At 35.4% G+C, this 144,179-nt stretch overlaps 3 protein-coding genes across 3 annotated transcripts in view; all 3 read right to left on the reverse strand.

Annotated features, from left to right (window-relative positions):
* Nucleotides 1-3,775: 3,775 nt before the first annotated feature.
* LOC148947402 (uncharacterized) lies at nucleotides 3,776-4,210 on the reverse strand. The gene has a single exon (XM_089095796.1). It carries the CDS (start codon nucleotides 4,208-4,210, stop codon nucleotides 3,776-3,778), a length of 435 nt encoding a protein of 144 aa, XP_088951922.1.
* A 2,336-nt stretch (nucleotides 4,211-6,546) lies between these two features.
* LOC148947403 (Y+L amino acid transporter 2-like) lies at nucleotides 6,547-82,076 on the reverse strand. Its single transcript, XM_089095833.1, is given in 9 exon segments — nucleotides 6,547-6,590; nucleotides 6,593-6,643; nucleotides 12,027-12,261; nucleotides 15,597-15,797; nucleotides 19,732-19,855; nucleotides 56,208-56,349; nucleotides 59,264-59,389; nucleotides 68,013-68,331; nucleotides 81,862-82,076. Coding segments are annotated over 9 exon segments (1,383 nt in total). The 5' UTR covers nucleotides 82,003-82,076.
* A 59,543-nt stretch (nucleotides 82,077-141,619) lies between these two features.
* LOC148947404 (uncharacterized) overlaps nucleotides 141,620-144,179 on the reverse strand; it is a 3,607-nt gene continuing 1,047 nt past the window's right edge. The window contains exon 2 of the mRNA XM_089095797.1: nucleotides 141,620-143,906. Coding sequence (XP_088951923.1) covers nucleotides 143,091-143,906 — 816 coding nt within the window. The 3' untranslated portion in view covers nucleotides 141,620-143,090. The remainder of the gene's footprint in view (nucleotides 143,907-144,179) is intronic.

Raw genomic sequence — 144,179 nt, forward strand, 5'->3', positions numbered from 1 at the left:
CTTTGGAATATGCCTCCGGTGTGCCTCCGTGCCTCATGCCTCCGGTGTGCCTCCGTGCCTCATGCCTCCAGGTGTCCCTCAAAATGCCCAGTTGTTACCCCTCGACAAAAAAAGAAAAGATCAAGCTAAGGTAATTTGAATTTGTTAACAACGCTAAGCTTATTCCTGACTCCAAGCCCTAATATAGAAGTCGTAGGTACAACCGAGGTTAATATCAACTGGAATCAGAACAAGTCACAGGTCTTTCATAAAATAATATAACACTATTATGTTTATATAATTGAATGTATTTTTTTTTGCTAATTTACTAGTAGAAAACATGATAGTAAAAGATTTTTGACCTGATGTGATCCTATTCAATTTAGCCTAGTTAATACATAAGATTTTAAAACAAAAGTATTGTTCCATTTTGTTAGAACTTCGAATCAGAAGAAAACCGTAGATATACAGAATGTAACACAGCAGTTGCCTTGACTTGTGCTTCTGTTTGATCATATCATATAATCAAATTATATGATATCATATCATATGATATCATATCACCCGTTTTGTGACGTCTTAACTGTTGTAGAGCAGGCAATGGTAGCAAGGTTTTAATTGCGTATACGATATTAAACAGTGCTTTTTTGGATTTTAGGGGGGGAGGTACCTAGCTTAGGTTACATATTTAATATATGCAATGCTAATATATGCAATCACCATATCAGAATTGAATAAGAAAGACCAACTGCAATTTATCATATTTAAACTACTTTCGTTTTTTGTATAGCTTTTATGTGTATTTTTATGTTTTATTTATTTTTTTATATGTTTTATATAAAAATATATATGTTTTATATATTTATATATATTTTATATATATAATATATAGCCTAATATATTTATATAATATATATATTTTATATGTTTTATATATTATATATATGTTATATATGTTTTTATGTTTTTATATTTTATGTTGTTTTATAGCATGTGTTTCTCTCTCTACTTCATTAAATAAAAACAATATTTTTTGCTGAAAGTAAGTAACAGAGTAACGAAAGTAACAGAGTAACAATAACAGTAACAGAGTAAAGAAAGTAGGTAAAAGAAAGTAACAACATTAAAATTTAAAACGAAGAGAAACTATTATGTATATGAGGGAGTTGTCCTCTCCTCAACACCTCCCTCTTCACGCTTAAGTTTTTGGTACTTGAATAAAAGCTTCTTGTTGTTCTTATTAAACAAACCTTTTGTTTCAGGAGCTCTTCTTACAAAGTTGTATAAATAAATCAATTTTAACATAAAGAGCGAGCTGTTGAGGAGGGGACAACCCCCCCCCTCATATACGTATATGAGAAGAGTAATAATTTCTTAATAATTGTCGTTCGTTTTAAGTCTTATTGTTACACCTTAGTTTCAGTTCAAAAAGAAAAATATATATATTTAATTTCTTATCGTTTGTTAAAGAATGCCAAAAAATCTGACTCCATCTCCACGGAAAAATCCCTCCTCCTCACAAAAATATCCTCTAGACAATTCAATCCCGGTAAAAAAAAATTACCCCGGAAAATTAACCTTAACATCTCCACGCGTGAAACTGAGTCGGCAAAGAGAAAGCAGGACATAAAAAGAATTCCGTACAGAAATTCTGGAAAATTCCCCAAGCGTTAAATTTTCCCTGAAAATTCCCCCTCCCGGAAACTTCCCTACGAAAACTTTTCCCGTGGAAAATCCCCTCAGCAGAATATCTCGCCCCTCCCCCCCTCCTCAACCCAAAAAATGTATACATACTTCTCAGCAACAAATGGTATACGTAAACAATGGACAATTTTTATAACTTAAAGACCATTCCCCAGGGGCTGCGGAGGGTCATGTTATCTCCAAATGCATAGTTACTGTACCTTTCAACTATACTGAACAAAATAGCTATCTCAAATTTTGATCGGACGATTTTGGGAAGAAAATGGAGGTGGGAAGAAGCCTAGTTGTCCTCCAATCTTTTTGGTCACTTTAAAAGGACAGTAGAACTTTTAATTTATGTTTGAATGAGCCATCTCCCAATATTCTAGGACAACTGCGTTGAACATCTGTGATCTTTTTTTGGGGAGAAAAATACAAAATTCCACATTTTTGCAGATAATAGCTTGAAACCTTTAAGGTAGGGTTCTCTGATACCCTAAATCTAATGGTGTGATTTTCATTAAGATTCTGTGATTTTTAAAGGGTGTTTCTCACCCTTTTTCGAAAACAAGGCAAATTTTCTCAGGCTCTTATCCTTTAATGGGCGAAACTAAACTTAATGAAAGTTATATATTTCGAATTGGCACAAAAAGCCGATTCTTTTGATATATTTATTGGTATCAAAACTCCGTTTTTTAGAGTTTCGGCTACTATTGAGACGGATCACTCCTTACTTACAGCTCGTACGACGAACTGTTTGATAAAGAGGTTCTTTCAATTTAAATCTCTTTCATAATCTCTTTTCGTATATGTCTCTCTCCTTCTTTCTCTTGTTTCTCTCTCTGTCTCTCTCACTTTGTTTATTTTTTCTCTTTTTTTTCCCGCATCGATAAAGGGTTCTGAATCTGAACCAAAACTATTTATATTTTTATAAGTAGGGGAGACCGGCCCACGATCGGCAGGTTTCGACTTTTTTAATTCTCCAGGCATTAATTCAACCGATAGGAAGTTGCTGAGTATGCCAAAGCAAAGGTAACTCAGTGGGTATCATCCCAGAAAAAAACAATTAGGAATACTCCCCCACTGTTCTAGCTGGAAGCTGCTCTTTCCAAGTGGCCAAAAGTGCCGAAACTAGGCCACCCCGGTACTGATTCGGCAGTCTCTGGCCTACGTTCGGCCACCTGACAAGACAAACAGAAAATTGTCCAGGAAAACGTTAAAACTTGTTTTACGGCTACAAAAGTATAAAAGAGTATGATCAGTATAAAAAGCTAGAGAATCAGCTTCAGTAAGGTTAAAAAAACTGACAGAATATTCATTTCAAATTGTAAATTGATAGATCAACACCAAAAGTGAGCCGCTTCACTAATCTTGACGTTCCACCTGCAACTGTCGGCGGTACCAGTTTCATTTCAGCTTCTGTCCTTAAGACACTAGCTGTCTTTCAGTTAGCAGAAAGTCTCTTACTCCAGTCTTCTTCAGAAACTGGACCTCAATTTCTTCTTTGATAATGACAATATAGCGAACAGGATTCCCATTCTTGCTCTTAAGCCCAACCAGAATGTAATCGCCAACCTTGACGTTCTCAGTGTCAAATTGGAAGCTGCTGGCAGGGTCCTCGTCTTCAATGTTCATATTGGAGTCTGAAGATTTGTTGTATACAGGTTCACCTATGTCAGAATCGTCACTCTCATTGCGACTCATGTTGAGAAAAACAAGCTTTTCGTTTTTTAGCCTTTTCACTTCTCTGACTTTTTTCATTTACAGGACTAGGGCTTTCTTGGCAGATGCAGCGTTTATCTCGGCAGTAATGCGCTCTTTCACAGGGGTGTCGGTGAGTACTTCTGACTTCTTCATATTTTTTTTTCCAGTTAATATTTCGCGGTGAGCCTTTAGGGAAGGGGTTCACATCGACGATCTCTTTAAACGAATCATCTGCCGACCTTTGCTCCTCATTCGGAGCTGGCACCTGTGCTGCTTCAGTATCGGCGTCTATGTTAAAAAAGGAGTCTAAATGTCCCACAGGACTTGCGCTGGGCATAGAAACTTTATTTGTGGGTGCTTCACTAGATGATGTTGATGGTTTATCTGAGACATAGGACGAGAGGAACTCTTAATCCTTGAAGACATCTCTGTTTGTGGGGTAGATCCCACTTGCTCTGAATCCACTAATGATATTCTCAGGAGTGAAAACCTTCGGATATGCTTTCCCCAGAAGTTCGGCAATGTTATACATTGATATAGCTTTACATTTATGGACAGTCATTAAACTTGCAGCTTCCCAGTTGTAGTAGGCCTTGAGTGGCCCCATGACTGTCCTGTCTAGAGGCTGTAGTTTGTGAGTAGCATGGGGAGGGACAGTTAAAAGTACAATGCCATTATTTTTAGCCAGATCAAGAAATTCCGTGGTGTATCGGCTGATGTGGTTATCTAGCACCAGAAGCACGAGGAACTGTTTGGAGGGTTTGACATGATTCATAAAATGCTGCAAGTAAAGCAGAAAAAACGAGGCAGTCATCCAGCCAGAAGAATTTTCTGAGCCGGTCATGATGGTTCCCGGTGGAGCCCCCTTGAGTAAAATTTCCGGACACTGTTTCCTGAGGAAAACAAGTAGAGGAGGGACTATGTTCCCAATGGCATTAACACCAGCATAGATTTTGGTCAACTGGCCTCTTTCCGCTGACGTGACTTTCCCTACTTGCTTCTGCCCTCGCCGTGCAATGATTTTACCGGGCTTGTAGACTCGTCTACATTCCAGATGTCTTGTGGTCTGAACTTGTGTTTATCTAGGACCCATTCCAGGTTGTCAAAGAAAGTTCCTACAGTGTGACCGTTGAAAGCAGCCGTCCGTCCTAGGCTTGTACCTTCTGGCGTTCTTACCGATAGAGTCTTATGGCGAGCCATAAAACCACGATACCAATCCTCACCTGCAATGCCTCCACCTCCACTAGCTTTGCATTTCCAGTTGTCTGGTAGTTTTATACTTTTAGTAATGGCATAGTTTTATGCAAGTTTACGCGCTTCCAGCAGAGTACAGCCAAAATGCATATCAGCTATTGTTTTCAGGTAAGTTTCTAGTCCTTCTTCTTGCTCATCAGTAAATATTTGTTTTGTGTTATAGCCGGGTGTAAAGAAACTTAGGTCCAGGCTTTGTGGAGGAATATTCAGCTGCTTAACTTTATTCAAGTAGTCTTGCATTGTTTCTCTAGGGACACCCATAGCACTTGCAGAGGATCTGACTGACTTCTTGTCGACTAAGACAGAAAAAACTGATATGATATTCTCAAAATATGCTGTTTACTCAGCTTTTATAAGCGTGAGCTTATATAAGCTCACGTTCGGACGCCTTGGTTCGGCATGCCGAACCTGCCCCGGACACTGTGGCCGAACGTGGGAGTTCGCCATCTTGCGAGATGAAAAAATGTTAGCAGCAGACCAGTGAAGATGGCGTGTGTACGAAGATGCCAAAAGACAGGCAGTTCAGAGAATACAGCGTGAGTTTATCTCCTATCAACTATTTGTAGTTAGGCGTAGAGCTTCAGACAAAACTTAAACAAAATTCAGGATTTACTTACCGTAAAACACGACCCAATCTGATATTTTTGGTAAAATTGTTAATCAAGGGCAGCCATTTAAAAACATCCACTCCCATCTGGCGGATCTTTTGCAATCTACCAGAAGTCTTCATCTGTTTTTAAATTGAGATTATTTACTTTGGCCGAACGTGGGCCGTGCCGATCGTGGGCCGGTCTTAAATATAATTTGTTTTTATAAAATTTGCTTTCTTAACTAAAATTTTCACTTTTTTCATCGTTTTAATAATTATAGCAAATTTTCAAATCATATTACCAAAACCCTCATCCATCTGAAGTTTTATAGTAAAATCATTATTAAAAAATTGTGTAGAACTACTGTTGGTCAGAATATTTTACATAATATTAAATTTTTTGTCCAAAATTAAATTCTAATCCAATAATTTAGTTCTTAACAGACAAAGTTCTCCTAGGACTTATAAAGTCTAGATTGTTATAGAAAATTTTGTAAAACCAAAAAATATTTTGAATAATTCTTCTTTTACAATTACCCATAAAATTGAAAATCAAAAATTGTTCAGACTATCGGAATTGATTACATTTCAAACAATCAATTATTTGTCCAATAAGAGTCATACTTACTCCCGCCATTTACCCGTGCGTGCAACCATTTAAAAATTTGCCTCTCAATTACTTGGACTATCTGTCTTGGCTTTTTCTTTCTACAATTAGCCATGTCTTGATGCTTACTGCAAAATACTTGATTTCCAATTCAAAATCAACAAACTCGGTGAAAATCAAATAATTTTCATTGATTTTCATAGTTGAATTGAAATTCAAGTATTTTGCAGTAGGCATCAAGACATGGCTAATTATAGAAAGAAAAAGCCAAGACAGATCGTCCAAGTAATTGCGAGGCAAATGTTTAAATGGCTGCACGCACGGGTAAATTATCATAACCTTTCTTGTAATCAAACTTAGTAAGCTGAGAAAATCTGAAATATACAAAAATTACAGCCGAGAAATTTCCCAACTTGCATTATCCCTTTGGGATATTTCTTTCGGTGCAAATGGCCAGTTTAAGGCCCTCCGATCACGTAGACTGATAGCCCTGGTTTTAAACGACTTTCAAAGTTAAATATATCCACTATTTGTGAAATGTTTGCTTAACGAACTTTGAATTTGGATGGTTACATTGCATGATTAGCCTTTGATTTGGAATCTTACTTATACTGACTTCTGTAAGCTTATTGTATATAAATTCATAAAATAAAAAAAAATTAAGAGGCAGTATGAATTAAACCGAAATATGGAAATCTAGCATTCCCTCTTAAAATTCCAGCAAAAAAACTTACTGCAAAAATTTGGCAACCTGCCACCTTGTATGGTTTTTCTTGTTACCAAGAAGTAGAAGGGCAATCCACTCAATGTCAGGAGAAGACTCATTCCTTAAAATAAATTAAATGTTAGCTTGATTAATCAATTAAATCTTCAAAAGCGAATGTTTGGTTAAATAGCCTATTGACAGAAAATGATAAATTTGCACCCCTAGACGCCCCCACCCAAGGAAATATTGCTTTATCAATGTTGCCATACAAAGATATTTCAATAATTACAGCCTTGCTATGAGAGTTCTATAAATACAAAATTTCAGCCACAGCAACAGCAATAGAGGTCAGAATCTTGCTAGTTTTAGCAATTTATTCTATCATTTCAAGCTCAAAATTGGCGCCATTCCGACTTAACGGTGAAATTTGCCTACAAAATTTTTCAGCAATCTGGAATATGTTTTTTTTTTTATTTCTATGGCTTCAAGATTCTTAAAGTAAGTTGTTTTTTTTATGAAGTCACGAGCATACCCAAACTCGAGAACTAATTGCTAAGGCTAGTGCCTAGCATCAATAAGATTAATGTTTGGAATGCAAAAATTAGTGACAAGTTTCAGCAAAACCACAGTTTATATAATTATCCAGTATGATCTTTCCCTATCTCACCCATTATAAAAACCCGGACCAAGGTGTGAGTGCTCCAGAAAATGTTTTTGCAGATAGAAACATAGGCGGCATCAGATCTTTTCACGGGTAGACAAGTCAGACTGTGATCTAATCGGAAACAAGAGGAAACCCGCTATTACGAATAATGCACTTTGTTGGAAACAATCGGAAACAGACTAACCCGCTAATTCAGAAATAAGTGGGAGGAGCTTTTTGTTCGTACCAAGAACGAAGACCAGAAATGATCTGCGATAAGCTTACTGGATAATTATATGAACTGTGAGCAAAACAGAGAAATACAGTAAAAAAAAAAAAAAAAAAAAAAAAAAAAAAAAAAAAAAAAAAAAAAAAACAGTGTTTACCATGCAATTTCGTTCTACCCTGCTATTATAAAGAGGTAAAAAACAGAGAGAGGCGCGGAAAGGCAGTTAATTTTTATATTAAAATCAAATTGATGGAAGTGATGAAAAACTTGAGAGCCATGGCTAATTGGAGCAAAGCCAAGACAGCTAGTTTCAGTGAGAGACAAAGCTGGCATAACCCTTTTACAGAGTTGTATAAAAATAATGTCATTTAACTTGGTATATAGGTTTTGGAAAATTTTTATTAAAAAATGAAAGTAACATTAATACCGTCCCCTATATTAAAAAAATATTTCTTTGAATTGTCATCAGAAAAACTGAAAAAATAACAAAAAGGCTCCTTTCCTAGGTTTTATAAACTACCTTTTCTGCATAATTGTCCCTACATTTTCGTGAATTGGTGCCACTGGGTCAATTCTACTTTGGCGCTATACTACATACATCCTTTGGCGGCTAAAAAAATTCTAGAGGAATGAATAAAGGGAAAAAATTACCAGTTTTGGTCCATTTACATGCTTTCTTTGCGTCTTAGGGCTCATTTGAGAGTTAATACTTTCTTCAGGTACGTTTCACAAAATTATGTTAATAGAACTAGAGTAAACTGCCGTGTGACGCAAAAAAATTAAGTTTTTTGTTATTAGTATTATACAGCATTTTCTATATAGTACGCTTTTTTAGGCAAAATGAAAGAAAATGGGGAACATTGTCATAAATTGGAATTTTAGTGATTTAACGGGAGACTATACAATAATTACAAAGTAACAATGGTGACGATAAACTATCATAAAAATATCATAGCAGTTCAGGGTACACTAAGAAAGGAAAAAAATAGCTTGAAGTTATAGCACATTGACTTAAGTCCCGTCCGGCCTTTGTGGCTGTGTTGGGGCTTCTTCTCTTCTGAGCAAATGGTGAATGTGGCGACAGTAGTTCGATCTGTCTGGCGCTAGACGAAGTAGCTGGGGGAGGTTATGGGCCGGGAAGTTGTCGGTCCATCTCTTACGAGGTCGGCCTCTGGGGCGCGTGCCGTGAACCCGTCCTCCGAATGTGATTTCTGGAAGCTGGTTGGCCGACAATCGCTGGATATGGCCAAGCCAGCGGAGTTGATGGCTTCTGATCGGGTCCATGATGGTGCGGGGACAACGGAGTAGTTTTCGGAGGTCTTCATTTGAGACTCGATCAATGTAGGTAATCCCCGCAATGCGTCTAAGGCATTTAGTTTCAAAAGCGGAGATTCTTCGCTCATCATGAGCCTTTATTGACCAAGTTTCACTTGAGTATAAAGCTATTGGGATTATGAGAGAGTTGCACCTTCAGAGAAGTTGACAGAGTCTTGTTTTTCCAGATTGGCAAGAGGTTCTTGAAGCTGGCGCTTGCCCGGCCGAGTCTTCGTTTGATCGATTTCGAGCAGTCGTTATCAGAAGTTATGAGGCTCCCTAGGTAGACGAAAAATCAAAGTCTCAAAATCAAAATCTAGGTATAGCACATAGGTGATACTTTTTTTCAACACCGGTGCCACTTGCCACCACTAAAAACTTTGGTATTTATGTCTTATAGCCACAACACTCAAGTTCTTGGTCTGAATAGAATCAGTTTCTTTCTGTATTTAAACATTTTATATATAGAGTTGGTATTTTGGATAGGTTAGAGATCATTTAGATACCATTTAATATAATGCGTTCTGGGTGGCCTGATCTCCATATTTCTCTGTTGTAGTTCCATAATTTTGTCCTAAATGGTATAAAATATTATGAGAATTTGACAAACTTTAGAAAAAAATTACCAGAAAACACTTTTCATTACGAAAATAAGAACCTTAGTTCTTCTTATAGAAGAATAAATGACATAACAAGTACATTAACATTCGAAGCAAAACTGTTGATTTTTTATTCCCATCCCTAGGAGAGGAGTATCTGATCTCTGAAGCCTATTAGACCAATCTTACTTATATTTAAAGGCTTTTGGAGTGTTATACTTCAAAACGATAAATAAAAGTTCAAATAGGGATAAAATCCTTTTAATAGACAGTGATAACTTTAAAAACAGTGATAAAACTTCACAGAAAATACTATATATTTCGGTCACATATGCAGTGACCGTCATCAGTAGTAAAAAATTACTACTGATGACGCATATATGACCGAAATATCTAGTATTTTTTTTTGAAATTTTATTACTGTTTGTGAAAGTTATCACTGTCTATTAAAAGGACTTTTTCCCTATTAGAACTTTTATTTGTCGTCATGGAAAGGCAGTGTGGTCTCCGAAATTATCGATATCCTTCAAAAGTCTCTTTATCAAAATCTTTTCTGAGCAGTGTTGTCAAGATATAATTTAAAATACAATTAAAGATAAATACCAAATATTCAACGAAAAACGTATTTAAATAGCATCTACAAAGACTTGCACAAAAACGTATTTAGTATTTAGAGAGAGCAGTCAAAATATATTGCATAATAATTTTTTCTAGTTTCTATTTTGCTTTTCTATGTTTTTTTTATGTTTCTATTCTATTCTAGCTTCAATATTTATATTTTAAATGGTTGATATATTTTAATTTTTTTCTATATGTATAATCTAAATTAAAGACTCAAGCTTAATAAATAAAAAATGAAAAATATGTATATACTGAAGTGCCAACACTTCAAAGCTTAAAAAGCCACTAGTCACAGGAAAGGTATATACACGGTAATGCATGTTTGTTTCAGAAATGGGACAGATTACGGGGGTACAAGTAGACGGTGGTCAGAGGATAATAGTATCGATTAACTCAAGAATAATGTATCAAAGCTCAGGAGAGCACGTAAACACAAATTATTGATGCCTACACAGATCTCTCACTTCAAAATTTTTTAAAACCCCAAAAGCCATCTAATCAGACAATTTGGCTTATTAAAGATTAACGATATTCGATGACATTGAGCAGTTGGAGCATTATCCAATCAAATCCAAGCGCTGGCGGCGCGTTATCCTATCGTATCTAATGATATTGAAAAACACAACAATTAAGGAGCACGTCGGTCAGTGTGTTTTGCTAGGATTGAAATATCTGGTGAAACCTAGTAGAAAATCTGTTGTAAAAAATTCAACATTGTGAACGCACGAAGGAGGAGTCAAGGAGACATTCGCAACATATAATATGCCTCGACACTCTTCAGTGGAGAAGCTAGAAATGCACATTACTCTATGTACACCTTTGCTGTGGCTATTAAGGATGGAGTTGCAAATTATTGAACCATTTTGCCTATATTACCACGTAAAGATTGATTACGAAAAATGTGTTTAGAATACTACCGGAACGTATTACAGATAAAATCATTTAGTAGTGAATCGCTCAAAAAATATGTATGTCTAAAGTGCCTAAGTTCCCCAGTTTAAAACACACAACTTATCCTGCGGCAATTCACCAAATTATTTTGCCAATACTGCAACACTAAAATATTTCAGTAATTAGCAAAACAAGTATTTAGAGTATTACCAAAACTACTATAAATGAAAAAGTATTCAGCATCTAATTTCTCAGTGAAATATGTATATTCCTAACGGCCTATTTTCCATAGTTTAAAAAACCATTAGTGATCCTTCAGCACATTAGGGAATTATTTTGCAAATCTTCCTACATAAATTCATTTTGTAAATTATTAACAAACGTTGAATTTCTCGGAAAAAATGTGCACGAGCATACACTCAAGTGCTAGATAAAGTTACACTTATTAGAGTTCCAGTAATGATAAAATAAGCATTTTGATATTTGTAATAAATATTACTAATACTGCTAACAGCTCACTATAGCACAAAGCCACCTGAAACCATCACAGCTAAGCACGCTCCTCCTCCATCCCAATATATTCAATGCCTCCCTTTTTGCGCACTCCCAAGGATTTCCCATTTGCTTTAAATCTTTCCTTACGACATCCTCCCATTCCAACTGGGAAAGCCTTGCTTTTGGTTAGGCCCTAAACGGTTGTGACTTGCTTTTTGTTTGGCCCTAAACGGTTGTGACTTGCTTTTTGTTTGGCACTAAACGGTTGTGATTTGCTTTTTGTTTTGCCCTAAACGGTTGTGATTTGCTTTTTGTTTGGCCCTAAACGGTTGTGACTTGCTTTTTGTTTGGCCCTAAACGGTTGTGACTTGCTTTTTGTTTAGCCCCAAATGGTTGGCCAACAAGGAAAATCCTAAATGATTTGTCATTTTACATCTGTAGAAAATACCCTAGTCAGCCCAACCTTTCTATCATTAGAGCTCTAGAAAGTGGGATTGAAGCATACTTTTCGTATACCCTATAGTTTAAGATACGGTTAATCAGTTGGGTACCCAAAAGAGTCCGAAGGCAGTTTCTCCAGAAAAAATCTAGCAGATCTTCATCCGTAAACTATAAAAAACTGTAAAAACTCCATTTTCCATTTAAAAAGAATAGCTTTACATATTATATTCCAGATTTCAGGTGGGGGAATTAATTCATCCTTTTGTCTTACCTGTATTTAGTGGCTCTTCCACTGCAGGCAAAACAAGTAAGAATATACAGCAGCAGAAAAATAATATTGGCAAGAAAATAGGCACTTTGATAGGCCGATGAACTTCAGGCTTTTTCCATCGTAGAAATAAGAGACTGGCAATGCTGGCAGCAACAGTAAGCCAAAGGGCAAAGCTTAAGTAGTTGATAAGAACAAAAACGTCACTGACTATTAACATTGCAATGGTTATGAGCGCCTGAAAATAAAATAAAATTATGATGAAATTTTTTTTTTCAGTTTATCCGTCTAAAACAAAAACTAACTCAGCGCTAAAAAGTCTTTGGTAATTCAGTAGGATAAATCGAAAACTATCTGATTCACATTTTCTAATTTCATGATAGAAATTTTTTGAATTTGTTTTTATTTTGGATTGAAAAACAACTAGGGTACCTAATTTCAAGCACAAAATTCAAAAGGTTGTTGAATAATGTAACATTAATTTAATTTTGCTATTAATAACAGCGGCATGCAGAGTCAAGCCACCTGAGGGCAACATAGCTGCGTACTCTCCCAGGGGTGGATCCAGGATCTTTTTTTTTTTTGGGGGGGGATGCAAAATAGGTTGATGCAATAAACTTGCGTTAGGAGCAAGTTTAATTAACGCAAACTTGGGTTAATTAAGTAAATTACTCTACTTTAGACTATGCGAGGGGGGCGCCCCCCTCGCTCCCTGGATCCGCCACTGTACTCTCCTACTCCATCCAAATCTGCTAAAAACTTCATTCTTTACAGCCTCTCACGAATCTCCGAATAATTTTTTTTATCTTTTCTTATGACTTCTTCCCATCCTATTTGATGACTTCTTGAACATGCAAAATCTAGTGCATTTCTGTGCCATCCAATAGAAGGGGTGCAAATCCTCAAGACCACCCTTCAGCACAGTTCGCAATCACAGTTTTGCTTGGGCCAACTCGTGAAAAATTAATCCTATTGCCACTGCAAGGCTTCTCGTATAGAGTGTCCCTTCCAAGAATAAGGATAGAGGAAGGAGCTCATGGCCAGGGTTGGTACTAGCCAACATGTTTGGAGGGGGGGGGAGGAACATTACCGACTGGCTGATAATTTTTACTGACTTTTTTTTTATCATTTATCAGCATAATGTCCGTTTTAAATACGATACGTAAAATCACTGCACGAGTCGGCAAAACCACTGCATTTACCGACCGAGATTGAGATTTCGCTAAATGTCCTGTCAGTATTTCCATGCTTTTTATCAAACCAAATGGAAAATTGTGAAACCATCTGTAAAGTTACGGCAGGAGTAAGTAAAACTGCTGCGTTTACCGACCAAATTCGAGATTTCCGTAGAAGTCAGAATTGTCATGGTCTTTGTTTAACCGAACAAACAATTTGGTTGACGTGACGTGACGGCCATACGAGACGGCCCTGATTATGGCTGCATAGTAGAGTTTACCCTGAATTACAATAAATTCTTCAAAAACAAGCTAATTTTTCCAAGCAAAAGGTGAAAACGTATTTTTGAAGTAAGTGCAAACATGACTGCACCTTATCATTCTTCAGTGAAAATTCATGCAAAAGTATCTCCAGAACTTACCATTGCGAGAGATTTTACTTAGACGGTTTTTGAACAGCGTAGTTGAATGAAAGCTTAACGGAAAATAAGGACCCATCTTATGTTCTAAAGCGGTAAGATTAAGAAAGAGGCAACTAATCTAAGCGGTCATATTTAAATTACTAAAATGCTGTCCTGAAGTGCAGACCTTATTCAAAGTGCTAAAAGCCGTGCAGATATCCAGGTCATATTTGAAGTGCACAGAGGTAAAAAAAATGAAACTTAACTTAACCTGAACTTCAAACATCAAATGAAAACAGTATAAACTCGCCTCTTTTCACAGACCAAGAGTTGCTAGCCAATCAGAGAAGCAGTTATCCATGAGCCTATGAATCGCAATTTGTCAACATACAGAGATTAAGATAAATGTAAAGAAATCAAGCCAGCTATATTTAGACACTTCCCTTCACACATATTTAAAGAGTATTGGCAGAGAATTTTAATGCTATAATTGAATTTTCATTTTCAGTCACATTTAGGCTTTCAAAAATCAACCCATTTAAAGCTTGATTGAAAGCGGATTCACGTAAGAGAAGAAAAGGACATTTTAAAGACTAATAGAAAACGATTTCATACAAAGGGAAAAAAGGACATTTATCTGGTGATAAATTACATGACTTTTTGTGTTATTCAGCAACGCCTTTGTACCTAATGCGTGCCTTAACTTAGACTAAAACAAGGACGGAAAGGTTATTAGAATATCCAGGGCTTAATTTGCTATGGGGCAGGGGGGACAACTGACCTAGACAGACCCAGTTTAGCCCCCCCCAGAACCCATTTCGCCTCCCCCAACTGAAATTTGGTTTCTTCAAAAATTTTGTCAAAACTAAGATAATCCTGTGTAATTCAAGCATCCACAGAAATGGGTCAGTTTTCTTTAGTATATCTTTGCCTTTATTGTATTATATGGCTCATTCTTCATTTTTCACAGTCATTTTCACTTGATTTGGGAAAATTGGCTCCATCTTTGACCCCCCCAGGATATTGATGAAATTACGCCACTGGTGGCAATTCTATTTTGGACTATAAAACTTTAGCCCCTTCATCACCTATATTGCACGAAAGAAGTCCAAAAAGACCTTTGCTCAAACATATTACCTCAAATAAAAGAGAAGTCAGGAGAGAATTGGTAACTATAAAATAAAAGTTCAAAATAGGGATAAAATCCTTTTTAATAGACAGTGTATGGAAATTCACAAAAATACCAGATATTTCGGTCACATATACAGTGACCGTCATCAGTAGTAAAACTTCTCTGAAATAATTATCTACGTCATGTTTATGAGAATTGGTAATAAATAAGTAGACCTATCACGATGAATTACAGAAGAGTATTCATATTTATACACCCTAAAATTGAATGTAAAATCTTATTTTATGACATATAAATAATTTACGGAGAAGTAATTGGTGTTTTAACCTGAAAAGGCCATTAAGCCATCTCAAAACTGATCTTTTATGCTACAAGTATTTTACATACAAGTGGCCTCATTTCAACTTGGTTTTAGTCCCCCTCCCCCTTGGGACTAAACCCAGAAAGAATTTTTAGGCGAAACCTGTTGCTAACCGAGCAAACTTTTACTTCAAGATCTAACTCTTGCGCGGGGCAAAAAGATTTTAAAGTGCTATATTCGTTATAAAAACTGAGCTTGAAATCTTAGCAAATTTCACTGAAATGAACCATTTAAAGTTAAGTTGTAAAATTTGATATTTTTTTATGAAAAAAATTCTTAGGTATTCAGCACCTAAGTGACACAAACAGTGAGTTGGAATACTGCGAATTATGTCAGATAAGGCTTCACATTGAATTATGCAAAATGCGTGAGTATGTGACATTGTTTCTCATCGGTGGATTATTTTTAGCTGCCCAATCACCGACCGCTTCACCTTCTTAGGGTAAGTGGTTTATGTTACAAAAAGGACATGGGAAGTAGCTAATAAAAATTCAAAAGTCTTACATTTAAGAGGAGTGCCGGTATTGGTGTTAGACGTTTCATGTGAATAAAACCAAATAATTTTGGTAAATGGCCTTCTTTTGCACCAGCTTCCATTAAACGGGCAGACGTAAAAAGAGTTCCATTTACACCGCCAAAAGTCGAAAATGCAACAAACAGTGGAATGGTCCACTGCAAAGCACCAAGCGTCTTTGATCCAAAGGTCTAAAACAAACACAAACAAAAATAAATAAAACCTTCCCTTAAATACATAACATTAATACAAATATAATATATAAATATATATATATATATATATATATATATATATATATATATATATATATATATATATATATATATATATATATATATATATATATATATATATATATATATATATATATATATATATATATATATATATATATATATATATATATATATATATATATTGCAAGAGCAATATCCATTTAAGTGACTGAAGACGTCTTACAAACAGCAGTAACAGTCATAAAAGTGCTAGTCCCAATTGAATATAACTGCAGTTAAATTTACTTATTAATGTAATTCAGAAGCATAGCTTATTGGGGCATTTTTTTTCGTATTAACCCACAGTTAAACATCGAGACGGAATCAATGACACTACATGGAACTTTATATCATTTTGTTATATTTTCATTCTTGCTTTGTTTTTTTTCTGTTGTTACTAGTTAGCCGCTGAATCATTGCTATTGCTATATCTACGTGATTTTGTAAGCGACAAATCCTAATATTAAATATAACAGACAAAGCCTGCAAGATGCAGCCTTGCAGTCTTGCAGATACAATATGATATAACGGTAGAATGATGTCATATAATAAAAGCGCACTATTAGTAAAGAGTGCTACCTAAGTAAAGAGTGATTTGGGCACAATTTATTTTTTTCCGCTAAGCAATTTGCATAGAAGGAGCTGTCGTAAAAACTTTAAAAGGAGCTCATTCAATTGGAAATTAAAAAGGATAGTGCTGTTTGCAAAAGTAAAAATCCATTGGGTTCCATCCCCCTCCCTCACCATCAATTCCTCAAACACATTCAATAAAAATTTTGAGATAACCATTTTGTTCAGCAGACTTGAAAGGTCCAGTAACTATGTCTCTAGGGATGTTAACCCCCCACGCCCATCATGGTTACAGCTGTAATTTACTCAACTCGTATATTGTTTACATACGATTACATACGTTTACACACGATTGCTGACATCGTATAATATTTGTTACCGAGGAAGGTAGGAATGTTTGATTTTTGCGTCAAAAAGAACGAAGGAGTGTCGAACTTAATCAAAACACCAAGTGTGTATACGGGTTTTCAAAAGGACGTAACTCAGGAATGACCGAGTGCATTAATCTGGAACTTTCAGAAAATCATAAGAGAGATGATCAGTTGACTAAATAGGCAGTGTGTGTACGCTACTACTACTACTCCCGCTGCAACTACTACTACTACCACAACTACTGCTGCTACCACCACTAACGCCACAATTATTGCTTCTGTAGCAAGTACTACCAAGCTGAGGATATTGAACTGAAAATTAGAGGAAATGTTGAGGAGAAAGTTAAACTAAGTCGAAACACATTATGTGATTGTATTAAGTTGAAACTTCCAGGGCTTGATGAAGGGGATGTTCTACTGACCAAAAGGCAATGGTCACAAAGGCAAGGCACTGACCAAAGGCAAGGCAATGGTAATACTACTGCTCCTGCTAGTATTCATGCTATTATTGTTAATACTACTATAAATCCTACAAGTAGTTCTACTAGTACTTTTACTAATACAATTGTGACTCCTATTATGACCATGTTAAAGGGTCTGATGCTGAAACTTTCAGGAAATATTTAAGGGGGACTTTGAATTAAATTATAACAAGGCGACTGCATGCAGGTTGTCAAAAAGGCGTACCGACAATATCTAAAAAAAGGTTTGGTATGTGAAGTTGAAACTTACAGGCCTTGCTGTGGGGGATGTTGAACTAGCCAAAAGGCAATATTTATATCTTACTATTACTCAATCTCCATACGGATACTCCTAATACTAGTGCTAGAACTACTTATACTACTGCTACAATTATTGAAACTAATGAAGCTAAGGGTATTAAGGTGAAGTTGTCAATGTTTACTACCCAGATTTTCAGATATTTGCAAGTAGCACTTTCAGGCCATTAAAAATGGCTAGCTGCGAAGAACCTCCTTAAACATGTTTTTTAGCTCATTGTATCCGAGTTAGTTACTGTGCTTTCACACCCTGTCGTAGAGCCTTTCATGCAAGCATAACTTGAGACTATAATCTTACGGGGCAAATTTTGTCAGTGCAATGTAGACTCGGTGCAAGTAGTGTCGGTAAAAAGTGTCGGTGTCGGTGCAAAGTAGACTAGTAGGCAGTGCAAAGTAGACTCGAGTTCTACATAATTTTACAGAACTTAAGTTTATGTTACATTGTGAAAAAGTTAACACAGCAGCAAGAAAACAGAATTTTCGGATGAGCAAAATTGAAGGTAACCATAATACTACTTTTTAGTTAGATAGACTTTTAATTAAATTATTTTAAATGAAATTTAAATGAAAGTAAAAGGGTTCTTCTAGAAAGAATTTTACTCTTAATCAGATCCCAAATCCTGATCTCCACTCCACATTTTTAGTTTTTGAATATTTTAATTGTGATGATTTTACACGATGCTTATGAGTGTTTTATTGATTTTACATAGATCTTCTGTGAAAAGACTGGCTTGAATATTAAAGGTTATGTGTAATGTAACGCAACGTAGCTACTTGGGATAGAAAACTACCTAAGCTATGTAGTGTGAAAGCCACCTTATGCTTTGGCTTTCCAAAACAAAAATTATGCGAAGACGCAGCACCAAATCTTGCTCAAGCAATTTTATAATTTCTTAATTTTCTTTTTTTTTTATTCTGGAACTTGACTGTTATGTAATGTACACTGAATTAAGAAAATTATAAATTGCGAGGGGGCACTGACTTCCCACCACGTAGTATAGCTTGGAACGCCACTTTGCTGCGCAGTTCTGCAATGCTTGGCAAATACACCCAAACGCTTGGAACACTCCCTAAAACGATTGGTACAGTTCGGCCATTCTTAGCACACGACACTTGGTGTAAAATATTTTTGAGAGAGAGCAACCCCTCAATATATTGACCGTCAGTTTGTAGTGTTAGCTGAAAAATTCCTTTTCAACATCTTTAAGATTTGAACAAATCGCACGACATTCCCTAAAATTCAAAAATCTAAATGAAATAGCCCGTTGAGACCATTCCTTGTTTCCAGTTAAGCAAACATGATAGTTTAATATTTAAAGTAAAGTTACCACTCCTAAATAAGGGTGAATAATAATTACGTTTACATAAAAGTTAAAAATAATATAAATTGTATATGGCAAAACTAATATGTTTTTAGGGAGGGCATCCAGAAAAAATAAGGGGTATGCTGCGTGGATCAGGAGCATCCTGAGTAGGAGTACACTTCGCCCCCACTCACCCCTACTTAATACACAGGTTTCGTTTCCTTGTCTACTTATAAGCTTAGCTACAATTTTTTGTAGACAAAAATAGTAATTATAACTGGTAATTATGAATTTGTATGGATTTTCCAAACAATTTAAGAATTGTCATGTTCACAATTGAAATATCGATAATGAGTTGTTTTAACTAGAATTTAGGCAACAATCGCAACAATATAAGGGGGGATAGGGGACGTTACTCTTAATTATAGGATAAATTTTACTCGGTTTGACCTTAAGTTTCTCCCTTTATTTGTGTTATGAAAATAATGAGGGTCTTTTTCTATATCTCTACACTCTAGAGTTTCAAGAGACTTTCAACTTTTTGAACAAATGGTTGATATACTTACAAAAAAAAGAAATAACTGTCACATTTAATATTTTGATTTAGGATAATTCATAAATAGTTATACATACTTTTCTTAATTTAGTCTGATGTAAAGAAGTTACTTTGTGAATTAGTTAAAAAGTATAATTAAGAATAAAAGAAATTATTCTCATTGACTTCAGGTTGTGCTTTAAATATTAAAATGCGTATTGTCCCTGCTATGACAACGGCCAAAAATCCAAACATTTTACAACCGAAAAACGCCAATGACCTAATTACCATTGCCACTGCAGTCGAGGCAATAATTTCATTACCAGGTACCACGACGAAGTAGGCTAAGTTCACAAGAAAGTATATCCCAGTTACAAGTGGCATGCCGATCCATATTGCCAGAGGTAAGTTCCTAAAAAAGAGAAAGAAAGTTTTAATGCTAATATTAATCCCAGATAGCGATGAAAGGATGCCAATTCACGAAATCTAGAGGCAAGGGGCGAGGATTTTCTATTTACTTTTCGACGAATTCACAAAAACAGGTATGTTTCTGAATCAGACATGAAGGTAATTTTTTCTAGAGAGGAGTAAGTGCCCCCTCCTCACCCAAAAAAGGGCCTTCCTCGGTGATGCTATTAAACCAGTGGCCATAATATCAAGATAGGGGCCGTTTGAAAGGAATTTTAACTATTGCTCTTTTTATGCAGTAAAACACATCGTGCCTCACCTAGATGGCGATTCCTGGCATTTTGTGCTACAAAACAACATTTTGGACCCGATTAGAACTAGAAAGCATTGACTAAAAATCCAAAGACATCAGATTGACTTAGAACTATGAAAATGGTGGAATTAAAAAAATAACTGGTTTAGTATATTTGTAAAAATTTAAATATTTTAATAATAAGTTCAAATTTTCTTGCTGTGATAAACAGGGGTTAAAGATGACAGGGGTTATCAGGGGTCTAGAAGGTTATAAGGGGTAGAGATCCCAAGGGGTTAAATATGGGTTTAAAGTTCTATTATTAAAACTCCCAAAGCAACATTTTAAGGGGGGTATCAAACTATGAATTTTTATTAATTTCTGCATCTACTTTTTTCATTTTCATTTATTTTGTCACCAAATATCTGCTCCATGTTTCAGTTGTTTCTAAAAGAGTTCGTTTAAACCGTTTTACTTCGCCGGTCCTTATAAAGCCGTTGCAGCCCTTACAAGTTCTTACAAAGCAATTTATATTCTGCATGTCATGGCCTTCTGGAAGGACAAAGCAAATTTTACGTTTCAAGATTTCTGGATGGACTTTCCAACTTTCTGGAAGGACTAAGACTGACAAAGCAAAAATCTGTCTCCTGCTCTTCTGTTTGGCCAATTATCTGCTCCAAATGATTATCTGCTCCAAATATAGACAAACGAATCAAGATTGATTTTACAAATTTTACTTGACCAGTCCAGAAATGGCACTTTAAAACTAAGCAAAAAAAATGAACTATTGCAGGTCACCTCTGGCTTATGGTTTTATTTGCAATATATTTTTTCTTCTTGTTTCGTGTTAGGCTAAAATTTCCAACTGTTGTCGCTGAATTACAGATGTAATTTTTTATTTATCTATTTTTCTTGGTTTTGCCTTAGTTTTCATTTATGCTCTGTCCTTTTCTTTTTTTTTGTAGATGAATTATCGATTAAATAAATAAATTAGTTTCTGAAATTGATACTATTAAAATACTGTTAAAAATGATAAATATTTGTTATTTTCATATCATTTTGGTTTTACGTGAAAACTAGTTTAATCGCCACTTTTATTTGTACTACAGGCAACGCGCATAGTCCTACTACTGCTACTACTACTGGCCAAAAAGGACAATTTTCGGCAATCTGCCATCTTTCAACCGCAGAAGGTGCCCTAGCAATTCCAACCTTTCTCTCAAAATAGCCCTAAAAAGTGGGATTGAGCCTCATTTTTCGTACATCCTACTGTCTGAAATACAGCCAGTCAGCTACGTTCCCAGAACAATCCGTAGGCAATTTTTCTGGAAAACACCTAACAAATCTTCATGTGCTTTTCGAAGCGCCCATGTTTCAGAACCATATTTGACCACTGGCATCACTGTAGCTTCCAATATTCTAATCTTGGTTTGCAGACTTATCTTCTTATTCTTTTAGTCTTTTTTAACTGTGAAAAACACCCCGAACCTTGGCTATTCTACTTTTAACATATTCACTGCTCCCTCAGTCTTTACTAATAATTAATTAAAACACTTTTCCCACAAAATAAGTTTTTCAAAAAAAGTAAACAACTCCATTAAGCCAAAATTAACAAAAATAGAATCAAATAATCTACCAAGCATACAAATACCAAAAATCAGTATCAATAAATAAACAAAACCCAAAACAAACAGAAATTTAAATAAATAAAAGAGTCAAACTCAAAACAAGCATAAATTAATATGAGTAGGGTTCTAAAACCCTATGCTTTCTAAAAGCCAGAATATAATTTGTACTTTACTGAATAAATTCAAATAAACTTAGAAAAAACAAATGTGCATGGTCAGTTTAATATACATATGCTGATATTTATTCCTTAAAATCTTAATTAATTTTTGATTTCTTAAAGTTATGAAAATTAAAAATGAAACATAGCTTACAACCCTTGCCCTGAGGTTTGGTGGGGGGGGGGGGGGGGGGGTTGTCATCCTAAAAAAACTAACTTCCAGAACATTAATGTACGTTGAACAAAATGACTATCTCAAAATTCAATCTCTTTCTACTATTAAAAAGGACACTAACCCTTTCAATTTCCAATTGAATTAGTCCTCAAAGACATGATTTCCAGAACTTTCAACTAATTTGAACAAAATGGCAATTTCAAAATTTTGATTGGGTGTTTTTTTTTTTTTTTTTTTTTTTTTTTTTTTTTTTTTTCATTGGGTGTGTTTGGGGAATTGGTGAGCGTGAGAGATGGGTTAGTTGCTCTCCAATCACTTTCAACTATTAAAAAGGGCACTAGCCTTTTCAATTTCCAATCAAATGGACCCTTTTTGAAATTTTCTTCGACAAAACTTTCTATAAAAACCTTATATGCCCCAGGGGATAACTTACAATCCTTGCCCTGAGGGCTCTGAGGGGGTTATCATCCTCAAAGACCTAATTTCCAGAACTTTCAACTACGTTGAACAAAATGGATATCTCAAAATTTTGATTGCATGTGTTTGGGGAAATGGTGAGCGTGAGAGGGGGGCTAGTTTCCCTACAATCACTTTCAACTATTAAAAAGGGCACTAGCCCTTTCAATTTCCAATTGAATGAGCCCTTTTTGAAGTTTTACGACAACGCTTTCTATAAAAGCCTTATATGCCCCCAGGGCAAAGCTTACAACCCTTGCCCTGAGGGATGTGGGGGTTTTCATCTTCAAAGACCTTATTTCCAGAACTTTCAACTACGTTGAAAAAAATGCCAATCTCAAAATTTTGATTGAATGTGTTTTTGGAAATGGTTGGCGTAAGAGGGGGGTTAGTTGCCCTTCAATCACTTTCGACTATTGAGACAGGCACTAGCCCTTTGAATTTCTAATTGAATGAGCCATTTCTGAAGTTTCTACGACAACGCTTTTTATAAAAACCTTATATGTCCCTGGGCATAACTTACAAACCTTGCTCTGAGGGCTGTGGAGGGATTGTCCTCCATAAGACACAATTTCTAGATCTTTAACCTACGTTGAACAAAATGGCTATCTTCAAATTTTGATTGGATGTGTTTAGGGAAATGGTGGGCGTGGAAGGGGTGTTAGTTGCCCTGCAATCACTTTTGGCTATTAAAAAGGGCACAAGCCCTTATAATTTCCAATAGAATAAGCCTTTTTTGAAGTTTCTACGACAACTCCTTCGATACGAAGTGCCCTGGTCTAAAACCAAAGAACAAAAAAAAAAAAAATAATAATTAATATATTGTGCCAACATCGTTGCTTACTTAGGCAGCGCTATTGCACTGCCTATGATACTACCAAGGTAAGTGAAGATGTCCACCTGATCAATCTTCTCGTTAACGAACGTCACCTTTCCATCTTCGCTAATTCATAATGACTTAGTTTAAGTGACTTAGTCTTCTTAACATTGATCTTCAAACCTATTCTAGTACCCTGAACTCGTAAAACTTCTAGGATACTCGCAAGGCGTATCCAGGATTTTTTACGTTTTTTTTCAAGGGGGGGGGGGGTGATAAAAACTCTAAAAATGCATCAAATATTTGTATATGCATTTTGTTACGTTTTTAAGAATCGGACACAAAATTTGAGGGGGGTGGGTCAAACCTGGAACCTTCTTCTGGATACGGCCTTGACTGGAGCCTCAGGATCTGTTTATCAGAATATTGTTGGAATATATTGTTGTTTTTTCACAACCACTTGTCTGGAAGGTAAGTAGAGATGACCCTATAACTCCGATCCCTCACCCCTGCTGCCACCTATAACTTTTTTGCACCCCAAATAAGGGCATAGCCTCCCTAGGGAGAACACGTGGTTAATGGGGTCAATGACCTAAATTTCCAAAAGTCGATGTTGTTGTTGTTTCCGAGGCAATTGTCAAGGTCAATGTTGTTGTTGTAAGTGCACGCTCTCAGCGAATGTAATGATCCAGAAATAGTATTTGTTGTTGTTTTGGTCATGTACATGCTCTCAGCGAATATTATGATCCAGAAATAGTATTTGTTGTTGTTGCTCGAGCCAAATGCTATGAGTTTCCCGGAAACAGTTAGATCACGTGCGTTCCTCTCAGCCAATCAGAGGGCTTTGTTTACATATGGTTTTCCCCGTTACATAACAATTTGCCCTTGAGATTTCTTATATAACGGGCATGCAATATGATTCAATTATCAGAAAGTATTTTGACACAGTGCAAACAACTAGAATGGATAGAACAATTAGCATAATTGATGAGCTTGAGGCCTTGGCAGCCGCAATTAGCAATGTAAGTACATTTTTATTTTCAAACAAATTTTCCTTGGACATCCTCCAGTATATTCAGCTAAAACGTAAATATATTCCTTTACCCCAAACCCCTCCCCCCCCCAAACCATACAAACATCATTATAATCAATGGAAAACATAAAATATATTCTTTTTACCCTAACCCCCCCCCACCATTGTTTTACAATCCCAAATTCTCGCAAAAATAAATAAATATACTTTCGTTAAATTTTGGCTTTTATCAATTGTAATATTTTATCTAACTGAGACATCCATCGCTCTTTTGTTATTACCTTGCTCTGATTTGACACAAGACTCCAATGTGAGGCCTATAATTAGCTGTCACACTTTTCCGGTGTGTTCACGCTATCGGTCTAGTCAAAGGGTTTTGTTTTGGCTGTCAAATTAAAACAGTTTTAAGCAAAAAGAGATTGCTGTATATTAAGCTTGTAGTTTCGTAACCTTGTATTTGTCAGAGAGCCGGTGAAAGAGATTATTTTCAAATTAAGTTTAACAATATATTTAGAACATTATGTGAAAGGGGGGAGGGGCAATACATTGCTTCTAACAGCTTCTTTGTAAGTAAATTATTTAAAGGGGGAGGGCAATGCCTTCAATTCTACCGCCATCAGTGTAAAATGAAAACAAACTATTTCTTCGCATTAAAAGTAAGGGCCTTGTATTTGTCGGAGAAGCGGAGAAAGAGATTATTATCAAATAAAGTTTAGCAATATATTTAGAACATTATGTGAAAGTGGGGAGGGGGCAATACATTGCTTCTAACAGCTTCGTTGTAAGTAAATTATGTAAAGGGGGAGGGCAATGCCTTCAATTCCACCGCCATCAGTTTAAAAATATAACTAAATATTACTTCGCATTAATTGTATGGGCCTTGTATTTGTAAGAGAAGCATTGAAAGATATTATTTTCAAATTAAGTTTAACAATATATTTAGAAAATTATGTTAAAATGCGGAGTGGGCAACACATTGCTTCTAACAGCTTCGTGGTACATACCGTATGTAACGGGGACTCGAAAGTAAGTCAAGTATACCGCCTACAGCGTAAAACAAAAACGAAAAAGGTAAACGAATTATAATATATGGCCTTGAAGGTTTCGTAGACTCGGTGAAAGTGAGTTAAAATCTATTACATAGTATATCTAGAGTTGGAAAATAATGTGAAAGGGTGGAGGGGGCAATACATTGCTTCTAACAGCTTCGTTGTAAGTAAATTATGTAAAGGGGGAGGGCAATGCCTTCAATTCTACCGCAATCAGTGTAAAATGAAAACAAACAGTGCAGGGCTAGAAAAGTCTTTGGGAGTTGCATGAAGCTAATATTATGTATAAATTGAATAGTATTTTAACCTATGTTTGCAAAATATAGGCCTACAGGTCGATGTGTTAACGATCAAATTTAAAGCATATAGACCGGAAAATTTAATATTTTTCTAAATGCTAAAAATAGAAACAATTATTTCTATCCTATGGCTATAGACTACTGATTGTCTAATAAAACCAGTTGATTTCTAAGCCTAATATATTTCTCGCGAAATTTTTACTTTTCCTTTACTGAAAAGAGATAAATGCTTTTCTAAACAAAATTATATGGATGAGGGTACTAACTTTCTTTCTGTAAAAAAGGGGCAAATTATTTTGATACTAATTTTTTCTCTTCTTTTTAAGGCCAATTGTGAAGAATGCGTGCCCCCACCTTCCAAGAAGGCCGGAGAGGGTGAGGCAGCCCCATCAGTGCCAGCCCCAATGCGGCCTGGCAAAAAGTTAAAGAGAGAGTGGACGGATAACTACAATGCCAAAGCTACGCAATATCGTGAAATAGCCGGCCCAGCCGCGCAATAACATAGCGCTGCCCCCCCCCCCCCCCACCAACACCCCTTACCTGGTCCTTCGGGTGCCCGACCCCCGCTGGATTTTGCTAATTTAAACATTTTTTACTACCCCTATATTTCTTCCAATGTTTTTTTCTTTTTCAATCCCAATAGAAACATATCTCAGCGGGATATTAACCCCCTCAACCCCCAACCATTGTTTTAAATTTATCTTCCTCGGAGATATCTAAATATAATGTAAATTTTCTGCAAAGAAACCACTCTTTTCTAATCTTTGCTATCGCTTCGATATTTCATAAGCGAATATTTTTAGGTAATTTCTATTAATAATCACCGCCTTTGAAACTCAAAATGCTATTTTTTCTAATCTTTACTATTTTCTCTATTGCTATCACATATATTTTTAGGTACCATTGAAACACCGACTGCTCTTTTTCACCTAATTTTGAGAGAGATTATCCCATCTGTCACATATTGTCGTTCTAATTTACACTGAATATTTCTATTGTGACATGTTTAGCTCTTACATATAATATAGAACTCCAATATCCTAAATATTAATTTTGCCGACAATTTGTTCTCCGCTATTTCAGAAAACACAGAATGAAGCAAAGACCATTGAAACATTGATTGACTAAAACCGCTAATGTAAAACAAAACAGGGAAAGGAGATGCCAAAATTATTTATAATCTCGCGCGGAGAGCTTTATGTCAAAACATAGCGGTATAATGCCTAAGAAGTGAGGGGAAAGCCACTTAACGATTCTCAACATTTTGAAGTTCAAACTCGTTCATCTAACCTCCATAATTAAACTCATGTGTTTACCGAACCTGTATGGAATTAGAAATATTTCAACTTTTTGGGGCATTATGTAAATGGCCGGGGGCCGCGGAGCCCGGAATGCGCCGGTGGGTCCAGGAAGCGCCGGGGGAAGCGTCGCGGGTCCAAGAAGCGCCATAGGTCAGGGAAGCGCCACAGGGATGGGCGGTTGGCCATATAAGTGCCACAAGTGGGCCGGGAAGCGCTTTGGGGAAAGGTTTGGGGTCCGAGGGGGGAAGCGCCAAAAAAAAAAAAAAAAAAATTTGAACAATGAAAATAAACGAACAAATTTTCGCCTTCTATGTCAAATATTATATTTTATTCAGTTGTATTAACCAAATGTTATTATGCAATAATCCAAATTTTTAGTGTAGGGGTGATTTGAACACTTTGAAAATAAGCTATTTTTTTCATTTATAGTCTGTCCTGGCTCCATACTCACCATCTCCCCCCTGCTTCTCAGTTGGAGAAGGAAAAGAAGATGTATCTTTGGAGTATCGTGAATATGAAATGTCTTGGCAAGGTATCGTTAATGAAATACCTGAAAATATCGATGATTTTTTAACTAATTATTTTAATGTAGATAGTAGCACAGTTGAGCAGGGGGACTTACCTTTGCTAAGTCTGAATACTTTGCAGCTTTTAGATGATTTCACAGGGAACCCTCCTCCTCCAACCTCCGATACCCTAACGAGTCCACTTCAAACAACTGAAGTGGAGCATTCGCCAGTTATTGTTGAACAACTTGGGGGCGGGGATAATATACACGCGGGGGAGGGGGGTACAACATTCCCAGACTTTCAGCTGTCCAACAGAATTTTAAATGCAATAGTTGTTTACACTGCGACTTTCGGTTACCTTTATAAGACACTTATGGGGGGAAAATTTGTTTTTGAAACCTTAAAAATTTGGACTACCGATACAGACAAACTTCGTGCAAGACTTGAAATCCTAATTATAGTGTTGGGGAGGGAATTACTTATTGTTTATAGTTTTTTAAGAATTTTCTTGGCTTTATGGGAATCTTGATTATATTAACATATCATTACATTACTATATACAGGGGGTTTATTCAAATTTGTACAATTTTGAGGGAGTTTTCATGGATTGGGTCGATAAAATTATAACGCATCTTGAGAACTTTAATGAAAACGGTAGTGGGTCTCTAGTTATTTTTGATGAAAATTTAAGTATAAATATATGAAAATTTAAGAAAGATTTTATTTTAAGAGGGGGGGCAGGCGGGGGGTATGAAAGGGATACTATTTTAAAATATAATCCAGATCTAGAAGGTTGTCAAGGTGTCCAGCGGATTTGTTTTGAAACAGGTCAAAAGTGTTTCAGATATGCTTTCCTCATATCAGCATTCGAGCCTCTAGCTCGGGACGCTACCAAGATAAATTTAAACAATTGGGGTGTGTATGGGAAGTAAAGGTCCGTTTTCCCCATTGTAGATTTTTCTTGTTTAGAGGGGAAATATCCAGTAACGCTTCGATCTATTGACATGTTTGAAAGAGCTATGCCCATTTGAATATTGGAGTTACTGTGGTACAGTATGAAACAGAATTTGAAGATGGGACTCGTTCCAAAAAGAAGGGGGTGGTCGTTCCCGTAAGGGGCTCGTCAGTTGAGTTGGTTAAAGACTTATTTTGTTTGCTATACACACCACTTAATCAACCGAACGCAATCGGTCCTTTTAACCCAATCACTGACACTAATAGGGTTCTAGCGGAGGGTAAAAAGGGGCGAGGAGTACGTTTCTACTGTCCAACATGCCTCTCTAGATTTTGGACTGAACTAAAGCTGCGAAATCATATGAAGCATTGTAGACGACATGGACATCAAACAGTTGAGTCGGTGCCTGTGGATAAAGCAGTTATGCTAGTCAAATAGTTTCAACACATACGTCGCCAGTGTAACAAAATCTACCTGAACAGTTAAGCTCTGCTTACGGAGAGGAATGATCCTCAATATCTACATTAAGTCAAAGAACACAGGACTATTGCAGTGTCCTACGCCCACGCGCAAAGAGACAGTTCTAACACCATGCGGTTGTTAGAAATAGTAGAAACATTGGATGAGGGGGAGTTTATGGTCTAGGCATTAACTAATCTGATTGGCACGACTAATGGTGCTATTTCTCGTTTGAGAAATATGAATTATCCACTGTTGTTGTCCGCAGCGGTTCTTCTCACTAGTAAAAATAAAAAAATATTGGGTCTAGTGCAGTGGGAGCTGGCAGAGGGATAGCCGAGGGCTCCCAGGACAAGAGGGAGGCTAGGTACATTCAGAGACTCCAGTCCCTCGGTGCAGATACTCCCCTCGGCGGGTAGACCGGGTAGGGGGATAGCACATCAATCAAGTCACATAAAGGTTAGCCAGCAGTTTTGTATCCCCGTTTTTATTCATAACTCTAATTATGACTTAAAATTTATTTTACCGGCCCTGGCACGTATGCAGCGGGAGGGAGGGGTAGTAGATTGTCCTTGGGTAAATAGTTCATTTACCTACAACATTATTCCCAAATCAGCTGAGAAGTTGTTGCTTCTCCAACTGAAATAGCAAGCAGTGGATAATGGGCATATGTGCTGGAATAAAATCAGGTTTTTAGATTCTTTTAGTTTTTTTCCCAAGGCATTGAGTTAATTGATTCAAGTGCAAAAAAGCGAAAATTTTGATAGCTTTCCCTTGCTTGAACAACACTTTCCAGACAGTGAAATGTATGGCCTATTGACCTGCAAAGGTGTATACGGATACGAGTATTATTGTTCTGGCGCAAGCTTAAGTGAGGTGAAACTACCTCCAATTGAAGCTTTTCACAATTCACTGACCAACAGTGAATGCACAGCCGAGGAGTATGAGTTTGCCAAGAAGGTGTGGTCCAAGGGGGATTGTAAAAATGGGTGGGATTATTGTAGACTGTACTTGGCCAGTGACGTTCTAACTCTGTTGGATATAGTCTGTAAGAACACAGACCAAATCTATTCAGAGTTCGGGTTAGATATAGGCTATTATTTTTCTACACCCCATTTAGTTATGGATTTAATTTTAAAATTAGCAGGGAGGAAATAGGCCTAATCACCGACGTATATCAGCACCTTTTTTTAGAGGGTTCATGGAGGGGAGGTTATATTTTTCACGGGGATCGCTTCTTGTCAACTGATACGAGCAGACAAAGCACCGGTGCAAAGTCAAATGCGGTGTTCTCGGACATGAGCTCGCTGTACCCCTTGGCAATTTCCAACTGCTCTTTGCCGAGTGGGAACTATCAATGGCTTTAGAATCCTTGTGAGGTCCCCAACATTACCAACGTCGAGGAAAATGGGCCACAAGGATGGTTCTTTGAAATTGATGGTCACATCCCACTGGCGATTCATAACTCAGCCAAAGATTTTGTCTTTCCCTGTATCAATCGACCGGTGAGCAGGGACTCACTGAGCCCCTACAATCGATCATTGGTTGAGGATATGGGGATGCACTGGACTCCCTCTAAACAGAAACTGATTGCTGATTTGGACCCTAAAGAGAATATCGTTGTTCACCATGTGCTTTTGCACTGGATGGTGAACAACGGTTTCAAAATCACTAAAATACACAGGGTCCTGCAGTTCAATCAACGACCCTACTTGAAAATGTTTATCGACACCTTTGTCGATAAACGCTCTAAGGCAAATTCAAAGGTGGAGGAGGAAATGTATAAGCTTATCCTAAATTCGGCATTTGACAAAATGTGTGAGAGTGTACATAATGGATCTTACTTTGATATTATGACTGACCCTCGAGAGTGTGCAAGAATTAGTACCGACCCAAATTTTACATCTGTCAAGAGCATAGAGACTGGCATGGTTCTTCTACACAGGCGAAAGTAAAATGTGGTACTGAACAAAAATATAGCAGGCGGCAGTTCAGTACTAGAAATTTCAAAAAAGCTCATGTTGTCGTTCTTTTAAAAAGTTTTCAAGGTGCCATTGCCACGGGAGGGGGAGGGTCAAGTGTACTATTGTGAGAAATAGTCTGTGCGGTTTAAGGTAAATTGGGCTGAAGAGTTGTTTTGTGATTTTCAAAATGGGGTGCAAGTCCGCTCGTAGATGGAGTTCACCAACTGGAAGCCATCTCTCTACCCCGAGCTGTTGAAACGTCAAGCCCCCAACTAATTATTAATGTTAAAATCAGAGACGGGGAGTGATTTGATATCCCGGGGGGTGGTCCAGGGCCCCATAGTCTAGTGCGTGGAAACTCATTGTGGGGATGAAAACAAGTCGGGTAAAGGGGTGCCAACATATTTTGTAAAAAGCAATTTCAACATGAGCGTGTAGAGAGACTGTGTAGAAAGTAGCCTAGTGCCGAGAGCACAAGTGCTTGCAATTCGCTCTCTACAGTATAGAAATTATACTGTGAGAGTGGAAAAAAATGCAATGTCGTGTATATCCGACAAGGTCTATTTGCTCGAGAATGGTGCGAGTGCCCGACTTCATGGTCACTATCATATTCCAGATCAGGTTGAATGCATAGACTTTTATTCTAAACTTTGTCCGGATTAACCTAACCAACTAACCACCACCCACACCGTTCATAGATTTAAACCTCACAAACACACTCCCAGACCCTAACCACTAACCCATCCACTAACCTGTAGCAACCGCAGTTACCGGAAAACTCTTCTTTTTCCATCGCCGTTCCCGGGGGGGGACCCTGCCCGCGGCCACCCAGGGGGGGGGGTCTCGCCCGCGGCCGGCAGGCCGTTGGCCCCGTGGTCCCCGGGGGGGGGGGAACCCACCTTTAAATTCACCGTAATAACGTTCAACTGTGCTACTAGTTCCCTGAGTGTCTGTTTTTTCCAAGTGTTTTCTGTGTTTTTGTTGTATAGAAAAGTGTTTTTTTTTTTTTGTACAGAAAATTGTTTAAGTTGACAATAAGTGCTTTAAAAGATGGACAGAAAATTGCTTTATAGAAAAGTGTTTTTTTAAATACAATATGTGCTGATGATGGACAGAAAAGTGTTTTTTTATTATATATAGTGTTATCGTTGTTCATGTTGAACAAATAGAGTTTTCATGTTGACCACGAAATTTTTTCATTTTCTTGTTGAACAAGTGATATTTTTATTGTTGTTCATGTTGAGCAAGTGTTTTCATGCAGTATTGTAACAAATGCTGTCTTGAAATATTGTTTTTTTTGTTGTTCTTGAAAAGATTGATCGATGGGGAAAATTAAAACATATTAAGTGGACACGTATGATTTACAGTTAGTAGCAGTCCGACTGATGTCCCCAAAAGCAGCATGTATCAGCTTAAAATATCCTTCAGATTATTTCTGTTCGGTCCCTCAATGTCGGGGAAAACAACGCTTTTAGCTAGAATAATTCAAAGTTGTGATAAAATGTTTTTGGAAAAGCCGAAAAAAATTTACTATTGCTATAGTATTTGGCAGGAGTCCTATGATAAAATAAAAGCTATTGACGCATCCATACCAATACAATTCATACGGGGACTTGATGTTTTCAATAGTATTGATCCGAAATCGTGGCTGATTATTGATGATTTGGCTGAATCCATTGAACAGTTCTCACAGGAAATGCTACAACTGTTCACCGTTCGCTCCCACCATGAACACATTTCCGTTACTCTAGTTCTACAAAATCTGTTTCACCAGAGCAAATTTATGCAAACACTTAAATTTAATTGCTCTATTTATATTATTTCTTGAGTTGTTCGGTAAAATATTTAGCGACTTAAAATACAAAAGACGAACAACAACCGCGCCCCTACCATTATATTTTCAGCGTAAAAAAAGGTGACTATCCAGCCCTAAGGGTATATTTTTTTGGATCTTAATCAGAGAACGCCCGAGGATCTACGTGTAGTCACCGACATTTTCAACAATTAAATTACAGTATATCTGCCGGTGAACAGTAGAAAAGGTTAATAGTTGCCATTAGGACACTGAAGAAACTACATGAACAACGGTATTTATTTTCCGTTTTAATTACTTCAAAATCTTCGCTTAGGAAGGCTATACTCAAACATGGGGTTGACAATGATTTCATTAATCTAATATCTGAACTATGTTTAAATTTAACTGAGGGAAATTTTCAACTGCCATAAGGTGTTAGAAAACATAAAACCAAAACGCTGTCACGGTTCGGTTCCGTGGCTTGAAAAAAAAAGTGAAACAATTTTAACAGACCGCTACTCCGTCAAGTAGTCGTTAGCTTCTTCACAATTTTATTAAAGAAAATCGAATTAATTGTAGATATACTTCTCTAGTGAGAATCGCAAAACCATATCCATGGTCACAAATTGCGCTGTGCATATTGCCCGGAGAATGTATGGAGGACACTATAAGCACATTGACTAATGACTTGAATAATTCTGATGATAAAAAACTGCTTTTACTTCAAGTTGCATTGCGACGTACTGACAAACATAAACCTTATCGTGAGAGACCCACCGTCACCGCCGCCACTCATCCCTCTAAACAAGAAGCATCTCAAGATTCTGCACGATCAAAGGAGAAGGAATTGAATTCAATTTTATTGAAAATTGGAAACCTACTGCCATTGACCTATCGAGAACAGAGTAAAAGAGTATTATCTTATCTCATGTTGGAATCTGGTGATAAAGTTCAAGTCGAGAGCACAGGGAAACGAATTATAATTCAGGGAAAAAGTTATAAACTATTTAATTTAATTTGTGATATGGTTACGAATAGTAAAGGACTCTTATCCTTTGACGATAATCTATACACCTTTCTGTATGTATCAAACTTTCCCAAAAGTCTTATTGGCAATAAGCAAATTCTAAAGAAACTAAGAGAATATAGTCCACCTACAACAACATTTAAAAAAGAAGAAGATTCAATATTTGAAGATAATAGCAGCACCACTGATTTTACAACAACTGTGGCTGCTAGTCGACAGCGAAGACAAATTGATTCACCCGCCAGTTCGCACAAGGGGAGTGGACATTACACTACACGTTTACGCTCAAAATGGATGAAGTTCTGAAAGGTGTCTATGAAAATATTGGCGAAGCGGGAAGTTTAAGTTCCCCCAAACCTTTTTCTAATGCCTCCGGCACCACATTGAAAAAAGAAAAAGAGTATCTAGAGAATGAATCTATATAAACATTACATCGAAATCATATGCTTCTCAGTAAACAATATCGACAAACTAAAGCCTTTTCCACTCTGCTTATAATGCAAATGGATCTTTTAAACTCTAGATACACTTAAACAGTATCACAATGCACCCTTCAAATATATTCTGGTGGCAATCAGTGTCTTTAGTCGCTATGCCTATGCTTTTCCACTACGTTCAAAGAGAGGTGTTGAAGTTGCTCGGGCCATTGAAAGTATTCTTGAACAGGATTCGTATAGAAAAATTCAATCGGATCGTGGCAGTGAATTTGTTAATCCCCATGTGCAAAAGGTTCTTTTGAAATATAATACAACACTTTATCATAGTCACTGCCCTATAACGGCTGCATTGGCCTAACTATTAATAAGAACGATTCGCCTTTTAATTTCAAGATATTGTACATTGAAAAATACGCCGGCTTTTATTCATGATTTTGATAAAATCATGTTGATTTATAATCAACGACCCCATCGATCTCTGTCCAACTCTACACCAACGGATGTTCACTACAATAAAAATACATTTGACGCTTTTCTAAAGCAATACTCCAATGGTGAAAAAGAGAAAAAGAAGAAGAAATTCAATGTTGGTGATACTGTTCGAATTAATAGAACCACCAATATTTTGAAACGAGAACTTATTTATCGTGCACTAAACTTTTTAAAGTGTCCAAAATTCTGGACACAGAGCCCACGACGTAGCGACTGCAAAAGACCAAAGATGACGAGATTCTTGGCGGTTTTTATGAGTATGAATTGCAAAAAGTTAGAAACACTAGTGAAATTTACCAAATTGAAAAGATATTAAAGAGTCGTACTCATAGGGGTAAGAAACAGTTGTTTGTTCACTGGCTAGGATACAACTCGGATTTTGATTCTTGGGTCAGTGCTGAAGATATTGACAATGCCCACTGATTTTTATGTGACTTTCATGTACAATGTTTCCGATCCTCTCTACAATGACTTGAATAGAACAAGTGATTTTTGGACAAAGCTCTTCCCCACCATCAAATTTGACGACAGAAAGTATGAGGTGTCTCTTGCCAACTATATCATTAAAAATACTTACAACATCCTAAGAAAGGATCGTAAATATGAAATAAAAATTAGACACTATGATTGGCCGCCGCCACCAACAGGTGATCAAGAAAAAATTCAAAAAATCAATTGGATGGATTATCCATACATTGAATTACCCTACGAGGAACTCACCTGTATGAACGATTTATGTCGTTCTATTAATAAAAGAATTTCCGCTCGTAAAAAATGAGCTTTTCATTTCAATTATTCAAAGGACGAGGCCAAGATCTACATCAGTTCACCTATTGCCAGTGAAAAGGTTATTCTTAACGATAATCTGAAGTACATTCTTGGTTTTAAGCTGAATATAATCAATGGTAAAAGTACCAGAAACACTAATTTAATTTTTGCTGACTGCCCACCTGCCTTCTCCACGGACACTTGTATATTTCTCTACGCTTCATTTGTGGAAACATCTCGGGTTGGTAATTCAAATGCCCCCCTCCTACGAGTTCTTGAACGAAAAACCAATCAAGAACATATTCACCATTAAGAACCGAATTGGGTGATCCAATAGCAATTTCAAAAGGGTTGGCTGTGATTACATGCCATTTTCGACCCATCGTTCAAAAGCAAGATGTCTAATAAAAAAGTGGTATTCACTTGTCCTGATATTGACTGCTATGTTAATACTCTTGGCCCAAGAAAAAAGGGCAATGGAATGGACTACTACAACGGTCACTTGTCAATGTCTGGCTACGGTCTTGGCAGTTGGTTTGCTAATCTGTTTCTCTCTTCACTACCACTGGCTAGAAAATATCTTGTACCGGCTGCGAAAGATTTTGCATCCTCTACACTATACCATTGGGGCTCTGGCAAGGATTTTAAAAAAAGTGCTTTGGAAAATCTTAGGTCCAGTGCGCGAACCCTTGGCGAGAAATTAAAACAGAATGGTAAAGGCTTAAAAAGGTCAAGAAACAACGCATCACTCATCAGTCTACTCAGGTCGGAAACGAAAGACATCATCCCTTTTGTCAAAGAAAAGAAGGAAAAAGCGGACACGTGCTGTAACCAGAAGTCCCAGGAAGAAAATTGTTAGATCGAAACTAGATTTCTTCTCCTAAAATGTCCTACCTACAGCATAAGGATTCTCAACCTTCAATCACCGCCTCATTAAATCTATTCAATGCTGAAAATTTCGATGTGAGTGTCAAGCATGGATACTATGAACAATTTTATCCACAACAACCCCTCTCAGATAATATCCACTTTCAAATATATTCCAATGAAGACTACTTTATGGACATGTCTTCAACATTTATAGATGTACAAATGAAAGTCTATAAATTCGATAATACATTGCCAATTTGGGGCGATGGAGTATCACATGAAAATTGTATACTACATAATTTATTTCGTCAAACTAGTGTCTATATAAATGGCATGCTGGTAAGCACAAGCAACGATCTCTCAAATTATACGAGCTATATGCAATTCATGCTGATGACACCCAAGTCATACAAGGAATTGAGAGGCACCTCCAATGGATATGAATATATTACTAATACTGATAGTACAGATGCACTTAAAAATGCTGCAACTAGTGAATTACATCTAGTTGGAAAAATATATCATGAAATATTTAATATACCCCAATGGCTGCCGCCCAGTTTTAAAGTGGATATAAAACTAAAGCTTGCTCCTTCCAATTTCATATTGAGAAAAACACTTGCTGCCAATCCTGATGTAAGTCTCTCCCTCACCTCGGAAATACTTCATTTACATAAACAACACGTCATGAGTTCTGTTGCTTTGGCCGTGGAAAAACTGAGAGCCAATGGCAACAATATTAAACTACTTGTTCCTCATACAATCACCAATCAACGTCATATTGCAATGGGCTCACGAACCTTCACCGATTCATCCTATATCAATGGTGAAATTCCATCAAAACTAGCTTTGGCATTTGTAAAAAGCGCCAGTGCAATAGGATCATGGACTGAATGTCCACATAAATTCGAGATGTTTGGACTTTCATCTCTTGTGTGCAAAGTAAACGGCATCCCACTCTACAATCTATCTTTTGATAAATCCTATAGAACATTGTACGAGTTGACCATGCAAACCCTAGATCACGACTCTCAACTATTTGAAAATGATATAACCGAAGATTTGTTTGCTAAAACACATGGAATCATTGTACTGGATTTGTCTGGTACACAGGATATGAGTATAGTACTTACGGGGAGTGTGCGTTTAGAATGCACATTTACCAACCCATTGGCTGAGATTATTGCACTAATCTCACTAAATCAATATGAAACCTATTGGGAAATGACTCCCAAAGGTAGTGTTCTACTAGACTTGGCGCCATGAACCCCAGTCAAATAATCAATGTATTTAATATGGACCCCTTTATGTCCCAGTACAAATCCTATTGTCTGCCCTCGGACTTTCTTTGAAAAATTCAAAGTGTCAACAATACCTTGATTATTGTTAATAGCAGTCCGTCGACTGTGTTGACGGGTCATTGGCTGTGCATCTATGAAACAATGAAGACGATGGCATTGTTTGATCCTCTTGGTCTACCCTATATATTCTACACACCCCACATCAGCAACTATTTCGAGAACAGTTGGAAAACTATTATTCAATATCAAAAGAAGGTGCAGGATCTAACGACTAAAAGATGTGGCTTCCATGCACTACTATATTTTGTGTTCCGATGTCGTGGCTATACTTACAAGCAGTTTCTCCACATTTATGTTGACAATCCACGTCTGAACGACTTTCTAGTGGAAAATATAATCTCAGACCTATACGGTATTGATTTTAGTTCCCTAAGAGTAAAGTGCTTAAAAATGTTTGTGAATTTTTTTATTAATAAAATGTATATATATATACAACAATGTCTTTAAATCTTCACTTTAGATTTCTTCATCTTCGATGTATAGGCAACTGTCGCGAACCACTAATGCTGGTAAATCATCTGGATTCACTGTATATTGATCTTGATTGACTACAAAGTCAGGGTCAGATTTTCTACAGTACAATGTTACTTCACTCTTGTCATATCTCTTTGTATAGTCAATGATACTATTTGCATTCATATTATGAAATTCACGAGTTTCAATCTGTCTATTTGAAGCAATATCACATACAGTGTTTTCAAATGGTGAATCACATTCGGTAACTGCCAAATAAAAATCACTTGGCTTATAGTCATAGTAGGTGGTGTCGTCACAACGATGACGTAGAAACCAGATTGTCTTGTTAGCCCAACAGTTGAATCGTAGACCAGATTCCTCTTCCCAGAATAATTTAAATCCACGACGATACCAATCTCGTAGAAATAAACTAAAATCACGTTTAGGATTCTTTCCAATCATAGCGGGGTAAGTATTCTCCCACTGATCACATTTATCATAGTGACAATTGGAGCACAGGTGCCCTCTAGGATGAGAGTCACACACCTCCTCAAGACATGAACTACATCCTTTAATTTGTACTGCATAGCCTCTATGTAATTTACAAGGATTACATAATTTACAATTTTCACTATATTCATCAATAATTGCACAATTCTCACATTGATTCCAACTGCCAAGAGTGTACTTGCACAATGGACATATATAGAACATTTTTTGGTTTCCGATGTCAAATCACTCACAGCTAAAACGAAACTGATCATCCTCGCTCCATAAATTCAAGGTGGAGGGAAATGGGGGAGAGGAGTAGCTCTGTCACGTTATCTCTTTCGCAGGAGGGGGGAGCCATCTACATTGAATCCATTGGCAATCTTTTCAAAAGTTTATCCACTATATGATTCTGCTTTGTTCCAATTAATATATCAATAAATTGACTATAAGCATTTGAATCACATTTTAAAAGTTTCATACAATAGTCCAACGGGAGGGAGTCACTCCTCATTATATTGTCAAGTGTTTCCTGACAAGAGAATATCCTGTGTTTAAGAGATAACTTGAGAAAATCATCATCCAAAATCAAATGTTTTTCTATAAACAATAGAGTTGATCTAATTCTCTCTTTCTCAAATTTATTAATTTTTCAATCCTTTCACTCCGTATGCTGACTCTAGACTGACCCTGATTCGTTAGCTCTAACCAGAAAAGAAAGAAAACGTTTTCGATTTCGAAGCAATTTTATTGAATAATTACAACAACATCAATAATACAGAGCATGTTCAATTAGGGATACTGTTTATTGTCTTCAATATGTTTCACTAATACATTTAAAGCACATTGAAGTCTATTCACATGTGCTATATCAACTTTTGCGGCGAAACATAATTGATCTTCCATTTTAAATTTGCTCAAGGATATCACATATCTTGCATATACTGCATCCCATTCCAGACAAAGCCGCGATCCTTTCGTGATTTCCACCGCAATGTTTTGTGCTATTGTACTATTATCATCAACTCCACTATTAACTTCTAATAGGGTAAACATTCCACTCATTATTACAAATATATATCCAAAAGAGTTAAGTCAAAACTGTCCTTCTCACTCCTTGAATTCTATTCACAGACTAATAAAAATATAACAAAAATCCTTTCTTTATATTCACTCCACCGCTACTATGTAAACAAAGCCCTCTGATTGGCTGAGAAGGAAACACGTGATCTAACTGTTTCCGGGAAACTCATAGCATTTGGCTCGAGCAACAACAACAAATACTATTTCTGGATCATTACATTCGCTGAGAGCATGTACATGTCCAAAACAACAACAAATAATATTTCTTGATCATAACAGTCGCTGAGAGCGTGCACTTACAACAACAACAACAACATTGACCTCGACAATTGCCTCGGAATCATCAACAACATCGACCTTTGGAAATTTAGGTCATTGACCCCATCAACAACGTGTTCTCCCCCGGGAGGCTATGCCCTTATTTGGGGTGCAAAAATGTTATTGGTGGCTGCTGGGGTGAGGGATCGGAGTTATCGGGTCATCTCTACTAAGGTATTGCCGTGGAAGCTTTTTTTTCTTTTGGCGGGGTGGGGGAGGGGGTGATTCATGCGATTGTAAATTGTAAAATTTAGCAATCTTTTTTTCCCTCTTCCGTATCCTTTCTTGTTATCGTCACCCTCCTTAGCCCCGAAAACCACTCAATTTTTTGGCGACCATTTTATTCAAAATAGTCGAAAGTTCCAAAAAATATGCCTCAGGGCATAATGTGACCCCCACAGCCACTGGGGTAAGGGCCAAGAGCAATGCATATTATCAATCGCTTAAACTTGAGTTTTACAATAAAAATGGAGAATGATTGACGTTGAGTGTGGACTGACCCAAAACCTTCAGACATCGTTCTCTGGATCAAAAAAGACGAATATTTTATAGTGAGGGAATAGAAGGGTAGGGCACCAGGAAATCAGGGTTTATGTCAAAAACCTTTTTGTTCCTGACCACTTTGAACTTACTACTCTAAGTCCTTGGGGCAAGAGGATCCCAATGCGTTCAAAAATATTTTCTCGGGTACGGCATCCCTACAAAGGGCCCAGAAATGGGTTCTTTTTTCTGTTTGGATTTAGATTTACATCCTTTATTGCTGGGCTCATCGAAGTGGGTTATACTAACTTGGGAAGAGCTCATTTGATTTGACATCGACGGTTTTAATACACTTCAGAAAAACTAAAAGTGAGGTGAGGGTGACTAGCATCCCTCCCGCCCTTTTCTGCTCCCCTTGTAAGTTCCAAAATTTGGGATCCCAATTTTAAAATTGTTTTTCTGTTCATAAAAGTTGAAAGGTTTAGTAAGTGTCTCTGGGGTCAGAATAACCCCAATAGCTTCGGGGTGTTAGCCCTGTATTATGTAAATTAGTCAATGTCCAGAGACATGTTTTAGTAGAGAACTTACTAGGGATTGTCCACTTGGTCGAGAATCCCAGTGTTTCGCAAGTGTGTAATCTGGAAAGGTCACAAACACAGTATGTTTGAAACTTCAGGATGAAGTTAAGACTTTCAGGTACTGTTTAGGAAGAAGAAAGAAAGAAGGAGGAGGGTGGAGGAAGGGGACTTCAAATTTTTGGGGAAGGGGAAAGGGTTAAATAGTTTTTCTTGTCCATTCAAACATTTTGGCATCATAAAAGCTTATGGAAGGTAAAATCAACACATCGGTAAGTAATGAGGCAAATCCAAAGACAACAAACTTTCGTTAAATCGATTCAAATAATCAGATTTCATTTTTGATTTTTCGGATCTCTTGAATTTTTCGAATCTCTTGACTTTTCGGATCTATTTTGAAACTCTTATTTTTGCCTGGCTCTCTTGTTTTCTATGAATCATTCTTTCTTCGGTAAATAGGTTTTTCTTTCATTGTCATTCAATTTCCTAGTTTTTCCAAGATCCATTTTCAGTCAAGGAAGCGAAGGAACGATTAGGCCTTCTCTTTGTTCCTCAAAACTTTAATATTTTCTAGAAAGCCCGTGTATATGCCTGTTGCATGCTTTTTCTCTGATTGGCTTTGTCTGGAATCATCATGGATAGCACATTTTCTCCAAAAAGTAATTCATTCTCCGTAAGAAAAGAGAATATTTTGTTGATTTATTTATAATACAGACTATGTATTGGAGAAAAAAGTGTAGCTGGGAAGAGTCGAACGTGTTAACATCAAGTTAACAAGAAAACTTGAACTAGATCACTATTTTGAAAAAAGGAAATTCAGAAGTGAAAAGTGAACTCCTTCAAAGGAAGAAAACAACGCGTCCTTTTTAAGAGAAGCCAACAAAACAAGCAAAGAAAAGCCAAGAAAGTCAATAAAAAGCCAAACGATTTAAAATCAATGTAAAAATGAATCATTTGAGCCCACTTCCTGAGCGTTTTTCTTGGCTCAGGAAGAGCCAAGAAAAGCCAATAAAAAGCCAAACGATTGAAAATCAATGTAAAAATGAAACACCAGATCACTATTTATCAAGCCAAATTTAGCCTTGAAAAGGAACCCCATCAAACGATGAAATATCGTCTATGTCAATTAAAAGCCAATAGACTGGAATCCAAATACTTTAAAATTAAATGAACAATCGAATATGGACCAGGTCCTTGCTTTTAAGAAGTTCTAGTGCCCTTTTGAAGAGTCAAAAGTGATCGAAGGGCAGCCAGCCCCCTCCCACATACCTTTTTTCACCAAAGAGTTTCAATCAAAATCTTTAGGTAACCTGATTATTCAGCATAGTTGAAAGATTTAATAGCTATGCCTCAGGGGATGACAGCCCCCCAAAGCCTCTGGGGCATGGGCTATAAATTATACAATTCTTTCATTGTTTACATATAGTATTTGTTATCAGGAAAGGGGGACAAGTTTGACCTTTTATGTCTAAAAAGGCCAATGAAAGTCATATGAAGCTTTCAGGGAATGTTGAGGGGAGTGTTCAACTATATCAAGACACACTAAGTGCATGCGGGTTGTCAAACGGGCGTATCTCAGGAATGGCTTGGAGTATTAAGTTAGAACTTCCAGGGAATGCTGAGGGGGATGATCAATTGACTAAAATATTACTGCTACTACTACCACTACTACTGGTACCCCTACTACTACTGCTACAGCGACTAATACTACTACAAATAATAATAATAACTCACCGCAGCACCAAGCCACCTGAGGCAAACACAGCTACGCACGCTCCTCCTCCATTCCAATCTATTTAAAGCCTCCCTTTTTAAACCCACCCACGAAGTTCCCATTTTCTTTAAATCTTTTTTTATGACGTCCTCCCACCCCAGACGAAGACGACCTAATTTCCGTTTAGCCCTAGACGGTTGGCTGAAAAGAACAATCTTCGGCAATCTGTCATCCTTCATCCGCACAACGTGCCCTAGCCACCTCAACCTTTCTTTCATTATTGCCCTAGAGAGCGGCATTGAACCATATTTTTCGTATAGCCTATTGTTTGAAATACGGTCAGTCAGCCGGATACCCTTAAGCAATTTCTCTGGAAAACATCTAGCAAAGCTTCATCCACTTTTCTGAGCACCCATGCTTCAGAGCCATATTTGACCACTAACATCACTGTAGCTTCTAATATTCTAATCTTGGTTTGCAGGCTTATCTTCCTATTCTTCCCAGCCTGTTTAACTGTGAAAAAACACCCTGAGGCTTGGCTATTCTACTTTTAACATCTTCACTGCTCCCACCATCTTTACTAATAATACTACTTTTAGTACCGTTGCTAATTCTTCCTCACAAAACACATCTTCTTTCACATCCAAGGTATCACAAACTTTTTCATTTTTCTCTATATTTTTTCCTGCAACTCTATCTCGGTTAAGCAAATTCTCAAAATATTCGGCCCATCTCTCTTTAGTATATATATATATATATATATATATATATATATATATATATATATATATATATATATATATATATATATATATATATATATATATATATATATATATATATATATATATATATATATATATATATATATATATATATATATATATATATATATATATATATATATATATATATATATATATATATATATATATATATATATATATATATATATATATATATATATATATATATATATATATATATATATATATATATATATATATATGTTAAAATTTCTTATAATTATATAAACATGGCTATACAATAGGCATAGATATATAATTATTTTTGTATTATGTCATTTTACTACGGCGACTAATAATACTATGATTACTTCTACTTCTATTCCTCCACCACCACTACTACTAATGCAAGTACAACTACTCTTTCTATTGCAACTACTACTATGGCTGAGGATATTAAGGTGAAATTTCAGGAAGTGTTGAGGAGAAAGTTGAACTAAATGAAAACCACTATGTTAGAACCGGTATTCAAAATGTCACTTCCTCAAAATCTTAGGTACGGCTTGGCGTATTCCGTCGAAACTTCCAGGGCGTTATGAGAAGGATGTTCAATTGACCAAAAGGCGCTATGTGCATGCTACTACAGCAAGTAGTAGTAGTACTACTGCTGCTATTGCTATTAATACTATTACTAAGGCTAATGAAATTAATTCGCAGCTCTCAGATGCTGTTGAGGGGGCATTTGGCCAAACCAAAACACAGTATGTGCAAACAGGTTATCAAAATGGCACATCAGCAATATCTCACTAGTATTGCTAATGTTAACAGCATTAGTAAAACTTTGAGGGAATGGCGAGGGTGATGTTGAACTGTAGCAAAATACACTATGTATATTTGGGTTATCAAAGGGGTAAAACTTCCAGGGCTTCCAATATCACTGCCTCTTCTGCTACTACTTCTACTACTACTGCTGCTACTATTTCTACTGCTGTTGAACTAAACAAAAACAGTTTAAGCGCATCTAGATTGTTAAAACAGACCAGGTTGTCAAGATATCCATGGGGAATACCTTAGGACTTTGAAAGGAAAAAAAATACAAACTTTCAGGGGAAGTTTGTGTTACCTTATAACTAAACCAAAAGGCACTATGTGCGTGTTCGTTGTCAATAAGACATCTCAGCTACATCTTGAGAACGGCTGAGGGTATTAAGTTGAAACCTTCTGAGCTACAACTATTACTACTTTTGCTCTTACTAATGACCTAAATTGAAAGGATATAAGTCCATCCAGGTTGCCAAAATAGAATAGATACAATATCTTAGCTACAGAAAAGGGTACTAAGTTTAATTTTTCAGGGAAAGCAGAAGCGTGAAACTAAATAAAAATATATTATGTATATCCAGATTTTCAAAAAGGCTTTTATTGTTAAAACTGCTGAAAATGTTGTCCAGCATACAAATAGTTTGCTAAAATCTGAATTCTTATATAGAAAACCCAATAAGATTTCGAGTATTCTTTTCTTAAGCAATGAAAAAGTCTATATCAATTAAAAATGAACGAAAATAAATTTCAAATTTGTTTTTCCACAAGATAAGTTTTTCAAAAAAAGTAAAGATCTACATTAGACCAAAGATAAGCAGAAATACATTAAAATAATTTTTCAAGCGTAAAACTACAATAAATCACCATTAATAAATAAATGAAACCCAAAGCCAAAAGAACTTACAATGAATAATCGAGTCAAACTCAAAAAGAGCAGAAACTAAGAGGAATAGGGCTAACGCTCCCACTATTGCCGTTCACTGGCATTATTAAAAAGAAGATTATGACCGGAGAAATCTGCTATATTCTGAATTTTAAAAAAGAAAAAGAACAAAATTTAAAAGAGAAATAAAGCTTAAAAATAACTTTTGGGATAGACTGTGAGTTAAATAATTATCAAAACCATAAATTAAGAGACCTGATCAGAAAAATTTGTCAAATTCTGACTTTAAAAGAAATAGAAGAACAAAATTTAAATAAATAAAAAGCTTAAAAATAACTTTTTGGAAGAAACAGTGAATGCAATAAGTATCTGACCATAAATTAAGATACTTAACCAGAGAAATATTATGAATTCTGACTTTAAAGGAAATGGATAAATAAAACCTAAAAGAAATGAAGACTAAAATACAAATTTTTGAACAGCAAGGTAGTTAAAGTAAGTAAACGGTAGGCCTAGTAGGCGTTTTCATCCCAGAAAATTCTCCCCGTGCAACATCCCCCCGCCTTTCTGGTAAGCATTCCTACCTCAGAAAATTCCACCGCGGGAAATTCTCCCTGGAAAATCACTCCCCCATGAAAAAATTTTCACCCAGATAATTTCCCCCGTCATATTCTCTCTGGATAATTTTGGATGTCCATTGAAAGAGAAATTTAAATTTCTTCTCACCTGATAAGTCAGAGACAATACAATAGCGTTGCCTATAGTAAACAGCCTTAAGACTTCAATGTATTATTATTTATTAATTTTTTCCCAGTGGCACTTCATAAGGAAGGGGTGGTCGCATAAACTTCAGAGGGGGTTCATTTAATTGTAAATTAAAAGTTATATTGTTGTTTTTAAGAGGCAAAGGTGATTGTAGGGCAACTGCACCCCTCCCCCCTTAAGCCATTTTTCCTCTAACTTATCAGATCAAAATTTTAGATAGCTATTTTGTTCAAAATAGTCCGAAAGTCAAAATACGGGGCCTCCAAGGTTGACAACCGCCTTCCAGTTTCAAGGGCAAGAGCTGTATACGCCCTTGCTGAAACCCTCCAAAAGTGGAGTGAGATTGGAACGAAAAGTAAGTAATTGGAATCACAATTGCTGAAAACTCCACACAACAATCTTGCAGCTCCCTATCTTCAACAGTAAGGAAAATCACTTTTTTGTATAAGTAGCACCCAAGTGTCTTTTTTTCTTTCTTTTTTTCACTTTTTCTCCTCTGGATCTTCAGACACAATATTTTTTTAAATACGTATCTTTTGATATTATTACAAATTGATCAAAATGTTCATTAGAATAAAATTCTATTTTTCAGTCACTTTAAACACCGGGTATGACTCATTTACACGTTCTAGGCATCTGTGAGCGGCATCTGAATTTCTATCATAAGCTAATGAATCAAACAGTTCGTGGTAACGAACTGTAAGTAAGGAGCGACCCGGCTCAATGGTAACCGAAACTCTAAAAAACGGAATTTTTGTACCAATAGATGCATCAAAAGAATCAGATTTTAATTCTGACTTCAACTATATAAGTTTTATCAAGTTTAATCTTACCCATCAAAAGGTACGCGCCTGAGAAAATTTGGCTGATTTTCGAAAAACGGGGGAAAGACCCCATAAAAATTATAGGAACTTAATTAAATTCACACCACTATATTCAGCGTATCAGAGAACCCTACTGTAGAGGTTTCACGCTCCTATCTGCAAAAATGTGGAATTTTGCATTTTTTTTTTGCCAGAAGAAAGATCACGGTTGCGTGTCTATTTGTTTTTTTTTCCATGGGTGATCGTATTGATCCAGTTGTCCTAGAATATCGTAGGAGAACTCATTGGAATAGAAATTACAAGTTCTAGTTCTCTTTTTACGTGACAAAAAAATCGAGGGCAACTAGGCCCCCTCCCACGCTCATTTTTTTTCAAAGTCACCCAATTAAAATTTTGAGATAGCCATTTTGTTCAGCATAGTCGAAAATATAATAAATATGTCTTTTACGATGACTTAATCCCTCACAGTTCCCAGGGGAAGGGCTGCAAGTTATGAACTTTGCCCATTGCTTACATATTGTATTGGTTATTGGGAGGTATACAGACATTTTCAGGAAGAATTTTTTTCTGGTGGAGGGGGGGGACTGGTAGAGGGGGTTACTCGGGAGAATCTTTCCGTGGAGGATGTTTCTTTTGGGTAGGGGACACTTCTATGAAGGGGGCGCCGGATTTCCAAGCATTATTTAAAAAACGATCAGAAATTAAATTAAAAAAAACAAGTTTTTTCAACTGAAAGTAAGAAGCAACATTAGAACTTCAAATGAACAGAAATTATTATGTATATGAGGAGGTTCTCCACCAAGTCAATACCTCACTCCTTATACTATAGTTTGTTTTTAGTGCTTTCAAAAGAGCTATCTATTCTAATTAAACGGCCTTTGTGATTCAGGGGCTTGTGAATTAAAATTTTTTTTAACTTTTAACGTAAAGAGCGTGGTAATGACTAAGGGGAGAACCCCATCATATACGTAATAACATATACGTAATAAAATAAAAAACAATAAAAAAAAACAAGCGATACGGCTCAATAGTAATCGAAACTTTTAAAAACGGAACTTTGATGTCAATAAATGTATCAAAGGAATGGGCTTATAATGCTGATTCTAAATATATGAATTTTATTAAGTTTAGTATTACTCATTAAAGGCTACGAGCCTGAGAAAATTTACCTGATTTTTTAAAGAGGTGGGAAACATCCCCTAAAAGTGAAAACAATTTAATGAAAATCACACCGTCAGATTCAGCGTATCAGAAAAACCTATAACATAGGTTTCAAGCTCATATCTGCAAAATCCGCCACTGTGTATTTTTTGCCAGAAGAAAAATATAAGAATATAGAAGTTCGTTACGTAAGTTAATTTGTAAATTACGTCAGAACCAAATTTAGAGACAGCCATTTAGCAAAAGAAAAGCAAAAATTTTATGCAAATTTTGTTTACTTATTCAATAACGGCGAGCCAAAATAAAAGCTGCATTAACTAAAAAACGATCAGAAATTAAATAAAAAAAAAAGTTTTTTAAACTGAAAGTAAGGAGCGACGTTAAAACTTAAAACAAACAGAAATTATTCCGTATATGAAAGGGGCTGTCCCCTCCTCAACGCCTCGCTCTTTACGCTAAAGTTTTACTCTTTCTCACAACTCTATTTTTTAAAACAATAAAAAGATTTAGCGCAAAGAACGAGGCGTTGAGGAGGGTAGAGCCCCTTTCATATACGGAATGATTTCTGTTTGTTTTAAGTTTTAATGTAGCTCCTTACTTTCAGTTTAGAAAACTTTTTTTTTTATTTAATTGCTTATAAAGATCCAGTCCCTTCAAGGACAAGGACACGTGTTATCTAATTACGGTTTTTGTGGTTGATTAAAAAAAAATTAGGATTTGCACGCTATGTTATTGGCTAGCTAGAATATTAGATCATACGATGCATGCAGCTTTCTTTAGAATCACTTTGTAAAATTTGGAGCTGAAAAGGGATATCTTCCCCAAGAATACCAGAAACACAAAAATATTTGCCTTAATTAATTACTAAATTTACAGAACAAATTAACGTAAAATCTTTAAAATTAACAATCTCATAAAAATATAAGGAAATGAGCACGGAAAATACAAAATTACCATAACAGAGATAACAAGAATTTTAGGTACTTGGGCACTATATGGGTCTTGCTAAAAAGTCAAGTTTGGTTAATGCTAATAAAAAAAAATGGGATGAATATATAATAGTTTAGAAACAAATTTCAGCTATATTTTCGCACATTAGGCGGGGGGAGGGGGGTAAAGCAAAGCATGTATTAAATACGTAACCAAACCTAACCTCGGTACCCTGCCCCCCCCCAACCCCCAAAAAACAACAGTTTAAATATCGTAAACGCATTGAAAACCATGCTTTGCATTGCATTACTCTATAGCGGTCTCTTGAATTAACCCGTCAAAAACGGGTTTTTCGTGACTGGTTTCCTTGTAAAGGCCCATATAGTGCCCAAGTACCGAATTTTATTATAAAGCTCGAGAAAGATGAATAATATTTAGAAAGCCATTTTATATTTCTAAATTTATGGTACCAAAAACAGGCATCGCAGGTACATCCTAAGACTGACAGTAGTGAATTGGCAACATTCCAAAAACTACTAGTAAACTCTCATTTGCTGTTTTTATCGTTGTAAGTATTTCAAGAAATTTTTACGTTTGCCAGCAGATATTTACAAAAAAAGTTGGCAATGGGTTGGTTGGTGCACCCATTGGTTTAATCTTTCGTTAAAAAAAGATAAAGAAAATGGCATTGGACTTTACAGAAAGTGCAAAAAGGGTTAGGGGGGCCTCTACTTTCGCACACCTTTCCTGTTCACCATCCCCAGATTTTGTCAGGTACCTATTAGAGCTAGGTTGAATTAGACTGAGCTTACAGGGTCACGCTACTGGTCCCCATTCCAAACCAAATAATCAGTGACATAAGGATTCTAACCCCGTCCTCACGGACAAAGGATTTTCAGTCTAGAGTGCCAACCGCTCGGCTAGGACGGCCCCTATCTTTTGGTATTTCCCCAAATTTCCCCTTAAGAAAACTGTGTGCTCCGTAATCTCCCCGAAAATAGCATGGGTAAATACACGAACGATAACACAAAACAAAAAGTGGTAATTTTGTTAACATTAAATTTCTGAAAAATTGGAAGAATGTTTTTATTTTTAATTCAGGACAATAATAAAAACATCGTTTAACCCGGGAACATTGGACAGTCCTAAGTGGATAGTGGATCATAACTTGATCTTTTCAACTCGTTTCCCTTAACTCACTGACTTTTTAAAACTTACAAAAAGACTGATTTAAGTTACCAAAAAAATTGCAGGGCATCTAGCCTCCCCTCCGCGTCCCTTTTTTCACCGAAGTCGTTCGATCAAATTTTGAGATAGCCTTATTGTTCAACATAGTTGAAAGGTCCATTATCTATGTCTTTGAAAGTAACTTGACCCCCCACAGCCCCTAAGAAAAGGTCTTTAGATTATGAAATTTACCCATTGTTGACGTAGGCTATAGTATTTGTTGTTGGGAAGTATGCACATTTTTCGGTTAGGGAGGGGGGTTCTCAGATTCTTAATTCTCAGATTTCTCCGATTAGGTCTATTTATTTATTATCAGATACTTATTCAATTCGGAGTTTCTTCCAACAAGTTATGTTTAACCTATCTATTTCTTTGAAATTTAGTTTTCCTATTTCTTCAAAGTCAGAATTTACCAGATTTCTTAGGTCAGTTCCATCTTCTTTCAAATAACCCAAGTAAGTAGTAACAGTGGCTTTTGCCTGTCACCATATCACAAAAATAATATTACTGATTTTGATTCATTTCCTTTTCAAAAATTAACTTTTTAGTCTTTTGTTCTTTTAGATTTTCTATTTCTTTTGAAGTCAGAATTTACCTTATTTCTCTGGTTAGGTACCTTAATTTACGGTCAGATACTTGTTTAATTCAGAGTGTCTTCCGCAAAGTTATTTTTAATCTTTTTATTTATTTTAAATTTTGTTCTTCTCTTTCTTTTCAAGTCAGAATTTGACAAAATTTCGCTCCAAAAGCTATTTCCCAAAAATTTGGTTTCCTCCAAAAGTTATTTCTAAGCTATTTATTTCTTTTAAATTTTGTTCTTCTATTTCTTCTTAAGCCAGAATATAACAGATTTATCCGATTACATCCCTCTTCTTTCTAATAACACCAATAGATGGTAATAATGACTACAGTTCGTCACCTTATTGAAAAATAAAACTCTTATTTATGTTCGATTAAAAATTGGTTTTGATAAGTGCGTTATTACTTTTTTTATATATATTTTTACTGCCATTTACTGCGTAATTTACGGTGATATCTTCATTATTATTAAACAGTTTGTGGTAACGAAATGTAAGTAAGGAGCGATGCAGCTGGATAGTAACCAAAACTCTAAGAAACAGTCTTGATAACAATAGATACATAAAAATAATAAATTTTTGAAACTTATTCAAACCAACTAAAATTCATCGAATTTAATGGTACCAATCAAAAGTCAAAAGCCTAAGAAAATGTGCCCAATTTTTGAAAAATGGGGGAGGGGGACCACAAAATATCAAGTGACCTTAATGAAAATCACACCATCAGATTCAGCATACCTGAGGACCTTACTGTAGAGGTTTCAAGCTCCTATGTACAAAAATGTGAGATTGTGCATTTTTTTTCATTTACGAGTTACGTGCATGGGGGGGGGGGGTTCGCCCCATCCTCAACACATCGCTCTTTACACTAAAGTTTTTTTTAGTAATTTTGAAAGATCTTTTAATTCTAATTAAACGGCCTTTGTGATTCAGGAGTCACTCTTTAAGAATTGCGATAAAATTCGAACTTTAGCGTAAAGAGCGATTTATTGAGGAGGGGCGATCCCCCTCATATAAAGGGGTTGCATCTATATAGGGGTACAGGGTTGCATCTATAGAAAAATCTTGGGGTAGGCCAAATGTGACAAGGACGCCAATGAGTAAAATCTTGGGGGGGGGACAAATGCGTCAATAATTGAACAAATTGACAAATTTATTCTAAAAAAAGTGAAAAAATAAAAAAGGAAATGGGCACCAAAAAAAATTCTTTAGGGGGGGGGGGTTCCCCGGCTCCGATGGACCTGCCAGTGTATACGTAATTATTTCTGTTCGTTTAAAGTTTTATTGTTGCTCCTTACATGCAGTTGAATCTAATTTATATATGAATTGAATTGTTATTGAATATTTTTATTCATTTGTTTACAGTCCATTTCCTTTTTGTTTTTGTGCGGTTTTACTCTTTTGAATCATTTTTATCGTCTATTTCTTACTCTATTGAAATTTCTTCTATTTGAAGGAACCAAAAACCGGCAAAAAATTTTTTTGTCCATTTTACCCATCTTAGGTTAGTCATTTCGTAAAACCAACATTATCTAATATTTCTTTTTGTGTCTCAAAATTATTAAGTTTTTAGGCAGTATCACAATTTTGTCAGTGTTGCCACGGTGAGCTGTGAAAATAAATATCCAAAACATATTTAAAGTTTAAATATGTTAAACTTTACAAAGAGTTTCAAACCCCAAAGACAATCATATCTTTAAAGAGAATCTACATCTTCTTAAGCCTTTTGGTGCCACATTTTTAGCTGATTTTCTGCCAATTTTTCACCGGCGTGTCTTTTTTTCTCATTGGCACTCACCGCTACCAAAAGCTGCACTACTGCATAAAGAAGTGTCTTTTATTGAAAATTTTACCCCTTATATTTTAATTTTTTCCAAGTATATGGGGTTGCACCTGCTTAGTCTTTTCAAATGATTAGATTTCATTTTTCTATTTGTTGGTAATTCAAGCTATTTTTAAACTCTTATTTTGCCCAGTTCTCCTGTGTCCTTATGATTTTTTTTCCTTCGTGATATGGGTTCTTCAGTTATTGTCATTTTAATTTCTAATTTCCTTGCTCCTTGTTTTCAAGTTTTGTTTTTCAGACAAGGGAACAAAAGAATAATAAGATTTTCTCTTTGTTCCTCACAGCTTCAGTATTTTCTAGAAAGCCCTTGTCCATGCCTGTTGCATGCTTTTGCTTTGATTGGCTTCGTCATGAATAAACACGAATAGTCTATTTACTCCAAGAAGGAGTAAATTCTTCTCCGCAAGTAAAGAGAAAATGTTGTCGATATATTTATAACAGAGATATTATAGCAGAGGCTTATGTGATAACACATAATCATAAGGAGGGGGGATGATATAGTATCAAGTTAATAAGGGAACCTGGGCCAGATCACTGTTCTGCAAAAGGAAATGTCAAATTGAAAAGTAAATTCTAAAGGGAAGAAAATAAAATGTGTGTCCAATAGAAGCTAACAAAGTGTGCCCTCGGAAGTCAAGAGAAGCCAATAAAAAAGAAAATGACATAACATCAATATAATAATGAAATACTAGATCTATATTTTTAAAGCCAAATTTAGCATTGAATCCATTTAATAATGAAAATACCATGCAGAGCTAACAGAACGTGTTTTTTTATAGATTCAAAACAAATACGTTTTAAAGTATTTAAAATTAGTTGATAATTATCAACTATTTATCAATTACTTGATAATTTCAACTAATTTTTCAATAGTTGAAATTATCAATCAACTCTTCATCATTCAAAAGCTTTTTGTCTCTAGTCTGGGATTTCAAAATATGGTTTTAGAAATTATTTTATGCAATAGAAATATTTTGTATTGGTTGAAAAATGAATTTATGTGTCAGCAAAAACCATGTGAAGTTTTTAATATTCTTAAGATCATGGTGCTTATACCAAATAAACAAAAATAAAGTTATGTACAAGTAAATGATGAAAATTAAGTGGTGACTCTTAACAAAAATATTATGGGTTTATATCAACTGCACTATTTATTTAAATTAGTTTCTATTTATTTAAATGGCACTATTTATTTAAATTAGTGTTTAATCACGTGAATTCTTGTTTTTATTGTATATGGCTATTATATACTACCGTATTGTAGCCCATTTAAGGTCGAAATAGCCAATAATTAAGGAAAATCAAGTTGGTTTATGCGGGGACGACTGGAGGATGGTTTGGGGCTAGTAAAAACTATTAACAGATCAAGTGTGCAGTTTTTACGTATTTTGGCTTAATCCCTTCTATTTTTTTCTGCTGAAAGAAAGAAGGGGTTGTAAATATATTTTAGTTTGAATTATCCTCCGGTTTCCTGCAAATGCAAGAATGAGCGTTTAGGCATACAGGTAGGCACTATCAAAATAGAGGGGAGGACTAGATCATCAAAGTATGTAGACTTTCTAAACAAAAACAGAAAAATTCTTTAGCACTGCTTGTGCAGAATATTGGCTAAGAAACATATTTTTTATTTAATTTTTCTGGGAAGCAATATTCAAAGACAGGTTATCAAAAGTTCATACAGACACGTTAAGTTGATATTCTCCAAAAAACAGGAAATAGAAAATGTATTAAGCATAAGGTTTGACTCAGAAAAACATGGGTGTAAATCTAGGAGCGTCTTTTAATATTTCAATGTTTTAGAAGTAATTCTTAGGCAATTTTTTTCTGCTGAAGAAAGGAACGGGTTGTAAATTTATTTTAGTTTGAACTATCCACCGGTTTCCTGCAAACGCAAGCATGAGCGTTTAGGTATACAGGTAGGCACTATCAAAATAGAGGGGAGGTAGTCACAAAACAGTTATTTGATCGGCGATGGGGTCATTTTCTGAAAATATATAGCCCGGTCATAAATCCAAACAAAACTTAGTTTTTGTCTTTATGTGTTAATTTCAAAGTTTTACTGGGGCATTCCATTCCTTAACGGACTTGTCAGCTTGTCACAGGCAAGTTCTTTAAATCAGAATTCTTTTAAAGATTCCAAACTGCTATAAACAATATATGCTTGATGTTTTGCAAAAAGTTATTTACCCTGATAGATAGAAAGAAGCCCCCGAATTAGAGCTTTACATGATTTTATAGCAACCTTCCATAGTCGTTGATCCTCCCCTCCACCTAGAAATGAAAACCTAAAGGTAGCTTGCATTTTCAAAATACTAATGAAGCAGTGATTGGAATGAATAGTCTTAGATATGATTAGAGATAATATAAAGAATCCGACACTCACTTCACAGCTATCAAACGGGAATGTCTTTCTGTAAAAGCTCGGAATAAACTGACTTGTCAACAAAATATTTACTTTTAAAACATCTCCTAATAATTTTCAAGGCTTTCAAACTTCATTTGTCTCTAATTTCAGTCAGCAGGCGATTTATAAATCGGGCTGGTAGGGAGTGCATAAAATTGAGTTGGATTTTGATGTTTTATTATTACATTTTCAATAGAATTTTCAATGGTATATATACTAATAAAGATAATTTGTTAAACCACATTGGCCTGACATAACATAAAGAAAGACAAACGAGCAAAAAGGGGGTTTTTAAAGGCCAAATAAAAATACTGACAAAACACAAAAATCGAATATTTCGAGGGGACTTTAATAAGCCCAAGGGGAAGTAATTCGCCTCTCTACTAGTTATTCACTAGTATCCGTCGATGGCGGTTCAAATTTTTGGATTTTTTGCAAATCCTGGATATTGATGAATGACTCACTTTTATGGTTGTTAGGTATTTGGTTTTAATTCTTATAATTTTGAACTTTTATTGAATTTTATTTATCTTTTAATTTTTCGGTTTTTCATTGATTTTTTGTTGTTTTGTTACTTTTTTTTCCCATTGCCTTTCCGCGTTTTTTGTTGTTGTTTTTTCGTCAGCACTCGCATTGAATATATTTTTTCGTTTCGCACTGAAGAAGAGAGGCGTTGGTCCCTGCGAAATATTTGCTTTGTTGTGTTTTGTGAGTATTTTCATTGGACTTTTAAAAACCCCGTTTTTGCTCGCTTTTCTTTCTTTACATTATACTAATAAAATCTGGAAGCTATTGAACAATGGGAAGAGGTCGAAAAACGGTTTACAATTTCCACAAATTTATGTGACAAAAATATAAAAAAATATTTATAAAAGGTGGTAAATTGAGGAAAACGAGTTAAAAACTAAAGAAAGCTATCATATTTAAATGTATAAAATATTGTGTTTAAAATTCTAAGAATTTTATAGCTCATCCATAGCAGAATTTAGGAAACTCTAGCCACCAAAAGCAAACAAGGAAATGCCAATTTAGCTGAAGCGCGAATTGAATCTTAGAAGAGAAACAAAATTCAACTTTAGGGATTTTTCCTACCATCTACGCGACAGTTTAAGCAATTCCAGCTATCAAAGGCAATTAAGCCAAAGCAAATTTACCCAAAGCAAATGGAGCTAAAACATAAAAGGTGACAAGTATAAGATAAACACTTCACCTGTAAGGATTTTGCAGTTCATCCACAACGAAATTTAAGTAATTCCAGCCACCAAATGCGAATAGGCCTGAGTAGAATGACAAAGCCAAGCCAGATACGGAAAATGTGCCATCAAAGGGTTTTTCTAGATACTGAGTATTTCCTAAAAAAAAAGGTTCATAGTAAAAAAAAACAGGACCTCTGATTTCAAAGGACATAAGTGGTATTTGACATTTCTACAATCATTAAAAAGGTCACATATTAAATTATGAACACTTTATTCTCCCCCCCCCCCAACATCTAATGCTAAGTAAAATCTGTCTGTAAAAACTGATCCTATCTGTTTTCTCTAGTTTTGTTTGGTTTTCAAGATATTTAAAGGTTTTGTTTTTCTCAAAATTATCATACCTCACTTGCACAGATAGTTTGAAAACGGTACTTTTGAAACAAAAATTGTTTCTACCATATCTTAGATACCTAAATAAACCATACAAGGACAAACATATTCCCTTATTAATTGTCATTTTTCAGTTCTTCCTAAGGGGCTGCCCCTTCCCATCATCTGGTATACATCTTAAAGCGCCACCTGTCCCATCACACTTATATTTTCACCACACATGACATACTTCGTGCCACTCGTGGCACACTTCAGGCACACGTGTTACACGTCATCTGGTGTAGTAAATTTCGGGGTAGTCGGTTTTCACTCTTCTATAAAATATACACTGTATAGCATAAAAAGTTTTGAGATTTCGTACAATCTAAATAACACATGCCTATTAATTTAGAAAAGGCAACAGCCATTTCATGTTTTTGGAATTTCCTTGGTTTTTCTTTCCTTTTCTGACATCACTTGAAAATTGTGTCTATTCAAAATAGAAATTACAACATATACCCAGGCCAAAAAAATCTTGACCAAATGTTTAATGTCCCCCATCTCGAAAACCAAGGAAAACCAAATTTTAGCATTGGCAGCAGTAATTTCCTTTTTACTTGGGTTTGTGCTAGTGGGCTGCAGGAGACTATAGAGGAAAGGATAAGTTCCTATTTGGGTCCTAATTTTATAAATTTAGAACACGACATCAAAGTTTGTTTTGGTTGATTTTTTTTTGTGGATTTTGAACGCCCACACTTTCAGCTTAGTAAGTTTCAAAACGTTATTGAATAACAATTTTGAGAGTTCAAATAGATTGAACATTTTTAGAAAGTTGTCAAATTTTAAAAATATGCCGATACGTGATAGGGTATTCATCACTTTTTTATTTAATAGACCACCGTGCTAGAAGTTAGCACCCACGTGCTGCCACTATGTGACAATGCAAGTGGTAAATAAAATGGATGGTTGTTTTCCCTCTCTTGGCCTCAGTGCCGTTTGCATAGACAGTCATGCAAATCAGTCTTCCAAAAAAAAACAAGAAAAAAAAAGAATTAAAACGTAAAAAATATTACCTCGACTGTTAAAAAAATATTTTTAATTATAATCAGACAATTATAACTTTTATGGTTCAACTACATCCCTACTACTACTAATAATGGGAATTCACTTTAGTACCAATCAGCGTGAGCTCAACACAGCTACGCACGCTTCTCCTCAAACCAAATTTATTCAAAGCCTCCCTATTTACAGCATCCCTAGAAGTTTTCATTTCCCTCACATCCTTACGACATCAACCAACCCCATTTGGGAACGATCTGCTTTTTGTTTGGCCCAAGACGGTTAGCCGACAAAGACAACCTTGGGCAATCTGTAATCGTCCGTTCACAGAATGTGTCTAAGCCAGCGTTGCCAAAGCGGTAGAATTGTACCGTTTTTGGCAGGGGCGTCGTTTGGGGCTGGCAAGGGGGGACAGTTGCCTCCCCCCAATAATGTGGAGAAAAATAAATATTATACATTCCATGTCCTTTGTTTATCCAGATATGGACCCCTCTTGCCCCCCCCCCCCCCAATAAAAATGCTGGAGATTCACCCATGGTTTTTGGTACAATTTAGAGGTCCTGGTACAATGCGATATATTTGAACTTTTTGGCACAATCAATTTTTCTGGTAAATTTTGATTTTATTTGCCTCATTTTTGACTCAGACATCTATTCCAAGTTCTAGCTAACCGAAAATGTTCTTTCTTATTACAGGAATTTTTAAGCTATTGTTCAGATGGTACAAATTAATCCTTTATGGTACAATTTTAGTCAGAAAACTGGTACAGTTTATTTCAAATCGTTGGCAACGCTAGTCTAAGCCATCTCAGCCTTTCCATCATTATAGCCCTAGAAAGCGGGATTGATCCATACTTTTTGTACAGCTTACTGGTTGAGATACGGTCAGTCAGTTGGTTATCCAAAACAATTCCTAAGAAATGGAATGTATCGAATCTAACACGATTTTAACTATATAAAAACCATTGTTTAAACTTAAAATAAGGACCAAAATTTAAACTTAAAACTTACAAAAATTATTCCGTATATGAGGGGGGATGCCCCTTCCTCAACCCTCGCTCTCAACAGTAGAGTTTGGCGTTTTGTCACAGTCCTTTAAGAAAGGCTGCTTAAACACAAGGGACATTGAGTTTGAATGAGAGGTACTTTAAAGAACATTAAGACCTTTGCATAATTGATATATCGATTATTTCCATGTTGCATTTATACTTTTCTAAAATACTCTAACAAACTTAAAAACTTTTTCAGCCTTTCCAAATGTAATCGTCCCCTAAAAAACAAGGCACCACTGCGTATATAATAGTTTTCTTTAATTTAATGGTCTTTAACAAGAAATTAGTATTTCTATTACACCCTCAAAGTGTAGTACACCCTCAAAGAGTCAAAGGGTGTAGTACACCCTCAAAGTAGTATTACACCCTCAAAGAGTTTCAAGAGGAGTACCAACTTTAAAACCAAATTCTATAAAAAGGATGGGGGGGGGGGTAAAGACTAAAGAAGCTAGTTTTGTCACAGAGGTATAATGTTTTTTTACGAATATCACTCGATTTTGGCCTGTTTGAATTTATTTGTTCTTCCTAACGGTAGGTCGGACTCATGGTAAAAAGTTTTGCATATTTTTTCTTGTTGAGTTGATAAGTTACCTTGAATTAACTTCCAAATTCCAATGAGGATTATGATTACTAATGCAAATACTTTGGCTACAGTAAATATATCTTGGACGCGCATTGCCCAGCGGACGCTTGCACAATTGATTGCTGTCAATAAACCTAAAAAAATAAAAATAAAATCAATTCTGAGTCATTAATTAATAAAAAGTAATAATTCTGTTAATAAAACAAAAGATAATAAGTAACTAGTAAAAAATAAAACAAAATAATTCATATGAGTAATTGAATATTTAACAATTATAAACGACTAAGCTCTTTAAAATAAGATTTTTTAAGATCTATTTTTTCAGCAAGGTGAGATGTTTTGCCAATATTTACTTCATGGATGAGGGAGGAGGGTTTTTGAATGAAACGCAAAAATAGTAATTGGCTGAAAAATATAAGTAACTTCAAGAAACAGTTTCTAAATTTTTAGCACAACAAGGATCGGAAGTCCCTTGAGTATGTCACCAAGCTCTTTTGGTGACTTGATAATATGCTACTATTCTTGACGATCAGATAACTGTACTGTATTGTAAAAAACTATGCAAACTAAAAAAAAAAAATTAAAATCATAACCTTTCACCAGAATTCAATTTGGGCTAGCTGTTTGTGTGAACTAGTAGGTCGATATGACCTCAGTGAATAATCACACAAAATAACTGACACTTGGCTATGTTTGGCAAACGCAAGGCCCTCCTGTCATTCGCACCAGTAACATCCAGGCTCCTGAGAGCAAGGCTCGATGGTAAACGTGGAAAATTAACCTTCATCACCTGTTTTGCCCACACAAATGAAGCAGAGGAAGAAGATAAGGATGACTTCTATACTCTTTTAAGTTCTGTGCTCTCGTCAGTACCTCCTGATGACTACCTCGTCCTTCTAGCAGATATGAATGCTAGCATTTCAAATGAGTCAGGCCTGTGGGATTTTGCTGTTGAACCCATAACAGTAGATAGCCTAAAGGACAACGGAGAGAGAATTCTGATCTGCTGTCTCGCCCACAATCTTACCATGGCAAACGCGTGGTTTCAGAGACCCAACATAGCCAAGTGTACCTGATATGATGGATCAACGAAGAAGATGCTCGACTATATCATTATACACCGACGATGGCTGTCGTCTGTGCAGAATTGTCGCACCTACCCTGGCACCAAACTTGGGAACACCGACCATCGTCTTGTTGCAGCTAAAAATCAACCTTTGCCTAAAAGCTACAAAAACCAGCCAAACATCTCGAAAAATTGATACCTACCGTATCCAGAAAGACCTCGCTTTGGCTAAGTAGTGTCAGGTTGAAATATCCAACAGATTTAATGTCCTCACGCAGTGCGATGATAGTGAAGGTGTATGGAAAGTCTTCAAAGTGAATGCTCTTTCAGCTGCAACTAGCGTTACTGGAATGAAGCAGCGTAAGAAAAAAAATTGGACCAGCAATGAGTCCCTCGCCATTATTAATCGCAGACGAGAAGCCCGCCTTCGTAAGGACATGATAGCGTACAGGTAATTAAATAAAGAGCGTAACATTATGCTGCACAAAGACCGTAAGACCTTTATTGACAAAAATGAACGTGAGCTTCAAGAGGCCGCCAAAAAAAGGACATTGGAGCAACATATAAGATCCTCCGTGAGCTCTCAGGTCAATACGCACAAACTACATCGAATCTCCGTAACGCCAGTGGCGAGAATATTTACGATCAATCACAGTGCCCTCACCAGTGCGAACACCACTTCGAGAAGTTACTACACTCAGACCCACCCGAAAAAATCAACGATCAGTTTACTACTGCTGCTACTGACAATGCTATACCTGCCCTCTATGGCACTGAATTTACAGCAGAAGAAATTAAAGCTGCACTACGAAAGCTGAAGAACAACAAAGCGCCAGGACGATGTGGCCTGACATCAGAGCTCCTTAAAAATGGCGATCCATCCATGACCCTATGGTTACAAGTGCTGTTTAACACTGCGTGGTGCTCTGAAATGATTCCATCAGACTGGAAGACAGATTTACTTGTGCCAGTCTACAAGAGGAAAGGAAGTGAAGTAGAATGCAATAATTATCGTGGCATAACTCAACCCGAAATACCCAGCAAACTCTTCACCATGCAGCTCCTCAAGCGGGCAACAAAGTACCCCTATCCCCTTCATCACCACCAGCAAGCTGGGTTCATGCCAGGTAGGTTCACTACTGAGCAAATCCATAAAATTAGACAGCTGATAGAAAAAACTCTGAAATATAAAAGGAAGACGTACATTGCCTTCGTCGATTTTCGATCCGCTTTCGACACTGTCGACAGACAGTCACTGAGGATGATCCTTCAATCTTCTAGTGTATCTAAGAAAATTGTCAATCTGTTCAAAGAACTATATTATAAGACCGAAAGCGTTGTCATTGTAAATGGCCATCTCTCATCATATTTTCAAATTATAAACAGTGTTCGGCAAAGCTGTGCTGCTGCTCCCGAACTGTTCCACTGTGTCATGGACCATGTTCTCAACAAAACACTGCTGAAACTTCCGTTTGGCATCAATTTTGCTGGAAGAGCTCTGTCAGATGTTGACTTCGCTGACGATGTTGCATTGGTATGTGAAAATCTCGCTGAAATCCAAACTGCCCGGGAAACGCTAGCATCTGCTGCAGAAAAATCGGGTTTAAGGGTAAACTGAACCATGACCAAGTATTGCCTGTGAACAAGACACCATGCATCCCCCTGACAGCTATAGAAGTAAATGGCCAAGATGTTGAGATACTTAAGCAGTTCACCTACCTTGGTTCAATTTCTGCTCAAATGGGAATCTAAATGCAGAATTATCAGCAAATGGATTGAAACGCCCCAGAGGTAGACAACGCATAAGATGGCCGGATATCATCCGTGATCGACTCACAGCGTGGAACATTGACCCCAGCGAAGCTCCTACCCTTTCCCAAAACAGGCCACTCTTGAGACGACTAACGGCACTGACGTCTGGCTGCCTCTACACTGGTGACGCTGCCCAGCAAGAGCTTTAAGTCAAGTAAGGCAAGTCAACCTAAGGCTAAAGATAAGGCAGTAATGTGATGTGCTGTTAGTGGATCAGCTACTCCAATCAGTTATGTGAATTTGGGTTTTGGGTTTTTTCAAAAGAGCAGTAACTCTAAATTTTTTCATGAGTCATGATCATGCATCAAAGAAAAGAAGGCTGCTTAATCAGGTGATGTCATAGCAGTGTGAATTTAGAACAGGACAAAAATGATGATGTGGGTATTTAAGGCCAACTTTAAAAAAGTATTAGGATGACATTTTTTTTCCCGTTTCGAAGCATTGTATATATAAAATTTAAACTTTGGCGTAAACACTATGGGAGGATTAAAAAACTACTATTATAAATGGAGGAGAGGAATTTGAAGATTTTCACGATTCTCTGTTATATTGGGGTAACCTCTAATTCTATTAGAGAAACCTGGTGGGATTTCTGCTTGTCGTCTCTGGCGGTTTACAAAACCATCAGGGTTCTCTGACAAGTATACTTTCCTTGGCGGTACAAAAGTGTCACACTATTTGGCCCCAGGCACCATAAAGACTAAACCTCCCCTATTCCTTTTCCTTCCCTCACTGCGTATAGGATTATCTGCCTATGTCAAGTGATATAATCTCAGCCTCTCTTTAGGCTTCGTACTTTTCTTAGGCTAATTAATGAAAATCGAAGATATAAAGAAAAGATTTTTTACTATTCACATTAAACTCAGTACAAAAAAACTGATAAATAGAATAAAAATCTTACCACTAGAATGTTCAGCCTCGTATGTGCTGCGGGTGGCAGCAAAAATTTTCCAGCCAATCCAGACCGTTGCCGACTACCACCCTAGCTCAAATGAATAAAATTTATGACCCTTTTTCCCACCTCCGTCAATTTGGACCAAACTTGTTATCTGAAAATATCTTTTAGCTATGGTGAGTTACCCGTAAAACTGGGCAGTTATACCTCGTGAATTTAATTGCCTACGCAATAAATGAAAGAAAATGGCATGGCCAATATTAAAAGAAAACTAAAAGATTACCACAAAGGGAAAAGGGGATAGTTACAGAACCGAAAAAGAAAAGAAACAAGGAAGGATATCTCTCTGAAAAAAAAGAACCGAAGGTCCCAACAAATACAATACTGAAAATGAATGGAAATCAAATGTAAAAAAAAATATTTGAAAATAGAAAACAACCTTATAAGAGGATTGATACTTCTAATCTTATCTCTCTCTACACTACAGTGGCCATTATTTCTCGTTGCTTCACGATTAAATACTCTCGCTTTGAACTAATGCAATAAATTTTTGTCTTAAAGACCGTCTTAGCCCGTTAGCCGATGTTAACTACAGAAAAGGTTCGTTAACTACACGATACTCTTGACCTTAGAAGTTTGTAGAGGATTTTTAAATACCTTGGTTCAACCAAAAGAATAAAACATAAATAAAGAAGGTATTCGAGGAATATCAGAGCTATTCGATACTCATTTTAAATAGAAATTATTATATTGTAGTGAAGAGGACAGAAACATGTGAAAGATAATATAAAGTCCATAGACGACGAGTCACTTCAAAAAAATTTTGAGGGGAATCCAAAATTTTTGCGTGTACCACTGAATAGTGGATTTTGCCTTACATTTTCCTCTCAATAGTCTCAGAAAATAATACGATGGGAGAAATTTTTGGTGGCACGCTGACTTGCCGAAGCCTTTGCGGTAGTGGCGCATATTTCTGGCTGCACGCCATCAATTTTCGGCATATCTTTGGGGACTACCCGTGTCTAACCCGCTTAAGCTCTACAAAGACGATCATGGATCTATGTGTAGATGACCTAATACAACTAGATCCTGGCGCCGCACCGATGAGGGAAGACCGGCAGCGGCAGGGCCAAAAACAGCAGTGGCGGCGCACCGCCGGTAAGATGTCAGCGGCATGCCGTCGGCGCGATCAATGTTGACCGCAAACATTAAAGTTTTCATCAGTCTTTCTCAAATCACAGCTTAAATTTATAAATTTACTTTCTCTTTTCATTGCCAGTACACTTTCATAGGGTACTCCACCTAATAGCTGCGTGTAGCAACCAAACTGTCATATTCTCGTTAAAGTCTCTCACCTCCCTTCACTTTCCCTTTTGTATTTTTTTAAAGCTGCCACATAATGCTCTATAACATCCGTCTCTCCTTTAAATTAAAAAAAAAAAATATAACTTTTTTGCATCCCTGCTTTCAATGAAACCAATTCAAGATATTATCATTTAAATATAATACATCCCTAACTCCCCCCCTCAGGATACCCCCTTGATAGGATACCCTATCTGCGTTGAATTAAAAAAATAATTAACTTTTTGGTATCCCTGCTTCAAAAAATAAATAAATTTGAGATATTATCATTTAAATGTAATATCTTCCTACCCCCCCCCCTCTGGATACCACCTTGATAGAATACCTTCTCTAATTTAGATTAAAAAGAATAACTTTTTGGCATCCCTGCTTTCAAAAAAAGTTCAAGGTACTATCACTTAAATATAATAACTCCCTATGCCCCCCCCCCTCTTAATATCATCTTGATAGGATACTTTTGCTGCTTTAAATTAAAAAAAGTAACTTTTTGGCATCCCTGATATTAAAAAAATGAGGTATTATCATTTAAATATGATATCCCCCCCCTCTGGATACCACCATGATAGGATACCGTATCTGCTTTAAATTAAAAAAAATAATTAACTTTGTGGCATCCCTGCTTTCAATAAAAAAAAAATCGAGATATGATCATTTAAATGTCATACCTCCCTACCCCCCCCCCCCTCTGGATACAACCTTGATAGGATACCGTCTCAGCTTCATATTAAAAAAATAATTTACTTAATAGTTAATTAGGTCACTATATGGTTCAAAAAAACACGCGAAATAACGTTAAATAGCTTAGTGTTCCTTGAAAAAAAAATATGAAGGTATGAGTAAAGGTGTACAATGACAACAATAAAAATGTCGAAATTACTCAGATATACCTCAAATTATCGGAAAACTGAGTTATAGATTCGCCGTGGCATTCAATATGATCCAAAGAATCTAATTAAAAGGGAGTAAACATAAAAGCCAAATTAGGCCAGTAGCCTATGATAAATTGCAAAATACCCAAGACGATGAACAAGTCCCAATGGAGGGCCCAGGGTCTATCAACATATTTCAATGGTTTCCCAGGGAATTTGATATCATTTTCTTCCGTCTCCCCTTTAAATGAAAAAAATAATTATCTTTTTGGCATCTCTGCTTTCAATAAAAAAAAGGAAATGAGGAATTATCATTCAAAAATTATAGCCCCCTATCCCCCCCTATAGGCTATAGTTTACAATTTTTTTATGAATCTTATTTTTGGGGTAACTTCTGTTTCAATCTTTAATTCCAAACCATGTACATAGTTTGGTCTATAGCTAAATTTTGTCTCAATAGAAGGTTTTTTTAGGGGGGAGGGGGGGGGGGTAAATTTCTTCAGAAAAAGATTTTATTTTCTTTAATCTATCAGGCGTTTAACAATTGTGCATTAAACATTAAGAAAATCTTATCTAAAAACAGCAAAAGAAAACAAAATTCTGCAAAATTACGATTCAGCTGTAGAAACAATCTGTCGACTATCAGTTTTAAAATTCAACTGAAGCTGTATAGAAGTGAATGCGTTATAATTATCTTAAAAATAAAATTCTTGACTACAAATGATGTAAGAGTTAGTAAGTGGTAAACGGCATTCGAAATGATTTAATCTCATTTCATTAAGACGATACTTTTTTTGTCAACATATGAAGAACAGTATACATTGTAAATGAATGTCTATTTTTTATGCAAAGTAACAAAAGAGAGGAAAATTAACGAACAAGAGACTAGGGAAGAATTATGGTATGGCAAGTAATATTTGGCATGGAAAGTCACTGGTGATAAATCGCTAGGGGTGGCACCGTGATTGGGTGATTTTCGGAGAACCAACTTTTTTTCGGGGTTACGCATAGATTTTTGGGGAAACACCCGAAAATTCGGCGATGTTGCAAGCCCTGCATGATTTCTAAACAGGAAAATCCACCGGTCCACCGGTGCGGCACCGGGGTCTAAATACAACCATTACTAGCCAAATGCATTTTTATGGCAATGAGGATTGAGTATACCAACTAACTTATCATTTTTACTTAAAATGCAAAGAAGTTTGGTAAATTTGAGGTAAAGCTATGATGAAATCACTATGCGAAACAATGGGCTTCTGAACTAAATTTTTATCAACGGGTCAACAGAATTAAAGGCAACAACTCCGATGTCCCCAACCCCATGCGTTTTGTCTCTGACTTAGGGAAAACAAATTCAGAAAAACATACCAGAAAAAATATCAAAATATTAAAACAGCGTGGGCTGTTAGTTATATAAAAAAATGTTCAAGTCACCCAATAGAATAATCTTTTTTAGTTTATTACCACTTAAAAAAATATTACAATTGACTCACCATACCGTATATTACTGTATATTGTAATTTTACAGCCTGACACAAAAAATCTTTTACATATTATACAGATTTATAATCCCCCTTACTCCTCTATTTTACCAAAATATAAATATTTCTAGAGCTACAGGAATTATTTTTCAGAAAATCTACCACAGAAAGATATTACAATTCTAGATTTTGAGGGTTGTTAGTCTCCTAAAAAATATTCTTTTCTTGGTTTAGTGCCTCTTTCAATGCTAAACATTGTAATTCTGTAGGCCTCAATGATTATTTTTTTTGAAAGCTGTTGATTTATCATCGCATTATAATGCTCTTTCCTGGGATATTACAATTTGCTAACACTTCTTTCAGCAGCTTACATTACTCGAAAAACAAATCCCAATAGACGAGCCCCAAAATATGCGACTGTAATATTCCAGCTCGGAAAGGATATTCTCCTAGGAATTCTTGATTTGTTACCACTTTAAGGTGTTCCCACCTCGGATAATACTGGGATAATAATATTTTTCTTTAATTAATGAAACTTAAAAAAAACATCAGGGAAACTGAGATACAATACAGAAATTTAGATCGAATCAGTCCATTGAAGAGAGAAGGAGCGGATAAGGGATTGTATCCTGTCTAAAATAAATCGTGATTTATATTATTTCCCTTATACTATAAACATTTATCATAATTCGGGTGTATTTTGCTAGTCTGGTGAGCAGCAGAAGGGGTGGCCCCATTTCGCTCTTAATGTCAGAAGGAATACCGTCTGTGAAGGGGGGGGGGGGTACCAATTGTTTTTACATGAAATATGAAAATCCCAGAAGTTGGCTATTTACAGATAAAAAGCTGCAGCAAGAAGCAGAATTATTATTATTATTAATTTAATTTAAATTTTGAACACTGTTAATAATTAAACTTTAAATACGAAATATTATTAGTAATTTAATTATTAATACTAAACATTTTTTTATAAGCTTAAAGACACGATGTCTTGGCTAATGTAAACTTATTTACATAGTTTTATCGTTACAAAATGAATTCATGCATTTGCAGTGAGGGGAGTCGTTTGGGGGGGGGGGGGGAAGGTTCCCCCCCCCAAAAAATGTGCAGAAAAAATATCATATATCCCATGCCCCTTGACAATCCGGATCTGGACCCCTCTGGCTGCTCCAATAAAAATGCTGGAGATTAGCCCCTGTTTGCAGTAGAAAAAATAGTCTTTTGTTTCGGATTAAGTATAGAACTGAATATTAGAAACGTAGTGATGCTTACAGATACATGCTACAGCAAGAAGCTGCAGTGACAGATCAGGGGGAGCACATCCATCCATGAATGATTCTAATAGGTACAATGCAAAAGTGAGCGAGACGACTGCTTGAGATGCTGGACGAATGATCACCATATTTACCCACAAGCTCAGGTATGCTGGAATAGGACCAAAAGCCTCTAAAATATAAGCATAGTCACCACCGGATTTTGCCACAATTGTTCCCAGTTCGGCAAAGCAGAGAGCACCAGCTGTTGAAAATAAACCTGATATTGCCCATACTATTAAGGCTACTCCCGGAGATCCAGCATGAATGAAGACTCCCTGAAATAAATTTTGATTAATGAATATAGAGGTTTGGCGCACCTGCAGTTAAAAAATTAAACCTTCATTTTAACAAAAAAGATTCTGCTATAATGGAGCAACTATGGGCAATATTTCCAATATTCATTAAGGCTACTCCCTGAGATCCAGCATGAATGAAGACTCCCTGAAAGAAATATTGGCTAATGAATATAGAGGTTTGGGGCACAGTTGAAAAATTACACCTCCATTGTGGCAGAAAAGATTATTTGAATGGCCAATATCATTAAGGCTACTCCTGTGGATCCACCTTGACTAAAAATTCTCTGACAAATATCTCGGTTACTGAATGTACACATATGGACCTTTTCAAACGATAATTGAAATAGTCTACCTGTTGCGCGTTAAAAATTGCAAATTTTCATTTTTTTTATTTCATTTACAATATAAATAGAAAAGTTTCGTAGTCAAAGACATTATTGACGCTTAGCCTTTGGTTGGCAGTAAACTAATTCTATTATATATTTTTTTACTGAGAAAACATAACAGGCTAATTTAATTAATCAATAGATTTTTTATATAATTACAAAAAAAATTAATACCAAAACGTCTCAATTGAAGTTGACTGTCTTGTTAGTAATTTTACACATTTTCATTTATTCTAAATTATAAAAGGAAACAATAATGTCAAAGAAAGTCTTAAATATAAGTATAAAAGGATAATTTAAACATTTTTCAAGGACACCTAAATATCTCACATGCTATTAATGCTTTCCCGGAGATCCAGCATGAAGTAAACTCCCTTCAAAAAAATTCGGTGCAACAGTATATAGTGCACCTGTGATTGAAATGGCGCAACTGGAGTTGAAAAGATACCTGACATTATCCATGCTACTAAGATAACTCCTTGAGACTCGGATTAAATGAACTGTCCCTTGGATAAACTTTGGCTATCGACTCTAGTGCTCAATAATGTTAAAAAACTTTCCAAGGCACTGTTTCTGAGAAACATCCAACGCATCTTTCTCGACCTTTTAAAACACCCATATTTCTGGGCCATACTTGACTCCTGCTGTAACCACGGCTTCCAATGTTCTAATTATCACTATTCCATCACTATGTTTACCGACAATCAATTAAAAAAACTTTTTTCACAAAATAAGTTTTTCAAAGAAAAGTAAAGAACTCCATTAAACCAAAAATGAGCAAAAATAAAATCAAATAATCCACCAAGCGTGAAACTACCGCAAATCAGCAATAAATAAAACCCAAAACAAACAGAAATTACAATAATTAACCGAGTCAAACTCAAAACGAGCAGAAATTTGCATAAGTTGGGCGCAAAACCCCTGTGCTTCCCCAAGGCCAGAACAAAAATTGCACTTTACTGCAAAAAATATAAATGTTTTTACTTTTATAACTTTAATAACTCAAATAATATTAACATTTTGATTACTAAATATCAGTATATGTATATTAAACTGACAATGCACATTCATTTGTAGTTTTTTCAGTAAAGTGCAAATTATGTTCTGGCCTTGGGAAGGCATAGGGGGTTTGAGCCCTACTCATGTTAATTTCAGCTTCTTTTTAGCTTAACTCGGTTAGTTACTCTAATTTCTGTTTCTGTTTTTATTTACTCGTTGACACTGATCTGCGGTAGTTTCACGCCTGGTAGATTATTTTATTTTATTTTTGTTCATTTTTGGTTTAATGGAGTTCTTTATTTTTCTTTGAAAAACTTATTTTGTGAAAAAAAAAATTTCTAATTAATTTCTATTCATTTTATATTGACATAGTCTTTTCAGGGAAAAAGAAAATCATTCTTTAAATCTTTTTTTTTTAAAGACTTTATAGTTTGGCCTGCTATTTGTATGCTGGAGGAAAATTTTCAGCAATTTTTAACAAAATACACCCTTTTAAAAATCTGAACACAAATAGTAGGTTTTTATTTAGTTTCATACCTCCTCTAGTTGAGCTGAAATGGAAAACTTAATACCATTCGCAAAAAAAGTCTGTTTCCTTTCTTTGATAGCTTGTATACACTATTTTGATTTGGTTAAATTTTAAAAGCAGAAGTAGCCCAGAAAATTTGAACATAATACGCTCAATCGTTCTTGGGGTACTGCTGAGATGCTTTATTGGGAATTAGCATTAACGCAGTGCATTTGATTTAATCTTAAGGCAACATTTAGTTTTTGAACATAATGGGAAAATGGGAGGAAGGGCGTGGGAGGGGGGCAATTTGTTCTCCAATTACTTTTGGCTATTAAAAAGGGCATTAGCTCTTTCTATTTTCAATCGAATGAGCCCTTTTCAAAATTCCTACGACACCTCCTTTGATACGAAAGGCCCTGGTCTAAACAAAAAAAAAGAAAACAATAATAATACATTATACCCACATCGATCTTTACTATAAAAATGTCAATCCTTCCAATCACTCGACTATTAAAAAGGGCACTAGTCCTTTCAATTTCCAATCGAATGAGCCCTTTTTGAGTTTTTACGACAACGCTTTCTATAAACACCTTATATGCCCACAGGACATAAATTACAACCCTCGCCATGAGGGCTGTGAGGGGATTGTCATCCTCAGAGACCTAATTTCCAGAACTTTCTACAACGTTCAATAAAATGGCTATCTCAAAACTCTGATTGGATATGTTTGGGGAAATGGTGGGCGTGAGAGGGGCGTTAGTTGCTCTCCAATCACCTTCAACTATTAAAAAAAAGGCACTAGCCCTTTCAATTATCAATCGAATGAACTGTTTTGAAGTTTCTACGACAACACTTTCAATAAAAACCTTATATGTCCCCCAGGCATAACTTACATTCCTTGCCCTGAGGGCTGGGGGGTTGTCATCCTCAAAGACCTAATTTAAAGAACTTTTAACAACGTTGAAGAAAATTTCTATCTCAAAATATTGATTAGATGTGTTTGGGGAAATGGTGGGCGTGACAGGAGGCTTAGTTGCCCTCCAGTCACTTCCGACTATTAAAAAGGGCACTAGCCCTTTCAATTACCAATCGAATGAGCCCTTTTTGAAGTTTCCACGACAACACTTTCTATAAAAACCTTATATGCCCCAGGGCATAACTTACAACCCTTGACCTGAGGGCTTTGAGGGGTTTGTCATCCTCAAAAACATAATTTCCGGACCTTTCAACTACGTTGAACAAAATGGCTATCTTAAAATTTTGATTGGATATGTTTGGGGAAATAGTGGGCGTGAGAGGGGGGTTACTATCCATCCAATATACAATAAATAAACTTTTGGGTAAATTTCATAGTAAGGAGGAAGTGAGAGTCATGGAGACAACAGGAGGTCGTCTTACTGGTTCTCAAGACATATCTGAATTTCTGTGTGGTTATTTTGAAAATGAAGGAAAAAGACTTTGCGATCAAGCGCGGGCTAAACTACGCAAATCTGCGAGTTTTGGATCTTTCGTTGAAAGACAGCCTGTAAGTCAGAATTCCTTTGAGTTTGCAAGATATTTGGAACAGGAAATGGCACGATTCTTGGGTACGATGATGTCAAGCTCTAGCGGGATGGACGAGTTTTCCTTGAAACTCATAAAGGCCACGAAAACGAGTGTCTTACCTGTGTTGACGCACCTCATCAACCTTTCTCAAGATCTTGGAGTCTTCCCGGAAGCACTAAAGATTGCAAGAGTGGTTCCTCTTCATAAAGGAAGGAAAGAAGATGACCCATCGAATCGAAGACCTATATCTATTCTCCCATTTTTCTCTAACTTATATGAGAAAGTGGTACATGCCCAGTTAAGTTATTATATTGAAAAGAATAAAATTCTAATGGAAAATCAATTTGGGTTCAGAAAAGGGCTATCTACGGATATAGCAGTTCTGAAATTGGTTGATTGGATTAGTGATGCATTTGAAGTTGGTCTCATACCCGCGGCTGTGTTTTTGGATATGAAAAAAGCGTTCGGTTGACCACTCAGAGGTTATTCAAGCTCTTGACTCGATTGAGGTGAAGGGTTTAAGTCTGGAGTGGTTTTCATCGTATCTACACAATCGGTATCAGATAGTTCAGAATGGGTCATTTTTATCTTCAAAAAAGAAAATAGAGTGTGGGGTCCCACAAGGGCCAATCTTAGGACCTCTACTTTTCATTATTTTCATTGATCGATTGAAACACTACCTGTCAGAGGCTCGTGTCATCTTGTTTCCAGATGACACTTTGCTCTTTCTGGCAGCGCCTTCACTTGATGTTTTGTATAATAAAATTCATAATGCAGTTTCCTAATTTCCAATTTTTTTTCGACAAAATGTATTAACCCTACACTTTTCGAACACCTTTTTCACAGTAATTTCTAGTACTTCATCAAGTGATGGAAATGATAATATCACAGTTCAAGAAAAAATGATAAAGAGAGCAGCAACAACGAAGTATTTAGAGTATTTCATTAATGAAAACCTGTCGTGGACATACCATTCAAGTGCAATAACTGAGAAATTAAGCAGAGGCCTTGGGGTGATGCGAAGAAATAAAAACCTAGCCCCTAAAAAGATCCTGAAAATAATTTATTTTTCTATATTTTACCCATGTATTAGCTACGGATGCTCTATATGGGCAAGTAATTTTGGAACATGTTTCAAAAGAGTACAAAAACTTCAGAATAGAGCTGTAAAATTATTATCTGGATTTCACGATTCTGACGTGGTTCCTGCTCATAAGAATTTTTAAAAGAATACGTTAATAGATGTATCCCAAGTTCGAGATTACCTAGTTGCGATTTTCTCGTAAAAGTACTTTGAATCATCTGCTCACCCCTGCTTTTGAAAATCATATTACTTTTAATGAAGACCGTCATGATATAATACAAAAAAAAGCTGATAACTTAAATCATGAGTTTGGGAGCTCCACTCGGGCATCTCTTGTGATTCGCCATTATGGTCCCCATGTTTGGAATATATTGCCCGAGTGTGTGAAAAATGCGCCTAGTCTTCCGGCTTTCAAGTCACGGGCAAAGAAGTTTCTTTTATCTCGTGAGGGAATTTGGTGTTAAGCCCACTCCAGGTTGTCATTCTATTTAAGGTATTTCCCCGATTTACTTTGCTTTTTTTTTGCTTTTTTTATCTACTTCTTGTCTTTTCCTCTTTCTCTCTTTTTTACTTTCTTCCTTCATCAGAGAAGTTTCTTGTGTGCTGATTAGCATCGTATGAATGTTATTTTAGTTATATGAGAGTTATAACCTCGCTTGCCCTTTCAAGCTTATTATCTTTCTTGGCAGGCGAAAGGCGAATAGTGTTTGTTTTCTTTTTTAATAAATGTATATCTCATCATCATCTCATCCAATCACTGCCAACTATTATTGAGGGCACCAGCCGTTGCTATTCCCAATCGAGTTATTTCTTTTTGAATTTTCTGCGACTATGCTTTCTATAAAAAAAAACCTTTTGTGCCCCCAGGGCATAGCTTACATCACTTAACCTGAAAGCTTTGGGGGGAGTGTCATCCTCAAAAACATAATTTCCAGACTTTTTAACTACGTCAAATAAAATGGCTATCTCAAAACTTTGTTTGGATGTGTTTGAGGAAATGGTGGGTGTGAGAGGGGTGTCAGTTATCCTCCAATTACTTTTCATTATTAAAAAAGGCACAAGCCCTTCTAGTTCTCAATGGAATGAGCCCTTTTTGAAGTTTCTTCAGCATTACTATCTATAAAAACCTTATATGCCCCCAGGGCATAACTTACAACCCTTACTCCTAGGGCTCTGGGGGGGGGGGGTTATCATCCTCAAAGACCTGATTTCTAAGACTTTTAACTACGTTGAACAATGGCAATCTAAAACTTTTGATTGGATGTGTTTGGGGAGAAGGTGGGCGTGAGAGGTTGCCCTTAGATCAATTTCGACTATTAAAAAGGGAAGTAGCCCTTCGAACTTCGAATCGAATGAGCCCCTTTTCAAGTTTGTACGACAAAGATTTAAAAAAAAGCTTATATGCCCCTGGGCATAACTTACAACCCTTGCCCTGAGGACTGTGGGGGGAGTGTCATCCTCTTAGTTATAATTTATGGACCTTTCAACTACTTTGAACAAAATTGCTATCTCTAAATTTTGATTGGATGTGTTTTTATAAATTGTGGGCATGGAAGGGGTGTTAGTTGCCTTCCAATCACTTTCGACTATTATAAAGGGTACTACCCATTTCAATCAAATGAGTCCTTTTTGAAGTTTCTTTGACAACGCTTTCTTATAAAAAGAAACCTTATATGCCCCCAGGGCATAACTTAAAATCCTTGCCCTGAGGGCTGGGGGCAGGGTTGTCATCCTCAAAGACCTATTTTCCAGAACTTCCAACTACGTTGAACAAATTGGCTATCTCAAAATTTTGATTGGATGTGTTTGGCAAAAAGGTGGGCGTGAGAGAGGAGTTAGTTGCCCATTAATCATTTTCGACTATTAAAAAGGGCACTAGCCCTTTGCATTTCCAATCGAACTAGCCTTTTTTGAAGTTTCTACGACAACGCTTTCTATAAAAACCTTAGGCTATATGCCCCCAGGGCATAACTTACAACCCGCGCTCTGAAGGCTGTGGGGGAGTGTCCTCCTGAAAAATATAATTTCTATCTGGAAATAAACTACGCTGAACAAAATGGCTGTATCAAAATTTTTATTGGATGTGTTTGGGGAAATGGTGGGCGTGGAAGGGATGTTAGTTGCCTTCAAATCACTTTCGACTATTAAAAAGGGCGCTAGCCACTCTTATTTCTAATCCAATAAGCCATTTTCTAAGTTACGAGTACAACTTCGATACGAAGTGCCCTGGTCTAAAACCAAGAACAAAAATAAAATAAAAAATAAATAATACATTGTGCCAACATCGTTCTTTACTTAGGCAGCGCTTTTGCGATGTCTATGATATGTAGACCATACATACCTGAACGGTGCACAGATATTGTGTACATATGGTGCACCAGCAATGAGAAGACGCATACTAATGCCAATATTGTCAAGGCTATTCCTGCAGATCCGGCATAAATGAATGATTACTCCTTTCTCTCTGTCTCCATACCCTTTCTTTCTCTTTCTCTCTCCCTCTCTCTTTTGACTTTCTTCGTAGTTACTGTTTCAGAGATTTTACTTAAATAATATGTGCATCTTCCCGCTCCTTTACAGGCCATAGGTCTAAGGCCTCTGCTGGCCTTATGAAGAAAATATCTAATGAAGAAAATATCTTATTTTATCTTACTCCCTGACATAAATCTTGACTAAGCCAATACAACTACTATTATGAGCCTATTAACAATATCCCACTACTGCTACTACTTAACAATTCATTTAATGAAACAAGATGGGTGTTAAGAATACCTCCAGTAATCACATGCAGCGCAAAAGCATTGTCTAGGTATATAGGTCTAATAGTATATTTGCTTGTTGTTCTTTCAAAGGTTTGATCCGTTGTAAAATCTACTACCTTGTGTTGAATCCAGATGTAGTGCTATACACATAACAGAAAAGATCTCCAAATCTTTTCCCCAGTTAGGACGGATATACCAGTCTTCATAGACATCTGAAAGCTTTATATCTTTACAAGGAATATAATCGTCAAGCTCTTTAAGTATCAGAGGCACCGCTACAGTATTAACTATAGTAAAGGCCATAACGTTTCAATATATCTTTGTTTTTTCCCCAGGGGCACTTCATATAGAAGAGATAGTCGTAAAAACTTCAGAGGGTGCTCAATCGATTGAAAATTGTAAGTTCTAGTGGTTTCTTTTCCCAAAATGCTTCAAATCAAAATTTCGAAATTGCAGTTGTGTTCAAAATGGTCCAAAGGTCAAGGAATAATTTTTTCGGAGTTGACTAAATCCTCCAAAGGTCTCAGGGTAAGTAAATTATGTAAGTTAAGAAATCTAGTTAATATTGAAGGGGTGGTTGCATAGACTTCGGAGAAGGCGTATTTAATTTAAAATCGAGAGTTTTAGATCCTGAAAATCAAAATTTTTTGTGCCCTCTTTAAGAGTCAAAAGGGATAAGAGGGTAACTAATTCTCCATCGCACCTATTTTTGCCCAAATGCATCCGATCAAAATTTTGAAACATCTGCTTTGTTCAAAATAGTCCAAAATTCAAAAATTTTAACTTAGGGGTTGAAAAATCTTCCATAGCCCCAGGGAAAAGGGTTGTAACCTATGCAAGTTACCCATTGTTAACATATAAGGTTTTTGTGGAAGGGATGGTTGTATTAACTTTGGAAGAGCTCATTCGATTAGAATTGAAACTTTTAGTTCCTTTTCAAGAGTCAAAAGTGATCAGAGGGCAAGCATCCCCTTTCCCCCTCCCATCCCTTTTTCCCCAAAGGCACACTGGAAAAATTTTGAGATAGCCATGTTGTTCAATATAGTCCACAGACCAAATAACTATGCTTCCTGGAATGGACTCCCTCTCCCCAGTACCCGAGGCAAGGGCTGTGAGTTATGCAAGTTTCTTGTTATTATTTTGTTTACTTTGATTTACTGATTTACAGGACAACTTTGATTTACAGGGCAAGGATTGTAAGTTATTCAAGTTGCTTATTGTTACTTTGCTTGCTTTGATACTTGGTTTTTCACCTTGATACTTTGACACTTTCTTTGCTTTGATTTTTTTTTTTTTTTTTGATACTGTTGCTTTTATACTAGTTTTGAGAAACTTCGACGTTGAAAAAAAAAACTGATCTTGAAATACGAGATTTTGAAAAACCTGAAACTTTGGCAATCAAACATTAAAATAAAAAAAAACTTTCAGAAAAAAAAAAATTTCAAAGAAAAGCAAAGATCATATAAAACTTAAGATTAGCAGAAATAAAAACCCATGACAATTCAAACTGAAAACAATCAGAAATTACTATTAAAGAATAAATGAAACCCAAAAGAACAGAAATTAAATAAACAATCATAGCAAACAAACATACAACAGGTACTAATAAATGAATGAATAAATCTTGAAATGAGCAAAACTGATATTGAATGCATGAATCAAGCTTAAAACGAACAAAAATCACTACAGACAGAGGTTTGGCAGCTGCCCCCTTCCCTAACTGTGAAAGTCTAAAACCTACTAAGTCATTTGCACTTTACTGAAAACTAATTATATTACAAATATTTCTTTAGTAGCCTACTTGTTAAAACACTGAAAATATAAATAAAAGTTACAGTAAAATATAATCTTGAACTGCTGAGCTTTTAACAATTAATATCGCAAATATTCAGTTTAATTTTACTAATTCTTTTCAAGGACTTTTCAAGGCACATATAGTTTTCAGTACAACGAGTAGGGTTCTAAACCCTATGATTTCTAAGAGCCAGAATATAATTTGTACTTTACTGAACAAAATTCAAATGAATTGACTGAAAAAATGTGCATTGTCAGTTTAATATACATATGCTGATATGTGTTCCTTAAAATCTTAATTAATCTTTGATTTCTTAAAGTTATAAAAGTAAAAACATTTAAAAGAATTTTTCAGTAAAGTAAAAATTATATTCTGGCTTTTAGAAAGCATAGGGTTTAGAACGCTTCTCAGATTAATTTCTGCTCGTTTTGAGTTTGACTTATTTTATTTTCTGTTTGTTTTGGGTTTCATTTATTTATTAATACTAATTTGTGGTAGTTGTATGCTTGGTAGATTATTTGATTCTATTCTTGTTCATTTTTCGTTTAATGGAGTTCATTACATTTTTTTAAAAACTTATTTTGTGCAAAAAGTTTTTTGATTAATTTCTGTTCGTTTTATATTGACATAGTCTTTTTCAGGGAGCAAGAGTGAGCCTCTTCTGAAGTTAAACCACCATCCCTTCCATTAGAACCTTTAATCCTGGGCATAACTTACAACCCTTGCCCCTAGTCTCTGGGGTATATTTCGACCCCAAAAGCCTTGTTATATGATATGTAGACTATTTCGAATAGAATGGCTATCTCAAAACTTCTATTAGACGCACTTCGGGGGACAATATGACGTGCGTGTAGAGGGGAGAGGGTAGCTGCCCCCTGTTCACTTTGACTCTTAAAAAGGGCACGAGAGTGTCTGATTACCAATCCAATGAGCCCCCTTTGGCGTTTATATGACCACACTCTCTATAAGAACCCTATATGTCCCCAGGGCAAAACTTACAACCCTTGCCCTGAGGGCTGAGGGGATTTGTTATCCTCAAAGACATGATTTCCAGACCTTTCTGATAGACTTATTAAAATGGTTATATCGAAATTTTGATTGGAACTGTTTGAGGCAATGATAGGCGTGGAGGGAGACATTTGCCATCTGATCACTTTCGACTAATAAAAATGGCACTCGTCTTCTCAATTTCCAATCAAATGAGCCCTTTTTGAAGCTTCTACGACAAAAATTTCTATAAAAACGTTAAATGCCCCAAAGGCAAAACTTGCGGTCCTTGTCTTGCGGGTTATGGGGGAGGGTTGTCATCATCAAATACATAATATCTAGACCTTTCAACTGCGTCGAAGAAAATGGCTCTCTGAAAATTTTGATTGGATGTGTTTGGGGATATGGTGAGCGTGAGAAGGGGGTTAGTTACCCTCCAATCACTTTCGACTATTAAAAAGGGCACCAGCCCTCTCAGTTTTCAATTGAATGAGCTCCTTTTCAAGTTTCTACGACAACGCTATCTATAAAAACCTTATTTGCCCCCAGGACATAACTTACAACCTTTGCCCTGGGGGCTCTCGGGGGTTTATCATCCTCAAATACATAATTTTCAGAACTTTCAACTACGTTGAACAAATTGAATATCTCAAAATTTCGATTGAATGTGTTTGGGGAAATGGTGGGCGTGAGAGGTGAGATAGTTGTTCTTTAATCACCTTCGACTATTAAAAAGGGCTCTAGCCTTTTCAATTTCTAATTGAACGAGCCGTTTTTGACGTTTCTACGACAACTCCTTCTATAAGAACTTCATGTGCCCCCAGGGCATAACTTACAATCCTTGCCTTGAGGGCTTTGGGGGTTGTCATCCTCAAAGACCCAGTTTCCAGAACTTTAAACTACATTGGAAAAAATGGCTATCTCAAAATTTTGATTGTATGTGTTTGGGGAAGGATGAGCGTGAGAGGGGGGTTATTTGCCCTCCAATTACTTTCGACTATTGAAAAGGGCACTAGCCATTTCAGTTTCCTATCGAATGAGCCCTTTTTGAAGTTTCTACGACAACACTTTCTATAAAACCTTATATGCCCCAAGGGTAAAACTTACAACCCTTGCTCTGAGGGCTGTGGGGGGGGGGGGGGGTTAACATCCTTATAGGCATAAGTTCAAAAACATTAAGATACGTTTAACAAATTGGCTATATAAAAATTTGATTAGTTGGGTCTTGAGAAATAGTAGGTGTGAGAGGCGGGCTAGTTGCCCTCCAATTACTTTCGACTATTAAAAAGAGCACTAGTCCTTTGAATTTACAATCGAATGAGCCCTTTTTGAAGTTTCTACGACAAATCTTTCAATAAACACCTTATATGCCCCCAGGGCATAACTTATAACCCTTGCCCTGAAGACTGTGGGGGGAGTTTCCTGCTCAAAGATATAATTTCAAAAACTTTCAACTACATTGAACAAAATGGCTATCTCAAAATTTTGATTGGAAGTGTTTGGGGAAATGGTGGGCGAGGAAGGGATGTTAGTTGCCTTCCAATCTCTTTCGACTATTAAAAAGGGCACTAGCCATTTCAATTTCCTATCGAATGAGCCCATTTTGAAGTTTCTACGACAATGCTTTCTATAAAAACCTTATATGCCCCCAGGGCATAATTTACAACCCTCGCCCTGACGGCTGTGGGGGGGGGGGGGTTGCCATCCTCAATGACCAAATTTCCAGACTTTCAACTACGTTGAATAAAATGACTATCTCAAAATTTTGATTGGATGTGTTTGGGGAAACGGTGGGCATAGAAGGGGTGCTAGTTGCCTCCCAATCACTTTTGACTATTAAAAAGGGCACAAGCCACTCCAATTTCCAATAGGTTGAGCCCTTGTCGAAGTTTCTACGACAACATATTCGATACGAAGTGCCCTGGTCTAAAGGAAAAACAAAATAAAAATAATGCATTGTGCCAACATTGTTCTTTACTTAGGCATCGCTATTACGCTGCCAATGACTTTAAGTCATGCAAGGGTTTTTAACTAAATTTAGGAAATAGATTTGTAGATCCCCAAACCCCTATAAATTAGGACTGAACAAAGGTAGGCAATGGGGCTTGAAACACTTTCCTTGTGCCTCCCTCCAACAGAGGATCTATATTACAAGGTTTCACTTTTATAACACAAAGATTGCAAAAAGTCAGTGCTCTTTGGAGGGGGGAGGTGTGGAGTTTTGTACTTCAGAAGGCATTGGTCTAGGTTAAGGGCTATTGAGAAGGAAACATGTTAAGAAGACAATTCTTACTTCCAAAGGGGGATTTAAAGCAAAATCCTGGGGGGTGGGGGATTCCAATATTTGACCAAATTGACAAGTTTATTTTGAAAAAGAGTGAAATACAGAAACAAAACACACACTGAATGAGGGCACCAGAAAAATCATGGGGGCGGGGTCCCCCACGTCCCTGGATCCGCCAGTGCTTACTTCATAATATACAGAATAATTGAAGCCAACACATTTTTAGGTAAATATTTCGCTGTCCATATTACTGACTTTTGAATAAAGTGAATATACTACTTGATGCCTTTTCAATGTTCCTTCCAAATATAATAATCACTTTTGCCGCAAATGAATTTTATCTCCTCCCCTATATATATACCAATTCAGGGTATTTATTTGCACACCGGGGGGGCGGGGAGGGGGTAAAGTTTATTTTTGATTCAAATAAGAGGTAAGTTTAAACTTTACCCCCACCCCACCCCTAGTGTGCAAATATATACCCTGAACCGATATATTTAGGGGTGGGGTAAAATTAGTTTACGGCAAAAGTGATTATTATATATGGAAAGAGCATAAAGAAAGGCATCGAGTGATATGTTCACTTTGTAGGTCAATAATTTGAACAGCAAAGTATTTACCCATTTTTACTGCAACTCCACTATGCTGCACCCCAACTCCCCCCCTCTAATGTACAGATGCATAACCCAAATTGCAGCATTTTTTACGCTTTGTGCGAATACATGTCTCTTGTTTCATGTACCCGTAAATTGAATTAACTGTGACAAAAACAAGAACTGGAAAAAAAGTGGCGGATAGTGAAGTGTATTGGAAATATATGATTTGGCTATATATTTATCTATTAGGGGGGTAAAGTATAGTGGAGCTGTGGTCAAAATATACAAGCTCTAATGCATATCATGAAGTAAGAAATGTCTTCTTAAAATGTTTCCTTCTCAATAGCCCCTAATCAAGACCTATACCCTTTAAGACATTTTCCCGGAGGATCATATAGCGTCAGGATACTTTCTTCGAAGTTTCATTTGCCTAACTTAGCTAAATTCCAAGATCATCAAAACCGCATAATCTATAATTTTACCAAAAAATTTTGATGTGACCGGAATAATGTCAAGGTGGCAACCATGCAACTGAAACCTGTTTCAGCAAAACGTCATACCTTTGGAGAGACAAAAATACCAGAACCAATAATAGTTCCAACAATAATTCCAACTCCGTTAGTAAGAGTAATCTGTCTTCTTGGATCAATTTCTACTTGTTCCTCTGTGCTTTCATGTCTAGTGTTTTTAAGATTTCTCATCACCACAACAAAGCAAGAGAGACACTGATATCACCGAGCATAAAAGCCATAGATGGAACGTAGCTCCCTGCGTAGCGCTGCCAAGATTGAGTTACGATGAACTTCTAAATCAACTGCAGTGTTAATCACCAACACTTGTGAACTACTACATTGTTAAGTACTTGGGTATTATATGGGCAGTTACAAGGAAACCAGTCAGGAAAAACCTGTTTTTGACAGGTTAATTCATGACACCGCTATAAAGTAATGGAATGCATAGCGTGGTTTTCATTGCGTATACGATATTTAAATTGTTGATTTTTGGGGTTTAGGGGGGGGGGGGGAAGGTACCTAGGTTAGGTTAGGTTACGTATTTAATATATGCAATGCTTCAACCCCACCCCCTCCCCCCTAATGTGCAAATATATAGCCAAAATTTGTTTATAAACTATTATATATTCATCCTATTTTATTTTATTTCATTAGCATTAACCAAACTTGACTTTTTAGAAATTCCCATATAATGCCCCAGTACCCATTGTTGTTTAACATTTTAATGACTAAATCTATCCAAAAATAAAATGCCAAATAACAAAAACCCCATGCCAAATAACAAAAACCCCATGCCATGGATAGCGCAGGGAGACTCCGTAACAGGGTTTTCCTGAAGGAGAGACATTTTATGCATCGTTTCTAAATTTTTTTTATTAGTGGGGGGAGGGGGTTAAAGAAAATGACAAGGGAGGGATCTCTACCCCTTTCTCCTCATCTCTCTAGGTTGCATGATGGCAGAAGGCATTTATTCTCCTGTAAAATAGGCACCTCCAAACTTATATTTAGATAGGACTAAAGGAACAAAAAAAAAACAAAAAAAAAAACAGAAGATTCATGCGGATCAAGGATCTTCTTGATCATTTGTGCCCGAGTCACCTTACTTGCTCGTACTGAAAGTGGGTCCCGAGTCCAGACCTATCTCGTCTTTACAGCAGACTTTTTTCGTACTTGCACCAAGTCAGGTATTAGCCAGTTTTTGCACCGAATGTCCTAGATTCTCCACTTCGACTTGTTTGCAAAGATCGCGCTTACCCTTGTTTTTGGACAAATCAGAGCTAAGCTCGTTTTGGCACCGAATCTGAACTCATTTCATTTTTGTACAGAACCAGGACTGAGGTCATTCTGTGTTGAGTAGGGACGTAACTCACTTATGCACCACCTCACCTGAACTTGGAAATTTTTACTCTGATTTTTTCAGTAAGCTTCTAATACAACTCTGCTGTTAATTACTAACATTTTTATTACAATGTACTACAGTGTTGCTATATTATACTACAGTGTTGTTACGTAACATTTTCAATCAATTATAGCAAAGAAAAAAAAAATGTCGAATAACAAAGACTTATGCCATCGGTAGAGTGGTAAGATGGTGGTGGCAAGTAAGTTTTCTCTGAAGGGAAGATATCTTATGCATTGTTTTTTAATGCTCTTCGGGAATGGATAAAGATCTATCTTAAGGGGAAACTTTCATCCCAAACGCCTCCATAGTATACATCACCAAGCAGCCTTGGGCCAACACAGCTACGCACACTCCTCTTCCATCCCAATCTTTTCAAAGCCTCCCTCTTTAAACCCACCCAGGAAGTCAAGGATCTAGATCCCTTGTGCCCTCCGTCATCTACGTTCTGAAGTTGAGACGTGCTTGTACTGAAAGTGAGTACCAAGTCAAAACTTATCGTGCCTTTACAGCGAATTAGGACTTTCCTCATGTTTACTCCAAGTCACGCTTTAGCCAGTTTTTGCACTGAGTCACCTAGATTGTGTAGTTTCAAATTGTTTGCACTGAGCAGAGTTATCCCTGTGTTTGGAGGAACCAGGTCTTAGGTTGCTTCTGTGCCAATTCAAATCTTAGCTCACTCTGGGCTGAGTTGGGACCTAATGTGTTTACGCACCACGTAATCTCAATTCGGGAGCTTTGGCTCTGATTGTTTTCGCGCCAAGTTAGGACTTAATCCATGTTTGCAGCAAGTTATTTAAATACTATAGCCTAGGCTTAGCTCGTGTTTCCATCAACTCAGGACTTGTCTCTTATGTTCACCAAACCAAGGTTAAGTCATCTTTACACTCGTAACATGTATCCCAGTAATTTATCCCTTGGTTACTGGTAACTGGTACCTTAAATGAAGTAAAACTGGTGATTCAACAGAAAAAAATTCCGCAAAAATTTCAAGCTTCTATCCTGAAACTAGTCCTAAGGGCAAATCCATGCTTTTTGCTCGAGGGGAATATTTTTTTCAGGGGGAGGGGACTTAACAAAGATAAAAAAAATCAAAAATTAAAGAATATATCAAAAATTGGTTTCTATGCATTTTATTACGTTTTTAAGCCAGACAGACATTCTGAGAGATGGATTGAAATCCAGTAACTAACCCGTTCTGGATAAGGCCTTGCCTTTTTCCCCTTCTCATCTTGATTAGCATAGAAGTAACAAAGTCATTTTGGTTACAAAATCTTGAAAACCCTGGAAGTAATATCCAATTAGGGCCTAAATCCGTATCGAATAAGTTTAATTCGCACTCATAGATAAGGTAACTTTTTAAAAATTTGATGAACTCAGTCTTCTCATTTTATAATAGTTGTCCAGTGGCTCAATCTTGTCGTTTCTGATTACTTTTGACATGTTACTTTTAAGACAATTTCAAAAGATTTAAAGAAATTGCTCCTGAAGAAATGATGCAAAGGTAGCGACAAATTGACTTTAAGACAAGTCCGAAATTGTTTGGAATACCATTCTTTGAGGGTGGTCACCCTTAAAAAGATTTTTTCAATTCAGAAAAAAAAATTCAGGCAAAATTTAGATTCAGACAAAAGGTGGTATTTAGTTCTCTCTAAAATCAAATCTGTATTTTATATAGCAAATACCAAAGAAATACCAGAACCATTCATAAGGGGGCACCAAGTCAGTTTCAGTAGGCACCACAGCTGAGGGGAAGGGGTGCAGTCGCTTTGTAGGAGGTGCCGCGGCTAGGGGATTGCCACCTTTGATCCAGTTTTTCACTTTCATTCGGCTTTTTTTGTTATATTTGAGTCTGGAGGGGGCACTGTAATAAATTTTTCCCTGGATACCACCAACCCTAACAACATGGACCAGTAACAGACCCCTCGGGCATCCTGATAACACAGCAGTCTGACGTAAACGAAGTTTGGGCCAGTCACTTCAAGAAGCTGTTGAATAGACCTCCACCAGACGATCCCCCAGAGATCCCAGCAACAACACTGTTTTCCTTAGATATCAGCACGGATCTGCCGTCATCCACTGAAATTATAGCATCAGCAAAGAAGCTGAAAAATGGGAAGTCGCCAGGCGAGAATATCCGCGGAAATGATCAAAGCGACTGTTATGACCTGCCTCAAGTTCTAGACAGCGTTGTTCGCAGTAATGTGGACGACCGCCAAAATACCTTCGGATTGGAAACGCAGTACCCTTGTGAGGATCTTTAAGAAAGGCAATGCGTCCTTCCTAGGCAACTGGCGAGGAATCTGCATGCTTTCCATACCTAGCAAATTGCTGACACACAATTTACTGCAGAGAATCAGCTCGCAGCTCGACAGACACCTTCGCGACGAGCAACATGGATTCAGACCGAACCGCTCATGTTCAGACTTGATATTCACCCTACGGCTACTGACGGAAGAAAGCAGAGAATGGTGCTCCAAAATCTATATGATAGTCATCGATTTTTAGAAGGCATTTGACTCAGTAGACCGCCAAAGTCTGTGGAAAATCCTACTGCATTACGGAATCCCTGAAAAGATAGTTTCACTGATTGTTGTGTTTTATGAAGATAGCGAGTGCTGTGTAAAGACACCAGATGGCAAAACTCGTTTCTTTCGCATTCTGTCAGGAGTTAAGCAAGGTTGTGTCTTGTCACCGCTACTTGTTGTAATCGTCATTGATTACATACTACGAAGTACAAGCACAGACGGAATCCAGCTGAATCCAGAAACACGCCTCAGTGATGTAGACTTCGCTGACGACATCGCCGTCCTAGAATCATGCAAACAAAGACTCCAAGAACTCTTTGACAAAGTGAGGGACAGAGGTGGCCATGTCGGCCTGAAAATAAATAATGAGAAAACAAAATGCATGGCTGCCACAGATTTACCCCTGAGCATAACTTGCGGAGACCAACACATAGAGCAAGTCATCCATTTCAAATACTTGGGAAGCATAATAGAAAGTGCCGGATGGACCACAAAAGAAGTGCTCACAAGAAACGGCCAAGCAAATGGGGCCTTCAATAGATTACAGAAGGTTTGGCGGTCCCAAAGCTTCTCTATATGGCTAAACCTACGACTCTTCAATAGCAATGTTATGCCAGTGCTGCTTTACGCAGCCAAAACCTGGCACCTGAACCAGGAGCAAGAGAGAAGAATACTTGCTTTCGAAAACACATGTCTCAGAGGAATTCTCAACATCCGTTGGCAGCTGAGAATAACAAACCAATCCATCCGTGACAAGACTGGCCAGCCTCTTGTGACATATATCATAAGAGTCCGCCGATGGAGATACCTTGGCTACGTACTACGTATGGACAATCTCTGACTACCAAATGCAGCGCCCCATTGACAGCCATCGGGTCCACGCCGCAGGGGCAGACCCAAAAACACCCTGCATCGAACGTGCCAGACAGATCTCCGTAACCTGCACACATCAATCCAACCTCAGTGGGAGGAAATACTTGCAGCAGCAAACCTGCAGGAAGATTTGCGGCTCCTTCTTGATGCCCTGGGTCCCTCTGGAGGCACAGGTGGATCTAAGGTCTAAGGTAAGGATACCACCAACCCTACGAACGGCTCTGTGAACTGCAATTAATATATGGACAGCCATTTTACCTATTCCCTTTCTAAGAAAACGATTTCCATTGGCTGTCCGTGAAAAATGCCAATTGCGATCAATTGAGGATTTTTCTTATTTAGCCTAGTGTTTCTCACAGTAATATAATTTCAAAGACCAATTATCCCAAAAAAAATGTTAATGAGTAAGAAACAAAATAATGAAAGTATACTTTATTATGAATTCAAAGCTCTTTGGAGCATTAAGGCAGACAAATAGTCAAAATTAATAGCAAAAAATTATCTATAAATCGGAAAAAAAATTAATGACCCCCAGTTTACTAATATCTTGATGTATTTCATAAAGGATAATATTTTCTAAATAATTGAATTGATTATCTGCAACTTCTCAAGATGCCGACGCTAATATTCTTTTTGGATTCTTTATGTTACAAAACATAAATTTTGTAGAAAAGCATAAAAGTCAGGAGAAGTAAAACCTTTATTTAATGCACTATTTTAACAAAAACTCGTATTAATTTCTGCCAGACAAACATCTTTTAGCAAGATTTATTGTGTACTGATCGAAATAATAGTTGCCATTCCTAACCAGCTTCAAATGGCAATTATTCCTTGCTTGTTTTTTTTTCTCGAAACACGCTTCTAAATTTTGGGTTTCTGTGGGCTAGTTTCGTTCTTTACTAGGCTGCCCCAAAGGGGGAAACCATGATATTTAAAAAAACTAAAAATGAGCAAAATGTTAATTGAAATACAGTAATTTTGATGGCACTAAAGAGTAAAGTTGGAGCTTAAAAGGAACGCTTATTCCTTCACAGTTGCTCTGCACCACATACATCTGTAAAACTAGCTTAAAAGAACGAACTAGTGATATTGTCGATAAATGCAAAGCTATTATGTGAATAAAAAATGCCAAAAAAGCACGCACATATTTAGGATATCAGGGGGAGGTCAATCCCCCCTGGGTACGTTCTTGATTAGATGGAGAATACTAATAAATATATATAGTTTCCTTTCAATGATGGTAAATTATTTATTGCAGACTAAATCATCCTTGGATGGTCAAGCTCTACTGAATATCTGTAGACAGGATAAAATAAATAAAATATATCCACCGAAAACCATACTCATGCAACAGGAAAAATTGTGAAAATGAAAAGAATGCTGCTACAGTTATTCAATTGTTGAACTACTACTACTACTACTGACAACTCAATACAGCAACAAGCCGCACGGGACCAATACAGCCACACATGCTCCTCCTTCCTCTCCATCTATCTAAACATCCCTCTTTATACCCTCCCAGGAAGTTCCCATTTTCTTTAATTCTTTCCTTACATTCTTCCAACCCAAACAGAGACGACCAGCTTTTCGGTTAGCTCTAAATGGTTGGCGAAAAAGGAAAATCTCTGGTAATCTGTCATCCTTAATCCACAGAACATGCCTTAGCCATCTTAACCTGTATCTCATTATAGCCCTAGAAAGCGGGATTAAACCACACTTTTCGTACATCTTACTGCTTGAGAAACAGTAAGTCAGTCGGGTACCCAAATCAATCCGTAGCAATTTCTCTGGAAAACATCTAGCAAATCTTCCCCTATCTATTAAATTTTCCTTGCAAATCCAACTGTTAAACGCCGAGTCACAATCAGAATATTTTATAAATCGATTTTACTAGCGAAAACCCCTCTATACTATGTAGAAAAAGTAAAGTCAAAACAAAATCTCGTTATGGATAAATTTTAGTCGGAATAAATTTCGAGCGGCAACCCTGCAACTGAAACCTGTTTCTAACTAAACATCTGTCAGTTGACTCAGTTCTATTAGGGAGACTTTCACATACCTTTGGAGAGACAAAAATACCAGAACCAATGATAGATCCAACAATAATTCCAACTCCATTAATAAGCGTAATTTGTCTTCTTGAATCAACTTCCACTTTTTCCTCTGTTTTTTTATTTAGTATATTTTTAAGATTTCTCATTGCTACTGCAAAAGCAAGAGAGACACTGATCGCTCAGAAGCCATAGATGAAACGTAGCTTCCTGCATAGTACTACCAAGATTAAGTTACAGCAAACTTCTAATATAACCATGGTGTTAATTACCAACATTTGAACATTTCTTCATTGTTGTTTAACATGAGGGGGTGTCCACTTTCTGCTGCCTTGTGTACATCTCAGATCGCTATTTGTGCCGCAAGCTCCACCACACTTTGAACAGTTTCCACCACATCAGGCACACTTGTAGCACACGGTACGATTGTGTAACTGATTTTTGATGATACCCCCTCCAAAACAGCTTAATGATCAATTCAAAGTAATTAAAAAAAAAAAATTAAAAGGGGTCGCGTTATTAAAGAAGACGATGTGTCAGGATTCTTCCACATTAGGAGAATTTAGAGGTATTATTTTCTAATTTTCTTAGGGGGTTCCTAAAAACTGACCTTAAGCCCCCTCCCCGTCTCATCCTTGTGTATTCTTGCATGTCCAAAGCTTTAATTAGGGATCAATGGACAAATAACTAGGATATTATATGAGTACCGTGAACTTACATTTTTTTTTAAGTCGGGACTTTGCATCGAATAGTTTTTGCATCGAACCAGGATCGAGGTGATTTGCACATTGAATTAGAACTTATCATGTTTGTCCGCCAAGTAATCCAAATTCTGTCACTTAGATTTACCCCTTTCTTCTACTGAGCCCGAACTTAGCTCGATTTTGCACTTAAAGAGGGCAAAGACAAGAGAACAGAAGATAATATGTAAAGTCTTAATAATTTTGGATTTATTACAGTTAAGCAAGTGAAAACATTAAACATTTATTTTGTTTTCAGTAAAGTGCAAATTATATCCTGGAATTCAGAAGCCCGGGGGGGGGGGGCTTCAGCCCCACTCTTCTTAGTTTCTGCTCGTTTTAAGTTTGACTCAGTTATTCATTGTAATTTTTGTTGCTTTAGTGTTTCATTTATTTATTGATGGTGATTTGTGGTAGTTTTACGCTTGGAAGATTATTTGACTTCATTTCTGCACATTTTTGCTTCAATGAAGATCTTTAATTTTCTTTCAAAAATTTATTTTTAAAGAATTTGTTTAAACTAATTTCAGTTCATTTTTTATTGTAATACTGTTTTTCCATTAATAAAAAAAATATTTTAAATCTTTTCGGTCTTTTAAACAGTTTGTGGTAACCAAGGCCGTACCCACGGGGGGGGGAAGGGGTTAGGGGTGTTTGAATCCCCCCCCCCCCCCAAAAAAAAAACATTGTTTGTCGGACTCGAAAAAACGTAACAAAAATGGATATAAACAATTTTTTTGCGTTTTTTGATTTTTTTTTTGTGTAACCCCCCAACCCCCCGAAAAAAAAACTTTGAGTAAAAGCCCCCCCCCCCCCCGACAAAAGTCCTGGGTACGGCCTTTTGGTAACTAGCTCTAAGTAGGGACAGAAGCAACTCAATAGTAACCAAAACTCTAAGAAACAGGGTCTTGACAACAGTGGATACATTAAAAAAAAAAAAAAAAAATTGAATTCAGATGCTTATTCAAAATATTTAAAATTCATCGAGTTTAATGTTACCCACAAACAGTTACGAGCCTAAAAAAAGTTGCCCAATTTTTGGAAAAAGGGGAGAAACACTCCAAACATCAAGTGATCTTATTGAAAATTACACATCAGATTCAGCATTCCACAGAATCCTACTGTAGAGGCTTCGATCTCTATATACAATTAAATAAAAAAACACGTTTTTTAAACTGAAAGTAAGGAGCGACATTAAAACTTAAAACGAACAGAAATTATTCCGTATATGAAAGGGGCTGTCCCTTCCTCAACGCCTCGCTCTTTACGCTAAAGTTTTTTATTGTTTTAAAAAATAAAGTTGTGAGACAGAGTTAAACTTTAGCGTAAAGAGCGAGGCGTTGAGGAGGGGACAGCCTCTTTCATATAAGGAATAATTACTGTTCGTTTTAAGTTTTAATGTCGCTCCTTACTTTCAGTTTAAAACACTTGTTTTTTTTTATTTAATTTCTTATCGATTTTTAGTTAATACAGCTTTTATTTTGGCTCACCGTGATTGAAAAAGTAAACAAAATTGGCATAAAAATTTTACTCTGCTTTTGCTAAATGGCTGTCTCTAAATTTGGTTCTGACGTAATTTACAAATTAACTTACGTAACGAACTTCTATATTCGTATATTTTTCTTCTGGCAAAAAATACAAAGTTGCAGATGTTTGCAGATATGAGCTTGAAACCTATGTTATAGGGTTTTCTGATACGCTGAATCTGACGGTGTGATTTTCATTAAAAATTTTTCACTTTTAGGGGATGTTTCCCCCCTCTTTAAAAAATCAGGTGAGTTTTCTGTGGCTCGTAGCCTTTGATGAGTAATACTAAACTTAATAAAATTCATGTATTTAGAATCAGCATTATAAGCCCATTCTTTTGATATAAAATAAAAAAAACAAGTTTTATAAACTGAAAGTAAGGAGCGACATTAAAACTTAAAACGAACAGAAATTATTCCGTATATGACAGGGGCTGTCCCCTCCTCAACGCTTCGCTCTTTACGATAAATTTTTTTATTGTTTTAAAAAATAAAGTTGCAATACAGAGTTAAATATTAGCGAAAAGAGCGAGGCGCTTAAGAGGGGACGACCCCTTTTATATACGGAATAATTTCTATTCATTTCAAGTTTTAATGTCGCTCATTACTTTCCGTTAAAAAAACTTGTTTTTTTTTATTTAATTTCTGATCGTTTTTTAGTTAATGCAGCTTTTATTTGCATAAAAATTTTACTTTTCTTTTTCTAAATGGATGTCTTTACAAATTAACTTACGTAACTAACTTCTATATTCGTATATTTTTCTTCTGGCAAAAAATACAAAGTTGCAGATTTTTGCAGATATGAGCTTGAAACCTATGTAATAGGGTTTTCTGATACGCTGAATCTGACGGTGTGATTTTCATTAAAATTCTTTCACTTGTAGGGGATGTTTCCCCCCTCTTTAAAAAAATCGAGTAAATTTTCTCAGGCTCGTAGCCTTTGATGAATAATACTAAACTTAATAAAATTTATATATTTAGGATCATCATTATAAACCCATTCTTTTGATACATTTATTGACATCAAAATTCCGTTTTTAAAAGTTTCGATTACTATTGAGCCGTATCGCTTGTTGTTTTTATTGTTTTTTTTTATTACGTATATGTTATTACGTATATGAGGGGGTTCTCCCCTTAGTCAATACCACGCTCTTTACGTTAAAAGTTAAAAAAAAAATTTATTCACAAACCCCTGAAACAAAAAGGCCGTTTAATTATAATATATAGCTATTTTGAAAGCACTAAAAAAAACTGTAGCGTAAAGAGCGAGGTATTGACTTGGGGGAGAACCCCCTCACAAACGTTATAATTTCTGTTCGTTTTAAGGTCTAATATTTCTTCTTACATTTCAGTTGAAAAAACTTGTTTTTTTTATTTAATTTCTGCTCGTTTTTTAAATAATGCTTGGAAATCCGGCGCCCCCTTCATAGAAATGTCCCTTACCCCAAAGAAACATCCTCTACGGAAATTTTCTCCAGAGTAACCCCCTCCACTAGCCCCCCCCCCTACAGAAAAAATCCTTCCTGAAAATGGTTGTATACTTCCCAATAACCAATAAATAATGCAGGCAATTCCGGCGCCCCCTTCATGGCAATTTCCCTTCCCCCTGTAAAACTTCCTACACGAACATTCCCAAAACCATACGCCCTGTACACCCTTCCTCCAAATCACCCAATAAAACACTTATGAAAACTTATGTATACGTCCGAATAACACACGCGATAGGTTAACAGTGTCTAAAGCTATTAACTTTTGTACCTCCCTCGGGGTACGTCGGAGGATTAAGTCATGCTAAAAGAAATATTTATCATATTTTCGATCCTGTTGAACAAAATGGCTATCTCAAAATTTTGATCGGGTGACTTTGGGAAAAAAATAAGCGTGGGAGGGGGCCTAGTTGCCCTCCATTTTTTTTGGTTACTTGAAAAGGGAACTAGAACTTTTAATTTCCGTTCCAATGAGCCCTCCCACGATATTCTAGGACCACTGGGTCGATACGATCACCCCTGGGAAAAAAAAAAAAAAAACAAAACAAATAAACACACATCCGTGATCTTTCTTCTGGCAAAAAATGCAAAAGTCCACATTTTTGTAGATAGGAGCGTGAAACCTGTATAGTAGGGTCCTCTGATACACTGAATATGATGGTGTGATTTTCATTAAGGTTCTTTAATTTTTAGAGGGTCTTTCCCCCTATTCTTGAAAATCAGACAATTATTCTCAGGCGCGTAACTTTTGATGGGTAGCACTAAACTTGATGAAAGTTATATATTTGAAATCAGTATTGAAATCTGATTCTTTTGATATATCTATTGGCATCAAAAACCCGTTTTCTAGAGTTTCGGTTACCATTGAGCCGGGTCGCTCCTTACTTAAAGTTCGTTACCCCGAACTGTTTGATTTATTGACATCAAAGTTCCGTTTTTAAAAGTTTCGATTACTATTGATCCGTATCGCTTGTTTTTTTATTGTTTTTTTTTATTACGTAGATGTTATTATGTATATGATGGGGTTCTCCCCTTAGTCAATACCACGCTCTTTACTTTAAAAGTTAAACAAAATTTTAATTCACAAACCCCTGAATCACAAAGGCCGTTTAATTAGAATAGATAGCTCTTTTGAAAGCACTAAAAAAACTGTAGCGTAAAGAGCGAAGTATTGACTTGGGGGATAACCCCTTCATACACGTAATAATTTCTGTTCATTTTAAGTTCTAATGTTGCTTCTTACTTTCAGTTGAAAATACTTGTTTTTTGTAATTTAATTTCTGATCGTTTTTTAAATAATGCTTGGAAATCCGGCGCACCCTTCATAGAAATGTCCCTTACCCTAAAGAAACATCCTCCACGGACAGATTCTCCCGAGTAACCCCCTTCTACAGCCCCCCTCCCCCCCCACCAGAAAAAAAATTCTTCCTGAAAATGTCTGTATACTTCCCAATAACCAATACAATATGTAAGCAATGGGCAAAGTTCATAACTTGCAGCCCTTCCCATGGGAACTGGGGGGAATTAAGTCATCTTAAAAGACATATTTATTAGATTTTCGACTATGTTAAACATAATGGCTATCTCAAAATTTTAATTGGGTGACTTTCAGAAAAAAATGAGCGTGGGAGGGGGCCTAGTTGCCCTCCATTTTTTTTGGTCGCTTAAAAAGGGAACTAAAACTTTTAATTTCCGTTCCAATGAGCCCTCTTACGGTATTCTAGGACCACTGGGTCAATACGATTACCCCTGGGAAAAAAAACAAAAAAAAACAACAAATAACTCCGCATCCGTGATTTTCCTTCTTTCAGAAAATTCAAAAGACTACTTTTGAGCGGATAGGAGCTTAAAACTACTGCAGGTGGGTTCTTTTACATACGGACTCTAATGGTGTGATTTTCAGTAAGGTCTTGTCGTTTGTAAGGAGTTTCCCCCCTGTTTTCGAAAATCAGCCAAATTTTCTCAGGCGCTCAACTTTTGATGGGTAAAATTAAACTTGATGAAACTTATATTTTTGAAATCAGAATAAAAATCTGATTCTTTTGATGTATCTATTGGTACCAAAATTCCTTTTTTTAGAGTTTCGGTTACCATTGAGCCGGGTCGCTCCTTACTTACAGTTCGTTACCACGAACTGTTTGAAAATGTAGAATTTAGATTTTTTTTTTTTGCCACAAAGCAAGTTCACGGATGCGTGTTTATTTGTTTCTCCCAGGGGTGATCGTATCGAACCAGTGATCTTAGATCATCAGGAGAGGGCTCATTTAGTCAGAAATCTAAATTTATAGTGCCTTCTTAAGTGACCAAAAATAGCGGGGGCAGCTACCCCCCACCACGCCTCTTTGTCGGACTAAAAGTTGTCCGATCAAAATTTTGAGATAGTCATTTTGTTCAGCATAATCCTAAGACTTAATAACTATGTCTTTGAGAATGATTTAACCACCCTGGGCCCCTGGGGGAAGGGCTACAAGCTATGAACTTTGCCCATTGTTTGCACATAGTATTGGTTTTTGGGAAGTAAACAGATATAATTTGGAGGGGGGTTGTTTTCGCCGAGGAAGGGAATTTTTCATGGGGAGATTAGGTTTTCCAGCGTTATTTATAAAACGATCAGAGATTGGAATTTTTTCATTTGAAAGTAAAGAGCAACATTAAAACTTAAAACGAACATGAGTTATTATGGTATAAGGGGGGTCGTCCCCTCAGTCATTCTTAAACAATTGGAACTAAAAATCAAACTTTAGCTTAAAGAGCGAGGTATTGAGGAGATGACAACCCCCCTCATGCACAAAATTGTTTCTGTTTGTTTTAAGGTTTAATGCTGCTCCCTACTTACACCTGAAAAAAAAACTTATTTTTTTATTTAATGTCTTTAAGAATCCATTGTCAGTTTAATATTCATATGTTGGAGAAATTTATTCAAAAATCTTTAATTACATTAAACCTTTTGAAAATCTGAACACACATAGTGTTGTTTAATTTAGTTAGACACTTCTTCAGGTTTTCCTGAAAATAGAACTTAATACTATTCCCAAAAAATTGTATCTATGCTATCTTGACAACCTGGATGCACCTACACTATTTTGATATGGTTCGATTGCAAAAGCAGAAATAGTAATAGTAGTAGCCTGAAAGTTTTGACTTAATACTCTCAGTCGTTCTTGAGATACTGTCAAGACGTCTTATTTGCCGATAACCATAAACATAGTGCCTTCTGATTTAGTTTTAAAGCAGCATATACTTTCCGTAAAAGTTTCTATTTTATACTCTAGGATATTCTAGGATATATTCCTAGATTATATATATATATATATATAATTCTAGATTCCTATATATATATTCTAGGATATGCCCTTTACCCTTGTTTTTTCCGATCTACAATAAATAACTGAAAATAGTTTATTCAGTTATCAAGGGACCAACGGATTATCATAGGCAGCGCAATAACGCTGCCTAAGTAAAGAACGATGTTGGCACATTGTATTATTTTTTTTTTTAGGGGGGGGGGGGGGGGTAGACCAGGGCACGTCACATCGAAGGAGTTGTTGTAGAAACTTCGAAAAGGCCTCGTTCGATTGGAAATTGGAGTGGCTAATGCCCTTTTTAATAGTCCAAAGGGATTGGAAGGCAACTAACACCTCTTCCAAGCCCACCATTTCCCCAAACACATCCAATCAAAATTTTGAGATGGCTATTTTGTTCAGCGTAGTTAATTTCCAGATAGAAAATAAGTTTTTGAGGAGGACACTCCCAAACAGCCCTCAAAGCAAAGGTTGTAAGTTATACCCTAGGGGCATATAAGATTTTTATAGAAAGTACTGTCGTAGAAACTTCAAAAAAGGCTCATTCGATTGGAAATTCTAAGGGCCAGTGCCCTTTTTAATAGTCGAAAGTGATTGGAGGGTAACTAACCTCCCTCTCACGCCCACCATTTCCCCAGAATCATCCGATCAAAATTTTGAGATAGCCATTTTGTTCATCGTAGTTGAAACTTCTGAAAAGTAGGTCTTTGAGGATGATCCCCCCCCCGCCACAGCCCTCAGGGCAAGGGTTATAACTTATGCCCTGGGGGCATGTAAGGTTTTCATAGAAAGCGCTATCGTAGAAATTTTAAAAGGGGCTAATTCGATTGGAAATTGAAATGGCTAGTTTCCTTTTTAATAGTTGAAGATGATTGGAAGGCAACTAACATCCCTTCCACGCCCACCACTTATCCAAAAACATCCAATGAAAATTTTGAGATTTTTTGAAAATTTTGAGCCATTTTGTTCAACGTAGTTGAACATTCTGCAAATTAGGTCTTTGAAGATGATAACCCCCTCAGAGCCCTTAGGGTAAGGGTTATAAGTTATAGCCTGGGGGCATATAAGGTTTTTATTGAAAGCTTTGTGTTATAAAAGTTAAACCTTGTAATATAGATCCTCTGTTGAAGGGAGGCACAAGGAAAGTGTTTCAAGCCCCATTGCCTATCTTTGTTCAGTCCTAATTTATAGGGGTTTGGGGATCTATAAATCTATTTCCTAAATTTAGTTAAAAACTCTTGCATGACTTAAAGTCATTGGCAGCGAAATAGCGATGCCCAAGTAAAGAACAATGTTGGCACAATGCATTATTTTTATTTTTTTCCCTCTAGTCCAGGGCACTTCGTATCGAATATTTTGTCGTTGAAACTTGAAAAAGGGCGCATTCGATTGGAAATTCAAAAGGCAAGTGCCTTTTTAATAGTCGAAAATGATTGGAGGGTATTTAAACCCCCTCTCACGCCCACATGTTTCCCCAACAAATACAATCAAAATTTTTAGATAGCCATTCTGTTCAACGTCGTGGGAAGTTTTGGAAATTAGGTCCTTAGGGATGACCCCCCCCCCCCCCCCCCCAGCCCCCAGGGCAAGGGTTGTAAGTTATACCCTGAGGGTTTATGAGGTTTTTATAGAAAGCGTTGTCGTAAAACTTCAAAAAGAACTCATTCGATTGAAATTACTAGTGCCCTTATTAATAGCTGAAAGTTATTGGAGGGCATCTAACCCTTTCTCACGCCCACCATTTTCCCAAACACGTACAATCAAAATTTTAAGATAGTCATTTTTTTCAACGTAGTTGAAAGCACTAGAAATTATTTCTTTGAAGATGACAACCCCCCACAGCCCTCAAGGCAAGCGTTGTAAGTTATGGCCTGGGGGCATATGAGGTTTTTATAGAAAGTGTCGTCGTAAAACATCAAAAAGAACTCATTTGATTGAAATTACTAGTGCCCTTTTCAACAGTTGAAAGTAATTGGAGGGAAGCTACCCCCCCCTCCCAAGCCCACCATTTTCCCAAACACATCCAATCAAAATTTTGAGATATTCGTTTTGTTCAACGTAGTTAAAAGTTCTGGAAATTTGGTCTTTTAGGATGACAACTCAGAGCCCTCAGAAAAAAGGTTTTAGGTTATACCCTGGGGGCATGAAATATTTTTGTAGAAAGTGTTGTTGTAGAAACTTCAGAAAGGGCTCATTTGTTTGGAAAGTGAAAGGGCTAGTGCCCTTTATAATAGCAAAAGGTGAATGGAGAGCAACTAATCACCCTCTCACGCCCACCCTTTCCCCCAAAAAATGCAATTATAATTTTGAGATTGCCATTTTGTTCAACGTAGTTGAAAGTTCTGGAAATTATGAATTTGAGGATGATAAGCCCCCAAAGCACCTGAGGGCAAGGGTTGTAAGTTATACCCTGGGGGCATATAAGGTTTTATAGATAGCATTTTCGTAGAGACTTCTAAAAGGGCTCATTCGATTGGAAACTAAAAGGGCTAGTGCCCTTTCTAATAGTCGAAAGTGATTGGAGGGTAACTAGCCCCCCCTCAAACTCATCATTTCTCCAAACACACCCAATCAAAATTTTGAGGTAGCCATTTTGTTCAACGTAGATGAGAGTTCTGGAAATTAGGTCTTTGAGGATGACATTCCCCCAAAGCTCTCAAGGATAAGGTTGTAAGCTATGGCCTGGGGGTATGTAAGATTTTTTTTTTATAGAAAATGTTGTCGTAGAAACTTCAAAAAAGACTCATTCAATTGGAAATTGAAAGGGCTAGTGCTCTTTTTAATAGGCTAGCCAAAACTAATTGGAGGGCAATTAACCCCCCCCCCCCTCACGCCCATCATTTTCCCAAACACATCCCATCAAAATTTTGTTATACCCATTTGTTTTCAACGGAGTTGAAAGTTCTGGATATTGTTTCTTTAAGGATGATCAACCCCCCCCTGCACCCCTCAGGGCAAGGGTTGTGAGTTATGCCCTGGGGTCATATAAGTTTTTTATAGAATTGTAATAGAAACTTCGAAGGGCTAGTGCCCTTTTTAATAGTCAAAAGTGATTGGAGGAAAACTAACACCCCTCCCACGCCTACCATTTCCCCAATAAAATCCAATAGAAATTTTGAGATAGCCATAGTAGTATTGGCACAATTAAAGGTACGTGGTAGGTAGGAAATTACTGTGTACAATTAAAGGTACGGGGCAGTTAGGAAATTATTGTGTATAATTAAAGGTACGAGACAGGTAGGAAATTACTGTGTATAATATAAGGTACGAGACAGGTAGGAAATTACTGTGCATAATATAAGGAAGAGGGCAGGTAGCCAATGTAGCTTTAATATCTCCGAGCAGAGTGTCTCCCCATATAGCTTTAATATCTCCGGGCAGAGTGTCTCGTCATATAGCTATAACAGTTTCAAGCGGTCAGTACTCCCGCCATACAAGCATAAAAGTTGTGAGTGTTTTCATGGTATGGTGATTCGTTCACTCTGACATTGAGCGTGGATATATAAAGTCCGATACCGAGTTAGTATCTCAGTCAATAAGTTGAATCTTATTAGTTTACATTATTTCAAATTGGAGAAATAAACGTTCAAATATTATAAAAATGAGTAGTTTCACACTATTACACCTCGAAGGAGCCGACAGTGATGTTGTGAAGACAAGGGCCCCAAATGTAACAGCTGAAATTCGAAAGGATTCCCGACTAACATTTGAGTGGGATGAGTTGTTTGGAAGATACGTTTTATCATTGAGCAAATTTAAGTCGGATGAACAATTATGCTTTGCCGCAAAAGTGAATATAATGTATTTATCACGACTACAGCATGAATGAAATGCTATTATGAAGCACATTGAGGAAAACGGATTGACTCACCTAACGCAAAGAGAGTGAAAATATATTCTTTTATTATATTTCTGTCAATAAAAAATGTTTTTTTTATAATGTTTTTTTTTTGATTAGACACTCTAGATGATCGTTTACTCCTCTCTCTCTCTCTCTCTATGGTGGGTGGTGATCTCCAATAGGTATTGAGATTGGGCACAAAGTAGAAACTTGAAATTGTTATTTTAGTCTATAGTTGGTAGTGGGAGTATCAAGAATGATTGGATTTGAAAAACAGAAGATCTTACGGAGTCTAGTCAAATTGGAAAAATGTTTAGTGTTAGATGATGAATTTTTGGAATTATCTCTTCAAAGGAAAATGTTTTCTCTAGAAATACTTAACTGTATAATAGGATCTGATTCTCCATCCTTGGATTATTGTATGAAGCTTGTGTATTGTGAATCAAATGCATTAACTCAATTTATTGATATATTAATTGAAACGAAGCAAAATGACATTGTGATTCTGCTTTTAACCACTACCTAGAAATTCATTCTTTAAAACAGTAGGAAATAAGTTTTTGTGACGATATTCGATTACTCCTACTCCTCCTCCAAGAAGAAAATGTTATTTTTTTATTTATTTTGAGTCAGTTTCTTTCTGGCAGTGAGAGGGACAACATCGGAAAAATGTATCATACATGTTCACTATGTTTATATACATTGGGCAACTGGTCTTCATGCGAGAACTGTACTACGGTTGATGAATATAATGAAAAGTGTAGAATATACAATCCGTGTAAATTTCATAAAGGATATGCTGTACAAATTAAGGACTGTAATACCTGTCTTGAATAGACTTGTGACTCTCATCCTAATGGATATATATGCTCCAATTGTCATTTTGATAAGTGTAATCAATGAGAAAATACTTACCCTGGTATGATTGAACAAAACCCTAAACGTGACTTCAGTTTATTTCTAAGTGATTGGTATCGTCGTGGATTTAAATTGTTTTGGGAAGAAGAATTTGAAGCTCGTTTCAATTGTAAAAACATGAAGAGAGTATGGTTCCTGCTTCATCGTTGTGAGGACAATACAAGTAATGATTATAAACCTAGCAATTTTTATTTGGCTGCGACAGAAAGTGATTCTTCATATGAGAATATTATGTGTGACATTACTTCAAATAATCAGATAGAAACAGGGGAATTTTTCAATATGAATCGTAATAGTATCATTGACTTCACAAGAAGATAGAATAAAAATGAAGTTACAATATATTTTGGAAAATGTGACCCTGACTTTGCACGCCAGGATCAGTACAAGTTAAATCCAAATGATCTGCCACCACCAATCGTCAATGACGATGACTATAATGATGACAATATAAATGACTATGAAGAAGAAGAAATCTAAACAAATGAAGACAATAGACTTTTTTATAGTGCACATATATTTTATTAATAAACAAATTCACATACATTTTTAAAACACTTTATTCTTAGGGCACTGAAATCAATGCTATACAGCTCTGAGAGGGTATTTTCTACTAGAAAGTCATTCAAACTTGGACTGTGTACATATATGTTGAGAAATTCACTGAAAGTATAGTCACGACATCGAAAAATGATATAAAGTAATGCATGAAAACCACAGCTTTTGGTTGATAAATCTTGTACTTGCATCCAATTTTAAATAATTGTTTTCCTACTTCCTTCAAAGTAGTTTTTGATTTGTGGTGTGTAGAATGCATATGGTAGACCAAGAGGATCAAAAAAATTCTATATTCTTTTCTGATTGAAAGATGCATAGCCAATGACCCGTCTGCACGGTCGATGGACTACTATTGACAATGATAATGGTTTTGTTAACAGTATGAATATAATCAAAGAAATCTGAGGGTATACAATATGATTTGTATTTGGACATAAAAGGATCCATGTTAAATACATTGATTATTTGATTGGTGTTCATGGTGCCAAGTGTAAAAGAACACTACCATCGGTGGTAATTTCCCAGTAGGTTCCAAATTGATTGAGTGAGATTAATGTTACACTCTCTGTCAACGGTTTGTCAAAGGTACACTCCAAACGTACAGTACCCATATCTTGAGTACCAGACAAGTCCAAAACAATGATACCATGACTTTTTGCGAACACTGAATCGGTAATACCTTTTTCATATAGTTGAGAATCTCGATCTTGGGATTGCATTGTCAGTTCATATAGGGTCCTATAAGATTTATTAAAGGATAAATTGTAGAGAGAAATTCCATTTACTTTACATCCAAGAGAGGAAAGTCCAAACAATTCAAATTCATGTGGCGAACTCGTCCACGATCCAATGGCACTGGCACTTTTTACAAAAAGTCGAGGCGAGTTTCGAAGGAATTCCACCATTGATAAATGAACAACCGGTGGAGGTACTTGATCCAGTGACAATACGACACTGATTTGTAATTGTATAAGGGAAGAGCAGCTTGATATTATTCCAAGAGGCTCTTAGTTTTTCAATTGCCAAAGGCAACAGAACTCATAATCTGTTGTTTTCGCACATGAAGTATTGCCGAAGTAAGATTGACATTAGCATCGGGTGCTGCATCAAGTGTTTTTCTCAATATGAAATTTGGACGGTGCAAATTGTAACTTTATATCAATTTTGGCATTGGGGGGCATCCATTGGGATATATTGAATATTTCATGATTGATACTACCAACTAAATAATACTCCCTGCACACTGCCTAAGTGAGTTCACCGTCAGTATCAACATTTGATCTATAGTCATAGCCCATTGACAGACCTTTCAATTTCTTATAGGCCATTTGAGTCATAAACATAAATTGTATGTAACTAGCATAGTTTGATAGATTATTGCTGGTGCTCACCAATGTTCCATTTTTGTAGACACATATTTGTTTAAATAAATTGTGTAGTATACCATTTTTAAAGGATAGTCCATCGACGTTGGAGGGAGGTGAATTGTCTGAAGTTTTCCTCAACACAACTTTTAAATCAATAAATGTGGATGAAAAATCTATAAACTAGTCTTCATTGGAATAAATTTGAAAATATATGCTTTCAGAGAGGGGTTGCTGTGGATAGAATTGTTCACAGTATCCGTGTTTGAAACTGACATCCACTCTTTCTGCAATGACAAGATTTAGAGATGTGGTGACAGTGAGATGAGACTCCTTGTGGGATAGATATGCCATCTAGGAAAAGAAATCCCTTTTCGATCTAACAATTTTTCTCCTTGGTTTCTTTTTCTTACTTTTCTTTGACAAGAGTGATGATGTCTTTCGCTTCTGACCTAAGTAGAGACTGATGAGTGAAGAGATGTTTCTCCTCCTTTTAAAACCTTTTCCACTTTGTTTCAATCGCTCGCCAAGGGATCATGCGCTGGACCTGACATTTTGTGAAACACTTTCTTTAAAATCTTTACCATCCCCCCAATCGTGTAGCGTAAAGGATGCAAAATCTGCAGCAACCGGCGCAATATATTTTTTAGCCAGCGTTATTGCAGAGCAAAACAACTTAGCAAACCAACTACCAAGACCATAGACCGACATTGATGAACGACCTTTAAAATAGTCCATTCCATGACCCATTTGTCATGGTTGGAGAGCAGTAGCATAGAAATCAATATCAGGGCATAAAAATATATTTTTTCTATTAGCCATTTTGTTGTTGTTGCCGAATGGGTCGAAAATGACATGTAATCACGGCCAAACCTTTTGTTATTGCTAGAGGATCACCTAATTCACTTCTCAGTCTTAACTGACAGAGTTCCAAATACGAAGTGGTTACAGGAACATACTGAAGATGCTTTATATAATAGTGATGAACATGTTCATGAGTTGTTTTTCGTTCAAGAATACGTAGGAGGGGGAAATGAGAAATTCGGTCTGAAAATAAATTGGTCGAAGACCAAGATAATGCCCGTTGAGAAAAAGCCGTCCAACCCCCTGTCATCTGTGGAAATTTGTGGCCAGACTGTAGAGGTAGTCAAGCAGTTTACCTACCTTGGTTCAATTGTCTGCTCAAACGGAAGCCTAGATGCCGAAATATCAGCAAGAGCGGCAAAAGCAAACTCTGTCTTCGGTCGCCTTCTAAGAACAGTCTTCCATGAACCCCAGATCAGCCGTCTCACCAAAGCACGAATATATTCTGCTTCGGTTGCCAGCGTTATGCTCTATTCTGGTGAGACTTGGTTGCTGACTCAGACACAGACGCTGAAGGTAGATGCCATCCAGACGAAACACCTCCGAAAAATCGAAGGCTCCCGATGGCCCAACAGGGTACGAAATTCGGAAATCCTCAGGTCCTTCAAACTCCCACCCCTGTCCGAGCAGCTTGAGTCTCGCTCACTGCGTTGGTATGGTCATCTGCTCCGTCTTCCTGCCCAAACACCCGCCCGACTCATCTTCAATTTCGACCCAGCTGCAAACGGCTGGAGGCGTCCTAGGGGAAGACCACGCACCAGATGGGCGGACGTCATCCGTGATCGGCTCGCCTCCAGAAACATCAACCCAGCTGAAGTGACAACCCTCGCCCTGAACCGACCACTCTGGAGAAGACTGACGGTGCTGACGACTGGTTCCCTCTACGCTGGCGACGCTGCCGAGCAAGAGCTTTAAGAAGTAAGAAGACGACATTTCCACAAAGGATGCATAAAGAAATATGCAAGAGTCTGAGGCGAGACTAGGGGGATAATCAGCAAAAATAACTTGATCCATCCCGCTAACAGTTCCAGCGTTTTTCTCATTGATCATATTCTGCTAAAGCCAAGAACATCTCTCAGATTATCATAGAGATGAATCATTTCAGTTTCAACAGGTGAGGTAATGTAAATCCTATCGTGTTCCATTGAATAATTAAAATGGATGGTACCATTCCTACGATATGAGATTTTTCTATTGATTGCACGACACAAATCCGTCATAGTACCATATTCTTTATATCTCAATGTAACATCCGGATATTCACTGGATTTAAGTGCTTCAACCCATTCATACTTGACAAAGAGTGACCAATTGAATGGTATAACTTTTATTCCGTACACACGATCCTTTCTCAGAATATCATAGGTATTTTTGAGAATGCAATCGACAAGAGCCACTTCATACTTTCAATCGTCGAATTTGATGGCGGGGGAGATTTTCGTCCAAAAATCACTTGTTTTATTCAAGCCATTGTAGAGAGGATCGGAGACATTGGACATAAACATTACATAAAAATCATTGGGCATTGTCAATATCTTCAACACTGATCCAAGAATCAAAATCAGAGTTGTATCCTAGCCAACAAACAAGCAACTGTTTCATGCCCCTGTGAGTACGAGTCTTTAGTATCTTTTCAATCTGGTAGATTCTGGTGTTTTTCACTTTTTGTAATTCATAATCATAAAAACCGCCAAGAATCTCATCCTCATTCATGCCGCGTAAATGATACGCTATGGATGTGTTATCCTATAGTGTTAAGACTTTAAAAAGTTTAATGGACCACGAGTAATAAACTTTTTCAAAAACATCAGTAGTCCGACTAATTAAAATATCATCCCCAGCAGGGATCTTTTTCTTGTTCTTTTTATTACCAACACCACCACCATTAGAATACAGTTTAAGAAAAGTGTCAAATGCATTGACATCCTGATGAACTAGATGTTGGGATGAGTTGGACAGGGATCGATGTGGACGTTGATTATAAAACAACATAATTTTATCCAAATCATGAATAAAAGCAGCAGTATTTTTTAAAGTGCAATATTTAGAAATTAAAAGTCGAATAGTTCTTATCAGTCGTTCGGCCAATGCTGCCTTTATGGGACTATGACTATGATAGAGGATTATATTATATTTCAGTAGAGCCTTCTTTACATGGGGATTAACAAATTCACTACCCCGATCCGTTTGAAGCGACTAAGCACACTGATTGCAAGTAGAATGTACTTGTATGGATGATTGTGACGTCGTTGAATCTCATCCAGAGTCAAAAGATCTGCTTGTAGCATTTGTAATGGAAAAAAAGGCTTTAGTTTTCGATAGTGATTACCACCAACTCTACGATTACGATGTAGAGTGTAACTTGGTTCAGTCTGTAGATACACTGCCGCCCGATTCTTTTCAAGTCCAGTGACTTGAGCAAGTGTGGTGGGCGAACTTAAACTTCCCACTGCACCAATATTCTCATAAACATGTTTCAAAGCTTCATCCATTTTGAACGTAAACACGTAGTGAAGTGTCCACTATCCATTTGCATACTAACAGGTGATGGTGAGGGGGATGCAGTGATATTAAGACGTCTTTGCTTGAATCCCCCACTCATAAATCTTGTCAAATCAATTCCAATTGGCGTGCTAGTATTTTCCAAAAATGATTTAAAAACATCTTTTGATATTTGACTAAATTCCTTTAATTGTTTTAGAATATGTTTATTGGCAATAAGGCTTTAGGCAAAGTTTGATGAGTTTAAAAATGTACGCAGGTGACTGTCAAATAATACAAGTCTTTTACGATTCGATAATAAATCAAGTAGAATATAGGTCTTGCCATGGATAAAAACTTGATTCCCATCAGCTTCAATTTGAACATGTTCACTATAATTGAGATATGTCAAGAGTCTTTTATACTGTTCACGATAGGAATGTGGCATTAGATCTGCAACACTTGTCATAACTTTAGACAAATCTTCTTCTTCTTTTGGTATTATCGTTGTTGTTGATGATGATGATGATGATGAAGTCATTTCTTTATTGTGATCAATAACATTTACTTTGACGGGTCTCTCACGATAGGGCTTGTGTTTGTCGACTCGGCGAAGTGCATTTTGAAGCAGAATTAATTTTTCATCGTCGGCAATTGTCTCATTGTTAATAAGTTTATTGAGATTGTGCTTGAAATATTCCTTTGGCGAAAGCGCGAGTTCAATTGGAGTCAATTTATAGGGTTTGGCCATTCTCTCTCTAGAGAAAAGTGTTTACAAGTCCTGCAATGATTGGCAGTAAAAGTGTAAAGAAGTTACCACCCGCTTGAAGAAGTCGTTTTCTTTTAAAATCGTTTCCTTTATTTTTGCTTGCCGCTGATGCTAGGGAGCGTACAAGGGAACGATGTTGCTTTGTCTGTTGCTTAACACCTTCTGGCAGTTGAACATTGCCTTCAGTTAGATTTAAACAAAGTTCATTTACGAGATTAATGAATTCTATGTCGACACCATGTTTGAGTATGGCCTTCCTATGTCGTGGTTTTGAATTACCTAGGACGGTGAATAAATGTCGATGTTCATGTAGTTTCTTCAATGCCATGATTGCAACTAATGACCTTTTTTACTGTTCACCGGCAGATATACAGTAATTTCATTGTTAAAGATATCGTTGACACCAGACAGATCTTCGGGTGTGTTCCGATTCAGGTGCAAAATAATATATCTGGAGGGTTTTTGGTAGCCTGATTATAGGCCGAGATTGGGCATTTCGGTTCACCCGGATACACCTGTCTGTTAAACGTAATGAGGGAACTAGAATCACGAACAACCCTGTAGGTGAAACAGTAGGTGCAATTCAAAGCAAGTGTTCTCATACACTTGCTCTGCTGAAAGAGATTGTATAGAACTAGGGTTACGGAAAACCGTTGATGATGAGATCGGACAATTAACAATTTTATCATCTCCTGAGACCATTCTTCAATGGATTCAGCCAGATAATCAATAATCAACCAAGAGTTTGATTCAATTCTGTTGAAAATGTCAAGTCCATGTATGAATTTCGTGTCTGGGGCAATAGTGTTTATTCTATTATAGGATTATTGCCAAACACTGTAGCAATAGTATTTTTTAGTTGGATTTTCTAAAAAAAATTTATCACGATTTTGAATTATTTTTGTTAAAAGTGTCGTTTTGCTGGACGTTGATGGCCCGCAAAGAAACGATCTAAATAGAATTTTAAATTGATACATAGCTTGCATCGATGTCAAAACACAACCGACTGTACATTGCATCATTCCCTTCAATAAATAATAATAGTAATTTCCCTAATCAGATTCGAGAAGAAGAACAAGAAAACGTTTTTTAAGAATGATACATGTTTTTTATTTACAGAATAAAAACATCACTACAAAAAAAATACTATGTGTTTGATTAATATACACACACATAAAAAAACATGAAAAAGGCACTATCACATAATAAATTCAAAACAAGACACTAAAAAAACACTTATCAAAATTAAAAGGAGTCCCCACCCCCCAACCCCCGGAAGGGCGCGGTGGCCGCTGGCGGCAGCCGGCCGAAGACCGGTGCCCCCCCCCCCAGCCGGGCCGGGCGCGGGGCCAAAAAACAATTTGAACAATTTTTTATTTACAAAAAAAACATACGACTCTGCCTTGCTATGAAAAAAAAAACTGCTGAGTTGTGAAAAAAAATGATTGATGAGTTGAAAAAAAATCTATTAAAAAAAGAATCCCACCACCACCCAACCATTTACTATTGAATTTTTTCCCGACCGAGGCGATGTCTATAATCTCGACACACACTTCGGTCAGAAGTTAGATAATGTCCATGGGGTAGCCCCATCACACCATCCGTGCACATATAGACTTGATCCGACACGGGACACATGGCTATTTTATCAACTAAAACTGTGTGGTTTTTAAATTTTAAAGAGCGAATCGCCATGACCTTCGCCCTTGGAACTATACTATTTTCCTCACAGTTTCTATATACATTCATGTCGAAATTCTTATTCACGTAGTGTCTAGGCTCCCCTTCGCAGACTTTTTTGATTACCTCGTTTTGTGTTTGCACACAGTACACCTTCGGACCTGCAAGCACACCACTGGAAATCAAGTCACTTCCAGTCTCTGATTTTAACATTAATAACTGATTTGGGGCCTGACGCTTCACTAGTTCCGGGTAAATGGACTCATCCCAATTGGTAAAGTCCATTCGGGAGCTAATGTGCACGCCTTTTTCCGAATATTCCAATAAATTCGCGGTTCTAACTTTTAGCAAAAGTGAATCGGTATCCCCGTAATATAATTGAACTTCTCCCTCCCCCGGCCCTTCGCGCCTAAACACATCGTAATAGAATGACAACATGAGTATTTTTTTATATTTCGGTTATTGCGTTGCCAGCTGCAATATCTTTATTGAAAATTACATTTCTTTTTTTTATATTTAAGAGGACCATATTGGAGTCTATGATGGTGAATGATGTGAAGTTTGGATAGGCAACGATTTCAGCACATTCTTTTGGGTCAGTCACAACATCACAAAGACTTCGATTACGTGCACTCTCGCACATTTTACCGAAGGCTGAGTTCAAAATGATACTTATCTACTTTCTTTCTACTTATTTTCGAAGGCATCTACTCAAGATTGCCACGGGGAGTACCAAAGTACTATTTTAATACTATTTTTTATCAAAGAAGTACTTTCTGAGAAAACAGCACTTTCCGAATACTTTTCAAAAAGTATTCTTTCCCCGTAAAAAATAGACGATTTCCGGTAATTTTGTTGACAAACATTCGTGTAACAGGAAGTAACGCATAATTTACTAAGCTAGCATTTTATTTATCGATTTTTCTCTTGTCTTGTGATGCTGAAGACGTTCATTTCAAATTCAATTACATTAATACATTACAGGACAGGTTAGAGACAAACAAGCCAGACGCCAGACAACATTTAGATCTATACAGTATAGTCAGTTTTAGTCATTAAACAGTTCGTGGTAATGAACTGTAAGTAAGGACCTAGCTCAATAGTAAAAAAACTCTAAAACTCGGAGTTTTGATACCAATAGATACATCAATAGAATAAAATTTTTATGCTGATTTCAAATATATAAGTTTTATTAAGTTTAGTCTTACTCATCAAAAGTTACACGCCTGAGAAATTTAGCCTCTTTTTCAAAAAAAGGGGGAAACAAACCCTAAAAGTCATAGAACTTTAATGAAAATCACAACATCAGATTCAGCTTATCAGAGATCACTACTATAGAAGTTTCAAGCTCCTATCTGCAAAAATGTGGAATTTTGTATTTTTTGCCAGAAGAAAGATTACGGATGCGTGTTTATTTGTTTTTTTATTTCCCCAGGGGTGATCGTATCGATCCAGTAGTCCTATAATATCGTGAGAGGGCTCATTGGAACGGAAATTAAAAGGTCTAGTGCCCTTTTTAAGTGACCAAAAAAATCCGAGGGCAACTTGGCCCCCTCCCACGCTCATTTCTTTCCCAAAGTCACCCAATCAAAATTTTGAGATACCCATTTTGTTCAACATAGTCGAAAATCTAATAAATAAGTCTTTCAGGATGACTTAATCCCCCACAGTTACTGGAGGAAGGACTGCAAGCTATGAACTTTGCTCATTGTTTACATAAAGTATGGTTAATGGAAAGTATACAAACGTTTCAGGAAGAATTTATTTTGGGTGGGGGAAAGGGTCGGAGGGAGGGGAGGGGGGTTACAGAGTATTATTTTTCCATGGAGGATGTTTCCTTGGGGAAGGGACATTTCTGTGAAGGCGGCGCCGGATTTCCCAGCATTATTTAAAAAACGATCTGAAATTAAATAAAAAACAAGTTTTTTTTTCAACTGAAAGTAAGCAGCAACAATAAAACTTAAAACAGACAGAAACTATTACGTATATGAGGAGTTTTGCCCCCTAGTCAATACCTTGCCCTTTACGCTAAAGTTTTTTTAGTACTTTCAAAAGAGCTATCTATTCTAATTAACCGGCCTTTGTGATTCAGAGGTTTGTGATTAGAACAAAATTCGAACTTTAGCGTCAAGAGCGAGGTATTGACTAGGGGTAAACTCCCTAATATACGTAATAAAAACATACAAATATGAAAGTTCTTTACGTAAGTTAATTCGTCAGTTACATTAAAACAAAATTTCGAGGAAGCCATTTAGCCAAAAAAAGTAAAATTAATATGCAAATTTCATTCTAATTATTCATTTACGATGAGCCAAAATAAAAGCTGCATTGATTCAAAAATGTTCATAAATTAAATAAAAAAAAGTTTTTTAAGTGAAAGTAAGGAGCGACATTAAAACTTAAAACGAACAGAAATTATTCCGTATATGAAAGGGGCTGTCCCCTCTTCAACGCCTCGCTCTTTGCGCTGAATTTTTTTACTGTTTTAAGAAACAAAGTTGTGTGACAGAGTCAAACTTAAGCGTAAAGAGCGAGGCGCTGAGGAGGGAACAGCCCTTTTCATATACGGAATAATTTCTGTTCGTTTTAAGTTTTAATGTCTAAAACTAAATGGATTGGTCCCAAATACCGACTATCGTTCCGAAATTTCGTTTTAAATGTTAAGCTATTAGTTCTAATGAAGCAATAATTTTGAATTCACTATGACTTTCATTTGCGGTCGAGAGGGGGGTAATTGTAAAAGAGGCCCACAAATTTGATTAAGATGTTCAAAAAGTTCAAAAATTTGGAGTTTTAGGACCCTCGAGCCCAAAGCTCCCCTCCTTCTGTGTTCGAACCTATTCGAAACAAATCCAAACCTATTTATCTTCTATTTTTTGTTAAAGGGTAGGCTACTGGTCTATTTTTATGTGTCCTTCTGAACTAAAGACAGTTTCAAAAAATTGTAATTCCTTTATATTCAAAAAATAGCGTAAGCCTAGAATTAGGGTCATTGAGAAAGGACGTGTGTTAAGAAAGTTTTGTTTTAATTTACTATATGCAGAAAAATTTTGGCTAACTGATTTTAAATACGATTGCACTACATTTTACCCACCCCACTAATGTACGAAAATATATAGCCCAAATTATATATTTCTCATTTTTTTTTCTGTTTTTTGAATTCGTCGGCCTTGTTTTAATTTATGGCTAAACAGGTTAAAACAAGAGTGATGCATGGCAAACTGCAGAGAAAATATATAATTTTGGCTATATAGTTGCATATTATGTAGTGTTGGGGGGGGGGGTAAAACACATGGAAGACTTTCAAAATTCCCATTTCGATCCTTTTACACAAATCCTATTTACAAAAAAAAATGTTTTAATTTATGGCTAAACAGGTTAAAACAAGAGTGATGCATGGTATACTGCAGAGAAAATATATAATTTTGGCTATATAGTTGCATATTATGTATTGTTGGGGGGTAAAACTCGTGGAGGACTTTCAAGATTCCCATTTCTATCCTTTTACACAAATCCTGCTTACAAAAAAAAAAAAAAAATAAAATAAAAAATGCATACAAAATTTGTTTATATACATTTTTTTTACGTTTTTACGAGTCAAAAGAACATTTTGGGGGAGGGGGGGGGACGAGGGGGTTAAAACCCCCCCGAACACCCCCTCTGGTTACGGCCGTGATAGTGATAGAGTAGAGTATCTCACCATGGATGTTCAAATTAAGATTTGGGATTTGCCAAGAACCGAAGAACATGCAATTATATTTTTCCAAGATAAGAGGTTGTTGCCCAAAACAAAACAGTGCGTCAATGGAGACACCATTACTTTGTACTTATACGAGAAGCAATATATTTGGAATTGTAAAACCTAACATAACAAACATTTCTGACCTGCGTTCTGGGCACATAATTCTAAGTTGTAGTTTTCCCATTTTTGCTAACAAAGTATTGTATTTTCATCATATTTTGTTTTATTTCATTAACGTTAACCAAACTGGTACTTGTGAATTATACGATAACCACGAAAGAAGTCAAGTTATTTGACATTTTTTTTATTCGTTTTAGATTTTTACTTTTACTTTACCAGCACTGCCTTTTACTTTTTTTTCGAAAAGCTTCTTTTTGCACATTTTTCAAACTAATTCCCATTAGTATTTTTCACTTAGCGTTGCTTTATCATATATAAAGTAAAGAAATATCCGTAGTATTTTTTATAGCCGTTATTTTATAAGAACCAATATAGGCTACTGAATGCAGTTTCCAATTTTGAAATTTTGCAAAGATTACGAACTGATGCTGTTCCCTTTTAAAATGTGTCAGAATTTGCTGGGAGATCTACTATGTTAGGCACATACCATTAAGTTCACCTTGATATTACACTGCAAAAAGGGCTTATCCTCAAAGTAGAAATAATTTAGACCTATATTAAAATGGAAATTGACATGGCTTTTGTATGATCATCTTATTTGTATAATTCTTAGTATATCAGTAAGTCTTTCAGCTATCAGTAGGGACTGTGCCATAGCCCCTTCGTGAGATAAATTCTATTTAATTGTATTTGTATTAACCCTTTCCTTTTTTTTTTTTTTAATGAAACTTTTCGCTTATATAAGATGTTGAACTAAGCGTTCCTCAAGTTTAAAAAAATTGTCAAAAAATCGAGTTTTTGTGAGCTTTCATATAATTAAGGTTATTTCTGATTGTCAATATAGCTTGCTCGACTGTATTTTATGGCCAAAGTGTTTTTATCCTGGATGAAAGGGCTCCATTCTTGTTATAGCATTTCTGAAGTTGTTTCTAGTGGAACTTGAGAGTATTGGTGCTGTTTGCATCCTTACACAGAGGCTCTGACTTAAGCCACGAATTCGAAAAACAGGAATCCGAAGCTTTTTTTTGCAATCGAAGAACTGAGCGAGCTTGATCAGGTTTTAGATGTAGATTCAGAGCTGCCCATTGTTCATTTTGCCGAGAAGATACCCTGCAGTGGAAGAAATGACCATTACAGGATGCTCAAAAGAGATCTTCCCACGCGGCGGAACGCCACATATACAATGCTGGAAAGTATTTTAAACCATAAAGCTGTTATATCGACTCTCCTTTATCAAACTGGCAAACCTGACTTAGTTTTGGACGAAAATGATCTCGAGCTCATGACTGCCTTGTGCAAGCTGCTTTCTGCAAGCAAATGAAGGTGAGACCTTTCCGACACTGAACGTTGCTTTGTTATGTAGAGGAATGTTAAAGGCACAGATGGAAGAAAAGGGGGATGAATTTTCCCCAATAGTAGAGCTCAAGCAAAACCTGAGGACCAGGTTTGATAAGCATTTTCCTCAACACGATTTGATGGTGTCAGCAGCGCTATTGAATTTTGAGACCTTTAGACTAATGGAAATTGATGAGCACCTCCTTGAATCGTCTCAGAACCGACGAGATTTCCTCTTTGACATGATAAAAAAAAGTGTGACAGAAAATGAGCTCCAAGAATTCGTTGAAGAGATTGGTAATGGGAAAAATGTGGGTGCTGCTGGTTCTAGCCCCGCTAATGTACAAGAGACAGAAAATGAAAACTTGAGTCATGTGGAAATGCCGAGTGATACTGAGGCTTCATCAGAACCAATTGTGATAAGAATCTATTTATCTGATGGCACTGAGAAAATTTCCATAAAAAAAATTTACTGCAACAGATGAACGATCAGGATGTTAATTCACTTGCAGAACAGGAAGAGATCAACTTGACAATCCGGCGTCAGGTTGATCTTTATTTTTCGTTGGCTGCTGAAGCTAACCGGTTTAATTTATTTGAAAATGAAAACCAGACGTTAACCTTCTGGAAAATATACAAACATCAAATCCCGTGGGTGGCAGTTTACGCTCGTCAAGTTCTGTTTGTACCAGCCATGAGTGCACCAGCTCAACGGCTTTTTAGCACGACAGGACTGATAGTGACTGCAAAAGGATCAATGCTGGCTCCAAGTAGAGTGAACAAAATCACTTGTATCCATGACAACAATAAATTTGTTCAGCGTGTCATCTCTGAACTAACCTTTTGAATTAAGCCATGGTATCTGACTTGTATATAGTGTTTTTTTGCTGTTGCTATTTGTTTTTTTTACTTCCTTTTTTGTATGTATTTGATGAACAGAAGGTGTTTGAACTTCAAACTTTGGAAATTATAAACACATTAGCCCAAATCATTAACAAGAAGTAAATGACTAAAAACGGGATTTTATAGGAACGATGCGATGCTAAACATAAACACAAAATAGGTTTCCCTGGGTCTAGCGGCTAAAAAGGAGAATTCTACTTGGTCTGATTGACGGTGAACATAAAAACTTTTCGCGCGGCCCAACAAATTCCTGTTTTGTCACATTGCTCTTGCATATTTTTTGCCAACCAGTTAAAAATACTTACTAAAATAAAGTTGGGATTGAACGTGCTTGGTGAAATGAGAATTGTTTTAAATTTTTAATCAAAAAAATTGGCGCGCAATGGTGCGCCGCCAAAAAAATTTCGGTGCTCCGCCACCGATACCAAGTCACACATTCGCCGCCGTCATGTCGGCGCGGCGCGGCTTCAGGGACTAGCTGGAACGACATAAAAGTTACTTTTTCAGCTTTTATTAAAGATAGTTAAGGAGCATCTTTAGTAAGTAACTTAACATCATTATATCAAATTCTATAATGGATAAGACTGAAAATTAAGAAGATTACGAGCCTGTGTAATTCCGTTCGTAGCTGTGTAATAGTGAACTTTAAACAAAAAAAATCTTTAAGCTTAACCCGTCTTTATTTCTAGACTTGTTACCAGAAGCAATCGCACTGATAGTTTCAAACTAATCTATGATGGATGAAAATATTGAAACAGAAATATCCTTTTAAAGCATTTGTAGCATTTACAAGGGCCGTTACACTGAAACAATAAGCTTCAGTCACGACACAGCCCCCAAAAAGGGGAAAAAATAAAACAAACCCAAGCCTGAAAGTCTCAAGAAAAGAATTTGCTCAGGAATTATATTACGAAATTATTGTATGGTGTTGGTATCAGCATGAAGTGAAAAAGGAATGTTGGGGTGGGGGGGGGTTAAAAAAATATGTGCACTCCAAGCATATAGTCGAAAATCAATTTGGGGGTGAAAAAGATGTTGATTTTTCTTTCAAGTCTTAAAAAGACATCATGCATACTTGTAACAAACCATTTGGCTATATTATATTCTTTTTTTGTTCTAGATACTACATCGATAACTTCAAAGATGATTGGAGTATATGACAATGCATTTATTGGCTTGAAATAAATATCAGCATATGTACATTAAACTGACAATTCATATTTTCTTCAGTAAATTAATTTTGATTTTTTAAGTTCTTTACTGAAAACGTTTGACACAAATAGCTCAAAATTTTATTCTATGGCAAAAAAAAGTATTCTTTATCTTTTCAACTCTGATGAAATTCTTGTAAAAAAATTATTTTTAATGTCTTCACTTTTTTAAGATTTTAAGGAATAAATATCAGAATATATATATTAAGCTGACAATGCACTTTTTTTCAGTAAATTCATTTGAATTTTTTTCAGTAAAGTACAAATTATATTCTGGCTTTTAGAAAGCATAGGATTTAGAGCCCTATTCAGATTAAGTCTTGGTTATATCATGTCTTGGTTAAGCCTGGGCATGAATTTAAAAAAAAATCAAAATTAAATTAAAAAAAATATATTTTCAACTATGACTGGGGGAGGGTGTTATTTTCCTCAGGTAGTATTCTTAATGGAATTGGAGAATTTTCCAAGAGAAAATACAAAAAACTGTAGATTATAGCCCGAGTAATCAAAACATTTGCGAAGGATAGATTGCCTTTGGACTCATCAAATTATTAATGTCTAAGCTTTTATAGACGAAAAACGCGCTAAATCTAATGAACTAGCTTTGCTTATTTTTTTGCACCGTAGTAATTTAGACAAAATAGTAGCACTTCCCTTGAAAATTTGGAATGAAAATTCTGTGAATGCGGAATAAAAATACAATTAAAAAATTAAAATGAAAAAAAAATTAATACCGTTTTTGACATATTTTCTTGACTAATTATAAATACATACATAGGTGGACGTCTAATAATAATTTAAGCTCGAAAGATGACTAACTTACAATAATAATTCTTCTCATGTTAAAAATTACCTTATTAGCAGTCATGTTAAAATTACTGGGAATTACAAAGTTAAATCGGAGCTCTCAAGCAGGGATGTAGCTACAACACTTTATTGGGGGGGGGGGGCAAGAGGGATCTCCATCTGACATTTGTGGATCCAGGGGGTGAGGGGGGCACGCGCCCTCCTAGCATAGTCTAAAGTAGTGTAATTTACTTAATTAACCATTAACTTCAGTCATGATTCATTCCCCGAACGAGTAACACCTTAGGCGCTCCGTGCCTGCGGTAGTTTTGGCTGAAGAGTGAAATAGCTTGTGAGATTAATGTTTTGAATTGATGAAAGAAAATTTTTTGGTTTGTGATTATTGCTTTGAACTGAAGAATTGCATGGAGTAAAAGAGGATTGGATTTGAGTCATTATAAACAGAGCCTTTGATTACCGACGTTGGAAAAGGTGTTTGCCGTGCCAAACGGCTAAAATTACTGCACGCTAGCAAAATCGTGGATAAACAATCGTTGCCGGCTGAGGTAAGACTATTTGTCCATTTTTTTAATTGCTGCTTATTCATGGGGCGAAATAAAAGAAACCGTAAAGAAGTCTCATTCGAAGAGGATCAAAATGATTATTCGTCATCTTCACCTAAGGAGGGAGAAACTTTGTCAATTTCGACGCTGGCTCGGAGCTTTTCTGAAATTCTAACTATAGTGAAAGACAATGGAAAAAAGCTTGACGGTATCACGGACCAGTTCAAATCTCTGGAAACCCGGGTCAAATCGCTTGAGGAAGCGCTATCTGGCCAATCGCAGCAATTTTCGACGGTCCAGACCCATGTGGCGGCTACTGAGAATGAAATAATAAATATAAAATCACAGATTAGTGTTGTTACAGCTGAGTCAGTGTTTCTCCGTGAAGAAAATAATCAGTTGAAAAATTAGTTAATGCATCGCGAGTATAGAATGAATGAGAAAAATATAGTGGTTTGGAATGTACCTTGCAATGATAAAGAGGAAGCTAAAGAGATTTTAAAAACTGTTTGTGAAGAAGGACTAGGTGTAAACGAGACCCCAGAATTTGCTTTAACATAATTAAAAAAATAGCTTATATATTTTAAAGTTTACTGTTCGGTCTAAACAACAAAAAATAACGATTCTGAAACAGAGTAAAAAACTTAAAGGAAAGACTGTTTGCGGTCATAAAGATATTTATCTTAGTGATGATGCTCCGACGGCAGTGAGAGATATTAGAAAACGGCTGATTGAAAAAAGATCAAAGCTTGCTGATTGTGGTATTCAAGCATGGGTAACAAAATCGGTTCCACCTCTCCTTTGTTTTGATCGGCCAAATGGCCTGCGTGTTTCTTTCTCCGTGAATGACGTGATTCCTGAATTGTCAGTGCCGATAAATCCTCGAGGTGGGATGCAATGCTAGGCGGGTTGTCATATTTATATTTATATTAATTATTTTAGTTTAATATGGTCTTGAGTTATTATTATGTTGTGCTTTTACTTCTTTGTTTTTTTTTTGTGGTAGCATATTGGTATGAAGTAATGTTGTCTCGTGTTTTTTTATCTTCTTTTTTTAAAAAAGATGTTGTGGATGGAATAATGTAAAAAAAAAATGAGAAAAAGTATTAATGGTGTATAATGTATAGCGCGGTGCGGAGCGTACCGGGTTGTGATTGGAGTTCTTATGGATTGGTCTTGGCTTTCAGTGATACTAGGCCTGGAAACAGTAGTAGTGTTTTTTGGTTTTTATGAAGATATTTATGTTTCTAAATTAAAAGTTGCGCAGATTAGTCGTACTGAGGTAAAACGACTTGGAATGGAGAATACTTTTTTTTGTTTTGTTTTTTTTAATTGTTATTTTTTATTATGGTTTGCTGGTCTTTTGGGGAATGGTGTGGTTTCTCTTAACGTGGGGTTAATATTTGATAATGGATAGAGATAATCGTGAAATTCCATCATCAAGGTTAAAAGAATTTGAGCGGAATTCTCTTTCATTTCAGTCAATTTTTCAAACTATTGTAGCTGGTGATGATGAAGATACTTCTAGTAATTTTGATATCCCAAAAAATCAATATATATTTATGAATGAGCTGGTAAGAAAAAATGTAAATACAAGTAGGATGTCGTTTTGGAATTGCCGGGGTTGGAGGACTGCGCAGGATGTGATTGAAACTTTTTTGTCGGATTCAGATACAGATATATTAGGCCTATGTGAAACTTTTTTAGATGATTTTTCAATTGAAAATATACATGTAAAAGATTACCAATTTTTTCACATCGGTCGGAAAAGACAAAAACAAGGGGGTCTAGGTGTTTTGATTAAAAATTGCATACCAGCACGTATAAGGATTGATTTTTTGCCAATGAATATTGAAATGATTTTTGAATCTTGTGTAGTTGAATGCTCTTTTCCAAATAATCGGAAGCTTTTAATTGCAGATATTTACCGTACTCCGTCATCCAGCCAGATAGAATTTAAAAATCATTTTGAAAGTATGTTGGATAAATTAGCTAGTCTTAATACTCCTTATTTAGTTATGGGTGATTTTAATATTGATTTAATGAAACTCCTATCTGCAGATCAGAATAGAATAGATAGAAATATTTTGCAGTTTTTGGAGGGCCCAATATCTTATGGACTAAACCCCGTATGTTTTGTGCCCTCTAGAATAGCAGATCCATCATTTTCACTTATTGATAATATTTTTTCACCTTATAGTGCTGTTAATACATTTATTATTCCTGATGGTTCATCTGACCACTGTATAATTATGTCTGATTTTCTTATAAATTTTCCGCATAATAAAAAAATCAAACCAAGCGTAGAGATTTTTCACAAAAAAATGTGTTGAGGTTAAAAGAAGGGCTTGGTGATGTTGATTGGAGTCCTGTAATTGATGAGAAGGATCCGAATCAATCATTAGATAAATTTTATTATATTATGAATGAAAAGCTTGATCTTTTTTGCCCATATAAAAGCCCAAGAGGAAAGAAACTTACCCCAAAAAAACCTTTGATAAATGAATCACTTTTGAGATCTATTAATGAGAAAAATCGTTTACATAAAATTAGAATAAAATATCCCACGGAAATAAATATAACGCGTTTTAAAAATTATAAGAATATGCTGGTAAGGATCCTTAGAGTAAGTGAAAGACGTTATTATGAAAATTCTTTTCGAAATTCAGATTCCCCTAGAAAAACTTGGAGTTTGATTAAAGATAAAATTGGAAGAAATAAAAAGTTGTTACACCCTGAACTGTTATTTGATACTAATGGTAAAGAATTTAGAGGACCACAAACTGTTGCTAAGAAGTTTAGTGAATATTTTGCTAGTATTGGATCATCTGTTGTTTCAGGAGAAGTTGACCTTTCTTCCGCAAGGTCGCATAAAAAATATCTACCGCCCACTGAAGATACGAGCATATTTATGGCCCCGGTTACTTTTGCAGAATTTCAAAAGGTCATTAAGAATTTAAAAAATGGTAATTCATTGGGATATGATGAACTTTCAACTAATTTGCTAAAAAATATTGCAGGTGAAATTTTTGAACCATTGCTTCATATTTTAAATTTATGTATTTTCTCAGGTACATTTCCTAAAAGATGTAAAATTGCACTTGTAATACCATAGCATAAAAAAGGAGATAAATCTGATACAAATAATTATCGTCCTATTGCAATTTTATCACCATTGTCTAAAGTATTGGAAAAAATTTTAAAAGGAAGGAATACTAATTATCTAGATAAAATAAATTTTTTTACCAAACATCAGTTTGGATTTAGGGCAGGCCATTCGACGGAACAAGCAGTTGCAGCTCTTGTATTAGAAATATACAAGAGGCGAAAAAATATTAGAAATATATGAAATTTTCCTGAGGCGAAAAAAATTTCAATGATTTAAAGAACATGAAAATTGGAACTTGGAATGTTACGACATTAAAAAATGACTATCGTATCGACATTTTGACTGACGAATTCAGACGATTCGAACTGGATCTATTAGGAGTTTAAGAAACTCATATCCCAGGGGTAGGAAGCATGAAATTAGGTGATATAGAATTTGTTTACTCAGGCAGGAAGGATGGGTTACATAGACAGGGAGTAGGGCTCATGATGAATAAGGAAGTGGCTAAGTCTTGTTTAGGCTGGGAAGGTATTAATAATAGAATACTAATTGCTCATTTTATGACTAGTAAGTTCAAGGTATCAGTTATAGTAGTATACGCCCCTGTAGAACCGACTGATGGAAATACTAGTGACTCAGATGAATTCTACTTACAGTTACAGGATCAAATAGACAAGGTCCCACGTAGAAATATGATGTTATTGCTGGGAGATTTTAACGCCCAGGTTGGTAGAAATAAGGATAGATGGTATCCCAGCTTAGGTAAATTTGGTGTAGGAAAAGAAAACAGTAATGGATACAGACTTTTGCAATTTTGTAGGTATAACAATCTAGTTATAACAAATACGGTGTTTGGTCATAAAATGGCTCATAAGCTAAAATGGTATTCACGTGATGGTAAGACAGCAAACCTTATTTATTATGTTATAGTAAATCGAAGACTGTCAGGATCAATACAAGATACTAGGGTATATAGGAGTGCTGTTATTGATGTTAAAAGTAAAGATCACCATCTAGTAGTGTCAAGGATTAATTTAAAGCTGAAATATCGGAAGGGTAATTACCTCCCGGGAAGTTATGATGTTAGTAGACTCCAGGATGAGAATTTGAGAGAAACTTTCCAGGAACAGTTGAATACTAAACTTGAGAGTTTAAAATTTGATAATGTGGAAGATGGTTGGAATAATTTTAGAAAAATAATTTGTGAAGTTGCTGAAGGTGTATTAGGGAAGAAAGCTAGAACTGCAGCTAAGAATATTAGTGAAAAAGCTTTAAGTTTAATAGAAAGGAGAAAGGACTTGTACAATAATTATCTGAGTGATAGATCACATGAAAACAAAAGAAATGTAAAGAAAGTGGAGAAAGCATTGAAATATGAACTAAGGAGGTGTGAAGTGGAGGCCATGGATAAAATTGCCGAGGATTTAGAAGATGCAGCTAGACGGCATAATAGTAAAATATTGTACTGGCACGTTAACAAATTGAGAGGTAGTAGTCAATCCGGACTTGTCCCAGTTAAAGATAGGAATGGGGTGGCAATTAGCGATAAGACAAAAGCTAAAGCGAGATGGGCCGAACATTTTGAGAATTTGCTTAACCGTGATAGAGTTGCAGGAAAAAATATAGAGGAAAATGAAAAAGTTTGTGATACCTTGGATGTGAAGGAAGATTTTTTATGTGAGGAGGAATTAGAAACAGTACTAAAAGGATTAAAGAATAATAAGGCTCCAGGTGCTGATAGGGTAGTAAATGAGTTTCTTAAATATGGTGGCGCTGAGGTTAGAAATAAGTTATTGGAGATTATGAATATGATTTTTGAAGAACGGGAAGTACCTAATGATTTTAGGAAAACCTTAATTAAGCCACTTTATAAGAAAGGTGATAAAAGTGAGTGTGGTAATTATCGAGGTATTAGTCTGGTCTCTGTAGATAGCAAATTACTTAGTAATATGATACTTTTTAGACTGAGAGATGCCGTAGACAAAGTTTTAAGAGAAGAGCAGTGCGGTTTTAGAAAAGGTAGAGGATGTGATGACCAAATTTTCACTCTTAGGTTAACAATTGAGAAGTGCCAAAGTTTTCATACACCTTTGGTCATCAGTTTTATAGATTATGACCAAGCATTTGATTCTGTTGATAGAAGACCTTAAGCAAAGGTTTTTTCCTTTTATGGAATACCAGACAAATACACTAAAGAAATTAGTGCTATGTACGAGAATACCACTTCTGCAATTAAGGTAGGAAATGAAGTTAGCAGCTGGTTTTGTATTAAATCAGGAGTTAAGCAGGATTGTGTTCTATCCCCCTTTATATGGATTATTTTGATGGACTTTGTTTTAAGGAGCACAGGAAAGGCAATGGGAGACCACGGAATCAAATGGGGAGGAAAAAGTCTCCTGGACTTGGATTATGCTGATGATTTAAGCATCCTAGATGAAAGTGTGAGCAAAATGAATGAAGTTTTAGAGGCTTTGCGAGTTCAGGGTGCTAGTATTGGTTTGAAAATTAATGTTAGGAAGACCAAGTCACTAAGGCTAGGAATAAGTGAAGATGAAAACGTGACGTTGGGTAATGAAAAGATTGATCAGGTGGGCAGTTTCACTTACCTTGGTAGTATTATTAGTAAAGATGGTGGGAGCAGTGAAGATGTTAAAAATAGAATAGCCAAGGCTCAGGGTGTTTTTTCACAGTTAAAAAAGTCTGGAAGAATAGGAAGATAAGTCTGCAAACCAAGATTAGAATCTTAGAAGCTACAGTGATGACAGTGGTCAAATCTGGCTCTGAAGCATGGACGCTCCGAAAAGCGGATGAAGATTTGCTAGATGTTTTCCAGAGAAATTGCTTTAGGATTGTTCTGGGTACCCGGCTGACTGACCGTATTTCAAACAATAGGCTATACGAAAAATTTGGTTCAGTACCGCTCTCTAGGGCTATAATGAAAGAAAGGTTGAGGTGGTTAGGGCATGTTGTTCGGATGAAGGATGACAGATTGCCGAAGATTGTTCTTTTCGGCCAACCGTCTAGGGCTAAATGGAAAGCAGATCGTCCCCGTCTGGGGTGGGAGGACGTCATAAAGAAAGATTTAAAGGGAATGGGAACTTCGTGGGCGGGTGTAAAAAGGGAGGCTTTGAAAACATTGGGATGGAGGAGGAGCCTGCGTAGCTGTTTTGACCTCAGGTGGCTTGGTGCTGCAATGAGTTGTTAGTAGTAGTAGTAGTAGTATTAGAAATAAATGACTGCTTAGATAGTAATTATCATGTATCTACTGTTTTTTATGATGTTAAAAAAGCATTTGACACTTTAAACCATGAAATTCTTTTTGATAAAATGGAAAATTCCGGTATAAGAGGGAAAGGACTAGAAATAATAAGATCATACCTTTATGGACATAAAATCGTGGTAGATGTTGATGGACATTTGTCTAGTTTAAATGATCTTGAAGATATTGGTGTCCCACAAGGATCGGTATTAGGTCCGCTTTTATTTTTGATGTATATTAATGATATTCCACGATGTTTGCAGGGAAATAATGGTATTGCAATTTTATTTTCAGATTACACAGCTGTTTATGTTAAATCGAAGGATTCATATACAATGATTCAAAATCTGTTTAACACTGTTAGTTCAGTTAATCGATGGTTTGTTTCTAATTATTTAGTACCGAATTTTAAGAAGACTGAATTTATGGTTTTTGGTTATTCAAAACGTGATACTAAAAAAATTTCATGTCAGGAGCTTCAAGTTGGTGAGCATAAAATACGTAGAGTTCAATCATATCGCTATTTCGGAGTTTTTATTGATCCCCTTTTGTCATTTCAAACTCATATTGATCATTTAAGGGTGAAACTTTCGCAAAATATTGGGTCTATGTATCGTTTGCAACATGTTTTTCCGTTTTCAATTTTAAAAATAATTTATCATTCTTTGATTGCTCCTTATTTAAATTATTGCACAATTATTTATTTAAATACTTTTTGGACGCATATAAAACCCCTACAGATCCTTCAAAATAAGGCAGTAAGAATACTTGGAAATTTTTTACATCGTCCATCAAAACTTAGAGATGCATCGGAAACTGAAACATTATTTCTTTTCTTGAATTTATTAGATCTGAAACATATAAGAGAACTTAATATATCAATATGGCATTTTAAAATACAAGATCCTAGTAGTTATTTTTATGAAAAATCTCTGTTGATTCTGCCCCCTCCTTCGGCTCTTAGGTGTTCTGGAACATATCTAATTCCCTTTGTTAATTGTGAAAGATCTAGATTTTCAATTAGATACCAAATACCATTTATTTCAAATAAATATAGGCTGAAAGATAGAATTCAAATTGAGTCATTTCGAAAAATATCAGTTCTAAGGAAGAAAATATTAAAATTATGTATTGACCTGTGATGGTGGAATAGAAATTTTTTTATTATTATTATTATTTTTTTTGTTTATATTTGTTACCCATGTTGGGATAGCCTTCCATGCCCCACTTGTCCAGCGTTTGTTTTCTTTATGTTTGTTATGTTTTTCGTTTTTTTCTTTAACCATGTTTTTTTTCTTTCTCTCTTTTGTTATGATGAGGAAATGTTTTTTTTTTTTTTTTTTTTTTTTTTTTTTTTTTTTTATTAATACCCAATTTTACGAGCTTTGCTCTCTGTTGGGGGCATATGTTTTTTTGTTATGTTAGATCAAGAATAATAAAGAGGACCAAATCTTAAAAAAAAAACCCAAGTTTGCGGTAATTAAACTTGCTTTTAACGCAAGTATATCGGATAAACTTATTTTGCAACCCCCACCCCCTAAATTTTTTTTATTGGATCAACCTATTTTGCCCCTCCCCACCTAAAAAAAATCCTGAATCCGCCCCTGCCATCCGAAAAGTCAAGAGCATGGGCTATAGAATCATTTTTTCTCCAAATCATTGCCAGCCGGAAACAACACAACTTCTATCAGGGTTATTTTTAGAAATATAATTAATTATGAATAAATTTTTTTGGCCATAGAATAAGATTTTGAGCTTAGTGTCAAACGTTTTCAGTAAAGAACTGAAAAAAATCAAATGAATTTACTGAAAAAAAAATATGCACTGTCAGTTTAATTTACATATGCAGATATTTATTCCATAAAATCTTAATAGATTTTTAATAATAAAATAATAAATTTTGAATGAAGTACAAACTATATTCTGTCTTTTAGAAAGCATAGGGTTTAGAACCCTACTCAGATTAATTTCTGCTCGTTTTGAGTTTGAAATATTTTAATTTCTGTTTGTTTTGATTTTCATTTTTTTATTGATTCTGATTTGTGGTAGTTGTATGCTTGGAAGATTATTTGATTCTGTTTTCTTCATTAAACTGACCATACACATTTTTTTCACTAAATTCATTTCAGTTTTTTTCAGTAAAATACAAATTATATTCTAGCTTTTAGAATGTATGGGGCTTAGAACCCTACTCATATTAATTTCTGCTTGTTTTGAGTTTGACTTATTTAAATTTCTGTTTGTTTTTTGGTATATTTATTTATTGATACTGATTTGTGGTAGTTGTATGCTTGCTATATAATTTGATTCTATTTTTGTTCATTTTTTGTTTAATAGAGTTCTTTAATTTTTTTTTTGAAATACTTATTTTGTGGAAAATGTTTTTTTAAAATTAATTTCCGTTCGTTTTATATTGACATAGTCTTTTTCAGGGAGAAACACAAAGCCTCTTCTAAACTTAAAAAACTATCCCTTCCATAAGAACTTTAAATACCCTCTCGGCATAACTTACAATCCTTGCCCCTTATCTGTGGGGTTGGTTTCAATCCCAAAAACCAGGCTCCCCAAAATTTCTAATAGATGCATTTTCTATAGATATGACGATATTTATTCCTTAAAATCTTAACTAATTTTCGATTTCTTAAAGCTATAAAGGTGGAAACATTTAAAAAAATTTTTATCAATAAAGTAATAATTATATTCTGGGTTTCAGAAAACATAGGGTTTTGCATTAATCCCTGTTTGCATTCTTTTTTGTATTAACTTTTCGTCAAAGACTCAAAAGCCATTCTAATCCTTTTATCCTAGGACTTGCTGATATATGATATCTAATATCAGCCGATATATAAATAAGCCATGAATTTTTAATTAGTAAAACAAAAGTAAGTTTTAAAATCATAATTAACATATTTATTTCTGAATTTTTCTACTACGGTCATATCTAATATTGTGTTTATCTACTTTATGTTCGTTTAAGAATTATATTGAATTTTGTTGCAACTGTTTTGTATTTTGGAAGAATTATTCTGTTTTGTAAGAACTATTTCACATTTTATAAGACACATTTATATTTTCTAAGATCATTTTGCATTTTGTAACTGTCTTGTATTTTTCAAGAACTATTTATGTTCATTAAGAGCATTATTTGGCTTTTGTATGAGATATTTTGTGTGGTAAAGTGGTTTTATGGTTGTTGAGGTGGATACCTTTATTCTTACTTGGCAGGGGGGCTAGTCTATGACTCTAAAGTAATTAATCTTTGGCAGTGTGCCTTAGGTTATGACCTAACTATTGGGGCGTACCAGTTGGGAATTTTCCGAGGGACTAAATGTAGATTGTAGAGAGGTTGGCTATTCTGCCAACGTATTCGCGTATTCTGGTATAATTTTTGCAATTTCAAGTACCGTTGATACGAAAGCCATTTTTTCCTCTGGAAAAGCCTTTTTTTCAATCTACTATTTTATCTAGTCTCTCGGCCCAGTTTTTCCAACGGCCACCAGTTGTGGTAACGTGGTTTTTTGGCTGTTGAGGTGGATACCTTTATTCTCCCTTTATATGTGAGATAAACTATGGCCCTAAGGTAATTAAACTTTGTTAGCGTGCTTTAGGCTAAGACCTGACTAATTAGGCGTACCAGCTGGGTATATTCGAGAGACTAAATGTAGATTGTAGAGAGGTTGGTTATAATACAATACTTTTATTCAGTTAACATATACTAGTACAAGGTATGATAATAGATATATATTCTACTGGGACTGGTTGTCCCAAGTAGACCACAAGTATCAGAAAATCTACAATAATATATAATAAGATACTTAGACACTTACAATAATCCGACAATATTCCAAGGTATTTCTAAATCAACGGACCAGAGCTCAGTCGGGCATAAAATTAGTATCAGTCTACCCCTTCACATAAAATGTATCTTTTATACATTTTTATCAACCACACCTTCCTGGACCCAACCGACGCAATAGCTAGGAAGTAGTAATTTCTCAATTTCCCGTTAATCAGAAACTTGGCAGGATATGTTCCTTATCTTAATAAAAAGTGGTATTTCTAAACTTTTGTATTTGCGTCTTAATATTTTTACTAAATTCCAAATTGACTTAATTAGAAAGCTTCACCACAATACTCCCCATTTAAAGAAGAGTTGCCCACAACTCTCAATACTTTACTTTTAAAACAACTTAATTTTGTGCACAGCTATTATGCTGCCATGTTTGGGTCATTATATGCACATACCCTCAATGGGTTTCCTTAGGGTCATGTTTAAGGTCAAATATATGCCATGTCCTTTTTTGTCCAAAGATATTAATTTTGAAATTTATCCTTGTTTCTCTTTTTCTGTATCTCTAAGACTGGAAAATTCTCTTTTTACCCTTTTATATGCATCTTCTGTTTTAGCTTGACCACCAGTGCCTTAAGCATTATATTAGTGGTTCTGCTTATATTAGATTTCAAGCTATATTAGAAACTATTTGATTAATTGAGTTTAAATTTAAGTCCAATTAATAATTTAATTTATCCAGGTGATGTGGTTGATATACCGTTTATTTTTCGGGTTTAGAAATGCCTTGGATAGATTACACATAACAATTTCTGGTTTTTAAATTTTCACATATTTTTCCAGCACAAAGCATTTTCACATATTTCAATAATATAAAGCCTCACTTTCTAGGCCTAAATTAAGTTCTGATTTTATCACACTTTATGATGAACCTGTAGTAAAGTCTGTAATACTGCATAGAGTTTCCAAAATATCAGTTGACCAGTTATGTTTTGGCTTCTGATGGTATGAGCTGTTAGTATCAGGTTACAATTAAATTGGCTTCAAATTTTGTTACTTTCCAAAAATGTGTCAAAAAAATGATTGAGAAATGGATCCGAAAGGATGTCACATAAAGATTTGTTTTCCAAAAAAAAGGTAAGGCAGTATCTAAAATAAATATTCACATTAGAATACACATACGCATAAAGTGTTACACATATAGTAAAAAGAAACACTCGATTTTGTAAAGTTTAATTACTTTTAATTATTTTTCTCTCTTTTTACTTTAAACATAATATGCCGATTAAATAGAAACATTATGTTTCTTGCTGGATCATCGTTTTCAAACTTAATACTTAACGGATATAACATGACTTTGCTATTGACATTTCTATATTTACAATTTTTTTTAAATATAAATATCAAAACAATTGTCCTTAAATACTGACTCTACATTTACATAATATAGTTAGTTTCATTACATCCAGTAAAATTTAAGAGGCAATAATTATTTTTTTTATGAAACGTAATTTTTGACAAGTCTTGTCAGAACACGATTGGCGAAGTTTTATTTCGTCCCGGAGACAAAATTTGTGCAGGAAGCTATGATGTCACTTAGATCTGAGCTTATTTTCTACGGTAATTATTTTTACTGGTGAGATATATTATGAAGAAAACTTTGACGTTATTAACATACCGATTAAAGGAAGAAAAAAATATAGATATTTTTTTAGAGACTGTTTACTTGTTTTCTTTTTCCCAGGTTACCATTATTTTATTTAAATATTAATCAGTTGGTAACAACCCTAGTTCTTCCTTTTTCCGTTTCTTGATCTTAATTTTGGATTCAAAGTTTTTTTTTGTCCTCTTTGTAATATTGACAAGTTTTTCCGTGGTCTCTATAATGTGGTTTATAAGGATCCGAATTCGAGCGTGGTTTTGTTGCTTCGTTAAATGTCTTTAGCCTCCGTTCCTCATGAAGTTTGGCCTTTCTCATTAGCGATTTAGCCATTTGTTCTGCTGAAGCAGGAACTTATTGCCGTCCTTCTGGTTTCTTTACTGTTCTCCATAATCTCTCTCTTAAGGAGGTTTTTCTTAACGATGCTCCAGGTTTAGTTATATCTGTGTCTGTAGAAGGATTATCGGTTTCAAATTCTGTTAGCCCCCGTCTGGTAGATGGTGTTTGTTCCAAAAGCCATTTTTGTGCTAAGACTGTAGGCGAGTCTAGCGTATGAAAATCAAATAATTCTTTGGTTTCTTCCAATTTTTCTTCTTCTTTGTATTTGTAGGTTGTGCTTAAGGCTCTTCTCTATCGCTTTCATCGCTAGTATCCGATAAGCATTGAACTTTTCCCTTTTTCTCTTGTTTGTTATGGAAAGTTTGTGACCAAGACTGGGCTAAATATTCCTTCCACTTCTTCCAACTGTTGTGGTCGTTAAAAAGGTCATAAAATTCATATGGCCTTCTGATATATACTGGTGCAATTGTTTCATCTTTTTCTTTGTCTGAAGAAATGGGCTTTTATTTCCATGGTTTTGAAAAAAATCCTTTCTTCATTCTACTTTAGTGTACTATTTCTTCCTTTTCGTTTTACTGATGCTTTAAATCATAGGTTAAGTTATTTGGTAGAATTTTTACGATCCTATAGGGCCCGTCCCACTTTGGTTTTAACTTTTTTGTCCCTTTTCGATTGGTTTCGTATGCATAGACCAAGTCTCCTAAACAATAATTGTCATATTTTTGCTTTTTCTGTCATATTTTTCTTTGTGTTCTGTTTTCGCATCTTCCAAATTGTCTTTAACCTGTTCCATAACCTGTCTTTAACCTGTTCAAAAAATATTACATATATGATTGGGTTCGAGCTCTAGTCAATACCACGCTCTTTAAGCCAAAGATTTTTTAGTACTTTCATAAGAGCTATTTATTCTAATCACAGTTGATATAATTATCCAGTAAGCTTATCGCATATCATTTCTGGTCTTCGTTCTCGGTGCGAACAAAAAGCTCCTCCCACTTCTTTCTGCATTAGCGGGTTAGTCTGTTTTCGATTGTTTCCAACAAAGTACATTATTCGTAATAGCGGGTTTCCACTTTTTTCCGATTAGATCACAGTCTGACTTGTCTACCGGTGAAAAGATCTGATGCCCCCTATGTTTCTATCTGCAAAAACGTTCTCTGGAGCACTCGCACCTTGGTCCGGGTTTTTAGAATGGGTGAGATAGGGAAAGATCATACTGGATAATTATAAAAACTGTGATTCTAATTAATGGCCTTTGTGACTAAGCGGTCATTTTTAAGGAACTGGAACAAAATCTGAACTCTAGCTTAAAGAGCAAGGTATTGACTAGGGGGTGAGCCCCCTAATATACGTATTAAAAATATGTAAATATGGAAGTTCGTTACACAAGTTAATTCGTAAGTTACGTACATTTATTACTAATAAAAACATTCGTAAATAAAATTAAACAAGTTTCGAGAAAGTCATTTAATCAAATAAAAGTAAAATTAATATGCAAATTTTGTTTTAATTATTCATTTACGGTGAGCCAAAATCAAAACCTGCATTAATTCAAAAACCTTCAAAAATTAAATAAAAAACAGGTTTTTTTAACTGAAAGTAAGGAACGACATTAAAACTTAAAACGAACAGAAATTATTCCGTATATGAAAGGGGATGTCCCCTCCTCAACGCCTCGCTCTTTGCGCTAAAGTTTGACTTTCTCACGACTCTATTTTTTTTAACAATAAAATCTACTCTAACTACTCTAACTACTAACATTTTTTTATACTTTTTCCACTACTAGTACACATTTATGAACTTCATTCAGCTAATAATAAGCAATCTCTTATATGAGATTGCGCATTTAATAGCCAGTCAATCTTCTGTTCTTCGAGTTATTGTTGGGTTCTAAGAAAAATTTCATTTTTCTTATAACTAAACGAGAGGGGTAGCATTGAAAAATGAACCTTATTAGTTTGTACAGAAGTGAAAAGTTGAGAAAAGAAGTTCGTGGACAATTTAGGGTTTCGGATACCCCCTTCCACAAACGTCCTTAGCCCGTGTATTAGTTCGTTTTGAGTTTTATTCATTTATTGATAGTGATGTGTGGTAGTTTTACGTTTGGAAGATTATTTGACTTTATTTCTAATAAGTAAGAACTGGACAGCCATTGTTACAAAAAGCATCAGAGCCGTCTTCTGTTGAATTTCTTTCGTCTGAAATAAGTCTTAGTGTTTGTAGAATAACACGTTAATGCAAGCGGATATTTGCTTGCATTAATCTTGCTTCGCTTGCGCATTTAATAGCCAGTCAATCTTCTGTTCTTCGAGTTATTGTTGGGTTCACAAAAAAAATTCATTTAATCTTTGAATAATCTTTTTGATATCCAATCGCATTCAAATGGCTGAAGAAATTGATAGACTAATTGAGTCTTTCATCAGTTTGAGACTATCACAAGTCTTTAAATAATTCAAAAAAATTTAAACAAAAATTAATAGACTCAGAATTTTTCTATGTAGAAAAGTTTATTTCTCACAGAGATTATTCTGTATATGAGACAGGCTGCTCCCTCCTCAATACTTCGCTTTTTATCATAAAGTTTGACGTTTTTTTCCCAGGTGCTTAAGACTGTCTCATGAAATATGAAGTTCGGGCCGTTCGATTAGAATTAGAAGATTTTTTAAAAGTACTGAAAACATCAAGGTGAAGAGCAATGGATTGAATTGAGGGCAGCCCCCTTCGTATATGGTACTATTTTTGTTCGTTTCGTACTCCGTACTTTGAGTTGAAGAAAGTTTTCATTTATTTAGTTCAATGAAGGGTGGACATATTCCTAAAAAAATTATTTACGCTTGAAAAATGATTAATGATCTTAAAAAATGATTTAAACAATCTCTCATATAAGAGATTGCTTATTATTAGCTGAATGAAGTTCATAAATGTGTACTAGTAGTGGAAAAAGTATAAAAAAATGTTGGTAGCTTGCAAGAACAGTGTTGATATGTTATGTTGTTAAATCTTGTGAATTTGTTGCTAGTTTTTCTGTTGAATAAATACATTCAATGTTACCCCCAACATGGTTGAACACAACTTTTCATGTTTTCTATTTTTTGGTTGTTTTAGAATCCTCTATATTAGACTGCTGCTTCATTATGGTTGAACTATATGAATGTATGGTTAAAATCTACTCAATAACTCTAACTATAACTCTAAACTCCAAACTAAAACTCTTATCTAAAACTAAACTATAACTCTAAACTAAAACTCTTAACTACTATAACTCTAACTAAAACTGTAAGCTAATACCAAACTGAAACTCTAAGCTAAAACTCTAAACTAAAACTAAACAATAACTCTTAAGTAAAACTCTTAACTACTATAACTCTAACTAAAACTGTAAGCTAATACCAAACTGAAACTCTAAGCTAAAACTCAACTATAACTCTTAACTAAAACTTAACAAAAATTAAACTAAACTATAACTCTAACAAAAACTCTAAGCTAAGACTCCAAACTAAAACTCTAAATTCTCAACTAAAACTAAACTAAAAATAGAACTAAAACTCTAAGCTAAGACTCTAAACTAAAACTCTAAACTCTAACTAAAACTCTAAGCTAAGACTCCAAAGTCTTAACTAAAACTAAACTAAACTATAAGTCTAACTAAAACTCTCAGCTAAGACTCTAAATTAAAACTATAAACTCTAAACTAAAACTCTTAACTACTATAAGTCTAAGCTAAAACAGTAAGCTAATATCAAACTGAAACTCTAAACTAAAACTCTTAACTAAAACTAAACTATAACTAAACTAAAACTCTTAACAAAAATTAAACTAAGCTAAGGCTCTAAGACTCTAAACTAAAACTCTCAACTAAAACTAAACTAAACTATAACTATAACAAAAACTCTAGGCTAAGACTCCAAACTAAAACTCTAAATTATCAAATAAAACTAAACTAAACTATAAATAGAACTAAAACTGTATGCTAAGACTCAAAACTCTAAACTAAAACTCTTAACTAAAACTAAACTATAACTCTAACTAAAACTCTAAGCTAATACTCTAAACTAAAAATCTTAACTACTATAACTAAAACTGTAAGCTAATACCAAACTGAAACTATAAACTAAATTTCTTAACTAAAGCTAAACTATAACTCTAAACTCAAACTCTTAACAAAAATTAAACTAAACTATAAGTCTAACTAAAACTCTAAACCCTAAACTAAAACTCTTAACTAAAACTAAACTATAACTCTAAACTAAAACTCTTAACTACTGTAACTAACTAAAACTGTAAGATAATACCAAACTGAAACTCTAAACTAAAACTCTTAACTAAAACTAAACTATAACTCTAAACTAAAACTCTAAAGTCTAAACTAAAACTCTTAACTACTATAACTCTAACTAAAACTCTAAGCTAAAACTCTTAAGTAAAACTCTTAACTAAAATTAAACTAAACTATAACTCTAACTAAAACTCTAAACTCTAAACTAAAACTCTTAACTAAAACTAAACTTTAACTCTAAACTAAAACTCTTAACTACTATAACTCTAACTAAAATTGTAAGCTAATACCAAACTGAAACTCTAAGCTAAAACTCTTAACTAAAACTAAACAATAACTTAACCTAAACTCTTAACAAAAATTAAACTAAACTATAACTAACAAAAACTCTAAGCTAAGACTCTAAACTAAAACTCTAAACTCTAACTAAAACTCTAAGCTAAGACTCTAAACTCTTAACTAAAAATAAACTATAACTCTAACTAAAACTCTAAGCTAAGACTCTAAAGTAAAACTATAAACTCTAAACTAAAACTCTTAACTACTATAAGTCTAAGCTAAAACACTAAGCTAATATCAAACTGAAACTCTAAACTAAAACTCTTAACTAAAACTAAACTATAACTCTTTTAGTTTAGAGTTATAGTTTAGTTTTAGTTAAGAGTTTTAGTTTAGAGTTTCAGTTTGATATTAGCTAACTGTTTTAGCTTAGACTTATAGTAGTTAAGAGTTTTAGTTTAGAGTTTATAGTTTTACTTTAGAGTATTTGCTTAGAGTTTTAGTTAGAGTTATAGTTTATTTTATTTTTAGTTAAGAGTTTAGAGTCTTAGCTTAGAGTTTAAGTTAGAGTTTTAGTTTAGAGTTTTAGTTTAGAGTTTTAGTTTTAGAGTCTTAGCTTAGAGTTTTATTTCTATTTATAGTTTAGTTTTAGTTGAGAATTTAGAGTTTTAGTTTAGAGTCTTAGCTTGGAGTTTCTGTTAGGGTTATAGTTTAGTTTAGTTTTAGTTAGGAGTTTTAGTTAAGAGTTAAAGTTTAGTTTTAGTTAATAGTTTAGAGTTTCAGTTAGAGTTATAGTTTAGTTTAATTTTTGTTAAGAGTTTTAGTTAAGAGTTTTAGTTAGAGTTATAGTTTAGTTAAGAGTTTTTGTTTAGACTTTAGAGTTTTAGTTTAGTTTTAGTTAAGAGTTTTAGCTTAGAGTTTCAGTTTGGTATTAGCTTATAGTTTTAGTTATAGTTACAGTAGTCAAGAGTTTTAGTTTAGAGTTATAGTTTAGTTTTATTTAAGAGTTTTAGTTTAGGTTTTAGAGTTTTAGTTAGACTTATAGTTTAGTTTAATTTTTGTTAAGAGTTTGAGTTTAGAGTTATAGTTTAGCTTTAGTTAAGAGTTTTAGTTTATAGTTTCAGTTTGGCATTAGCTTACAGTTTTCGTTAGAGTTATAGTAGTAGTAGAAGTAGTAGAAGTAGTAGTAGTTATAGTAGAGTTATAGTTAGAGTTTCAATTTGGTATTAGCTTACAGTATTAGTTAGAGTTATAGTAGTTAAGAGTTTTAGTTTAGAGTTTTACTTTAGAGTCTTAGCTTAGAGTTTTAATTAGAATTATAGTTTAGTTTTAGTTAAGAGTTTTTGTTTAGAGTTTAGAGTCTTAGCTTAGAGTTTTAGTTCTATTTATAGTTTAGTTTAGTTTTCGTTGAGAAATTAGAATTTTAGATTGGAGTTTTAGCTTAGAGTTTTTGTTTGAGTTATTGCTTCGTTTAATTCCTCTAAACAGTTCTACTTTACATCTCTAGTTTAGTTTTAGTAAAGATTTTTAGTTTAGTTAAGAGTTTTAGTTTAACTAACTAATACTGTAAGCTAATACCAAATTGAAACTCTTAACTAAAACTAAACTATAACTCAAAACTAAAACTCTTAACTACTATAAATCTAACTAAAACTGTAAGCTAATACCAAACTGAAACTCTAGGCTAAAACTCTTAACTAAAACTAAACTATAACTCTTAACAAAAATTAAACTAAAGTATAACTCGAACAAAAACTCTAAGCTAATACTCTAAACTAAAACTCTAAATTCTCAACTAAAACTAAACTAAACTATAAATAGAACTAAAACTCTAAGCTAAGACTCTAAACTAAAACTCTAAACTCTAACTAAAACTCTAAGCTAAGACTCTAAAGTAAAACTCTAAACTCTAAACTAAAACTCTTAACTACTATAAGTCTAAGCTAAAACATTAAGCTAATATCAAACTGAAACTCTAAACTAAAACTCTTAACTAAAACTAAACTAAAACTCTTAACAAAAATTAAACTAAGCTAAGACTCTAAACTCTAAACTAAAACTCTTAACTAAACTAAAATTCTTTACTAAAACTAAACTAGAGCTGTAAACTAGAACTGTTTAGTGGAACTAAACGAAGCAATAACTCAAAAAAAAACTCTAAGCTAAAATTCCAATCTAAAATTCTAATCTCTAATCGAAAACTGAAGTAAACTATTATTAGAACAAAAGCTATAAGATAAGAATCTAAACTCTGGACAAAAACTCTTTACTGAAACTAAACTAAACGATACCTCTAACTGAAACACTAAACTAAGGCTCTAAGTTTAAACTTTAAACTCTAAGCTAAAACTCTTAACCACTATAACTCTAATTAAAACTTTAAGATAATACCAAACTGAAAATCTTAACTAAAATTAAACTATAACTCTAAACTAAAACTCTTAAATACTATAACTCTAACTAAAACTGTAAGCTATACCAAACTGAACTCTAAACTAAAACTCTTAACTAAAACCAAACTATAACTCTAACTAAAACTCTAAGCTAAGACTCTAAAGTAAAACTCTAAACTCTAATAAAACTCTCAACTACTATAACTCTAACTAAAGCTGTAAGCTACTACCAAACTGAAACTCTAAACTAAAGCTCTTAACTAAAACTAAACTATAACTCTAAACTAAAACTCTAACTACTATAACTAACTAAAACTGTAAGCTAATACCAAACTGAAACTCTAAACTGAAACTCTTAACTAAAACTAAACTATAACTCTAAACTAAAACTCTTAACAAAAATTAAACTAAACTATAACTTTAACTAAAACTCTAAATTCTAAACTAAAACTCTAAAATCTTAACTAAAGCTCTTAACTAAAATTAAACTATAACTAAAACTCTAAGCTAAGACTCTAAACTCTAGACAAAATCTCTTAACTAAAACTAAACTATAACTCTAACTAAAACTCTAATATATGACTCTAGAGTAAAGCTCTAAACTCTCAACTAAAACTCTTAACTACTATAACTCTAACTAAAACTGTAAGCTAATACAAGACTGAAGCTCTAAAGTAAAACTCTTAACTAAAACTAAACATGCATTCTAAACTCTATAGTCTAAACTAAAATTCTTAACAAAAATTAAACTAAACTATAACTATAATTAAATCTCTAAACTAAAACTCTGAATTAAAACTAAAAAACTATAACTCTAAACTAAAACTCTTAACTACTATAACTCTAACTAAAACTTTAAGCTAATACCAAACTGAAACTATAAACTAAAACTCTTAACTAAAGCTAAACTATAACACTAAACTCAAACTCTTAACAAAAATTAAACTAATCTATAACTCTAACTAAAACTAAACTAAAACTCTTAACTAAAACTAAACTATAACTCTAAACTAAAACTCTTAACTACTATAACTCTAACTAAAACTGTAAGCTAATACCAAACTGAAACTCTAAACTAAAACTCTTAACTAAAACTAAACTATAACTCTAAACTCTAAAGTCTAAACTAAAACTCTTGACTAAAACTAAACTATAACTCTAACTAAAACTCTAAACTAAGACTCTTAGCTAAAACTCTAAACTCTTAACTATAACTAAACTAAACTTCAACTCTAACTATGACACAAATATGAAGGGTGAGTATAATCATCAAACAACCATCCAATAACCAGATGTCTATCCAATTTGTTGTTGAACTTATGTTGACATCCAAAGAAAACAACAAACAAATTGAGCAACACACATAATAATCAAACAATCATCCAAAAACCAGATGTCTACATCCAAGTTGTTTTTGAACTTATGTTGACATCCAATAAAAAAACAAATAAATTGACCAACACTCATAACCATCGAAGAAACATCCAATAACCAGATGTCTACATCATATTACCATCAAACAGAACAAAACCATGAAAAAACATCAAAGTGAGAAAAACCATGAAAAAACATCCTCAGTGAGAAAAACCATAAAAACATGCATAAATTGTGTAAGCCTCGGAGTCGATAGGCCCTCCCTACTTTTGTGGTAGTTGTATGATTGGTAGATTATTTCATTCTATTTTTGTTCATTTTGGTTTAATGAAGTTCTTGACTTTATCTGAAAAACGTATTTTGTGGAAAAAGTTTTTTTTAATTAATTAAGAAGCATAAAGCCATTTTTCCGATGGAGGGGATTTTCTACGGGGATGATTTTCTTACGGGAGGGATTTATTTTTTGAGAGTGAAAGCTTCTGGGGATGAGGTTTCCAGGGGAAATTTTACACAAGAGGAATTTTTTGGAATTCATATACAGAATTCATTTATTTATTCTAATTTCTATTTGGTGCCTTAATTTTACACGTGGAGATGTTCTCGAGGAATGTTCTGGGGAAACTCAGCGGGGTTGTATTCTCTTAAGAAGTGGGGATTTTTCGAAGGCTCAAATTTTTCATGGGGGACTTTTCACCTGGAGAAATTCTCTGTGGGAAAATTTTCCGCGGGATAAACTTTCCATTGGGGGGGGGGGGGAGGGAGTTTACGGTGAAAATGTTCCACATAGGAAGATTTCTGACATGACTTGAAATAACTATAAAGAAAAAACCTGTCTGTAATAAATAAATGTCTTTTTTTTTCAAATGACAGCATGCCTGGGAGAATTTTTCATGCGAAATTGTCCGAATGAAATTCCGGGGGATTTGCAGCAAGGATGGAATTGTCCCAGGGTAATTTTTCCAGGGCGGATGGACTACTACTATAAGTAGTCCAGGGCGGATGGGCGGATAACTACTATAACTCTAACGAAAACTGTAAGCTAATGCCAAACTGAAACTATAAACTAAAACTCTTAACTAAAGCTAAACTATAACTCTAAACTCAAACTCTTAACAAAAATCAAACTAAACTATAAGTCTAACTAAAACTCTAAAACCTAAACTAAAACTCTTAAATAAAACTAAACTATAACTCTAAACTAAAACTCTTGACTACTGTAACTCTAACTAAAACTATAAGCTAATACCAAACTGAAACTCTAAGATAAAACTCTAAACTAAAACTAAACTAAAACTCTAAAGTCTAAACAAAAACTCTTAACTAAACTATAACTCTAACTAAAACTCTTAACTAAAACTCTTAACAAAAATTAAACTAAACTATAACTCTAACTGAAACTCTAAACTCTTAACTAAAACTAAACTTTAACTCTTAACTAAAACTCTTAACAAAAATTAAACTAAACTATAACTCTAACAAAAACTCTAAGCTAAGACTCTAAACTAAAACTCTAAATTCTCAACTAAAACTAAACTATAAATAGAACTAAAACTCTAAGCTAAGACTCTAAACTAAAACTCTAAACTAAAACTCTAAACTAAAACTCTAACTTAAACTCTAAGCTAAGACTCTAAACTCTTAACTAAAAATAAACTAAACTATAACTCTAACTAAAACTCTAAGCAAATACTCTAAAGTAAAACTATAAACTATAAACTAAAACTCTTAACTACTATAAGTCTAAGATAAAACAGTTAGCTAATATCAAACTGAAACTCTAAACTAAAACTCTTAACTAAAACTAAACTATAACTCTAAACTAAAACTCTTAAAAAAAATTAAACTAAGCTAAGAGTCTAAACTCTAAACTAAAACTCTTAACTAAACTAAAACTCTTTACTAAAACTAAAGTAGAGATCTAAACTAAAACTCTTAACTAAAACTAAACTAAACTATAACTCTAACAAAAATCTAAGCTAAGACTCTAAACTAAAACTCTAAATTTTCAACTAAAGCTAAACTAAACTATAAATAGAACTAAAACTCTAAGCTAAGACTCTAAACAAAAACCCTTAACTAAAACTAAACCAAACTATAACTCTAACTAAAACTCTAAGCTAAGACTCTAAAGTAAAACTCTTAACTCTAAACTAAAACTCTTAACTACTATAACTCTAACTAAAACTGTAAGCTAATACCAAACTGAAACTATTAACTAAAACTCTAAACTAAAACTAAACTATAACTCTAAACTAAAACTCTTAACAAAAATTAAACTAAACTATAACTCTAACTAAAACTCTAAACTAAAACTAAACTATAACTCTAAACTAAAACTCTTAACTACTATAACTCTTAACAAGGATGGAATTGTCCCAGGGTAATTTTTCCAGGGCGGATGGACATTTTACCTGGTAGGAACTCTCTGTGGAAAAATTTTTAGGGGAGAGGGGGATATTTTTCATAGAGAGGGAGTTGGATTCCCCGGCATTGATTGAGAAAGCTATCAGAAACTAAATAAAAACAAGGTTTTATCAGCTGAAAGTAAAGAGCAACGATTAAAGTTGAAATGAACAAAAATTATTCCGTAGATAAAAGGGGCTGCCTTCTTCTCGATACCACACTCTTTAAGCTAAATTTCTATATTTGGTATCAAATATTTAAAAAAAACTCCTGAAACAAAAAGGCCGCTTAAGTATAATCTGAATCTTTTTTATAAGTACTAAGCGCTTTAGCGTAAAGAAGAGAGTATTAATTGGGGACAGCCCCTTTCATACATAGAATAATATCTGTTCGTTTAAGTTTTAAAGTAGCTCCTTACTTTCTGTTAAAAACTTGCTTTTATTTGATTTTATCAAAATTTCCGTTTTTAGACTTTCAGGTACGAGTCAAGTCACTTCTTACTTACAATTTGTTCGACGAACTGTTTTATCTCCGTGAAATTGGTTGCATAATCAGCTGCCACTGAAGATAATCCTAAATAACAATTGTTATTCCTGGATCAAATTAAATTAAAAAAAAAATTCAAGGCTTTTTAAAAATACTAGCCATTAGGACCGAAATTTTCCTGAAGTTAAGAATCTTCAAATTAATCCTCTGGCCTTCATTACCTGAATTTGCAACTCATATCACCCTATAACTCCTTAGAATTTCTCTGAAAAAGAACAGAAATTACTCTGTGCAGAGTGAGATACTACTATTTAAATCCTGCCTAAATAAAGAACCTGCATTCTTGGTTTGAGTGTTATTTTTTTGGCTCTTTTCATTAACATTTAAACTAGTTTATTGAAAAAGCAATCAAAACAAACGTTAGTAAAGAATGGGAACTTGAGTTTCATTATCCTACCTTTTGTATACTACCTTCCTAGTCACCTTAATATTTTTCTTATGTCCTCCATTACCAAACAGAGTTAGGCTAGTTTTAAGTTGTGTGCTTTTTCTAAAATAGGCTATTTGTTTATATTTACTAAAATTTATTGGTAAAAAATGTAAAAAGTTGAAAATGTAAAAAAGGTGAAGTTTACTAATTTTTTTTTTTGGTACAAATATAAAAGATAAAAATGTAAAAAAAAGGTAAAAAAATATATTTTAATAATAGACGGAGGGGTAACCAAATTTGTTTTTCAATTCCTTTTTTTGCAAACTTTTTTTCCGGTAGAAATATGAAAAAAAAATTTTCCTTTGAAATACTCCTGAAAGGCATTTTTCAAAATCAAGGCGGGGGTGAACAAAACTAGATAGGTACAAGTACCCCTGTCCGTTCCTTCAACTGACACCACTTGAGCTAGCAGGTAACTGCAACATCATAGAGAGATGTTTAATGATCGATTCAATGATATTGATAATTTCAGCGTTTTTTGTAGATTTATAAAAAAAAACACGCGGATAAATGGTCTGTTTACAAATATAATAAAATTTAAAATCCATATCGAATTGTGATGAAACTTTGAGGTAATAAATATTTTATTGGTAATGGCTAAAAGTATAAAATAAAAATTTCTATACAGCCTTTGTAGTCTAATGATAATAGCCTTTAGTGCCGATTGCAACACAAGCTCAAATTGAGGATGACAGATTTTTTTTAAATATTTTAATATATTTTTAAATATAATAATATATTTATATATTAATATATTTTAATATTAATATTTAAATATTGTATATTTTCGTTCATGCACCCTTTAATTATTAATGATTAGTTCTCTTAAAATGTTAAAATCCTTGTTGCCAAAGCAATGAAAGTAAACTTTCTGACGAGAATAATAAATAGTTTGCCGCATTGCTGCTGAAAAACTGCATTAATAATGGTACAACTTTTTTTTTAAGTATGCTAGCTACATATCTTATAATTCTTTAGAATCCTTCAGGTTATAAGAATCTGAATATAATTCAAATTGAAAAATAGTTCGTAAATAGTTGAATTTCTTACAGCTTCTCAAAGACGCCAAGGATAATATACCTGCCTAGGCAAAGCTTAAATGAGATACTAAGTCAAATTTGTATTTAATGCCTTAATTCAGTAGAAACTCAAGTTGAGTTCCATAGGTTTTTTGGAATAAATTGGAAAAGAATGTTTTGAATATTGATCATATATATTTTAAAGCATAAAAACTAAACAAAAAAGAAACATTTTTGAAATACAAAATTCTGATAAGATATGATATATATTAAAAAAAAATAACAACAACACAAGCTTAGCTTGGCCAAATACACACTTCAAAGTAAAACAAAAAAAAGGGACAATAGCATCAATGAAGGTTTGAAACGAACCTGACGCATAAAACTTACACTTTTTTTCATAGTAATTCAAACATAAAATGAACATAAATCTTAATGATTGAATGAGGGAAAGTTAAAACAAACAGAAACTAAACAGATAATAAAGCTAAGCGTAAAACGAACAGAAATTACTACAAACAGGATTAGGGCCAACGGAAGTCTTAAGAAGTCACAGTCTGAAGAAGCCATCGTCGCAGTCACGCCTAGGTGAAGTTGCTGGTACTTGCAGCTGTAGTCACAAGTAGTTGTAATCGCAAGAAATTAAAGTGTCCAGTAGTTTCTGTTGCAAGCACTTGCCATCAAACTTCAGACTAATAGTGGTCGTAAGCAAAAACTGTCACAGTTACAGGGAGTCACCACTGCAAGAAGACAGTCTCCAGAAGTCAGAGTTCCAATTGTTGCAGCCGTAAGCAGTCACATGTGAAAGTGGTTGTAGTCACAAACTGTCGTAGTCCCATCTACTCATAATCACATCCACAATGAGTGGCGTTAAAGGAATTTGCAGTCGTGGTCAAAAGGGCTCACAGTTGTAAGAAGTCACAGTAAGGAGAAGTTGCTGTCATAAGTCTTCGCAATCAGAAAAGGTTTTAGTTTTTAAGCTGTCACAGTTGCATCTCTTCACAGTCACAAATATTTGCAGTCACATTCAAAATTGGCTTCAGTGAAGGATATAAGGAGTCACAGTCACAATTTCTCGTGGTCGTAGTAATTGCAGTAGTTAGTAGTAGAAGCAGTATTATTCATAGTAGTATTGGTAGAAGCAGTGGCAAAAGTAGAAGGAAAAGTAACACTTGTCAGAAATTCTAACCAAATGTAACTATATACATGTGTAATATATATAGATGAGTATAACTCACACTCCTAACGCTAAGTAACACCCCTAATATCTTTTAAGACCAAAAAATTATTACCGTTTTGTTGAAAACAAATACATTTAAACAAACTAACTTTTTTTTTCATAAACGCTCAATGTTTGAATTAATAATTAAGACTACTTGAAAATAAAGTAACAACATCCTTGTATATTTCTTGTTCAGCTTCATTAAACAATACTGCTACAACTTCTTTTGCTTTGTTTTTATCGGTAGATAAGTCAAATGGTTTTCTATCAGCATGGTTAGGAGTTTCCATAAGCTGTTTAAGTGTTTTCGCATTATCATTCATATTTTTAGCATAAGTTAGTAATGTTTTAGCGACTTCATAATGTCCATACTCCAGGGCTAGATGCAAACCAGAGTTTCCATCCTCATCCGTAAATTTTAGAATGTTTTCAAGCTCTACAATAATTTTGAGACTTTTTAGCAAACTCTTGACAATATTACAGTAGCCATGTTTAACCGCTAGATGTAAAGCCGAAGGAGTAACCACAGCTTGTTTTGCAATCAGCTTCTCTACATTATTCACATTATTACTCAGTACCTCTTGCAACAGCTCTTTATTGGCTTCCAAAATATTTTTTATGTGTCCTTGTTGGGCATACTGAAGAGTTCTATTATCATGTAGATCCTCAGCATAAATACTTGTACCGGCCTTTAATAATGCTATCATCTCATCTAGATGTCCCTCCTGAACTGCTGCATGCAATATTGTCATACCTTCTTCATTACGAACATTTGTAATTATTTTCATATCAACTTGTGTTGAACACATACAATTAGTATGGCGAAATATTTCTCTAATTAAATTGAATAGGTCATATATACCACGAGAAGCAAAATAAAAAGGATCAGATCCATAGTTCTTCTTTCTATTAAAGATAGCACCATGCTGTGACAAAAGTTTAGCGATAGCCCGTATTTATTAACAAATTCTTGGATTATTTGCTTACTATTTCCATCGTCGACATTAATGAACATGTTAACTGATTTTAATAGCTGATCAACATAATGATCGTTTGAAAGTTCTTTGGGAGTCTGACTTTCATCATTCTTAGCATTAAAAATAGCTCCATTTTCTAAAAGTAAGTGAACAATGTCACCTAAATTGGTACAACCCAAATGGAGTAATAAAGGCAGTTTTGGCTGAATCATCTGAGTCCATTTTTACTTGCCAATATCCCCTTCTCAA

This window comes from Artemia sp. Qi Xiang Cuo, chromosome 10 (assembly GCF_049724085.1).
Source record: "Artemia sp. Qi Xiang Cuo chromosome 10, ASM4972408v1, whole genome shotgun sequence".
Lineage (NCBI taxonomy): Eukaryota > Metazoa > Arthropoda > Branchiopoda > Anostraca > Artemiidae > Artemia > Artemia sp. Qi Xiang Cuo.

Bases quoted from the DNA above. Each gene is read 5' to 3' on its own strand.
- LOC148947402 (XM_089095796.1), bottom strand. From the start codon at position 4,210: ATGACCGGCTCAGAAAATTCTTCTGGCTGGATGACTGCCTCGTTTTTT.